Raw genomic sequence first — 141276 nt, forward strand, 5'->3', positions numbered from 1 at the left:
GGTCCCTAACATGGCGGTCCCCTTGCTCCGCCTGTCGGCGTCTCCGCCGCCTTGGGGGCTCATCATCATCGCTAGATGATGAGGAGGATGCGGATGACAACAGGAATGTGGGGTCATCCTCATCCTCACTGGGACTCTCGGATTCGGAGGCAAGCTGGGCGTATGCCTCCTCGGCCGAGAACGTCCGGCGGGCCATAGGGGAGTGTGTGTCTGCGTGTATATGTGCGTGTGTGTAACTCTTTATTTTGTGTGCGTGTGTGTGGGGGCACGGGTGTTCACGAACTCACCCTAAAACTGAAAAAAATAAAAAAATAAACTGACTAAAAAAAAGGCCAAAAAATGTGGAAAAAAAAATTCAAAACCGCTGATCAACCGTCTGAAGTTGATCAGCGGTGGGGTGTGCGATGCGCTAACAGTGGCCGGACACTAAGAGTGCCGGCCACAGTCAGCGAACACAAAAAAAATAAAAAATCCTGCACCCCAAAAAAGTGGGGGGGGGGAGGGGGGGCAGGGGGGGGCAAGTGGCAGCACCCCTGGGGGGTCTAGGGTCACACAGCTGTGCTGTGGACCCCAGACACCCTAACTAGGGTGATGCAATGAAAAGTGAAAAAAAAACGAACTTTCCCTTTTTTTCCCTGCCTAACCCAAACTTTCCCTAGCTGTCCCTATGTACCTGATGGGGGGTGCTGGTGGCAGAGATCGGGTCCTGGGGGCACAGATCGGGTGCAGGCAGCGGCAGCAGACACGTGCAGGCAGCTCCTCTCTCCTCCGGCTCCGGAACACAAAAGGAGGAGGAGAGGAGCGCCTGCCTCTTTTGAATCTGCCGCCGGACCGCCCCCTGACCAATCAGAAAGCGATCCTGAGTGGTGATGTCACCATCACCACTCAGGATCGCTGGATGGTGATTGGTGGAGTGAAATCACACCACCATCACCATCCTGTTCCGGGTTATCGGGTCTTCAGAGACCCGAATAACCCGGAAACGCAGAAAACCGCAGGTCTGAATTGACCTGTGGTTTTCTGCGATCGCCGACATGGGGGGGTCACAGGACCCCCCGGCGCATTTGCCCCAGGTGCCTGCTCAATGATTTGAGCAGGCACCGGGTTCCGATCACCGCCCGCCGAGCGGCGGTGATCGGAACCATTCATGACGTACCGGTACGTCATGTGTCCTTAAGTACCAGGACATCATGACGTACCGGTACGTCATGTGTCCTTAAGAGGTTAAAACGCTTTGACTTACCCAGGCCGTTCTGAAATTGTTTTTTCGTCACATATTGTACTTCATGACACTGCTAAAATTGGGTCAGAAAAGTTAATTATTTTCCATAAAAAATAAAAATTTTACCAAAAATTTGGAAAAATTAGCAAATTTCAAAGTTTCAGTTTCTCTACTTCTGTAATACATAGTAATACCCACAAAAATTGTGATGATTTTACATTCCCCATATGTCTACTTCATGTTTGTAGCATTTTGGGAATGATATTTTATTTTTTGGGGATGTTACAAAGCTTAGAAGTTTAGAAGCAAATTTTGAAATTTTTCAGAAATCTTCAAAATCCCACTTTTTATGGACCAGTTCAGGTTTGAAGTCATATTGTGAGGCTTAGATAATAGAATCCTCTCAAAAATGACCCCATTCTAGAAACTACACCCCTCAAGGTATTCAAAACTGTTTTTTCAAATGTTATTAGCCCTTTAGGTCTTCCACAAGAGTTAATGGCAGATTGAGAAACAATTTAGAAATTTCTATTTTTTGGATAATTTTCCAATATAATACATTTTTTACAGGAGTAAAACCAGGGTTAACTGCCAAACAAAACTCAAAATGGGTTGCCCTCATTCTGTAGTTTGCAAAAACACCCCATATGTGGTCGTAAACTACTGTTTGGCCAAACGGGAGCACATAGAAGGAGGGGAATACCATATAGGTTTTGGAAGGCAGATTTTGCAGGACTGGTTTTGTTTATACCATGTCCCATTTTAAGCCCCCTGTTGCACCCCTAGAATAGAAATTTCAAAAAAGTGACTCCATCAAAGAAAGTACACCCCTTAAGGTATTCAAAACTGGGTTTACAAACTTTGTTAATACTTCAGGTGTTCCACAAGAGTTAATGGCAGATGGAGAAACAATTTCGAAATTTCAATATTTTGGAAAATTTTCCAATATAATTACATTTTTCCAGGAGTAAAACAAGGGTTAACTGACAAACAAAACTCAATATGGGTTGCCCTGATTCTTTAGTTTGCAAAAACACCCCATATGTGGTCATAAACTACTGTTTGGCCAAACGGGAGCACATAGAAGGAGGGAAACACCATATGGGTTTTGGAAGGCAGATTTTGCAGGACTGGTTTTGTTTATACCATGTCCCATTTGAAGCCCCCTGTTGCACCCCTAGAATAGAAATTTCAAAAAAGTGACTCCATCTAAGAAAGTACACCCCTCAAGGTATTCAAAACTGGGTTTACAAACTTTGTTTACCCTTTAGGTGTTCCACAAGAGTTAATGGCAGATGGAGAAACAATTTCGAAATTTCTATTTTTTGGAAAATTTTCCAATATAATCAATTTTTTCCAGGAGTAAAACAAGGGTTAACTGCCAAACAAAACTCAAAATTGATTGCCCTGATTCTGTAGTTTACAGAAACACCCCATATGTGGTCGTAAACTACTATTTGGCTGAACGGCAGGACATAGAAGAAGGGGAACGTCATATGGTTTTTGGAAGGCAGATTTTGCTGGACTGGTTTATTTACACCATGTACCCTTTTAAGCCCCCTGATGCACCCCTAGAGTAGAAACTCCATAAAAGTGACCCCATCTAGGAAACTACAGGATAAGGTGGTTGTTGTTTTGGGACTTTAGGGGTAAATATGATTTTTGGTTGCGCTATATTACTCTTTTTTGAAGCAATGTAACAAAAAAGTAAAATTCTAAAATTGTTTCTACATTCGCTATTAAGTTTTGTGGAACACATAAAGGGTTAACATAGTTTGTAAAGTAACTTTTGAATACCTTGAGGGGTGTAGTTTCTTAGATGGGGTCATTTTTTTGGAGTTTCTAGTCTAGGCTACATCAGGGGGGGGCTTCTAATGGGACATGGTGTCAAAAAAAAAAATGTCCATCAAAATCTGCCTTCCAGAAACCGTATGGAGTTCCCTTCATTCTATGCCCTGCCGTGCGGCTATATAGCCATTTACGACCACATATGGGGTGTTTCTGCAAACTACAGAATCGGGGCAATAAATATTTAGTTTTGTTTGGCTGTTAACCCTTGCTTTATTACCGGCAAAAAGGATTCAAATGGAAATTTTGCCCAAAAATTGGTGTTTTGGCACCATTTTTATTTTTAACACCGTTCATCCAAGGCGTTTGGTTAATAGTTATTTTTATAGCAACGACTTTTACGCACGCGACGATGCCCAATATGTATGGCTCTCAGACTTTGGAGACACTAAGCAGGCATCCTAAAACTGCAGCCCTCTGTCACGGAAGGTGTACAGGAAACAAGACAATGCAAAATGAATATATGACTCACTGGATACAAAACTAAGGAACAAAAGGGAGACCCCTGCATAAGACCTGGCACTCTCCCTGACTGCTCAGCCTATGCGAAAATCCCAATGGTGGATGATCGCATATCCACGTACTTCGACTATATACCACCTGAACACCCTACAATAGTGAGGGGACACGACCACCGGCTCCCTACACTAAACACGGAGGGAGTCAGGGTCACCTGGGATCCAGCAAACAGAAAATCACAAATAAATGTACAGCACTTATCTTGTAGCAGGCTGGAAAATAGGATCAGCATGCACACACACTCCAGGAAGTTGTATAAGCCGCACACTAATGCATTATGGGGAGGAATTTAAAGGGATGCAATCAGTCCAACTACATGACAGCTGAGAGAGGCTAACGAGATGAGGAACTGAAATTCAAAACAAAGAAAACTCAAGGAGGAGGTTCTGAAAGGCTTCTGTCAGAGCTTCTCAGCTGTCTGGTTGTGACAGTACCCCTCCCTCTACGAGTGGACTCCGGACACTCAGAGCCCACCTTCTCAGGATGGGACCTATGGAAAGCCTTTATGAGACGAGTGGCCTTAATGTCCGCCACTGGGACCCACATCCTCTCCCCAGGAGAGAACCGCGAACAAGACGAGAATCCACAATCCTAGAGACCTAAAATTCAAGATTCCCATCAACCATAATCGGAGGAGGAGGCAAAGGTGAGGGTACAATGGGTTGAACATAAGGTTTCAATAAGGACTTATAAAAAACATTATGGATCTTCCAAATCTGAGGAAGATCAAGACGGTAGGCAACAGGATTGATGACAGACAGGATTTTGTAAGGCCCAATAAACCTAGGACCCAACTTCCAGGAGGGAACCTTCAATTTGATATTCTTGGTAGACAACCACACCAGATCACCAACATTCAGGTCCGGAACAGGCACACGTCTCTTATCTGCCACACGCTTATATCTCTCACTCATGCTCTTTAGATTATCCTGAATCTTTTGCCAAATAGAAGACAAAGACGAGGAGAATCTGTCCTCATCAGGTAAACCAGAAGACCCCTCTCCCGAGAAAGTCCCAAACTGCGGATGAAACCCATATGCACCAAAAAATGGTGACTTATCAGAGGACTCCTGACGACGGTTATTTAAAGAAAACTCAGCAAGGGACAAAAAAGAACACCAAACCTCCTGATTCTCCGCCACAAAACAGCGCAGATATGTCTCCAGATTCTGATTGACGCGCTCTGTCTGGCCATTCGACTGCGAATGGAAAGCAGAAGAGAATGGCAATCGAACCCTCAAGTGAGAACAGAAAGCCTTCCAGAATCTGGAAACAAACTGTGTGCCCCTATCAGAGACTATGTCTGAAGGAATACCATGCAATTTGACAATGTGATCAATAAATGCCTGCGCCAGCGTCTTAGCATTGGGCAAACCAGGAAAAGGGATGAAATGCACCATTTTGCTAAAACGGTCCTCCACCACCAGAATCACAGTCTTCCCCGAGGAACGAGGCAGGTCCGTTATGAAGTCCATGGACAGATGTGTCCAAGGACGGGAAGGAATGGGTAAGGGAAGGAGAGGACCTGATGGCTGTGAATGAGGGACTTTGGCACGAGCGCAAGTCTCGCAGGCTGCCACAAAACCCTCAACCGACTTACGAAGCGCAGGCCACCAGAATCTCCGAGCGATGAGATCCACTGTGGCTCTTGCCCCCGGGTGCCCAGCAAGGACCGTATCGTGGTGTTCCTTAAAAATCTTGTGTCTTAAAGCGAGAGGCACAAACAACCTCCCAGGAGGACAAAGATCAGGAGCCTCTGACTGGGCTGTCTGCACCTCTGCCTCCAATTCAGGAAAAAGAGCAGAGACCACCACACCTTCAGCCAAAGTGGGACCCGGGTCTTCAAAATTCCCCCCTTCCGGAAAACAACGTGACAGGGCATCTGCCTTCACATTCTTAACCCCAGGGCGGAACGTGACAACAAAATTAAACCTTGAAAAGAACAAACACCATCTGGCCTGTCTTGGATTCAGACGCTTGGCTGACTCCAAGTAGGCCTGATTTTTATGGTCAGTAAACACGGTAATAGGGTGTCTGGCTCCCTCTAGCCAATGGCGCCATTCCTCAAAAGCCAACTTGATGGCCAACAACTCCCTATCTCCCACATTGTAATTTCACTCCGCGGAGGAGAGTTTCTTCGAGAAAAAGGCACACGGTCGCCATTTGGCAGGAGAGGAACCCTGAGACAAGACCGAACCCACACCCACCTCAGAAGCATCAACCTCAACTATGAAGGGTAGAGAAATATCAGGTTGTACCAAGATGGGAGCGGAAGCAAAACTCTCCTTGATATTAGAAAAGGCCTTACGCGCCTCTACCGACCAGGAAGAAAAATCTACCCCCTTTCTGGTCATATCAGTGAGTGGTTTAACAATAGAGGAATAATTCAAAATAAACTTCCTGTGACAATTGGCAAAGTCCAAAAAACGCATCAGCGCCTTCTGATTCTCAGGAAGCTCCCACTCATATCTTCATAAGTGATATTGCAAAAGGCCTCGATGGTAAGGTTTGTCTTTTTGCTGATGACACAAAGATATGTAACAGGGTTGATGTTCCTGGAGGGAAACGCCAAATGGAAAAGGATTTAGGAAAACTAGAAGAATGGTCAGAACTCTGGCAACTGAAATTTAATGTGGATAAGTGCAAGATAATGCACCTGGGGCGTAAAAACCCAAGGGCAGAATATAGAATATTTGACACAGTCCTGACCGCAGTATCTGAGGAAAGTGATTTAGGAGTAATTATTTCAGAAGACTTAAAGGTGGGAAGACAATGTAATAGAGCAGCACGAAATGCCAGCAGAATGCTTGGATGTATAGGGAGAGGTATAAACAGTAGAAAGAGTGAAGTGCTAATGCCGCTGTACAGAACACTGGTGAGACCTCACTTGGAGTATTGTGCGCAGTACTGGAGGCCATATCTCCGGAAGGCTATAGATACTCTAGAGAGAGTTCAGAGAAGAGCTACTAAACTAGTACATGGATTGCAGGATAAAACTTACCAGGAAAGGTTAAAGGACCTTAATATGTATAGCTTGGAAGAAAGAAGAGACAGAGGGGATATGATAGAAACTTTTAAATACATAAAGGGAATCAACTCGGTAAAGGAGGAGAGCATTTTTAAAAGAAGAAAAACTACCACAAGAGGACACAGTTTTAAATTAGAGGGGCAAAGGTTTAAAAGTAATATAAGGAAGTATTACTTTACTGAGAGAGTAGTGGATGCATGGAATAGCCTTCCTGCAGAAGTGTTAGCTGCAAATACAGTGAAGGAGTTTAAGCATGCATGGGATAGGCATAAGGCTATCCTTCATATAAGATAGGACCAGGGACTATTCATAGGATTCAGATATATTGGGCAGACTAGATGGGCCAAATGGTTCTTATCTGCCGACACATTCTATGTTTCTGTTTCTAAGCACAGCGCGGACCTTCTCGGGGTCCATGAGAAAACCAGAAGCGGAGAGAAGAAACCCCAGAAATTGAATTTCTGGAACCGCAAACACACATTTTTCCAGTTTCGTGTATAATTTATTCTCCCACAGGATGAGCAAGACCTGACGTAAGTGTTCCTTATGAGTTTTGAAATCAGGAGAAAAAATCAAAATGTCATTCAAATACACTAATACAAATTTTCCCATTAAATGATAAAAAATGCTGTTCACAAAATGCAGAAAAATGGCTGGGCCATTCATCAAACCAAAAGGCATAACCAAATTCTCAAAATGGCCCTCAGGGGTATTGAAGGCCGTCTTCCATTCGTCTCCTTCTCTGACCCTGACCAGGTTGTATGCCCATCTTAGATCTAATTTGAAAAAGACTTTAGCCCCAACAATCTGGTTAAACAGGTCTGGGATCAGAGGAGGCGGATAAGGGTCACGAATAGTGATACTGTTCAGCTCCCTGAAATCCAGACAAGGTCTTAAAGAACCATCTTTTTTTCTTAACAAAGAAAAAACCAGCGGCAACAGGTGACTTTGAGGGTCGTATGTGTCCTTTTCTCAGACTCTCCGAGATATAAGCACGCATAGCGACCCTTTCAGGTTGGGAAAGATTGTATAAATGAGATTTAGGGAGCTTGGGGCCTGGGATGATTAATAGGGCAATCGTACTCCCTGTGCGGGGGCAAATCCTGAACTCCACTCTCAGAGAAGACATCCGAATATTCAGAGAGAAAAGGTGGTACAGTCTTAGTAGAAACCTCAGAAACAGATGTCGTGAGGCAATTCTCTCGGCAAAAGTCACTCCAACCATTTATTTGCCTCGTTTGCCAATCAATGGTGGGGTTATGTTTAGTGAGCCAGGGTAGCCCCAACACAAGAGGAGTAGGTAATCCACTAAGAACGAAACATGACACATCCTCAACATGAGCATCACTCACAATTAAACGAATATTGTGAACTATGCCCTTTAACGATTTCTGAGAAAGTGGAGCGGAATCAATAGCAAAAACAGGAATATCCTTTCCCAAAGTGCACATCTGGAAACCATGAGTTATCGCAAAATGATTATCAATGAGATTGACAGCTGCTCCACTATCTACAAAAATCTCACAAAAAATGTTCTTGCTCTCTAGCGCCACCCTGGCAGGCAGGACAAAACGGGAACTACAAGCAAAAGGAAACCTTCAATTTCCGACTCAACCCTGCCAATAGTAACAGATGGAACATTTTTGAAAGATTTTTTCTTTTTTGTTTCTTTATTACTCCGAGAAAACTGCCTGAATCTCCTAGAGGGACAAACATTTGCCAAATGATTTATACCTCCACAACAAAAACAAACCTTCCCATGCGGGCTGAATCTTCTATTGTCAGAGGCAATCAACCCCAGCTGCATGGGCTCCTGCTCAGAAGGGGCTGACAGCGACTGAGACCCCTGCGCATAGAATGAGACGGCTGCACTGTCCTGGGACTGAGTATGACAGGAAGGAGAGATCTCTCTTCTCTCTCTAAGACGCCTGTCAATACGAACGGCCTGAGACATAGCACAGTCCAAGGAGATAGGCCTCTCATGAAAGGCAAATGCATCTTTCAATCCCTCTGAAAGACCATGGCAAAATTGACTTCAGAGTGCAGCATCATTCCAACCAGTATCAGCTGCCCATCTCTGAAATTCTGAGCAGTATATCTCTGTGGATTGTTTACCCTGACATTACAGACGTAGTCTAGACTCAGCCAAAGCAACACGATCCGGTTCATCATATATCTGACCCAGGGCTAAAAAGAAATCATCCACTGAACGGAGGGGCCGTGCCCCCACCGGCAGCGAAAGGGCCCACGACTGAGCGTTACCCCTGAGCAGCGATATAATGATCCCCACCCTCCGTTCCTCATCACCAGAGGAATGGGGAAGAAGGCGAAAATGGAGTTTGCAAGCCTCTCTGAAACGCACAAAATTCTCACTACCCCCGGAGAACGTATCCGGGAGCGAAATCTTAGGCTCAGAACAAACTCCATGAACGCAAGCTGAACCGGTCACTAGAAACTGAGAAAGAGTCTTACGGAGATCAGCTACCTCCAATGAAAGACCCTGGAAGCGTTCGGTCAAAAGTGAAACCGGATCCATGCTTGAGACGGTTTTGGCGGCTCATAATGTCACGGAAGGTGTACAGGAAACAAGACAATGCAAAATGAATATATGACTCACTGGATCCAAAACTAAGGAACAAAAGGGAGACCCCTGCATAAGACCTGGCACTCTCCCTGACTGCTCAGCCTATGCGAAAATCCCAATGGTGGATGATCGCATATCCACGTACCTCGACTATATACCACCTGAACACCCTACAATAGTGAGGGGACACAACCACCGGCTCCTTACACTAAACACGTGGGTGACTCTATCTCCTACTCCCTGAATATCGCGCTGCAGATCTTTGATCATGCCGGAGATGTCCGCTTTCAGCGAGGATCTTAAGGGAGTCCAGCAGTGTGCGCAGTGTCTCCTCTGTAATCGGGGGAGCCCCAGCTTCAGCAGACAGGAGAAGCGATGGGCCTCCACATGCAGCAGGGGAGGGAGCAGGAGTTGCAGAGAGCCGGGGAGAGGAAGCAGGAGATCCTTCAGCTCCGGCGCTTGACGGTGGCGTTCTGGGGAAGAACTCTGTCATTTTCTTCGGCGCCTGTCTCTTTCTGATCTTGCCCATTCTGGGAACCAGGTACACAAACGCAGTATGTTCCAGGGCCCTTCAGGAGTAATATTTGAGCCGCTATGAATATGCGGGAAGAGAAGCTACAGTCTCAAGCAGCCGCCGCCATCAACGAGCAGGCCACGCCCCACCGGCTCCCTACACTAAACACGGAGGGAGTCAGGGTCACCTGGGATCCAGCAAACAGAAAATCACAAATAAATGTACAGCACTTCTCTTGTAGCAGGCTGGAAAATAGGATCAGCATGCATGCACACACACTCCAGGAAGTTGTATAAGCCGCACACTAATGTATTATGGGGCGGAATTTGAAGGGATGCAATCAGTCCAACTACATGACAGCTGAGAGAGGCTAACGAGATGAACTGAAATTCAAAACAAAGAAAACTCAAGGAGGAGGTTCTGAAAGGCTTCTGTCAGAGCTTCTCAGCTGTCTGTTTGTGACACCCTCCAGATGTTGTAAAACTACAATTCCCACCATGCCCTGCTGATGGCTGTAGGTTGTCTGGGCATGCTGGGAGTTATAGTTTTACAACATCTGGAGGGCCGCAGTTTGAGGATGCCTGCACTAAAACTAATATTTTTTGGGGGGAAAAAAAAATTGTTTCCGTGTCTCCAAAGTCTGAGAGCCATAGTTTTTTGTTCTCTAGTGGACTGTTGGGAATTATAAAAATGTAGTACTCCATGGAAGTGTGATACTCCCTGAAGCAATCGATAACGCAGAGGCCCGGATGATCGGGGCACGTGTCGCTCTGAGTGGTGGTGTCCTTCCATATCCCCCTCCTGCGACACACTCTGCACTTTTTTGGGGTTTGTCCCTTCTTTCCAGTATGGGGGACCACACCTGGAAAGTGTTGGCCAGGGACGATCCGGGCGACTACAGTTCCTGAGGTACTCCGGCCTGCTCTTTCCCGGTCCGAAAAGATTAGGGCCTTGAGGACTGCCTCATAGAACTGGAGGAATGTCCCTGTGCTGCCAGCGCTTCGGGATAGTACAAAAGAGTTGTACATGGCAACCTGCACTAAGTAGACAGCAACTTTTTTGTACCATGCCCGGGTTTTGCGCACAGCGTTATATGGCTTGAGGACTTGATCAGAGAGATCAACTCTTCCCATATACCGATTGTAGTCGACGATACAATCGGGTTGAGGACCGTTGCCGCGGTACCTCGCACAGAGACGGGGGTGGTGCTGTTACCTTAGATTGTGGACAGCATAAGGACATCCCTCTTTTCTAATACCTGACCAGCAACAGATTTCCACTGATAAGTGCACGGGTCTCACCCCTGGGGATAGGTACCTGGAGGGGGTAGGCAGGGAGGCCGCGTTGATTTTTCCGCACGGTCCCACAAGCGAACGTGGATCTGGCAGCAAGGGACCTGAACAAGGGAATGCTGGTATAAAAGTTATCCACGTACAAGTGGTAACCGTTATCCAGCAGTGAGTACATAAGGTCCCACACGAGTTTCCCGCTAACACCCAGAGTGGGGGGACATTCTGGGGGTTGAATACGGGAATCTCGCCCCTCGTACACATAAAATTTGTAAGTGTACCCTGAAGTACTCTCACAAATTTTGTATAGCTTCACGCCATACCTCGCCCGCTTTGTGGGAATATATTGGCGGAAACTGAGTCTCCCCTTTAACGCAACGATAGACTCATCAACCGCGACCTCCCTTCCAGGTATGTAGGCCTCCATGAATTTGGCCCCAAAGTGATCGCTGACCGGCCGTATCTTATACAGACGGTCATAGGCAGGATCACCTCGGGGGGGACATGCTGCATTATCGGAATAATGTAGACATTTCTGGATGGCGTCAAACCGGGGACGGATAGGACGTCCCCACTCCAGTATTGCCTGACACTGGGTTTTTGGACTAGACCCATATGCAGCACATGGCCCCAAAATGTCCTCATCGCGGCTGCACTGACCGGCGTCCAGCCACCGGGTCTAGCCAAAAATGAGCCTGGGTTTTGAGCGACGAACTGTTGGGCGTACAGATTTGTCTGCTCCACCATCAGATTCACCAGTGGATTACTGAAAAAAAAAAACTAAAATAGTCAATTTCACTGTGGGAATCTGGATTCCAGGATTGCCAGCAAAATACGGAATCTCAGGCTCAAAGTCCACTGGGGAACACCAACTAAGTTCATTGGCATGGGGCTCCAGTGGGCTTATTTGGTGGGCCGGGAAACCAGTACAACCCCAGGGTGGCTTGCACTAGGGTGGGACACAGGATCCCTAGCATGTGGGGCCCCGATGATGATGAGGAGGATGCGGATGACAAAAGGAATGGGGGATCATCCTCATCCTCACTGGGGCTCTCAGAGTCGGAGGCAATCTGGGCATATGCCTCCTTGGCCGAGAATATCCGGCGGGCCATGGGTGTGTGTGTGTGTGTGTATATGTGCGTGTGTGGAAAACTTTATTATATGTGCGTGTGTGTGTGGGGGCAACGGGTGTTTGCGTACTAAAAAAGGCAAAAAAAAATGGGCAAGTGTTAGAAAAAAAAAAAGTTCAAACTTGCTGATCAGCGGTACAACGCTGATCAGCGATGGGGAGGGCGATGCGCTAACATTGGACGGGCGCTAAAAAGTGCCGGCCAGTCAGTGCACACATGGCGGAGGGGGGTGAGGACTGGCTGCGGTCATTCCTCTGCAGCCTCGGATCCCCCTGCCGTCTGCCCCTGGCCTTGCGGTTACCGCCGGTGACACTTCTGAGGTGCCCCTTAGTCCTGCAGCTGTGTCGGGGGGTCTGCGGTCTGCCCGGCATAACCCCCTCCCCCCTCCCTCCCCCTGCGTACCTCCAGCACTGCTAGGGCAGCTGTGATCCCGGCCGGCCGGCGCTTCTCTGCTGCACCGGCCGTAGCTCCGCCCCTTCCGATTTCGGCGCCCGCGCGTCCGGTTTTGGTATATTTGCCGGCAGTGCGGCCCGAAGTTGGGCATTCAGTTACGGGGGCGTCTGTTAGTAGCCCTCCCTCTGGGGATTCGCCTCCTACCCCCCCGATTCACAACCCCCACCTCTCCCACCTCCCTCCGCAGTTATGGTGCATGGAGGGGTTGAACCCACGTTGCCATCTGCCTCGATGGGGGGCAATATAGACATGCCTGCTGATGTGGGTGCTCCTGTGAGTGTTCCTCAGGCAGCTGCTGCAGGGGCTCCTGCCCAGCAGCCTCAGCCAGCCATTCTGCTCCCCGGCGGTCACACAGGCGCAGAGCAAGGTCAGATTCGTCACTCTCCTCTGTTGAGAGCAGGAGGCGGACTCAGCATGGATCACATAGGCGTCCCGTCGCCGGTCTGGCGATTAGCGGGGGAGTAGACGCTCCAGATCTTCTAGGTGGCAGTCTCCATCCTCCTCAGAGGGATCTTCTGCCGCTTCAGGGGAGTCTGGTCGGGAGTCGCACAGGAGACGCAAGAGGCGGATGCCTAGCCATTCCTCCAGGGTCCATAGCCTGGTTCCTGTGACGTTTCCGCAACCTGAAGTTGCTGCGCAGGGTCCCGTGGCGGAGCAGGTTCCTTCTACGTCTGGTGAGTGCCAGTTCACGGGGGCGTGCGAACCGGGCAGTGGGGTTTCAGACACGGCGGCGCTGTTAAAGGCATTGTTGGAAAAATTTAGTCAGCCCCCTCTAAGCCAGCCCCCCCCCCTCCTCCGGTTAAGCCTGTGCCTGCTTTAGCTAGCGTTTACAAGGATTCTTGTTTCTGTGGAGTTAGCTCGCTAGGGGCCCATTTAGAGGAGGCTGTTAGGGAGAAGGTATGGGCTAACCAGTATGTAGACATCTGGTCCTTCATATCGGTTGACCAACACATAGTGGATAAGGAGAGACGCTTCCCGGAGAAGCCTTACGAACGAAGACCGAAGGTAACGAAAACAATGAATAATTGGTTGCAAGCTTTTGCGGTTTTGAGTTGTGTCATGGGACAGCGCCATCCCGAGCGTTGTTCTGAATTGTTTATATACCAGGATGTCATTTACAGTGCCTATAAGAGTCATGGCGGCATCGCTTGGTGGCGTTACGACAAGGAATTTAGGCGTCGCCTGGCATTACAGCCAGATTTGGGCTGGGGGGTTAAGGCCACGGATGTCTGGCTCAGGTTGATGGTGGGGAAAAAGCCTCCTCCCTTTTCGGGGGCGGCCGCTGGTCCGGGGGGGTCCTCTTCCCCGGGGCCGGTGGCCGTCCGCCGACCGGGGTCATGTTGGCTGTTCAACGAAGGTAACTGCAGGTTTGCAGGATTGTGTAGATTTAAGCACGAGTGCTCCGCATATGGTGGCCCCCATTTAGCAAATAAGTGCTCCCGTCCTCCCATTAGACCCCCCAAGCAGGGTGAGCATGACGTGCATAAGAACCCCGGTGAGCGTGGCAGAGATGGACCCCTGGCTAGACAGTTACCCCAATAGGCAGGCAGCTGCGCAGCTGAGGGCGGGGTTTTCCGTTGGGTTCTTTATCCCTTTTGTATTAAGTCGTTGTCCGGTTTTGTCAGATAATCTGAGGTCTGCCCGTGACTTTCCGGATGTCCTCAGGGAAAAGGTTGAGAAAGAGGTGGAGTTGGGGCGTATGAGGGGCCCATTTAACGAGTTACATTTCCCCAACCTGAGTGTTTCTCCGCTTGGGGTGGTCCCTAAGAAGGAGGTGGGTAAGTTTTCGGTTGATACACCATCTGTCTTATCCCAAGGGCTCGTCTGTGAACGACGCCATTACCCCGGAGCATTCGTCAGTGTCATATGTTTCATTTGACAGGGCAGTCGAGTTGGTCAGGGAGGCTGGTAGAGGGGCTCTCTTGGCGAAATCAGACATAGAATCAGCGTTTCGCCTCCTCCCGGTTCACCCCGATAGTTTTCATTTGATAGGTTGCCGTGTAGATGGTCTGTTTTACTACGACACGTGCCTCCCGATGGGATGTTCCATATCGTGTCATTATTTTGAAATGTTTGGATCTTTTTGGGAGTGGGTTGTTCATTACGACACTGGTTCTACATCTATTTTGCATTACCTAGATGACTTCCTGTTTGTTTCCCCTGGTCCGGAGGGCGGTTGTCGTTCCCTGTTGGACAATTTTTTTTATGAGAATGTCTCAGTTTGGGGTTCCCATTTCGGTTGAGAAAACGGAGGGTCCTGTGACGCGGTTTTCTTTCCTGGGGATAGAGATCGACACGATAGATATGGTCTTTAGGCTTCCTGCCGAGAAGCTTCAGAAGCTTCTCGGCTTGATTAATGGATTTTTAGCCATTAGGAAGGTTAATCTCCTCCAGCCCCAGTCCTTGTTAGGTCTTCTGCGCCTTGCGTGCAGAGTGATGCCCATGGGGCGGGTTTTTGCACAGCGTTTGTCGTTGGCCTCTTGCGGCGTTAAAGCCCCGGGTCATCGTATTAGACTTACTAGGTCCCTGAAAGACGATTTGAGTTTTTTTTTTGCTCGCCTATAATGGGCATGGTCCCTAATTCTGAGCTGTGTCTGTTCTCCGATGCCGCAGGATCATGTGGTTTCAGTACAATTTTTGGGAACGAGTGGTGTGCTGCCTCATGGCCTGTGTCATGGTCTTCCTCCAGATTGTGCCGGAATCTCACGTTACTCGAGCTGTTCCCGATTATTGTGGCTGTAGAGCTTTGGGGTAGAAGTTTATCCAATAGACATGTTTCTTTTTGGACAGATAATCTGTCGGTGGTCTATGGGATTAACAGTCTTTCTTCCTCTTCCCTCCCGGTTTTGTCCTTACTCAGGCATTTGGTGCTTAGGTGTCTTGAGTTTAACATCTATTTCAGGGCTCGACATGTTCCGGGGGTGGAGAATAAGATTGCTGATGCTCTTTCCCGTTGTCATTGGCAGGATTTTCGGTCCCTTCACCCGGAGGCAGATCTGGAAGGCAAGGAGTGCCCGCAGCACCTATGGCTCCTGGTGGACAACAGTTGATGCCGCTGATTCAGGAGCATGGTGGGGGGGCGAGATGTGGTTTCCAGAGATGATCTCTGCCTGGAGGTAACGATTGAATGGTTGTTGCACTTACGCTCTAGTGAGGTGTCAGCTTCAGTTGCGCAGCGTAGGCTGTCAGGGGTAGCCTTCCATTTTAGATTGCGCGATTGGCCGGATGTCACTAAGAGATTTGTTATACGCCAGGCGTTGCGGGGGTGGAGGAAGGAGCTTGTATACCTTGAATGTAGGCGCCCGGTGTCATTTAATCTTTTAGGCAGACTCATCGCTAAGCTTTCTGAGGTCTGTGGGTCCCCGTTTGAGGTTGCGTTGTTTTCTGTCAGCTTTAGTATTGCCTTCTTTGCAGCGCTATGGATCAGCGAGCTGGTATCTCCGGCGGGTAGCAGACCGTGTGGCCTTTCTTGTGCCGACGTGGTCCTGGGTAATGACTCATTGAGGATCAGGGTGAGTCGCTCCAAGACGGACCAGTTTGGTAGCGGCTCATGGATCCCCCTTCACCCGGTTGCCCAGTTCGACTGACGTCTAGTTATAGCTCCATGCGGGGTCCGGGCCATACTTTCTTGGCGCATGCTGATGGCTCTCCTCTGACCAAGTTTCAGTTCACTTCTGTTTTTAAGGCCTGTTTAGAGCTGTCTGGGATGAATCCCAGGGAATTTGGCACTCATTCGTTTCGTATTGGGGCAGCAACTGAAGCCGCTAGGGCGGGTTTACCAGAGTCTGAGGTCATGAGGATCGGTAGATGGAAGTCTGCTTGTTTTGCGAGGTATATTAGACCAGACCTATTATAGTAAAACGTGAAAAATAATATATATATATATATATATATATATATATATATAGATATAAATAAAATTAAGAAAAAAAGGAATCTGTCCATGGTTCCCCCCCCCCCCCCCCGGGGGTCTGTTCAATTGATCACTTGTGTTCAATTTCCGGTTATGTTTTTCGCGGTTTTAATGGTTGTTTCTTCACAGGCGCAGTAGGACCGACGGTGTGGATGGTGGGTCATTCCTAAATTTTCTGGGCAGCGCAGAGAGCCGAATGCCGACCCAGTGGGAGATCCCTGGGTTTCAGTGATGTGAGAGTGTCGTGGAGGGGGATCCGGGGCTTCAGATGGTCCCAGCTGTTGTCGCAAGTGGTGGAGATTGGCATGCAGGCGGGTGGTCCCGTAGTTTTGGTGGTCCACGCGGGGGGGAACGATATCGGGTCCGTGCCGTTGCTTGAGCTCTTAACGCTCATGCGGGCTGACTTAGAACGTTTTCCGTCTTTTTTCCGGGAGGTCGTTTTAGTATGATCCGAGATTGTACCGCGGGTGGTGTGGCAAGGTGGTAGGGATGGTGAGGCCATCGAGAAGTGCAGGCGGCCGGTGAACGCACGAATGTCCCGTTTTGTTAGATCCCGCGGTGGGGTAGTGGTTCGTCATCGACAATTGGAGGGCGACAATCGCTCGTTGATGAGGCTGGATGTTGTCCACTTGTCCGATATCGGCCTAGATATTTTTCTCTCTGGTCTCCAGGATGGGATTGAACAGGCCATGTTCTTGTTGGGTGGTGGTTGGAGCCCCGTGTGAGGGCGGGTCTCCTCCGTGGCGGCAGGTAAAGAGAAATAGGATACTGAGCAGGTGAACTGGCGTAATCTGCCCGCTGGGAGTCCAGCGGCTGGCGGATCGCACGGCTCAGTTATGTGTTATGCCGTTAAAAGAATTAGCTGTGGCCGACTACCACCCAACAAAATAGTTAAATAAAGGTTATAAACTTGACTTGGTTGTCAGTGTCATTTGTGGCGGGTTGACATGGCGGGGCCAGGGTGTAGATGGTTCCCCTTCCCCTTCTCCTTTCCTGAGGGTGACTACCAACAGTCTCTCCCCTGCACCAATCAGCACCCTGGACAGCAATGTTCAGCACTAGGCCCAGCACCGGCCTCTCCAAATCTTCGTACTGCGATTGGTGGTGTGTAATCATGCCACCGATCGCAGTCTTTTTCCGGTTCATCGGGTCACAGGACACCCGAATGGACTGGAAACGCAGAAAACCGCAGGTCTAATTGACCTGCAGTTTTCTGCGATCGCCGATACGGGGGGGGGTCAAATGACCAGGCCACTTTTTGACCAGGCCCCTTCATGACCAGGCCACTTTTTACACTTCGGCACTACACTACTTTCACCGTTTATCGCTCGGTCATGCAACTTACCACCCAAATGAATTTTACCTCCTTTTCTTCTCACTAATAGAGCTTTCATTTGGTGGTATTTTATTGCTGCTGACATTTTTACTTTTTTTGTTATTAATCAAAATGTAACGATTTTTTTGCAAAAAAATGACATTTTTCACTTTCAGCTGTGAAATTTTGCAAAAAAAAACGACATCCATATATAAATTTTTCGCTAAATTTATAGTTCTACATGTCTTTGATAAAAAAAAAATGTTTGGGCAAAAAAAAAAATGGTTTGGGTAAAAGTTATAGCATTTACAAACTATGGTACAAAAATGTGAATTTCCGCTTTTTGAAACGGCTCTGATTTTCTGAGCACCTGTCATGTTTCCTGAGGTTCTACAATGCCCAGACAGTAGAAAACCCCCACAAATGACCCCATTTCGGAAAGTAGACACCCTAAGGTATTCGCTGATGGGCATAGTGAGTTCATAGAACTTTTTATTTTTTGTCACAAGTTAGCGGAAAATGATGATGATTTTTATTTTTTTATTTTTTTCTTACAAAGTCTCATATTCCACTAACTTGCGACAAAAAATAAAAAATTCTAGGAACTCACCATGCCCCTCACAGAATACCTTGGGGTGTCTTCTTTCCAAAATGGGGTCACTTGTGGGGTAGTTATACTGCCCTGGCAATTTAGGGGCCCAAATGTGTGAGAAGAACTTTGCAATCAAAATGTGTAAGAAATGACCGGTGAAATCCGAAAGGTGCACTTTGGAATATGTGCCCCTTTGCCCACCTTGGCAGCAAAAAAGTGTCACACATGTGGTATCGCCGTACTCAGGAGAAGTTGGGGAATGTGTTTTGGGGGGTCATTTTACATATACCCATGCTGGGTGAGAGAAATATCTTGGCAAAAGATAACTTTTCCCATTTTTTTATACAAAGTTGGCATTTGACCAAGATATTTTTCTCACCCAGCATGGGTATATGTAAAATGACACCCCAAAACACATTCCCCAACTTTTCCTGAGTACGGCGATACCAGATGTGTCACACTTTTTTGCTGCCAAGGTGGGCAAAGGGGCACATATTCCAAAGTGCACCTTTCGGATTTTGCAGGGCATTTTTTACACATTTTGATTGCAAAGTTCTTCTCACACATTTGGGCCCCTAAATTGCCAGGGCAGTATAACTACGCCACAAGTGACCCCATTTTGGAAAGAAGACACCCCAAGGTATTCCGTGAGGGGCACGGCGAGTTCCTAGAATTTTTTATTTTTTGTCACAAGTTAGCGGAAAATGATGATTTTTTTTTTTTTTCTCTTTTTTCCTTACAAAGTCTCATATTCCACTAACTTGCGACAAAAAATAAAAAATTCTAGGAACTCGCCATGCCCCTCACGGAATACCTTGGGGTGTCTTCTTTCCAAAATGGGGTCACTTGTGGCGTAGTTATACTGCCCTGGCAATTTAGGGGCCCAAATGTGTGAGAAGAACTTTGCAATCAAAATCTGTAAAAAATGACCGGTGCAAATCCGAAAGGTGCACTTTGGAATATGTGCCCCTTTGCCCACCTTGGCATCAAAAAAGCGTCACACATCTGGTATCGCCGTACTCAGGAGAAGTTGGGGAATGTGTTTTGGGCTGTCATTTTACATATACCCATGCTGGGTGAGAGAAATATCTTGGCAAAAGACAACTTTTCCAATTTTTTTATACAAAGTTGGCATTTGACCAAGATATTTTTCTCACCCAGCATGGGTATATGTAAAATGACACCCCAAAACACATTGCCCAACTTCTCCTGAGTACGGCGATACCAGATGTGTCACACTTTTTTGCTGCCAAGGTGGGCAAAGGGGCACATATTCCAAAGTGCACCTTTCGGATTTTGCAGGGCCATTTTTTACACATTTTGATTGCAAAGTTCTTCTCACACATTTGGGCCCCTAAATTGCCAGGGCAGTATAACTACCCCACAAGTGACCCCATTTTGGAAAGAAGACACCCCAAGGTATTCCGTGAGGGGCATGGCGAGTTCCTAGAATTTTTTATTTTTTGTCGCAAGTTAGTGGAATATGAGACTTTGTAAGGAAAAAAGAAAAAAAAAAGAAAAATCATCATTTTCCGCTAAATTGTGACAAAAAATAAAAAATTCTAGGAACTCGCCGTGCCCCCCACGGAATACCTTGGGGTGTCTTCTTTCCAAAATGGGGTCACTTGTGGCGTAGTTATACTGCCCTGGCAATTTAGGGGCCCAAATGTGTAAGAAGTACCTTGAAATCAAAATGTGTAAAAAATGGCCTGCGAAATCCGAAAGGTGCCCCTTTGCCCACCTTGGCTGCAAAAAAGTGTCACACATCTGGTATCGCCGTACTCAGGAGAAGTTGGGCAATGTGTTTTGGGGGGTCATTTTACATATACCCATGCTGGGTGAGAGAAATATCTTGGCAAAAGACAACTTTTCCCATTTTTATATACAAAGTTGGCATTTGACCAAGATATTTTTCTCACCCAGCATGGGTATATGTAAAATGACCCCCCAAAACACATTGCCCAACTTCTCCTGAGTACGGCGATACCACATGTGTGACACTTTTTTGCAGCCTAGATGCGCAAAGGGGCCCAAATTCCTTTTAGGAGGGCATTTTTAGACATTTGGATCCCAGACTTCTTCTCACACTTTCGGGCCCCTAAAAAGCCAGGGCAGTATAAATACCCCACATGTGACCCCACTTTGGAAAGAAGACACCCCAAGGTATTCAATGAGGGGCATGGCGAGTTCCTAGAATATTTTTTTTTTTTGCATAAGTTAGCGGATATTGATTTTTTTTGTTTTTTTTCTCACAAAGTCTCACTTTCCGCTAACTTAGGACAAAAATTTCAATCTTTCATGGACTCAATATGCCCCTCACGGAATACCTTGGGGTGTCTTCTTTCCGAAATGGGGTCACATGTGGGGTATTTATACTGCCCTGGCTTTTTAGGGGCCCGAAAGCGTGAGAAGAAGTCTGGAATATAAATGTCTAAAAATGTTTACGCATTTGGATTCCGTGAGGGGTATAGTGAGTTCATGGGAGATTTTATTTTTTGACACAAGTTAGTGGAATATGAGACTTAGTAAGAAAAAACAAAAACAAACAAAAAATGTCCGCTAACTTGTGCCCAAAAAAATGGCTGAATGGAGCCTTACCAGGGGGGGGTGATCAATGACAGGGGGGGTGATCAATGACAGGGGGGTGATCACCCATATAGACTCCCTGATCACCCCCCTGTCATTGATCACCCCCCCTGTAAGGCTTCATTCAGACGTCCGCATGATTTTTACGGATCCATGGATACATGGATCGGATCCACAGAACGCATGCAGACGTCTGAATGGAGCCTTACAGGGGGGTTATCAATGACAGAGGGTAATCAGGGTGATCACCCCCCTGTCACTGATCACCCCCCCTGTAAGGCTCCATTCAGACGTCCGCATGATTTTTACGGATCCATGGATACATGGATCGGATCCACAGAACGTATGCGGACGTCTGAATGGAGCCTTACAGGGGGGTTATCAATGACAGGGGGTGATCAGGGTAATCAGGGTGATCACCCCCCTGTCACTGATCACCCCCCCTGTAAGGCTCCATTCAGACATCCGCATGATTTTTTACGGATCCATGGATACATGGATCGGATCCACAGAACGCATGCGGACGTCTGAATGGAGCCTTACAGGGGGGTTATCAATGACAGGGGGTGATCAGGGTAATCAGGATGATCACCCCCCTGTCACTGATCACCCCCCCTGTAAGGCTCCATTCAGACATCCGCATGATTTTTTTACGGATCCATGGATCCATGGATCGGATCCACAGAACGCATGCGGACGTCTGAATGGAGCCTTACAGGGGGGTTATCAATGACAGGGGGTGATCAGGGTAATCAGGGTGATCACCCCCCTGTCACTGATCACCCCCCCTGTAAGGCTCCATTCAGACATCCGCATGATTTTTTACGGATCCATGGATACATGGATCGGATCCACAGAACGCATGCGGACGTCTGAATGGAGCCTTACAGGGGGGTTATCAATGACAGGGGGTGATCAGGGTAATCAGGGTGATCACCCCCCTGTCACTGATCACCCCCCCTGTAAGGCTCCATTCAGACATCCGCATGAATTTTTACGGATCCATGGATACATGGATCGGATCCACAGAACACATGCGGACGTCTGAATGGAGCCTTACAGGGGGGTTATCAATGACAGGGGGTGATCAGGGTAATCAGGGTGATCACCCCCCTGTCACTGATCACCCCCCCTGTAAGGCTCCATTCAGACATCCGCATGATTTTTTACGGATCCATGGATACATGGATCGGATCTACAGAACACATGCAGACGTCTGAATGGAGCCTTACAGGGGGGTTATCAATGACAGGGGGTGATCAGGGTAATCAGGGTGATCACCCCCCTGTCACTGATCACCCCCCCTGTAAGGCTCCATTCAGACGTCCGCATGATTTTTACGGATCTATGGATACATGGATCGGATCCGTAAAAATCATGCGGACGTCTGAATGGAGCCTGACAGGGGGGTGATCAATGACAGGGGGGTGATCAATGACAGGGGGGTGATCAATGACAGGGGGTGATCAGGGAGTGTATATGGGTGATCACCCGCCTGTCATTGATCACCCCCCTGTAAGGCTCCATTCAGACGTCCGCATGATTTTTACGGATCCATGGATACATGGATCGGATCCGTAAAAATCATGCGGACGTCTGAATGGAGCCTGACAGGGCGGTGATCAATGACAGGGGGGTGATCAGGGAGTGTATATGGGTGATCACCCGCCTGTCATTGATCACCCCCCTGTAAGGCTCCATTCAGACGTCCGCATGATTTTTACGGATCCATGGATACATGGATCGGATCCGTAAAAATCATGCGGACGTCTGAACGGAGCCTGACAGGGGGGTGATCAATGACAGGGCGGTGATCAATGACAGGGGGGTGATCAGGGAGTTTATATGGGGTGATCAGGGGTTTATAAGGGGTTAATAAGTGACCGGGGGGGGGGTGTAGTGTAGTGTAGTGTAGTGTTTGGTGGGACTGTACTGACCTACCTGAGTCCTCTGGTGGTCGATCCTAACAAAAGGGACCACCAGAGGACCAGGTAGGAGGTATATTAGACGCTGTTATGAAAACAGCGTCTAATATACCTGTTAGGGGTTAAAAAATTCGGATCTCCAGCCTGCCAGCGAGCGATCGCCGCTGGCAGGCTGGAGATCCACTCGCTTACCTTCTGTTCCTGTGAGCGCGCGCGCCTGTGCGCGCGCGTTCACAGGAAATCTCGCGTCTCGCGAGAGGACGCGTATATGCGTCCAGGAGGAGTAAAACAACCACCTCCCGGACGCATATACGCGTACGGCGGTCGGGAGGTGGTTAAGGACTCAGGGCGTTAAGGATTTAAGGGGTTAAGGACTGGTAACGCTGTGCTATCGATAGGTGTGATACGCAGAGGGGTGTGATATACTAACATAGAAAGTATATTATAGTGCATTCGTATGCTTCCAGAAAATACTGACTGAGGTCTGCGATCTATCAGCTTCTACAAAATAGTGATTGAGTTTTTCCGTATACCTGTGTCCACAAAATTACTGCTTCAGGGTGATATACCAGCTTCAACTAACAACTGATTGAGGCCTTCATATATCAGCTTCCACAAAATAGGGATAGAGGTTTCCCACATACCTGCGTCCACAAAATTATCGCTTGAGGGTGATATACCAGCTTTAACTAACAACTGATTGAGGCCTGCCATATATCAGCTTCCACAAAATAGTGATAGATGTTTTCCATATACCTACGTCCCCAAAATTACTGCTTTAGGCCTCATGCACACGGACGTTTTTTTTCACGGTCCGCAAAACGGGGTTCCGTTGGTCCGTGATCCGTGACCGTTTTTCCGTCCGTGGGTCTTCCTTGATTTTTGGAGGATCCACGGACATGAAAAAAAAGTCATTTTGGTGTCCGCCTGGCCGTGCGGAGCCAAACGGATCCGTCCTGAATTACAATGCAAGTCAATGGGGACGGATCCGTTTGATGTTGACACAATATGGTGCCATTTCAAACGGATCCGTCCCCATTGACTTTCAATGTAAAGTCTGGAGTTCGGTAATACCATCGGATTGGAGTTTTCTCCAATCCGATGGTATATTTTAACTGGTAGCGTCCCCATCACCATGGGAACGCCTCTATGTTAGAATATACTGTCGGATATGAGCTACATCGTGAAACTCATTTCCGACAGTATATTCTAACACAGAGGCGTTCCCATGGTGATGGAGACGCTTCAGGTTAGAATATACAAAAAAAACTGTGTACATGACTGTCCCCTGCTGCCTGGCAGGTGCTGCCAGGCAGCAGGGGGCAGACCCCCCCCCCCTGTTTTTAACTCATTGGTGGCCAGTGGGCCCCCCCTCCCCTGTTGTTAACTCGTTGGTGGCCAGTGTGCGCACCCCCTCCCTCCCTCCCTCTATTGTTTTAATACATTGGGGCCATTGTGCGCGCGCCCCCCCAACCCCCCCTCCCTCCCTCTATTGTTTTAATACATTGGGGCCAGTGTGCGCGCGCCCCCCCAACCCCCCCTCCCTCCCTCTATTGTTTTAATACATTGGGGCCAGTGTGCGCACCCCCCCAACCCCCCCCTCCCTCCCCCCATTGTAATCATCATCGGTGGCAGCGGAGTAGAAGATTTTCATACTTACCTGGCTGCTGGCTGCTGCGATCTCTGTGTCCGGCCGGGAGCTCCTCCTACTGGTAAGTGACAGGTCTGTGCGGCGCATTGCTGTCACTTACCAGTAGGAGGAGCTCCCGGCCGGACGCAGACATCGCAGCAGCCAGCAGCCAGGTAAGTATGAAAATCTTCCACTCCGCTGCCACCGATGATGATTACAATAGAGGGAGGGGGGGGGGGCGCGCGCACACTGGCCCCAATGTATTAAAACAATAGAGGGAGGGAGGGAGGGGGGGTTGGGGGGGGGGCGCGCGCACACTGGCCCCAATGTATTAAAACAATAGAGGGAGGGAGGGGGGGTTGGGGGGGCGCGCGCACACTGGCCCCAATGTATTAAAACAATAGAGGGAGGGAGGGGGGGTTGGGGGGGGCGCGCGCACACTGGCCCCAATGTATTAAAACAATAGAGGGAGGGAGGGGGGGTTGGGGGGGGCGCGCGCACACTGGCCCCAATGTATTAAAACAATAGAGGGAGGGAGGGGGGGTTGGGGGGGGCGCGCGCACACTGGCCCCAATGTATTAAAACAATAGAGGGAGGGAGGGAGGGGGGGTGCGCACACTGGCCACCAACGAGTTAACAACAGGGGGGGGGGGGCGCACAATGATATTCAAACTGGGGAGGGGGGGGGGGGGGTCTGCCCCCTGCTGCCTGGCAGCCCTGATCTCTTACAGGGGGATATGATGGGGTTAATTGTACTATCATATCCCCCTGTAAGAGATCGGGTGCTGCCAGGCAGCAGGGGGCAGTCTTGTACAAAGTTTGCAGTGTATTCTAACTAGAAGCGTCCCCATCACCATGGGAACGCTTCTGTGTTAGAATATACTGTCGGAAATGAGTTTTCACGAAGTGAAAACTTAGATCAGAAAAAGCTTTTATGCAGACGGATCTTCGGATCCGTCTGTATGAAAGTAACCTACGGCCACGGATCACGGACACGGATGCCAATCTTGTGTGCATCCGTGTTCTTTCACGGACCCATTGACTTGAATGGGCCCGTGAACCGTTGGCCGTGAAAAAAATAGGACAGGTCATATTTTTTTCACGGCCAGGAAACACGGCTCACGGATGCGGCTGCCAAACGGTGCATTTTCCGATTTTTCCACGGACCCATTGAAAGTCAATGGGTCCGTGAAAAAAAACGGAAAACGGCACAACGGCCACGGATGCACACAACGGTCGTGTGCATGAGGCCTTAGGGTGATATACCAGCTTCAACTAACAACTGAATGTGGCCTGCTATATATCAGCTTCCACAAATACTGCTCTTCTCTAGGGACTTTGGCACAGGGTCATTTTAAAAATGACAAGCGGAGCAAGAGGCAGGCCGTTACAAAGGGGTGGTAGGGGCCGGGCAGGTGCACCAGGCCGGAGCCTAAGCGGGAAGTTGGATAAGGTGCGTGCGATTATGTCAAAGGATGCACCAGAGTTGGTTGAGTGGCTCACTCAGCCTTCTGCTTCTGCACCCTCCTCACTCTCTGCTGTGTGCACCCCCAAAGACACCACCACCAACACCACCATAGCCCCTCCACTTGATTCAGAGGAATTATTTTCCCATCCATTCTCAGACCTTACCGATGCGCAGCCATTCTTGGCATCGGATGAGGAAGAGGAGGTAGCAACGGCCGCCACTCTGCGGTCTGACGACAGTACCCAGATCAGCCCAAGGAGGGTGGTCCCCGCTGTTGCTGCCTACTCCGAGATCTCTAATGTCAGTGGTGGTGAAGGTGACGATGATGATGTGTCGATGGACGTCGCATGGGTGCCCACAAGAGAGGAAGAGGAGGGGAGTTCAGAGGGAGAGACTGAGCAGCATATAGGGAGGAGAAGGAGGAGAGTCAGGCAGAATTAGCAGTGTACAGGAGGCAAAACAGCAGACTGCAAATCTATCTGGAGCGAGCCCTCCACCACGCAGAGTCACATCTTGCGCTCCCAGGACGCCGGCACATGGCTCCGCAGTGTGGCTTTTTGCCTCCCATCACCGAGTCCAGTGGAAGCAATGCCATCAGAACCCACAAAGCCACACTCCCAACACTTAAAGTCCTGCCTCTTCAACTCTCTCCTCCCATTTGTCCTCCTGTCCCATCGTCGCGTTCATCTGGCACAAGGCAGGCTTCAGTGGCCCAAATGTTCGAGCATAAAAAATTATGACGCCGGATAATCCTCTTGCCCAACAGCTGATCGCTGGCTTGTCGGAACTGTTAGCCCGCCAAATACTGCCATATAAATTGGTGGACTCTGAGGCATTTAGAAAATTTGTGACCATTTGCCATCACAACGGAAGGTCCCCAGAAGGAAATGTTTCTCCAAGAAGGGCAACCCTGAACTATATGGCCACGTTCAGGGGCAAGTTAATATACCTCTGGCTCCCAGTGTCGGTGCCAAGATGCAACTGACCACAGACATGTGGTCTAGCAAACACGGGCAGGGAAGGTCTATAACTTTTACTGCCCACTGGGTGAATCTTCTGACGGCCATCAAGCATGTAACCCGTTGCACCTGTGTGGATTTGGCGTTACTGCCACGGATTGCATGCAGGCCGGCCTCTTCTTCTCCATCTTCCGTCTTCTCCTCGGCTGACTCCTCCTTTTCCACTGCTACCGCCTCTTCCGCTGCACCCCCCAAGCTCCCAGAACCTATTTGACATGCTAGGTGAGACGTTGCCATGCTATGCTGCGGCGGTTGTGCCTGGAAGCCAAGAGCCACACCGATCCTGCACTGCTTTCAGCTCTGCGGTCACAGGCAGATCAGTGGCTAACCTCGCTCAATTTGACAGTTGGTAAAGTGGTGTGCAACAACGGTGCCAATCTGCTGAGTGCGCTGAAACAGGGTAAAGTGACAAACGTACCATGCATGGCACACGTCCTGAACTCAGTTGTGCAGCGATTCATTGCCAAACACACCGGGGTCCAGGACGTCTTGCGACAGGCCAGGAAAATGTCTGGACATTTTAGAAGATCTTATTCGGCCATGGCTCATGTCACCTTGGTGACGTTCAGCGGCGACACCACTAGCCCGTCAGATTTCTGATTTGTGACTGTCCGACATGCTGGAACTCCACCTTGAATATGCTTGATAGGCTGCTCCAGCAGAAACGTGCCGTGAATGACTACCTGTACGAACTCTGCGGCAGGACAGGTTCTGGGAAGCTTGGTTTCTTTTCACCGTGCCAGTGGCTGCTCATGCACAATGCATACAGACTTCTGAGGCCATTTGATGAGATCACCAAACTGGTCAGTCGCAGCCAGGGCACCATCAGTTATATCTGGAGTGTGTCATCGTCGATGAGCAGGAGCTGGAAGATGAGGAAGTAACAATGCTGAATGAATTTCCAGGGGGGCTACTCCATCTGAGACAAGTCAGCAAGAGTCTGAAGAGGAGTCAGAGGAGAATAGTGGCTGGGGGGAGGAGGAGGAGCAAGAAGAGCAGGCTTTAAACTTTTTGGGGATCCCTGGTGATATCCGTGGCTTGGGGGAGGAGACTGAGGGTGACATTCTCCTGGGGGAGGGCAGGAGCCAGGGTGCTCCACCGCTTCCAATTTAGTGCAAATGGGGGCCTTAATGCTCCAGTGTTTGAAGAGGGACCCCCGTATAAAAAGCATAAAGGTCAAGGACCTGTACAGGGTGGCAAAGTACTTAACCCCTTAAAGGGATTCTGTCACCTCCTTTTACGATTTTAAGCTGGCACCATCGCTATGTTGACTAAAGTAGCTTATTTCCAGGACTCTTCTTTTTACTTAATTTCGTTTAGTAGTTTTGATGTAAAAGCGATTTTTATGTTATGCTAATTTGGGTCCAAGGTGCCCAGAGGGGCGTTTTTCTCACTCTCCGGTGCCCAGTGACGCCCCCCTGCAGTGCCCAGTGACGCCTCCTGATCATCAAATAACCTCCCACAGCCCGGCAAACCGTTCCGCCCCCTCCCCACGTCATAGTGTACGTTATAGAAATGCCCCGTCCTTCTTCCTGTCTGCGGCCAGAAAACTTGCGCAGGCGCAGAACCACCTGCGGCCTGCGCCTGCACGATCATCAACGTCCTGAGGGCAACAGCACTCAGGTCACATCACTGGGCTCGGTACATGCCCAGTGAGACTTTTGAGGCTGTTGCCCTCAGGAGGTTGATGATCGCGCAGGTGCAGGCCGCAGGCGGTACTGCGCCTGCGCGAGTTTTCTGTCCGCAGACAGGAAGAAGGACGGGGCATTTCTAAGGTTCACTATGACGTGGGGAGGAGGCTAAACGGTTAGGGGTTATTTGATAATCAGGAGGCGTCACTGGGCACTGCAGGGGGGCGTCACTGGGCACCGGAGAGTGAGAAAAACGCCCCTCTGGGCACCTCGGACCCTAATTAGCATAACATAAAAATCGCTTTTACATCAAAACTACTAAACAAAATTAAGTAAAAAGAAGAGTCCTGGAAATAAGCTACTTTAGTCAACATAGCGATGGTGCCAGCTTAAAATCGTAAAAGGAGACGACAGAATCCCTTTAAGGAGACGGCCATATTTCACCTTAAAGGGAACCTGCCATGTGGATATTTGATTATAATCTAACTAAATATATACAATCATTAACTACTAAAACGTGCCTTAGATGTATTCACTTACTGGTGTGACAGATGGTTACCTCATAATATACACACAAAGATTCCACATGCCGCATGCTAATGAGCTGATTTGAGTCCAGCATGATGTCAGTGAGTCCAGTGTTTATTTAATTCAGAGCTATAGCCACTCCCCTGCCCACCTGCTGCTGATTCATATGCAAAAAAAACTGTCAATCAGCAGCAGGTAGGCGGGGAGAGTAAGGAGCTCATAAATATTCATGACTCATCATTATCAGCTGGAGCTTTTCAATACAAGATGTTGGAAGATTGACTGGGTCAATTAAAGAAAGTGACCCAGCATTTTGCTAAGAGAATCAGTCACTTCTTTATGTTGCTCTTAGTTAGGACACCATAAAACTGGAGACAGGTTACCTTTAAGGACCAGGCCATTTTTTGTAAATCTGACTAGTGTCACTTTATGTGGTAATAACTTTAAAACGCTTTGACTTATCCAGGCCATTCTGAGAGAGTTTTTTCGTCACATATTGTACTTCATGACACTGGTAAAATGGAGTCAAAAAATCATTTTTATTTATAAAAAATACCAAATTTACCCAATTTTTTTTTAAATTAGCAAATTTCCAAGTTTCAATTACTCTACTTGAATAATACATAGTAATACCTACAAAAATAGCAATTACTTTACATTCCCCATATGTCTACTTCATGTTTGGATCATTTTGGGAATGATATTTTATTTTTTGGGGATTTTACAAGGCTTAGAAGTTTATAAGCAAATCTTGAAATGTTTCGAAATTTTCAAAACACTTTTTAAGGACCAGTTGAGGTCTGAAGTCACTTTGTATAGTCTTACATAATAGAAACCACCCAAAAATTACCCTATTCTAGAAATTACACCCCTCAAGGTATTCAAAACTGATTTTAGAAACGTTGTTAACCCTTTATGTGTTCCACAAGAGTTAATAGCAAATGGAGATAACATTTCAGAATTTAGATTTTTGGGGTAATTTTCCATTTTATAAATTTTTCCAGTTACAGGGAAAGCGATTTACAGCCAAACAAAACGCTATATTTATTGCCCTGATTCTGTAGTTTGCAGAAACACCCCATATGAGGCCATAAACTACTGTACGGGCACACTGTAGGGCGTAGCGGGAAAGGTGCGCCCTGTGGTTTTTGGAAGTCAGATTTTGCTGGACTGGTTTATTTACGCCATGTCCCAATTGAAGCACCCCTAGAGTAGAAACTCCATAAAAGTGACCCCATCTAAGAAACTACACCCCTCAAGGTATTCAAAACTGATTTTACAAACTTTGTTAACACTTTCGGTGTTCCACAAGAGTTATTGGCAAATGGAGATGAAATTTGAGAATTTAAATTTTTGGGCAAATTTTCCATTTTAATCCATTTTTTCCCAGTAACAAAGCAAGGGTTAACAGCCAAACAAAACACTATATTTATTGCTCTTATTCTGTAGTTTGCAGAAACACCCCATATGTGGCCGTAAACTACAGACGTTTCCCGCTAACACCCAGAGTGGGGGGGGGCATTCTGGGGATTCAATACGGGAATCTCACCCCTCGTACACACAAAACTTGTAAGTGTACCCTGAGGTACTCTCACAAAATTTGTACAGCTTCACGCCATACCTCGCACAATTAGAGGGAACATATAGGCGGAAAATGAGTCTCCCTTGAAAGCAATGAGAGATTCATCAACCGCGACCTTTCTTCCAGGTACATAGGCATCCAAAAATTTGGCCCCAAAGTGATCGATGACCGGCCTGATTTTGTACAGGCGGTCATAGGCAGGATCACCTTGGGGGGACATGCTGCATTATCTGCATGGCCGTACTGTAAAGTGGGGTCTGGTAGAGGACGTCCCCACTCCAGTAATGCCTGACACAGTTTTTTTTACTAGGCCCATGTGCAGCACGAGGCCCCAAAATGTCCTCTCTCGGCTGCACTGACCGGAGTCCAGCCACCGGCCCTAGCCAAAAAGGAGCCCGGGTGTTGAGCAATGAACTGTTGGGCGAACAGGTTCGTTTGCTCCACCATCAGATTTACAAAGTGGTCACTGAAAGGAGACTAAAATAGTCATATTCAGTGGAGCCCACTGTGCAAATCTGGATTCCTGGTTGGCAAACAAAATCAGGAATCGCAGGCTCAAAATGCCCTGGGGTACACCATGCAAGTTCACCGGTAGGGGGCTCCAGTGGACTTAACTGGTGGGCCGGAAAACTAGTACGAGCCCCAGAGCTTCTCGTACTAGTGTGGGCCACAGGGTCCCTAGCTTTGCGGTCCCCTTGCTCCGCCTGGTGGCGCCTCCGCCCCCTTGGGGGCTCATCATCATCGCTAGATGATGAGAAGGACGCCGTGGACAATAGGAAAGTGGGGTCATCTTCGTCCTCACTGGGACTCTCGGAGTCGAAGGCAACATGGGCGCATGTTTGCTTGGCCGAGAACATCCGGTGGGCCATAGGGTAGTGTGTGTGTGCGCGTGTGTGGAAATCTATTTTGTGCGTGTGTGTGGGAGCACGGGTGTTCACGTACTTACCCTAAACCTAACATTTAAATTCAAATTCATTGATCAGCCGTCCGAATCTGATCAGCGGTGGGGTGTGGATGCACTAACATTGGCCGGACGCTAAGAGTGCCGGTCACAGTCAGCGTACACAGAAAAAATAAAAATAAACTGCTTGCGCCCCAAAAAAGTTGTGGGGGGGGGGCAGGGGGCAAGCTGCAGCACCCCTGGGAGGGGGTCTAGGGTCGGACAGCTGTGCTGTGGACCCCAGACACCCGATTTAGGGTGATGCAACAAAAAACTTTTTTTTTTTTCTGCTAAACTTTCCCTGAATATCCCTGCCTAACCAAATCTGTCCCTTACCTTTCCCTAAATACCTTTTAGTGCCAGATGGCACTTTGGAGGGTCAGAAGGGGGTGCTGGGCACAGATGGGGGTGCTGGCTCTGGAGATCGATGTAGTGCTTCTCTTTCTCCGAAGCTCCCGGACACAGAAAGGAGGAAGAGAGGAGCGCTGCAATAATTTGAACCACCCGACCGCCCCTGCAGCCAATCAGAGCCGATCCTGAGCGGTGATGTAACCCCTTGATGTCACCATCACCTCTCAGGCTCGCAGGATGGTGATTGGTGGTGTATTATCACACCACCGATCACCATCCTGTTCCGGGTTATCGGGTCCACAGAGACCCGAAAAACCCAGAAACACAGCAAACCGCAGGTTCTGAATTGACCTGCAGTTTGCTGCGATCGCCTACACGGGGGGGGGGGGGGGTCACAGTGTCCTTAAGTACCAGGACTTCAGGGCGTACCTGTATGCCCTGTGTCCTTAAGAGGTTGAACCCCCAGTACAAACACAAATGGCGGACATGTTACCAGCATCACAGAGGGCTATCAGAATGCAGCATTTCCAGGCCTTGCTGTGAGAGATGCTGCATTCTGCTGTTGTGGGCACTGGCAGAGGAATTTCCACCCACAGCGAAACAGGTGCGGGTACCAATCGTACCACGCCTGCAAAAAGAGGGAGGTTTGAAGATATGTTGGTCACTTCTGATATGAGATCATTCTTGCAGCCAACCCATCGACAGCCACCCTCCGAATCCAGACTCATGGAACACCTAGACCGACAGGTGTCCGACTACATCACGTTAACGGCCGATGTGGATGCTCTGAGAACCGAGTAACCCCTTGACTACTGGGCATGCAGGCTTGACCTGTGGCAGAGCTGGCACAATTTTCCCAGAACAAAGAATGCCTAATTTCAGGTGAATGCCTAATTTATGCGGCCTGTACTGGCTGACTGTTACATATTTATCCTGTGACCGTCCTCCTGCCACAGAATCCAAAGTTCTTTGCTGTCAGGTGAATGCCTATTGGCTAATATTTGGGGCCTGTACTGGCTGACAGTTACATATTTATCATGTGACCGCCTAATGTACCTCCAGCCACAGAATCCAAAGTTCTTTGCTGTCAGGTGAATGCCTATTGCCTAATTTTTGGGGCCTGTACTGGCTGACAGTTACATTTTTTTATCTCTATCCACATAATCACACCCTGCCTCTCATTATGGTGGCATATGAACCACATTCACCATAAACACCTTCTAATGTCACAGGGTCATGTGACTGTGTCCCCCACCCTGTACTTTACCCCTCACCCCGTACTGTGCCGTCTTATACCCTGCATTGTGCCCTATTACCACACCCTGTGCAGTGCCCCTAGTCATTCCCTGTACTGTGCCCTCTTATACCCTTTTATCCGGTCACGGTATAGCGGTGTTATCCGGTCACTGTACAGAGGTGTTATACGGTTAATGTATGGCCGTGTTATCCAATAACTGGATGGCCATAACTGTATCCCTATACCTGCCCACACCATACTTTTTTAGATCTGGCATGAGTGGGAAAATATGCAGATTGCGGTGCTAAGGACCTTTACGCCACAATCTGTGTCAGAAATACGTCTAACATAGATGTATTTCTACATAATAAATGACCACCTAATTGTATTATTATTCGGAGGTAGGGATAATATCCTTATATTATATAGATTCTAGTGTATTATACTGTGCCCTGTATTTCCCAGTAGAAAATGATCCTTGGGAAAAACAATCCTCATCCCTGACCACCAGGACCAGATAGCTCTCTGTCAGTACATGGAGGCCTTCCCACTCCGCCACGCTGCTCTGTTGTGTACTAGACTAGGGCTGGGTTCACATACTATTTTTGCCATCCATTTAATGCATACCAAAAATGTATGCGTTAACAGATGCCTCAGACTGATGCTGTACAGTGGCTTCCCTTCACCATACAGTTCCATGGTAGAACATTTTTTACGTTAACTTATGCATTTTTGTTATGGACTCTGCAGGATACAAAAACGTGGAGTGCTGCACATTTGTATACATCAAACCATGGAATACATTTTTTCTAGGCTCCAGCAGGGAGTCCTTTAAGAGGCATAAAATAAATATTTTTGGTGGGAATTTTTGCCAATGATCCCCCTCTGGTATATCACTGTCTATGTTGTGGGACTATTTGTGTTTTCCAGGTTCACCTCCCAATAAAGTGAATGGGGTCCGCCGCAAATGCGCGGTTCGCAAACATTTGATCGTGAACGCGAATCGTCCCAGCCGATGTTCATCCATCACTAGTGACCGCCACTTCAGTGGAAGAGGGTAAGACAACCCTGTGTAGGGAAATGGTGGGAGATGTGGAGGAGTTGCCACCGTGTCCTGGGTTGGCAGACCTCAACGTCTCCGGGGAGAATTTCGGCACAGCCCAACGCTGAGACCCAACCCTATCCCGGGCCTGGGAGAATGCTGTAATACTTCATGGTGTACCCCAACAACCTGGGGCCGAGTTGATGTTTCCCCGTTTTGTGGTCCACCAGAATATGCTATATCGGGTAAACCAGCTGCGGGGTGAACCTGTTGAACAGTTGGTGTTGCCCGGGGCCCACCAACATGTTCTCGAGGGTTCAACGGTTTTACTGGCCCAGTGTCTTAGAGAGGTGGATGACTTTTGTAAGTCTTGCCTGACCTGCCAAACCACTAGCCCCCAGCACCTGTTCTGTAGTCCCTTAGTGCCCCTCCCGATTATTGAGGTACCATTTGAGAGAATCGCTATGGATCTCATAGGCCCAATACTGAAGTCCGCTAGGGGGCACTAACACATTTTGGTCGTCCTGGACTACGCCACTCGGTACCCGGAGGCGGTGCCACTGCGACATACATCGGCCAAACTCATAGCAAAAGAGTTAATGGAGATTTTTCCCGAGTGGGGATACCCAAAGAGGTTCTGACTGACCAGGGGACTTATTTTATGTCCAAGGTCATGCAGAAGCTCAGTAAGTTGCTGAATATCAAACATATACGGACATCACCTGCAAACTGACAGCCTAGTAGAAGGGTTTAATCAAACGTTTAAAACTATGTTAAAGCGAGTAGTAGCTAAGGATGGAAAGGACTGGGACCTCCTTCCTTGACTACATCACCCAGATGCAGGAACGTATGGAAACCGTGTTGCCGCTGGTAAACGAACATATGGAGGCAGCTCAGTGAGCTCGAAGTCAGGTGTATAATCGGCAGGCTTGGTTCCGGATCTTTAACCCGGGAGATCGGGTTTTGGTTCTGATACCGACAGTGGACAGTAAGTTACTGGCAAGGTGGCAGGGACCCTACAATGTCACTGAGCTTCAGGCCAAAATCTGGTTGACACCATACCGGTACCCAAGGCTCGGCGACAGGCTATCTCTGAGGAAGTACAACTAAACGTCATCACGGAGTCTAGAAGCTAGTGGGCCAGCCCTATAGTACTGATACCCAAACCGGACAGGACGGGAGTTTTGTAACGATTTTCGAAAATTAAACGAGGTATCTAAGTTCGACACGTATCCTATGCCCTGGGTAAACAAGCTCATTGAGAGATTAGGACAAGCCCGGCAGGTATTGGCAGGTACCCTTAATGGAGGCTGCCAAAGAGAAAATGGCCTTCATCACACTGGAGGGGCTGTACCAGTATAAGGTGTTACCCTTTAGTATGCATGGAACCCTCACCACTTTCCAAAGGCTAATGGACATTGTGCTGCGACCACATCTTTGGTACGCTTCGATTTACCTGGGTGATATTGTCATCCACAGTACTGACTGGGAAAGTCACCTGCCCAAAGTGCAGGCTGTAGGACTAACCGCTACCCCAAAAAAATGTGCGATAGGGTTAGAGGAGACAAAATACTGTGATGGTTCACTGGGATGACCGGGTGGAAGAGGCTTTTTACACTTTGAATTCGGCTCTGTGTGGGTCACCTGTTTTGGTGACACTCGACTTCAATAGAGAGTTTGTGGTACAGACAGATGCCTCCGAAGTTGGCCTCAGAGCTGTACTCTCTCAGGAAATCAATGGGGAGGAGCATTCCGCCTTTTTAAGCCGCAAGCTCACCCCAGCCAAGATCAGGTACAGTATAGTGGAGAGAGAGTGCCTGGCTAGTCTCTCCGCTACTATTTTTTGGGGAGAAAGTTCGGCCTGGTGACTGACCACTCCCCTCTCAAGTGGATGAGCCAGGCCAAAGAGAGAAATGCCTGAGTCACCAGGTGGTTCATGTCCTTACAGAACTTTAAAGGGGTATTCTCATTTGATTAATCATAGTTTATTCTATAAAATGTCCCCCAACAAACTTTTTACTAAATATATATATTTAAAAAAAAAACTACTATTCTTCTTATAATTGAAAAATCCAAATTTGTTGTTGATCAGCGCTGCCCATGAATACGGCCACTGCTCGCCGGCCGCATCCATGGCCCGCGCTTGCGCACATTATTCCCTGGTGCTCTAGTGCCGGCCTCCATTCTCCTCGAGATCGGGCACGTCGCAGATCTATTTTCCTTTAACCACTTCAACCCCGCTAGCTGAAACCCCCTTAATGACCAGGCCACTTTTTACACTTCTGCACTACACTACTTTCACCGTTTATTGCTCGGTCATGCAACTTGCCACCCAAATGAATTTTACCTCCTTTTCTTCTCACTAATAGAGCTTTCATTTGGTGGTATTTCATTGCTGCTGACATTTTTACTTTTGTTATTAATCAAAATTTTATGATTTTTTTGCCAAAAAATGACATTTTTCACTTTCAGCTGTAAAATTTTGCAAAAAAAACTACATCCATATATAAATTTTTCGCTAAATTTATAGTTCTACATGTCTTTGATAAAAAAAAAAATATTTGGGCAAAAAAAATAAAATGGTTTGGGTAAAAGTTATAGCGTTTACAAACTATGGTACAAAAATGTGAATTTCCGCTTTTTGAAGCAGCTCTGACTTTCTGAGCACCTGAGTAGAAAACCCCCACAAATGACCCCATTTCGGAAAGTAGACACCCTAAGGTATTCGCTGATGGGCATAGTGAGTTCATAGAACTTTTTATTTTTTGTCACAAGTTAGCGGAAAATGATGATGATTTTTTATTTTTATTTTTTTCTTACAAAGTCACATATTCCACTAACTTGCGACAAAAAATAAAAAATTCTAGGAACTCGCCATGCCCCTCACGGAATACCTTGGGGTGTCTTCTTTCCAAAATGGGGTCACTTGTGGGGTAGTTATACTGCCCTGGCAATTTAGGGGCCCAGATGTGTGAGAAGAAGTTTGCAATCAAAATCTGTAAAAAATGACCGGTGAAATCAGAAAGGTGCACTTTGGAATGTGGGTCCCTTTGCCCACCTAGGCTGCAAAAAAGTGTCACACATCTGGTATCGCCGTACTCAGGAGAAGTTGGGGACTGTGTTTTGGGGTGTCATTTTACATATAACCATGCTGGGTGAGAGAAATATCTTGGCAAAAGACAACTTTTCCAATTTTTTTATACAAAGTTGGCATTTGACCAAGATATTTTTCTCACCCAGCATGGGTATATGTAAAATGACACCCCAAAACACATTCCCCAACTTCTCCTGAGTACGGCGATACCACATGTGTGACACTTTTTTGCAGCCAAGGTGGGCAAAGGGGCACATATTCCAAAGTGCACCTTTTGGATTTCGCAGGCCATTTTTTACACATTTTGATTGCAAGGTACTTCTTACACATTTGGGCCCCTAAATTGCCAGGGCAGTATAACTACGCCACAAGTGACCCCATTTTGGAAAGAAGACACCCCAAGGTATTCCGTGAGGGGCACGGCGAGTTCCTAGAATTTTTTATTTTTTGTCGCAAGTTAGTGGAATATGAGACTTTGTAAGGAAAAAAGAAAAAAAAAGAAAAATCATCATTTTCCGCTAACTTGTGACAAAAAATAAAAAATTCTAGGAACTCGCCGTGCCCCTCACGGAATACCTTGGGGTGTCTTCTTTCCAAAATGGGGTCACTTGTGGCGTAGTTATACTGCCCTGGCAATTTAGGGGCCCAAATGTGTAAGAAGTACCTTGCAATCAAAATCTGTAAAAAATGGCCTGTGAAATCCGAAAGGTGCACTTTGGAATATGTGCCCCTTTGCCCACCTTGGCTGCAAAAAAATTTCACACATCTGGTATCGCCGTACTCAGAAGAAGTTGGGGAATGTGTTTTGGGGTGTCATTTTACATATAACCATGCTGGGTGAGAGAAATATCTTGGCAAAAGATAACTTTTCCAATTTTTTTATACAAAGTTGGCATTTGACCAAGATATATTTCTCACCCAGCATGGGTATATGTAAAATGACACCCCAAAACACATTGCCCAACTTCTCCTGAGTACGGCGATACCACATGTGTGACACTTATTTGCAGCCGAGATGCGCAAAGGGGCCCAAATTCCTTTTAGGAGGGCATTTTTAGACATTTGGATCCCAGACTTCTTCTCACACTTTCGGGCCCCTAAAAAGCCAGGGCAGTATAAATACCCCACATGTGACCCCACTTTGGAAAGAAGACACCCCAAGGTATTCAATGAGGGGCCTGGCGAGTTCCTAGTTTTTTTTTATTTTTTTGCATAAGTTAGCGGATATTGATTTTTTTTGTTTTTTTTCTCACAAAGTCCCACTTTCCGCTAACTTAGGACAAAAATTTCAATCTTTCATGGACTCAATATGCCCCTCACGGAATACCTTGGGGTGTCTTCTTTCCGAAATGGGGTCACATGTGGGGTATTTATACTGCCCTGGCTTTTTAGGGGCCCTAAAGCGTGAGAAGAAGTCTGGAATATAAATGTCTAAAAATGTTTACGCATTTGGATTCCGTGAGGGGTATGGTGAGTTCATGTGAGATTTTATTTTTTGACACAAGTTAGTGGAATATGAGACTTAGTAAGAAAAAACAAAAACAAACAAAAAAATTCCGCTAACTTGTGCCAAAAAAAATGTCTGAATGGAGCCTTACAGGGGGGTGATCAATGACAGGGGGGTGATCAATGACAGGGGGGTGATCACCCATATTGACTCCCTGATCACCCCCCTGTCATTGATCACCCCCCTGTAAGGCTCCATTCAGACGTCCGCATGATTTTTACGGATACATGGATCGGATCCGCAAAACACATGCGGACGTCTGAATGGAGCCTTTACAGGGGGGTTATCAATGACAGGGGGTGATCAGGGTGATCACCCCCCTGTCACTGATCACCCCCCCTGTAAGGCTCCATTCAGACGTCCGTATGATTTTTACGGATCCATGGATCGGATCCGCAAAACACATGCGGACGTCTGAATGGAGCCTTACAGGGGGGTTATCAAGGTGATCACCCCCCTGTCACTGATCACCCCCCCCCCTGTAAGGCTCCATTCAGACGTCCGCATGATTTTTACGGATCCATGGATACATGGATCGGATCCACAAAACACATGCGGACGTCTGAATGGAGCCTTACAGGGGGGTGATCAATGACAGGGGGTGATCACCCCCCTGTCACTGATCACCCCCCCTGTAAGGCTCCATTCAGACGTCCGCATGATTTTTACGGATCCATGGATACATGGATCGGATCCACAAAACACATGCGGACGTCTGAATGGAGCCTTACAGGGGGGTGATCAATGACAGGGGGTGATCAGGGTGATCACCCCCCTGTCACTGATCACCCCCCCTGTAAGGCTCCATTCAGACGTCCGCATGATTTTTACGGATCCATGGACACATGGATCGGATCCGCAAAACACATGTGGACGTCTGAATGGAGCCTTACAGGGGGGTTATCAATGACAGGGGGTGATCAGGGTGATCACCCCCCTGTCACTGATCACCCCCCCTGAAAGGCTCCATTCAGACGTCCGCATGATTTTTACGGATCCATGGATACATGGATCGGATCCACAAAACACATGCGGACGTCTGAATGGAGCCTTACAGGGGGGTGATCAATGACAGGGGGGTGATCAGGGAGTGTATATGTGTGATCACCCGCCTGTCATTGATCACCCCCTGTAAGGCTCCATTCAGACGTCCGCATGTGTTTTGCGGATCCGATCCATGTATCCATGGATCCGTAAAAATCATGCGGACGTCTGAATGGAGCCTTACAGGGGGGTGATCAATGACAGGGGGGTGATCAGGGAGTGTATATGTGTGATCACCCGCCTGTCATTGATCACCCCCTGTAAGGCTCCATTCAGACGTCCGCATGTGTTTTGCGGATCCGATCCATGTATCCGTGGATCCGTAAAAATCATACGGACGTCTGAACGGAGCCTGATCACCCAACGGAGCCTGATCACCCATATATCAATGACAGGGGGGTGATCAATGACAGGGGGGTGATCAGGGAGTTTATATGGGGTGATCATGGGTGATCAGGGGTTCATAAAGGGTTAATAAGTGACGGGGGGTGTAGTGTAGTGTAGTGTTTGGTGCGACTTTACTGACCTACCTCTGTCCTCTGGTGGTCGATCCTAACAAAAGGGACCACCAGAGGACCAGGTAGTAGGTATATTAGACGCTGTTATCAAAACAGCATCTAATATACCTGTTAGGGGTTAAAAAATTCGGATCTCCAGCCTGCCAGCGAACGATCGCCGCTGGCAGGCTGGAGATCCACTCGCTTACCTTCCGTTCCTGTGTGCGCGCGTTCACAGGAAATCCCGGCCCTCGCGAGATGACGCGTATATGCGTCGTCGTGCGCAGGGCTGCCGCCTCCGGACCGCACATCTGCGTTAGGCGGTCCGGAGGCGGTTAACTTTTGCCGGCCCGCAATGCGCATGCGCGGGCCGGCTCTGACCGACATCTCGCGTCTCGCGAGATGACGCACGGATGCGTCCAGGAGGAATTAATCAACCACCTTCCGGACACATCCGTGCATTAGGCGGTCCGGAGGTGGTTAAGCCGCGTTAAAAATAGAGCTGCGCATGCCGCCCGATCAGTTCGTGGAAGGAAGAGACGAGTGCGGACGGCGTGGGAGAGACAGCGGGTGAGTATTTGTTATATATGCGATTGGGGGCAGATGGAGGCACTTGATGGAAGCACTTGATGGGGGCACTTGATGGGGCAGATGGAGGCACTTGATGGGGGCACATGATGGGGGTACTTGATGGAGGCACTTGATGGGGCAGATGGAGGCACTTGATGGGGGCACTCTTGATGGGGGCTCTTGATGGGGGCACTTGATGGATGCACTTGATAGGGGCACTTGATCGAGGCACTTGATGGGGCAGATGGAGGCACTTGATGGGGTACTTGACGGAGGCACTTGATGGGGGCAGATGGAGGCACTTGATGGGGGCAGATGGAGGCACTTGATGGGGGCAGATTGAAGCACTTGATGGGGCAGATGGAGGCACTTGATGGGGCACTTGATAGGGGCACTTGATGGAGGCACTTGGTGGCAGATGGAGGCTCTTGGGGGCATATGGAGGCACTTTGGGGGCTGATGGATGTAGCAACTGTTGTGGAAAAATTATTGTTCGCCGTATGGTCGCCATCTATCCTATGGAGATGCGCAGATTCGGTCGCAATCGCATTTGCATCTGCGCAGAGACTTTCGCACGATGGTCCGGTCGTCCCCACATGTAGCTGATTTGTGCCCGGCCTGGTATTACTGCAGGATACCAGTGTCATGGCGCCAGCTGAGGAGGGAGGGATGGGGACCATCGAGCGGGGGTTTCTTCATCCACGAGGATAAGCGCAGCAACGGAAAGGGGCGCGAATATGTGTGTGAACGCGCAAACATAAGTTTGCGCGATCATTCACATCTTCGCCATCCAATCACTTCATACCATAACCTATCTCCTCATTGGTCATGATTGTAAGACCGCCTTCCAGCCTATCACTTCATACCATAACCTGTCTCCTCATTGGTCATGATTGTAAGACCGCCTTCCAGCCAATCACTTCATACCATAATCTGTCTCCTCATTGGTCATGATTGTAAGACCGCCTCCCATCTTCTGGTATAAATAAACCACGCCTAGCCGCTGGGAGGGAGGCACATTATTGGAACCTACTTGAGAACGTCTCTGTGATGTTATTTTAGAGGAAATGTGCACACATCGACGCACACTACACCAGGGATTTCCCGACTGTACTTCTGGCGGTCGTTTTCGGTTGTGAGAATGAGACAAAGGAGCACACAGCGACATCAGTTGGCGAGCACAGTTAGAAAGCAATTTTTTTTCCCCCGTTATCAGCAGAGCTTAAAGGAGACACAGCTTAGTTTTCAAAAAGCAAAAAACGCCGGCATAAGGTAAGAAATCCTTTTCCTCACTCTCATTTTTGAGAAAGTTTTGCTCTTTGTGAATTGAAATCTGTGTACTCCAATCTGCTGATATCAGGAAAGAAATTTTCTTAATGAACCTTTTGGTGTATGTGGATGATGTTTTTCCAATAATAGCTGCCCAGATACTTGTTGTTGCATGTTTGCATAACTGCTGTGGGGGTTTCTCAACTGTAAAGGGCGGGTCAGTGCTGGGACAAAGGATCTATGGTGGGAGATCCAACAGAGGGCTTTGTGTGTAAGGTCGGCTGTTTATAGTTTAACACCACAGCAGGCAGATATTGCCATCAGTATCTAAACAGGGGGTTTGTTGAGGTATGTGCTTTTCCGTTATGTCGTTTTTGGTGGATCTGAGTTGATTGTACAGAGATTGTATGGTGAGATTGTGATGTGTTTGCTGAGCAGTACAGAGTATTGTGTTTTTGTTGTAACTTTTTAACTTTTATCTTAATGTAAGTTTGTCAGCCATTTTATTTTCCATTGTGTGTGTGAAAGCCATGTGTGCTTGTCGGCCATTTTATTTCCCACTGTGTGTGTGTGAGAAGACTGTGGTTTTGGCAGACATCTTGATTCGTTTGGTTGTGCCCTAACTGTTGTATTGTACTGTTGTCGGAATATCTCTCTCTCTCTCTGAGATATATATATATATATATATATATATATATATATATATATATATATATCTCTTTGGGGACACTTTCAAAGTTTTCCCAATTTTTCGGACTGACTGACTTCATTTCTTAAAGTAATGATGGCCACTAGTTTTTCTTTACTTAGCTGCTTTTTTCTTGCCATAATACAAATTCTAACAGTCTATTCAGTAGGACTATCAGCTATGTATCCACCTGACTTCTCCACAACGCAACTGATCCCAACTGGTCCCAACCCCATTTATAAGGCAAGAAATCCCACTTATTAAACCTGACAGGGCACACTTGTGAAGTGAAAACCATTTCAGGTGACTACCTCTTGAAGTTCATCAAGAGAATGCCAAGAGTGTGCAAAGCAGTAATCAAAGCAAAAGGTGGCTACTTTGAAGAACCTAGACTATGACATATTTTCAGTTGTTTCACACTTTTTTTTTGTTATGTATATAATTCCACATGTGTTAATTCATAGTTTTGATGCCTTCAGTGTGAATCTACAATTTTCATAGTCATGAAAATAAAGAAAACTCTTTGAATGAGAAGGTGTGTCCAAACTTTTGGTCTGTACTGTGTGTGTGTGTGTGTGTATGTATATATATATATATATATATACAGTATATATATATATATATATATATTTTAGTTGGGAGACCTTTCTTTAGTTACTGGGGGTCTCGTGATATTGTGTGGGAACTACTGTCTGAATTCAAGGGTTGCTGCTGAGCGAGAGGTTTTTGATCAGTCACTGCAAAAAGGGCTTTGTGTGCTGTTCAGCTTGACTATATAGAATAATATAGGCAAAGGAAAGTGAGTTGATGAGCTTTTTTTTAAGGAGACAAGGTGATTTATATAATCACCCGGTCATATCACAGCTGTGTGAGTAACCCCTTTCCCCACAAGAGTACTGTGTGTTTGTTTCCTGTGCGCCCCTTTTTCCACTCCAGGTCAATTGGAAGCCCTATCCTGTGGTCAGGCCACTATTCAGAGCCAAAACCGAGGCTGGTATATCTCATTAGGAGACTCTGAGGGCCGCCGTGTGTGTTGACGAGAGCCCTTTTCCTCACACTGATTACTCCTTTTCCTGAGGTCTAACTAGGGTGAACGGAGTCCGTGTGTCGGTGCCAGAAACCCTAGGGCAACTCAGAGGCGAACGAAGGCAGAGGCGAACGAAGGAGTAGCAGCCGTCCAGGCGTGTGTCGCCGGACACTGGATGTGGACGCACCTACTTTTAGAAGGCTCGAGCATGGGTTTAGGGAAATCTAGGGAACAGAAGGGTACCACTTCTGACTATAGGACAGTCAAGCAGCACATGAAATCCATCTATGGAGGAGGAGTTGTTAAGCCCCTCAAATATTGGCACCAATGGACTGTAGGTTCAGAGTGGACCATCCCCAAAGAAGGGACCTTTGAGGTCTGGATTTGGGAAAAGTTTGTCCGTGAATTCCCCACTAGACTCCAAAGCCATGGTTCACTCCAGAAAGCAGAACTATGGCTACACAAATCCATCGAGCTCCAGCAACAGGGCATTCAAAAGTCCCAGACAGTGTGAACTAACACTGTCATGTACTCCCGTCCAACTAAAACTACGGAGTCCAATAAAACCAGGGATGAGACCGAGCTGCAGGCAGTATTAAACCTACTGGCAACACAGGCCATACCAGCAGCCTCAGCCGCTCTGTCTCCATCTCCACCACCAACTCAGGGACCAGCAACCGATGTCTCTGATAAAACAGATTACCGACACCAGAGCCTGTCACAACCAGACATCTGAGAAGCTCTGACAGATGCCTTTCAGAACCTCCTCCTTGAGCTTTCTTTGTTTTGGTTTTCAGTTCCTCATCTCGTTAGCCTCTCTCAGCTGTCTTGTAGTTGGACTGATTGCATCCCTTTAAATTCCTCCCCATAATGCATTAGTGTGTGGTTTATACAACTTCCTGGAGTGTGTGTGTGCGCATGCTGATCCTATTTCCCAGTCTTCTACAAGATAAGTGTACATTCATTTGTGATTTTATGTTAGCTGGATCCCAGGTGACCCTGACTCCCTCTGTGTCTAGTGTAGGGAGCCGGTGGTCGTGTCCCCTCACTATTGTAGGGTGTTCAGGTGTTATATAGTCGAGGTACGAGGATATGCGATCATCCACCATTGGGATTTTCGCATAGGCTGAGCAGTCAGGGAGAGTGCCAGGTCTTATGCAGGGGTCTCCCTTTTTGTGCCTTAGTTTTGGATCCAGTGAGTCATATATTCATTTTGCATTGTCTTGTTTCCTGTACACCTTCCGTGACAGAGCCAGAGGCATCTCCATAATCAATAAACCCAAACCAGAGTGCATGCAGCTTTAGAAAGGGATGATTTCCAACAGAGCCCGGAGGGGGATTATAGGCTCTATCGAGAGGAACAGTTGAAGGCCAGACTCAGAGGGGTTTATGGAGTCCCTTTTGATGGTAGTCGGAGACTACTCATTACCAAATTGTGGCAATTAAATGCAAGCCTGAACAGGCAAACACCTCCAGTTGAACCGACTCCTAGAGCCCCAGACTCTGAGCCAACAGCTAGTCCTCGAAAAATAGAGCCTTTGTATTTGTTTTTGGCCAATCTGGTGGAAATGGTGACTGTGGTAGAGCCTCTCCAACCCCCTTCCAGCAACTTACCACCTTCTAAGAGGCCTCCCGCTGAGGCTGGTCCACCTCCCGGGGGGTTTCCAGTCCGGGTACAAGAATTTGAGGGACCCCCCAGACAAAACACTACGAGCTGTATCACCTGGCACGTACCTTTTACCGCAGGGGAGTTCAGGGAGATCTTGAAGTGACCTCCCAGATCACAGGACTAATCCACGTGGGTTTGCCAAGAAAATGAATGTCAATCAGCTGAGCTATGGGATGAGTGGATCAGATTGTGCACGCATCCTCAGAGCTGCTGTAGGTGAAGATGTTGCAGATGACATCATTTCCAGGTGTGGTATAACCACACATGAGCAACTCACAACGGGGGGTAAGGAATTTTGCAAACACTTGACAGACAAAATGCCATGTACAGTGCTGTGTCCCCCTTCCAGTTCATGACAGCAATCCAAGGTCCAGATGAGGATGCCTCAGTCTACTGGCAGAGATTAAAACAAAGGGTATCAGACGCAGGGTTCAAGGAGACCTCTGGACCTGCCGATAATTCACAACCTATATCTCCAATCCACCTGATGTTGAAGGCCAAATTCCTGGCTGGATTAGTGCCTAAATTGAGGGATAGGTTAATGATGGCACGGCCGGAAGCCATGGACTTCCACTGCCTCATGGCAACAATCCAGGCCATAGAGCTGGACTTGCATGCAAGGAAGGAGACCAAGTCGGCCAAAATCATGACAGCGTTTGAGTTAATTGCCCAGAGTAACCATCCTAGGCAAAGGAGAAACAAAGGGAATAAATATCCTAGTCCTGTCTGTTTCCTTTGCCGTCAGAGAGGTCATGTAGCACGCCACTGTCCAGAGGTTGAAGATTAGGAGGACCAGGATTCTCCCAAACCTCATAAGACCACCCCTGACCGGCCCTATGCACATAAACCAAACCCAGGGAAATCGTATCACAATACGGATGGCCCTCCGGGAATCTACCATTTCATCCCCGATACCATACATACCCAGAACAGTGGAGCTGTTACACAGTCCAACAGCTCAGCCCGCTAGGGAAACGGCAAACCGGTGTCAGCTCATGTCAATCTGTTTCTTGAGGAATTGCCATACCCTCTATCCTGCCTCATTGACACTGGCGCAGCCAGAACTGTCCTAAAAACCCAAGACTTTTTGGCAAGACTACCCCCACCGTTGGACTTACAGGTCAATCAGTGACTCTCAGAGAGACTAAACCATTGCACTGTAAGTTGGGCCAACACACAGGCAATTAGATCTTTTTTTTATCTCAGATGATGTCCCTATTAACCTTTTGGGGGCAGACATGTTGTCAGAAATTCATCCAAAATCTCCTATACCTCAGAGGGTTTTGTGGTTACTAGTGCACTCACAGACTAGCTGCTGTGTGCAATGGTGGCAGTTCCATATACTGGAGAACCTGGCAACTTTGTGCCCCTGGACGTGCTGGCCGAGGTAGATCCTAAACTTTGGGCGGTTGACAAGTATGACGTCAGCCTGCTGCCAGTACCTCCAGCCACTATACAGATTGCCCCCGGTTGCGTGTTACCAAGATTATCGCAGTACCCGCTGAGCATAGCACAGATGGAACGCCTAAAAATCCAGATCAACAGGTATCTCCAAATCGGGGTCTTGACCCCAACTCAATCCCCATGTAACACTCCTCTATTTCCGGTGGCAAAGAAATCAGCCAAGGGCCAGGAAGTCACTTACCGACTGGTCCGTGATCTCAGAGCCATTAACAAAATCATTGTCAGTGATGCCCTGTTAGTGCCTAATCCTCACACATTACTTGCTTCCATCCCTCCTAAGGCTTCGTACTTTAGTGTCATCGACTTGTCCAATGCCTTTTTCTCTGTACCACTGGATCCCCAGTGTCAATATCTCTTTGCGTTTTCATTCCAGGGTAAACAACTCACATGGACCCGGTTACCACAATTAACTGATGAAAACTGGTCAACCCTCCAGGATCTGATCCAGGAACTTTCTAGAGCCACAGCACTAGGTATTCCCAACTACAACCTACCCTTTTCCCTTTTCTGTCACGAAAGTAAAGGGCATGCCACTGGGGTACTGACCCAATTACACGGATCCAGGTATAGACCCATCATGTACATTTCAATTGAACTGGATCCAGTCATCAAAAGCTCACCTAGTACAATGAAGAAATTCGTGGCACACCACAGTAGTTTTGATGCAATTTAATTATAGGTTGATGTTTTACATCATTTCATATATTCACATATATAATTGATACATCCGGATAGAGGCAAATCAAACTTGTCTATGTCTGGCCTTTGTCAAGGGATCTATAAGAAATTGTATAAATTGGAATCATTTGTAAGTTCATATGAATGAAATGAGGATCATGAAAGAAATTGTAGAAAAATCAATTAAGGGTCCAGTATATGTCAAAGCAAGAATAAAGCAACTTAAAGGGGAAACAATTCCAAGAGTATCATCATTACAGCAAGACACAGTGAGGCATTGACGGACAGCATATAAGGGGTAGCAATGGTGGCGTCATATATCAGCATGATAATTATAAGTCAGTGGAACACAGACAAGGAAGAGGCGACCGCAGAGAAGTCAGAGGAGGAGATCCAGACAATCGAATCCTGACTCGATCACAGGTAATATGAATAACTTAGTGATGAACATTTCTTCTGTCATTCTCTCACCTGCCCAAATTTCAGTATTGCAAAAGGGCCTATCATTCTGTCCCACCACACCACTAAATACTTTTCTTTTGGAACAAGAACTGCAACGGTTCTACCGAACCATCAGACTAAAAACACATTTTGGCCAGGGTGATCAACAAAATGTGGTACATGGTGGAAACATGAATGATGCATTGGCACTACAAACATTAGGTCTTAGGAACAGAAGCTCCTATATGCCTCCTAAATCATACCACCCAGTTGAGACCTACATCTCATTCACTAAACAAAATATACAACAGACCCTGGATTCTTACACCAGGGGTGAATTTAAACATTCATCTAACTTGACGGTGGAGGAGCGGAGAGCTATAAAAGAATTACAAACAAATACAAAAATCATGATCAAACCAGCAGATAAGGGAGGGGCCATAGTGGTCATGGATAAATCAATGTATATCACAGACATCTCCAACCAACTAAATGACCGAGACACATATGAACCCCTCACAACTGATCCAACTCCGAGTATTGCTAAAAAAATTAAAAACATACTCCAACACTATCAAGAACAGGCAATCATAGATGAAAAAACTGTCACTTTCCTGACAAAACAATACCCAATCACGCCAGTTTTTTATACTCTTCCATAAATCCATAAAAACCTCAATAATCCACCAGGGAGACCAATAGTTGCTTCTACAGATTCTATACTATCACCCCTGTCCGTTTATCTGGACAAGATCTTGACCCCCCTCATTAAGAAATCACGCTCTTTTTTACTAGACACCCAGGATTTCATCACCAAATTAAGTCAGAGCACACCTACAGTGAACACTATACTAATAACCATGGATGTAAATAGCTTATATACATCCATAGAACACCAGAAGGGCATTGAAGCAACAGCCAATTTACTCCAAACACAATCTATACTCACTGGCCAACAACAAGCATTTTGTCTAGCCCTTCTCTCCACAGTACTATTTGAGAATTTTTTTCTTTTTGGCGACACGTTCTACATGCAGAAACGTGGTACCGCGATGGGGGCGAATGTGGCCCCCCCCCCGTACGCAAATGCTTACTGGATCCATGCTGAATTAAGCTTCACCATGCAAATTGATAATAATCAAATTAGTTTCCTGGACACCCTAGTACTTAAAGATGAAGTTGGCAACATATCTTTTGATTAATACAATAAACCGACTGATAGAAACAGCCTCCTACTATATTCCAGCAATCACCCAAAAGCCACCAAGAAATCACTACCACGCTCCCAATTAACTCGGGTAGAACGCATTGTCAGCGATTCCTCCATAAAGGCAAAGAGACTAGACAAAATGACCAAGAAATTTGCTGAGAGAGGTTACCCCGATCATTCCTTTACACAGAAACCAAAACCCTCAGATACGACTAACTCACAGCCACAATCCTCTAGACGTATACCTAGTATACTCACATACCATCCTCTAACACCAAAAATATAACATATACTTAAACGGCACTGGCATATACTGACACAAGCCTACCCAGGGATAACAGAGTTCCAAACTCCGCCATTAACCTGTTACAAACGCACTAAAAACATAAGGGATGGATTGGTCCGAGCAGACATTGGACCTCAGACAAAACTTCCACGCCAGAGGTTTCTAGGTCCCCCACAAACGGGCACTTTTCCCTGCCTCCATTGCGCACAGTGCTCAAGTGTGATTAAAGGGAACACAGTGACACACCCACATTCGGGCAAACGCTACACAATCAATGACTTTTTTACATGCGATTCCACGAATGTGGTTTATCTTATCAAATGCCCTTGCGGACTATGTTATGTGGGTGAAACCACCCAGCATATCAGAGATAGGATATCGAAACACAAATCCACCATAAGAACCAACCAACTACTTTTACCAATCCCTGCCCATTTCAAGGAAAGGAACCACCAGATCTCATCTTTGAGATTCCAGGTATTAGAACATATTAAAACCCCACGTAGGGGTGGAAACCAGATACTATTGCTTAAACAACGGGAATCATACTGGATCCATCGCCTGGACACACTGAGCCCCAAATGACTAAATCGGGAATGCGATTTCTTCTTTAATATATAATGGACTCTATATTATTATTGTTGTTGTATCTTATTTGTCTAGTTTATTAACAATGATTATTATATGTTTCTCCTCACAGATTCGATAGAATTGGAATATAGATCTAGACCATATGGGTGAGAACCCCCCCCCCCCCTACCCCCCTCCCCTACCTCCCTTCCCCCCCCCCCTTTCCTTGTCCTTTCCCCTTTCCCTTTTTCCCTCCCTCCCTTTACCCCATTCATCCCCTTTCCTTTTTTCCCCCTCATCCACATAACCTAGTAATCATTAGATATTAATAGTATATATTATCATTACTATAGATCATCATCTGTGACTATCATAAACAATTGTTATCCATGATATAATGTTATCCATAATAAGATGTTATCCATAATATGATGTGATTTACAATCCATTAATGCGATGTCCTCATCTATGTGATCTCTTTCTGTGTGATACTTGCGGCCTTCATAACTATACATATCAATTAGATCATATAACAATAGTGAACCATAGTGCCCTTTGCATAGCCACACACTACAGTAGAGCTAACTATTCATCGCAGGTTCCATCTTATGATATCTACAGTAAGGGCAACATATACGCCCTTATGTGACTAACATTGACCATTGCGCATGCGCCAACGGCATGACGTCATCGCGGATGCACGCAGCCACCATCTAGACAGTACACTCTAGCCTCCTTTATAAAGCCCAGCGTGCCCCACACAGCGTTCACATCCGGTCGAATTCTTCACAGCTAACCACTTCAGGTAATTACTGGTCTCTTCCTCTACAGACTGTTTAACAGGCTTGTACATTACAAATAGGCATCTATGGACACCATATCAGGGGACTTATAGCCAGACTTCCTGATTTATATGATAAGACTTCACTTATGTATGTATATATTCAAGTGTTCCACTGACTTATAATTATCATGCTGATATATGACGCCACCATTGCTACCCCTTATATGCTGTCCGTCAATGCCTCACTGTGTCTTGCTGTAATGATGATACTCTTGGAATTGTTTCCCCTTTAAGTTGCTTTATTCTTGCTTTGACATATACTGGACCCTTAATTGATTTTTCTACAATTTCTTTCATGATCCTCATTTCATTCATATGAACTTACAAATGATTCCAATTTATACAATTTCTTATAGATCCCTTGACAAAGGCCAGACATATGGCCGAAACGTTGGGACATGCTATGCAAGTTTGATTTGCCTCTATCCGGATGTATCAATTATATATGTGAATATATGAATATATGAAATGATGTAAAACATCAACCTATAATTAAATTGCATCAAAACTACTGTGGTGTGCCACGAATTTCTTCATTGTACTACGTGACGATCCTTCGTCCTCCGTGGGCACCCATTACCCAATAGGGTGTGCGGATCTCATCATCCTCTATACAATATCAAAAGCACACCTGGCTGCGCCCGAGCTGTAGCAGTCTGCACTGTACTATTGCACAAAGTAGGCGATATCGTTTTAGATTCCCCTTTGACCCTTTTCACCCCACACTCTGTCCAAGAGATCCTTAACCAGGTCCAAACCAAACATCTTTCAGCCGCCCGTTTCACCAAATATGATGTGGCTCTCCTCACCCCTACTAACCTTACACTAAGACGATGTACCATCCTCAATCCTGCATCTCTTCTCCCGACCCAATCAGACTCGGAAGAAGAGAGGGAGGATGAAAGGATTGCGACCGACGCTAACACGACCATGAATGAAAACTCATAAGATCACAACTGTCTCGAGCTCATGGAGCTTGAGACAGAAGCAGTTAGCCCTGTCAAGGGAGCTCCCCTTCCGGAAGCAATACATCTTTTTGTAGATGGCTCCAGGTATTATACATCAGATGGTAAACCTCACACGGGCTACGCTGTAGCAACAGTCGACAAAATAGTAGAAAAAGGCTCACTCAGCAGCCACATGTTGGGCCAAGAGGCCGAATTACATGCATTGGCCAGAGCCTGTGAGAAACATGAAGGATTAAGGATGAATGTATACACGGATTCAAGGTACGCTTTTGGAATAGCCCATGATTTCGGTCCAATTTGGAAGGCCAGAGGATTCCTCACTAGCTCGGGGAAACTTGTGAAGCACGCCGAACTAATCAATAGATTGTTCGTAGCGTTTACACTCCCATTAGAAGTGGCTATCTTAAAGGTCAAGGCTCATACCACAGAGACCACCATGGAAGCTAGGGGCAATGCAATGGCAGATCTGGCTGCTAAAGAAGGAGCCATAGACCCCCCCCCCCTCCCCTGAGACTAATGCTGGCTAAACCCGCTGATGTGTCATTGGATGAGTTTAAGAAGTTGCAGGCTCAGACAGAGAACTCATAGAAGCGGAAATAGGCAGCGTTGGGGGCAACAGAGGGGGCTGATAAGATCTGGGGTCTCGGTGGTAAGTGGTGCTTGCCAAGAGTATTGTATCCAATGATGGCCCATTTAGCTCACTACCCCAGTCACCAGTCCAAAACGGTCATGTGTGCTCAAGTTGAAGAGTACTGGATAGCTCCAGGATTCTCCACCACAGCCACCAAATTTTCTAGTGATTGCCTGGTCTGTGCTTTACACAACCCTGGACGACCGGCTATAACCCCAAAGAAACATTCCCCAAAACCTGAGTACCCTTTCCAGAGAATCCAAATTGATTACATCAACATGCCTAAGAGTGGGCCCCATGAGTATGCTTTGGTCTGTGTAGACATGTTTTCTGGATAGCCGGAGGCTTGGTCCGTTAAAAAAAGCTAATGCCACAACAACCGCCAAAAAGATACTTTCGAAGAGCTGGACTTTCCTTATTGCTTTACTAGGTCCCCTCAACTCCCTTTCGGGTGTGCTTTCATCTGGTTCTATTTATTCCGCAACTATCAACAAGATTTTATTTGTCTTAGGACGGAATAGCATTCCTCAAAGAGGTGCTCAAAATAATCTTTGGGTTTGTCGGTGTCACAATGCATGTACATGGTGCTGGCAGGCATGGTTGATTTAAACATTTTGAAAGCAATTTTCCTAAAACAAGGAACCACATAACACCCTGTTAATGCCAATACCAAAAATACTACCACCAGTGTCATTAACAGATTAGCCAACACACTAGACCAGTTCCCAAACCACTGTTCTAGCCATGAAGTAAATGGGTTATTGATTCCAGAGTTTTCCTCTAGTTCATTTGATAAAGCAGTCAGTCCTTTCAAAGCCTTTGTGATGCTTCCGTCAGGGGCAGTGTTGTTCGGAATAAAGATGCAGCAGGGACTTCCAATCATCTTGCAGACGCCTCCTTTTTCCGCTAGGATCATGTCGAGGGCCAGTCAATTCTGTAACGCCATCACCGATGAAGAGCTCAGTTGTTCCACTATTCCTTTTACCGCATCTCGGGTATAATTTACAAATCTCTGTTGATTATACAGGGAGTGCAGAATTATTAGGCAAGTTGTATTTTTGAGGATTAATTTTAATTATTGAACAACAACCATGTTCTCAATGAACCAAAAAAACTCATTAATATCAAAGCTGAATATTTTTGGAAGTAGTTTTTAGTTTGTCTTTAGTTTTAGCTATTTTAGGGGGATCTGTGTGTGTGCAGGTGACTATTACTGTGCATAATTATTAGGCAACTTAACAAAAAACAAATATATACCCATTTCAATTATTTATTTTTACCAGTGAAACCAATATAACATCTCAACATTCACAAATATACATTTCTGGCATTCAAAAACAAAAACAAATCAGTGACCAATAGAGCCACCTTTCTTTGCAAGGACACTCAAAAGCCTGCCATCCATGGATTCTGTCAGTGTTTTGATCTGATCACCATCAACATTGCGTGCAACAGCAACCACAGCCTCCCAGACACTGTTCAGAGAGGTGTACTGTTTTCCCTCCTTGTAAATCTCACATTTGATGATGGACCACAGGTTCTCAATGGGGTTCAGATCAGGTGAACAAGGAGGCCATGTCATTAGATTTTCTTCTTTTATACCCTTTCTTGCCAGCCACGCTGTGGAGTACTTGGACGCGTGTGATGGAGCATTGTCCTGCATGAAAATCATGTTTTTCTTGAAGGACTTCTTCCTGTACCACTGCTTGAAGAAGGTGTCTTCCAGAAACTGGCAGTAGGACTGGGAGTTGAGCTTGACTCCATCCTCAACCCGAAAAGGCCCCACAAGCTCATCTTTGATGGTACCAGCCCAAACCAGTACTCCACCTCGCTGGCGTCTGAGTCCGACTGGAGCTCTCTGCCCTTTACCAATCCAGCCACGGGCCCATCCATCTGGCCCATCAAGACTCACTCTCATTTCATCAGTCCATAAAACCTTAGAAAAATCAGTCTTGAGATATTTCTTGGCCCAGTCTTGACGTTTCAGCTTGTGTGTCTTGTTCAGTGGTGGTCGTCTTTCAGCCTTTCTTACCTTGGCCATGTCTCTGAGTATTGCACACCTTGTGCTTTTGGGCACTCCAGTGATTTTGCAGCTCTGAAATATGGCCAAACTGGTGGCAAGTGGCATCTTGGCAGCTGCACGCTTGACTTTTCTCAGTTCATGGGCAGTTATTTTGCGCCTTGGTTTTTCCACACGCTTCTTGCGACCCGGTTGACTATTTTGAATGAAACGCTTGATTGTTCGATGATCACGCTTCAGAAGCTTTGCAATTTTAAGAGTGCTGTATCCCTCTGCAAGATATCTCACTATTTTTGACTTTTCTGAGCCTGTCAAGTCCTTCTTTTGACCCATTTTGCCAAAGGAAAGGAAGTTGCCTAATAATTATGCACACCTGATATAGGGTGTTGATGTCATTAGACCACACCCCTTCTCATTACAGAGATGCACATCATCTAATATGCTTAATTGGTAGTAGGCTTTCGAGCCTATACAGCTTGGAGTAAGACAACATGCATAAAGAGGATGATGTGGTCAAAATACTCATTTGCCTAATAATTCTGCACTCCCTGTAATACAAATAGTTAATCCCGCCTACATTTTTATTAACGTCAATTATGGGAAATATTGATTCGAAACCAGCTATCTGGTTTCTAGCCTTGAATTCATCAGGAACTCCTCTAGGGACTCCTATAGCTTCTATGCATACATGTGAATCAAAAGATGTACGGAGTGACCTCCTTAGCCGTGACTGGACACTGGTTTGCTTATTGACTTGATCCCACTCAAGAGTCGAAAATAGAATAAATGGTATCAGCACCTTAACCAAGGTACATTGGCCAATCCATTCCATTCGTATCCGGAGTTTCAGGTCTCCACACAACCACCAGATATCTAAATGTTGATAATCTTGGTGGACAAACCATTTGTCAGGGTAAGCGTCAGAGTCACTACTTGTCTCAGTTAGATGTTATAGGAACAATATCTTGGAGGGAAAACACCAATGTTTTTGCCTGTACCATTGCGATTGAAACAGGTATAATTTCCAGGGTATGGCGTTATACCGAAACCCATATGGTCTTTATCATGAACAATAGGATAAAGTAATTCTAATGTCCTGCAGCGGGAGGTGTCATTACTGGGAATGGTTTCAGTATACATCTTAAGGATGCACTTGAAACCCTAAGGATCAGTAACCTCATTTAAAGGGAAAGGTACCGTACCCAAATGAAGTCGAATTGCAGCACATGCTATGCAGTTGGAGCTCTTCTTGAAAAGAACCGTATAGCGGATCCACTCTAGCCATACATTTGTATCTGAAAATCCTGTCTCTAAGGCCATTTTGTCAATCATGGGTGAAGCTGTAGGAGATACAAATGCAATTACACTCTGATTCCCTTGTATTAGTATTGCTCTAAATACAGAATCTGGGACTTGATCTGACTGTGTCTGTGAAGGTTCTCATTTATCCAGGTCATGGTATATATCTGTAAAGAATAAATCAAGGCAACTGGACGTACTGTAGATTTCTTGAAAACGTTTCACTTGTTCTTCCAACGAGCTTTCTCAGTTCTGAGTGATTGTACAAAAAATTCTGGGAATAAATATGTAACTGAATCTACATCTGGTAATTAGACCCAGCATTGGGTCAAAGGTGTTGATACCATTATCCTAATTGGAGTCAGTAGGTGATAAAGACTTCCCAGAAAAAGGTGTCAAGACAGCATTATACGTGGCAGACAATAGATGTCTAACCCCCCCCCCCCCCCCCCAATAGAGGTGGAGGGGTTAGACATCTATTGTCTGCCACGTAAAATGCTGTCTTGACACCTTTTTCTGGGAAGTCTTTATCACCTACTGACTCCAATTAGGATAATGGTATCAACACCTTTGACCCAATGCTGGGTCTAATTACCAGATGTAGATTCAGTTACATATTTATTCCCAGAATTTTTTGTACAATCACTCAGAATTGAGAAAGCTCGTTGGAAGAACGAGTGAAACGTTTTCAAGAAATCTACAGTACGTCCAGTTGCCTTGATTTATTCTTTACAGATATTGAATCTGATATTTTTCTCCTGTACAATATAGAATGAACATTAAGGCATGCAAAAATATTACGGCCCTTGCAGTCATTCCAGCACTTGAGGTTCTGATACTTTTTGCAATGAGATGCGTGGACCCAATTAGGCTTTCCTTCCAACTTGACAGCAGTGGCGGTGGTTAACAGTACTTGATGTGGACCCTCAAAGCGTGGTTTTAGGACTTTTCGCACGTGTCGTTTCACCACTACCCAATCTCCTGGTTGTAGAGAATGAGTTGCCTCTATGCTGTCTGGATCTGGAAGAGAAGCAAAAACTTGGGAATACACATTAGACAGTCTGTTTGTAAGACAGATAACGTACTTTGAAAGACTACTATGCTGCATCTGGAGTTGTGGAAAATAGAGTCCTAATCTAGGGGCATTCCCAAAGAGTACTTCATATGGACTCAGGCCTGTCTTCCGGTTAGGTGTATACCGAATGGAGAAGAGTGGCAAGGGGAAACACTCTGTCCATGGCTTATTCAGTTCAACCATGGCCTTCTGTATTTTTTATTTAATTGTGCCGTTGAGTCGCTCTACTCTACCACTGCTTTGTGAGTGATACGCAGTATGGAAGGCTTGTTCAATACCCAGGGCTCCCATAATTTCACGCATGGCCTCCCCTGTAAAGTGAGAACCTCGGTCACTCTCAATTGTCTCTGGGACCCCATACAGGCAAACTCTCATTCAGAAGTTTTTTGGCTGTGTTTTGTGCAGTGGCTTTGGCCACAGGATAGGCTTCTGTCCACCCTGAAAACAAATCTACACATACCAAGACGTATTCTAAGGTCTCCACTTTGGGTATTTGGATGTAATCTATTTGCAGTCTTTGGAAGGGGAAAGAGGGCCTGGGACTGTACGTCAAAGGTGTTTTTACTGTCCTTCCTATGTTGTGATGGGAACAAATTATACAAGCCTGAGTGAATTTGGCTGCAGCGACACTGAATCCTGGGGCATACCAGTGATTATTAACAAGAGCAGTCATCGCAGTTTTGGACAGGTGAGTATTCCCATAAGTGGCCTGGGCTGTGACTGGGAACAAGGCATGGGGCAAACACAGCTTTCCTCTAAATTCCCATGTTCCTTTTGGGGTCATCACAGCTCCTTTTTTCTAGCCATACTGCCTTTTCCTCTTTGGTTGCTTGAGACTGTAAGGTTTTGAATGTTTCATAGCTAACTGGCAGGGAGATTTGCTGTTGTACTACTACAGGATCATCTCTGGGTTTCTCTGCAGCACCTTTTGCTGCCAGATCAGCTCGATGATTTCCTCGAGCTTCAAGGGTTTTTCCTAATGAATGGCCTTTAATTTTCATAATGGCCACCCTCGTTGGCAACAGCAGAGCGTCCATTAGGACTTTCACCACTTTGCCATTTTTTAATTGGCTTGCCATTTGCTGTAATGAAGTCTCTAGCCTTCCAAATTGGACCATAATTATGGGTGATCCCAAAAGCATACCTGGAATCTGTATAGATATTTGCAGTTTTTCCCTCCGCATACCTGCAGTCCTCTTCCAAAGCATTAAGTTCAGCTTCCTGTGCAGACATGTGAGAGGGCAGTGATTCCTCTTTGATTGTATCGTGCTGAGTGACAACTGCATACCTAGTATATAACTTCCCCTGGACATCATACCACGATCCATCCACAAAGAGCTCTAAATCTGGGTTTTCTAAGGGAGTATCTACCACGTGATCAAACCCTTCTGTCTCTTGGGACGTTAATTGGAGACAGTCATGTTTATCTTCCAGGTCAGGAAGATATTCAGCTAGATGACTCATACTACTACTCCCTCCTCCCTCCACAGGCAGCAGAGTAGCCGGATTCAAAGTTGTGCACCTTTTGATGGTGGCATAAGTAGTGCACATTCGAAGGTGTCTGGTGGTGGACAGGTATTTAGGCTGTACTTGTGTGAGAATGGCCGAGATGTCATAGTAACATAGTACATAACATAGTACATAAGGCCAAAAAAAGACATTTGTCCATCCAGTTCGGCCTGTCATCCTGCAAGTTGATCCAGAGGAAGGCAAAAAAAAAAAACCTGTGAGGTAGAAGCCAATTTTCCTCACTTTAGGGGAATAAAAAATTCCTTCCCGACTCCAATCAGGCAATCAGAATAACTCCCTGGATCAACAATCTCTCTCTAGTAGCTATATCCTGTAATATTATTACACTCCAGAAATACATCCAGGCCCCTCTTGAATTCCTTTATTGCACTCACCATCACCACCTCCTCAGGCAGAGAGTTCCATAGTCTCACTGCTCTTACCGTAAAGAATCCTTTTCTATGTTTGTGTACAAACCTTCTTTCCTCCAGACGCAGAGGATGTCCCCTCGTCACAGTCACCGTCCTGGGAATAAATAGATGATGGGACAGGTCTCTGTACTGACCCCTGATATATTTATACATATTAATTAGATCTCCCCTCAGTCGTCTTTTTTCTAAAGTGAATAACCCTAAATTTGATAATCTTTCAGGGTACTGTAGTTGCCCCATTCCAGTTATTACTTTAGTTGCCCTCCTCTGGACCCTCTCCAGCTCTGCTATGTCTGCTTTGTTCACTGGAGCCCAGAACTGTACACAGTGTGTGTAGTCTGACTAATGATTTGTAAAGTGGTAGGACTATGTTCTCATCACGGGCATCTATGCCTCTTTTGATGCAACCCATTATCTTATTGGCCTTGGCAGCAGCTGCCTGACACTGTTTTTTGCAGCTTAGTTTGCCGTTTATTAAAATTCCTAGATCCTTTTCCATGTCAGTGTTACCGAGTGTTTTACCATTTAATAAGTACGGGTGACTTGCATTATTCCTTCCCATGTGCATAACTTTACATTTGTCAGTGTTAAACCTCATCTGCCACTTATCTGCCCAAGCCGTCAATCTATCCAGATCGCTCTGTAGTAGTATACTGTCCTCTTCAGTGTTAATTACTTTACACAGTTTAGTGTCATCTGCGAAAATTATATTTTACTATGCAAGCCTTCTACAAGATCATTAATAAATATATAGAAGAGAATAGGGCCCAATACTGACCCCTGAGGTACTCAACTAGTGACCCAATCTGAGTATGTACAGTTAATAACCACCCTCTGTTTTCTATCATTGAGCCAGTTACTTACCCACTTACAGACGTTTTCTCCCAGTCGGAGCATTCTCATTGTATATACTAACCTTTTATGTGGTACAATGTCAAATGCTTTGGAGAAGTCCAGATACACAACATCAATTGATTCGCCGCTGTCAAGTCTAGAACTTACCTCCTCATAGAAACTGATTAAATTAGTTTGACATGACCGATCCCTCACGAAGCCATGCTGATATGGCGTTATTTGCTTATTTCCGTTAAGATGCTCTAACATAGCATCTCTCAGAAAACCTTCAGTTTACCCACAACAGATGTTAAACTTACCGGCCTATAGTTACCAGGCTCTGTTTTTGGACCCTTTTTTAATATTGGCACCACATTTACCATGCGCCAATCCTGTGGGACATTCCCTGTCAATATAGAGTCTGCAAATATCAGAAATAAGGGTCTGGCTATGACATTAGTTAATTCCCTTAGGATACGGGGGTGTATGCCATCCGGTTCTGTAACAATTTTTACCAACTAAACGAAATCTCCAAGTTTGATGCGTATCTCATGCCCTAGGTAGATGAGCTTATCGAAAGGTTAGGACAAGCCCGATATTTTTCTGTTTTGGACCTCATGAAGTGCTACTGGCAGGTTCCCTTAACGGAGGTTGCCAAAGAGAAAACTAGAAAACTGCCTTTGTCACCCCTTAAGGGCTGTATCAGTATAAAGTGTTACCCTTTGGTCTGTACGGTGCCCCCGCCACGTTCTAACGACTTATGGACATACTTACAATACACCAGAGTGAAATGTATAGTATCTAATCCTGAGACTAGAAAAGAGAGGCTTACCAATATGACCAATAAATTCTTAAATAGAGGTTATACAGGGCCCTTATTAGAGATGACTTTGTCAGAAATTGAGAAACCATCTTCCTGTAATGACAATAATACACAGAGTAACCTGCGTTACCACCTATCATACCATGCCCAAGGTTCACCAGGTACTGAGATTACACTGGTTATTACTCACACATGCCTATCAACAAATTGAGGAATAAAAAATACATTTTTTTTTATAAAAGGACCACATATTATCAAGGATAGACTAGTGAAAGCCGACACTGGTAGTCTCAAAGTTCCCCGACAACAATTCTTACGCAGCCAATGTCATGGCACTACCATTCCTACACCCTACTACTGTCTTTAATGGCTAACAAGTAATGTCATCTGTATACTTGATTCCAGGTCCTTTGATATTCTGCCTTAATACTGTAACATGGCTATGTAACTTCTGTATTGGTATTACATGTAACGTGCCTGTTTAACCAGCAGGTGGCAGTGTATCTGGCAAGGTAACTTTATATAGAATGAAACTTATACTTCCACTCTCCCCCTTTTTGGGCAGAAGTTGGCTAGTCCTGCTCCCTATCAAGGCATAGGTTGAGGGAAGCTAGAGTCAGTCTAGAGTTGATAGTGGAGCTGGAAAGACACAAGAGATGGTGCAGTGAGAGGAATGGCCCCGCTCACACAGCAGGAGTCTCCCAAGGGAAGCAGCTCATAGAGCACCATGACAGTTTATAGATGTATTTGTTCATGAAAGAGACAAAGGGCGGTACTCACTAGGACTGGCAGAAGTGGTTTCTTTATTCCATTTCAATATGAGGTAGGGAGCAGATTTGTCAAGGAACCATGAACCAGACGTACAACAAGAGATAAGTGGAAAATAAGAAGGTTTTATTGAAGAGCAAGCCGTAAGCAAAGTCCGAACGGATGGCTAAACCGAAGCAGGGTCTTGCGGAGACAGAGGTCAGGAACCAGAAGGGTAGTCAGACGAAGCCAGGAACAGGAACCAACGGGGTAGTCAGACGAAGCCGGAATCAGGAACCAACGGGGTAGTCAGACGAAGCCGGAATCAGGAACCAACGGGGTAGTCAGACGAGGCCAGGATCAGGAACCAGAAGCAGCAGCAGTCTTGGAAGCATGTGAACACAGGAGGACCAAGCAAGGAACTGAAGCCACAGACCTCCTATATATATGAGCTAGGCATCCAGCTCCTCCCAGTGGGAAGGAGGAGCCGCAGGGTGGGAGGCTACAAGAAAACCCAGAAACCAAGATGGCCGCCAGCACATGTCAAACGAAGGGAACAGCAAGGAGGTAAGACCATGACAGTACCTCCCCCTCAAGGGCCCCTCCTCCGCGGAGTAGGGAACGGTTTCTGAGGGAAGCGTGCGTGGAAGGCTCGGAGCAAGACAGGAGCATGGACATCTGCGGAGGGAACCCAGGAACGCTCCTCTGGACCATAACCACTCCAATGGACCAAAAACTGCACCCGGCCGCGGACCAGGCGTGAGTCCAGGATATTGCTCACCTCATACTCCTCACGATTGCCCACTTGGACCGGACGAGGCCGAGGAATCGAGGAAGTGAAACGATTACACACCAGTGGCTTCAACAGGGAGACATGAAACACGTTGGAGATCCGCATGCCAGGAGGAAGCGCAAGGGCATAGGCTACCGGGTTTACCCTGCGAAGCACTCGGAAGGGACCAACAAAGCGAGGCGCCAGCTTGGGAGTGGGCACTCGAAGGTTGAGGTTGCGGGTGGACAACCATACGCGGTCTCCGACCTGGTAGGAAGGAGCGGGCGCTAGTCTGCGATCAGCCTGGAGTTTCTGGCGCTGCGCAGAGACCTCAAGGGACCTCTGGATCTGTACCCAAGAAGCACGTAGGACGGAAAGGTGATCCTCCACAGCCGGAATATCCTGGGGAGAGAATACCTCCGGTAACACGGCAGGTTGGAACCCATAATTGGCCATGAAGGGAGACGTCCCAGAGGAAGAGTTCACCGCCGTGTTCCTGGCAAACTCAGCCCAAGGCAGGAGGTCAACCCAATTGTCTTGGTGATCGGAGACATAGCAACGAAGGAATTGCTCCAAGGCCTGATTGGATCGTTCTGCGGCCCCATTGGACTGAGGGTGGTAGGCCGAGGAGAAAGAGAGATGAATCCCCAACTGGGAGCAAAAGGCGCGCCAGAACCTGGACACAAACTGACTCCCCCGATCCGACACAATCTCCTTGGGCAAACCGTGCAACCGGAAGACCTCCCTGGCAAAAATCGAGGCCAACTCTTGTGCAGAGGGTAACTTCTTGAGAGGAACACAGTGGCACATTTTGGAAAACCGATCCACAATCATGAGAATGACCGTATGGCCTCGGGATGCAGGGAGGTCCACAATGAAATCCATCCCCAGGTGTGACCATGGACGCTCCCCGGTGGCTATGGGTTGCAAAAGGCCCAACGGAAGGTGCCGAGGGGACTTACTCTGGGCACAAACGGAGCATGCCGCTACATATGCGGCGATGTCGGAACGTAGAGAAGGCCACCAGAACAGACGTGAAACCGCCCAGGACAGCTGATTCTTTCCAGGGTGCCCCGCGGCCTTGGAGTTATGGTAGGTTCGCAACAACCGAGTGCGCAACTCCTCAGGCACAAAACATCTGCCGTTGGGTCTCCCAGAGGGAGCACCAGATTGAGCCGCCAAAATCTGCTCACCCAGAGGAGAAGTCAGGCTGGTGCGAATAGCGGCCAGGATCTGATTCGGGGGTATGACCGTAGTCGGAATCGACTCCTCCCCGGACAGCTCGGAGTACTGCCGTGATAAGGCATCCGCTCTGATGTTCTTGGAGCCGGGTAGGTAGGAGACCACGTAATTAAAACGTGACAAGAACAGAGCCCATCTGGCCTGACGTGGTGTCAATCTCTTGGCCTCAGAGAGGTAGGTCAGATTCTTGTGGTCCGTCAGGATGAGAACCGGAACCACCGAGCCCTCGAGCAAGTGCCTCCATTCTTTAAGGGCCTGCACGATGGCCAATAACTCCCTGTCACCAATCTGATAGTTGCACTCCGCGGAAGACAGTTTCCGGGAGTAAAACCCACAAGGAAGCAGAGGACCCTCTGGTGTTCTACGCTGAGACAGGAGGGCGCCTACTCCCGTCTCAGACGCGTCCACCTCGAGGACAAAAGGCAACCCAGGGTTGGGATGCGACAGAATCGGAGCCGACACAAAGGCGGACTTTAGAGCCTCAAAAGCTCGGATGGCCTCGAGCGGCCAGACCTGAGGATTACTGCCCTTCCTGGTCAGATCCGTGAGAGGCTTGGCTAGCATGGAAAAGTCCCTGATGAACTTCCGATAATAATTGGCGAAGCCCAAAAAGCGCTGCAGGGCACGAAGCCCACTGGGCTGGGGCCACTGTAAGACAGCCGAAACCTTCTCAGGATCCATGGAGAACCCCTCAGCGGAAATGATGTAACCTAAGAAGGTTACCTGGGATCGGTGAAATTCGCATTTCTCAAGCTTACCGAACAGCTTGTTCTCTCGTAAGCGTTGCAACACTCGTCTGACATCCAGAATGTGGGCCTCCATGGATGCAGAATATACCAAGATGTCATCCAAATAGACCACCACACACTGCTGCAACAGGTCACGGAAAACATCGTTGATGAATTCCTGGAAGACTGCGGGCGCATTGCACAACCCAAAGGGCATAACCAAGGATTCATAATGACCGGTCCTGGTGTTAAACGCGGTCTTCCACTCATCGCCCGCCTTGATCCTTACCAGGTTATATGCCGCCCTCAGGTCGAGTTTGGTAAAGACCGTGGCCCCTTTGAGGCGATCGAACAGCTCGGAAATCAAGGGTATCGGGTAAGCGTTCTTGATCGTGATGCGATTGAGACCCCTGTAATCGATGCAAGGCCTCAACTCGCCGCCCTTCTTTTTCACAAAGAAAAATCCAGCCCCTGCCGGGGACGAGGATTTGCGAATGTGTCCGCGTGAAAGCGCCTCCCTCACGTACTCCTCCATGGCCTCATTCTCCGCTACCGACAGTGGATAGACTTTGCCACGAGGAGGAACGGCACCGGATTGTAACTCTATGGCACAATCGTATGGGCGGTGCGGAGGTAGGGCAACCGCGCGCACCTTATCGAATACATCCCGGTACTCTTCGTATTCAGGAGGCAACAGAGAGTCCGAGGAAGTACACAGCAACTTGACAGGCCCATGGATGCAACTAGCCCCACACTGCGGTGACCACGAGAGGATCTCGACCGATCTCCAATCGAAAGTCGGATTATGCTTCTGGAGCCAGGGGTACCCCAAGACCACCGAGTAGTGTGGAGACGAAATAACCTGGAGACAGACCGACTCTCTGTGAACGGCACCAATGGCTATCCCCACTGGAAGGGTCTCATGAGTCACGTGTGGCGGCAGAAGGGGTCTGCCGTCTATCGCCTCAAGAGCCAGTGGGGAACCTCGAGGCTGCAGAGGAATGGAATTGGCGGCAACGAACACTCTATCAATGAACAAACCACCAGCACCAGAGTCCACCAACGCCTGGGTCGTCACCGAGCCCCCGACCCAGGAGAGGACAACCGTGATCAGTGGTTTGTCAACACGGGAAACCGGGGACGAGGAGACTCCACCCAAGATCTGCCCCCGACAGGACCTCAGGTGCGAGCGTTCTCCCGGACGGTTCGGACATGCCAACCGAAAATGCCCACCGAGACCACAGTACATGCATCGGCCCTCGCGTCTCCGGAGTACCCTCTCCCCCTCAGACAGGCGAGCAAACCCCCGCTGCATGGGTTCACCCCCAGACAAGTCATCCCCAGGAGGCGTGGGAGGAGAGGGAGGCACGGGTGGGACAGCAAACGTAGGCGCCAATCTGTTAGGAGACCTCCGCAGGCTCTCCTTAAAGGAAGGTCTCTCCCTGAGTCTGGTGTCAATCAAAATCAGGAAAGAAATAAGAGACTCGAGCTCCACTGGTAGGTCCTTAGCTGCAACCTCATCCTTCAAGGCATCCGAGAGACCATGAGAGAAAGCAGCGACCAGAGCCTCATTATTCCAGCCCACCTCTGCTGCCAGGGTACGAAACTCAATGGCGTATTCAGCTACGGATCGTGAACCCTGTCTGATGGACATAAGGAGCTTCGCAGCAGAGGCAGCACGAGCCGGCACATCGAATACCTTCCGAAGAGAAGCAACAAAACCGGAAAACTCGGCAACCACCGGATTGTTGTTCTCCCATAAAGGGCTGGCCCAGGCTAAGGCCTTGTCCGAGAGCAGCGAGATCAAGAAGCCCACCCTTGATCTCTCAGTAGGAAAGGCATGTGGCAGCAACTCGAAGTAAATGCCCACCTGGTTAAGGAAACCTCGGCACTGAGTTGGCTCTCCCCCAAAGCGCTGTGGAAGGGGGGCAGAACCGGTCATACCCTGAAACACCACAGGCGCAGCAACAGGTGTCAGGGTAGACTCTGGCGCAACAACCGGAGCGGCAGTAGGAGCGGGCCCAGGAGCGACAACCGACCCATCGGCAACGGAAGCTAAATGAGCCGTGCGTTCAAGCAGGGTTTGCAACGCCACAGCGAACCGACCCAACAGGTGATCCTGCTGATCAAGTCTGGCAACCAGCGTAGGTAGCGAGGGTGGCCCTGTACCGTCAGAATTCATGGCTTGGTCCTAATGTCAAGGAACCATGAACCAGACGTACAACAAGAGATAAGTGGAAAATAAGAAGGTTTTATTGAAGAGCAAGCCGTAAGCAAAGTCCGAACGGATGGCTAAACCGAAGCAGGGTCTTGCGGAGACAGAGGTCAGGAACCAGAAGGGTAGTCAGACGAAGCCAGGAACAGGAACCAACGGGGTAGTCAGACGAAGCCGGAATCAGGAACCAACGGGGTAGTCAGACGAAGCCGGAATCAGGAACCAACGGGGTAGTCAGACGAGGCCAGGATCAGGAACCAGAAGCAGCAGCAGTCTTGGAAGCATGTGAACACAGGAGGACCAAGCAAGGAACTGAAGCCACAGACCTCCTATATATATGAGCTAGGCATCCAGCTCCTCCCAGTGGGAAGGAGGAGCCGCAGGGTGGGAGGCTACAAGAAAACCCAGAAACCAAGATGGCCGCCAGCACATGTCAAACGAAGGGAACAGCAAGGAGGTAAGACCATGACAAGATTACATACATGTGTGCATCAGCAGGACTAGGCGACAGCCGTTTCACACCTCAGTGCTTCATCTGGCCCATAATCAGGTGATAGATTTCACCTGCTTTTAAAAAACCCAGCTATGACGCGCTTCTCTCTGCGCCGCCTGGGCGCCGCGCTCACCTGGAACTCACCTGTGCGTCACAGAGAGGATCGTGTCGCTGTGTGAAAGATACATTGCATTCAAAATAACATGCAAACAATGTAAAATGAGCAAAGGCACTTACAAAAAGATCCCCATGTCGATCTTATCATTAAGACCTAGCGGGCCCATTGCGCCTGCGCGCAAGATCCACTTGCCCTCATTACTAAGTAATTCCTTATGCCTATCTCCCCCATGTTCCTGTCTCATGTGTTCAATCAGGCGTAAACAACCTTTACCAGTGGCGAGTGAATTTATATGTTCTCTGATCCTTTCTTGGAGACATCTGATTGTTTTTCCTATGTAGAACCTGCCGCATTTACATTTTAGCAGATACACAGCATATTTACTTTTACAAATGATTAGAGTATTGACCCTGTACTGGATCCCTCCAAAGGGAGAAGACAAAGGGATTGAGATTTTGTTTATCCTTTTCTTCTTCTTTTTCTTCCTGACCAATCAGGGTCACTTTGTGATTTTTTTGGAGGTTTTATAAGTGCAGCCTTTCTCATGGCTTCATTAAGTAGTTTTAGAGGATACCCTCTTGCTAGGAGCCTGTTTTTTATGTCCAAATCTAGTCTGTCATAATCTTCCTTATGCTTATTAATGCGTTTGAGTCTAACAAACTGGCCATAAAAGGTACGGCTCTTTTGACACTGGGGGCATGATAGCTTGAGTAGTGCAGAAGTGAGTTGGTGGCCGTGGTTTTTCGGTATCCCTCAGTCACCAACTCACCTTGCCTCACAGAAATGTCAACATCTAAGTATTCGAGGTGTAAGCCTCCGAACTTGTGTGTGTGAATAGCATATTCATGTCATTTGATGTATTCAGATATTGTACAAAGTGAATTATATCAACTTCTGTGCCTGTCCACACAGTGTGGACAGGTTTATACCTTGAATTCTTAGATGTTGACATTTCTGTGAGGCAAGGCGAGTTGGTGACTGAGGGATGCCGAAAACCCACGGCCACCAACTCACTTCTGCACTACTCAAGCCATCATGCCCCCAGTGTCAAAAGAGCTGTACCTTATGGCCAGTTTGTTAGACTCAAACGCATTAATAAGCATGAGGAAGATTATGACAGACAAGCTTTGGACCTAAAAAACTGACTCCTAGCAAGGGGTATCCTCTAAAACTACTTGATGAAGCCATGAGAAAGGCTGCACTTATAAAACCTCCAAAAAAATCAAAGTGACCCTGATTGGTTAGGAAGAAGAAAAAGAAAAAAAGGATAAACAAAATCTTAATCCCTTTGTCTTATCTTTCAAGTTTGGACCAATGACCCCATACATAAAAAAGGTCATCAAAAATAATTGGAGCATACTTGAAAGAGATGAATCCCTGACAGGGACCAAAAACATTGCACCAATTATAGCATTCAGGAAATGCCATACCTTTAAGGACAAATTTGTCAGAAGTAGATTCCAGGAAAAATAAACTAACATGGCTTGAAAACTGGGGCCCCAAAAGGTAACCGCATATGCGGTCATTGTTCATGTTGCAAACTCAACCCGCAATGGGATACCCTGGTCTTCGGAGGGATCCAGTACAGGGTCAATACTCTAATCGCTTGTAAAAGTAAATATGTTGTGTATCTGGTGAAATGTAAATGAGCAGATTCTACATAGGAAAAACAAACAGATGTCTCCAAGAAAGAATCAGAGAACATATAAATCAGTGATGGCTAACCTTGGCACTCCAGCTGTGGTGAAACTACGACTCCCAGCATGCACCATTTATTTCTACAGAGTTCTGAGAGCAGCCAAGCAAGGGGGGCATCTTGTGAGTTGTAGTTTTACCACAGCTGGAGCGCCAAGGTTAGCCATCACTAATATAAATTCACTCACCACTGGTAAAGGCTGTTTACGCCTGATTGAACACATGAGACAGGAACACGAAGGAAACTATCAGACACTAAGTTTTGCAGGAATAGAGGTCATACGCAGTCTGCTCAAAGGGGGACATAGGCATAAGGAATTACTTAGGAGAGAAGGCAAGTGGATCTTGGCGCAGGCGCAATGGGCCCGTTAGGTCTTAATTAGAGTTGAGCGGACACCTGGATGTTCGGGTTCGAGAAGTTCGGCCGAACTTCCCGGAAATGTTCGGGTTCGGGATCCGAACCCGATCCGCACTTCGTCCCGAACCCGAACCCCATTGAAGTCAATGGGGACCCGAACTTTTCGGCACTAAAAAGGCTGTAAAACAGCTAGAGGGCTGCAAAAGGCAGCAACATGTAGGTAAATCCCCTGCAAACAAATGTGGATAGGGAAATGAATTAAAATAAAAAAAAAAAAAAAAAATTAACCAATATCAATTGGAGAGAGGTCCCATAGCAGAGAATCAGGCTTCACGTCAGCCACCAGTGCAACAGTCCATTGTCATATATTTAGGCCCAGCACCCAGGCAGAGGAGAGAGGTCCCGTAACAGAGAATCTGGCTTCATGTCAGCAGAGAATTAGTCTGCATGTCATAGCAGAGAATCAGGATTCACGTCAGCCACCAGTGCAACAGTCCATTGACATATATTTAGGCCCAGCACCCAGGCAGAGGAGAGAGGTCCCTTAACAGAGAATCTGGCTTCATGTCAGCAGAGAATCGGTCTGCATGTCATAGCAGAGAATCAGGCTTCACGTCAGCCACCACTGCAACAGTCCATTGTCATATATTTAGGCCCAGCACCCAGGCAGAGGAGAGAGGTCCCGTAACAGAGAATCTGGCTTCATGTCAGCAGAGAATTAGTCTGCATGTCATAGCAGAGAATCAGGATTCACGTCAGCCACCAGTGCAACAGTCCATTGACATATATTTAGGCCCAGCACCCAGGCAGAGGAGAGAGGTCCCGTAACAGAGAATCTGGCTTCATGTCAGCAGAGAATCGGTCTGCATGTCATAGCAGAGAATCAGGCTTCACGTCAGCCACCACTGCAACAGTCCATTGTCAGATATTTAGGCCCAGCACCCAGGCAGAGGAGAGAGGTCCCATAACAGAGAATCTGGCTTCATGTCAGCAGAGAATCAGTCTGCATGTCATAGCAGAGAATCAGGCTTCACATCAGCCACCACTGCAACAGTCCATTGGCATATATTTAGGCCCAGCACCCAGGCAGAGGAGAGAGGTCCCGTAACAGAGAATCTGGCTTCATGTCAGCAGAGAATCAGTCTGCATGTCATAGCAGAGAATCAGGCTTCACATCAGCCACCACTGCAACAGTCCATTGGCATATATTTAGGCCCCGGCACCCAGACAGAGGAGAGGTTCGTTCAACTTTGGGTAGCCTCGCAATATAATGGTAAAATGAAAATAAAAATAGGATTGAATGAGGAAGTGCCCTGGAGTACAATAATATATGGTTAAGGGGAGGTAGTTAATGTCTAATCTGGACAAGGGACGGACAGGTCCTGTGGGATCCATGCCTGGTTCATTTTCGTCAGCTTGTCCACATTGGCTGTAGACAGGCGGCTGCGTTTGTCTGTAATGACGCCCCCTGCCGTGCTGAATACACGTTCAGACAAAATGCTGGCCGCCGGGCAGGCCAGCACCTCCAAGGCATAAAAGGCTAGCTCTGGCCACGTGGACAATTTAGAGACCCAGAAGTTGAATGGGGCCGAACCATCAGTCAGTACGTGGAGGGGTGTGCACACGTACTGTTCCACCATGTTAGTGAAATGTTGCCTCCTGCTAACACGTTGCGTATCAGGTGGTGGTGCAGTTAGCTGTGGCATGTTGACAAAACTTCGTCATCGTCCTGCCTTTCCCCCCAGCCACGCACCAGTGATGGCCCCGAGCTGCGTTGGGTGCCACCCCGCTGTGACCATGCTTCATCCTCATCCTCCTCCACCTCCTCCTCCTCGTCCTCCAGTAGTGGGCCCTGGCTGGCCACATTTGTACCTGGCCTCTGCTGTTGCAAAAAACCTCCCTCTGAGTCACTTCGAAGAGACTGGCCTGAAAGTGCTAAAAATGACCCCTCTTCCTCCTCCTCCTCCTCCTGGGCCACCTCCTCTTCCATCATCGCCCTAAGTGTTTTCTCAAGGAGACATAGAAGTGGTATTGTAACGCTGATAACGACGTCATCGCCACTGGCCATGTTGCGCAGTGCACACTTGATTTTATCGGATACTTGGTTGTGCAGGGAAGGCACGACTCTCTTGGAGAAGTAGTGGCGGCTGGGAACAACATACTGTGGGACAGCAAGCGACATGAGCTGTTTGAAGCTGTCTGTGTCCACCAGCCTAAATGACAGCATTTCATAGGCCAGTAGTTTAGAAATGCTGGCATTCAGGGCCAGGGATCGAGGGTGGCTAGGTGGGAATTTACGCTTTCTCTCAAATGTTTGTGAGATGGAGAGCTGAATGCTGCCGTGTGACATGGTTGAGATGCTTGGTGACTGTTGTGGTGGTGGTGTTGGTGGTACATCCCCTGTTTGCTGGGTGGCAGGTGCCAACGTTCCTCCAGAGGCGGAGGAAGAGGCCGAGGCGGCAGCAGCAGAAGAGGCCGAGGCGGCAGCAGGGGGAGCCTGAGTGACTTCCTTGTTTTTAAGGTGTTTACTCCACTGCAGTTCATGCTTTGCATGCAGGTGCCTGGTCATGCAGGTTGTGCTAAGGTTCAGAACGTTAATGCCTCGCTTCAGGCTCTGATGGCACAGCGTGCAAACCACTCGGGTCTTGTCGTCAGCACATTGTTTGAAGAAGTGCCATGCCAGGGAACTCCTTGAAGCTGCCTTTGGGGTGCTCGGTCCCAGATGGCGGCGGTCAGTAGCAGGCGGAGTCTCTTGGCGGCGGGTGTTCTGCTTTTGCCCACTGCTCCCTCTTTTGCTACGCTGTTGGCTCGGTCTCACCACTGCCTCTTCCTCCGAACTGTGAAAGTCAGTGGCACGACCTTCATTCCATGTGGGGTCTAGGACCTCATCGTCCCCTGCATCATCTTCCACCCAGTCTTGATCCCTGACCTCCTGTTCAGTCTGCACAGTGCAGAAAGACGCAGCAGTTGGCACCTGTGTTTCGTCATCATCAGAGACTTGCTGAGGTGGTATTCCCATGTCCTCATCATCAGGAAACATAAGTGGTTGTGCGTCAGTGCATTCTATGTCTTTCACTGCTGGGGAAGGGCTAGGTGGATGCCCTTGGGAAACCCTGCCAGCAGAGTCTTCAAACAGCATAAGAGACTGCTGCATAACTTGAGGCTCAGACAGTTTCCCTGATATGCATGGGGGTGATGTGACAGACTGATGGGGTTGGTTTTCAGGCGCCATCTGTGCGCTTTCTGCAGAAGACTGGGTGGGAGATAATGTGAACGTGCTGGATCCACTGTCGGCCACCCAATTGACTAATGCCTGTACCTGCTCAGGCCTTACCATCCTTAGAACGGCATTGGGCCCCACCATATATCGCTGTAAATTCTGGCGGCTACTGGGACCTGAGGTAGTTGGTACACTAGGACGTGTGGATGTGGCAGAACGGCCACGTCCTCTCCCAGCACCAGAGTGTCCACTAACACCACCACGACCATGTCCACGTCCGCGTCCCTTACTAGATGTTTTCCTCATTGTTATCGTTCACCACAACAACAAAAATATTATTTGGCCCAATGTATTGTATTCAAATTCAGCTGAATATAAATTGGAGGCCTAGTATTTAGGCGCTGGGTGACAGGTATAGGTTTACTGACAGAATTAGACTTGGAAATGCACAGTAGCGTGTGTGTGAAGTTATTCAGAATGACCCTATCAGCACCTTGATTCTGATATATCCTTTTAGGGATGTATTTAAAGTAGGCCTGATACAGCAGAAACCACTAAATTATGAAATTGCTAAATTGGGAATTGTATTTCAAGCCAGAACAAAAACTGTACTTTGACGGACACTAAATAACTTGCCCAGCCACAACAGTACAGCAGTAACGACAGATTTAGCAGGATATAAATTTGAGGCCTAGTATTTAGGCGCTGGGTGACAGGTATACGTTTACTGACGGAATTGGACTTGGAAATGCACTGTAGCGTGTGTGTGACGTTATTCAGAATGACCCTGTGTGCACCTTGAATATGATATACCCTTTTAGGGATAGATTTCAAATAGCTCTGAAACAGCAGAAACCACTAAATTAGGAAATTGCTAAATTGGGAATTGTATTTAAACCCAGAATGATAACTGTGCTTTGACGGACACTAAATAACTTGACCAGCCACACCAGTAACAACAGATTTAGCTGGATATAAACTTGAGGCCTAGTATTTAGGCGCTGGGTGACAGGTATACGTTTACTGACAGAATTAGACTGGGATATGGCCAAAAAATAACCACACTATTGAGGGTTAAATGCACTTGGTGTGACAGCTTGACCAACCACACTACTGAGGGTTAAATGCACTTGGTGACAGGCGCAGCTTGCCCCTGATGTAGTATATGGCCAAAAAATAAACAGACTATTGCTGGTTAAATGCACTTGGTGTGATAGCTTGACCAATCACACTACTGAGGGTTAAATGCACTTGGTGACAGGCGCAGCTTGCCCCTGATGTAGTATATGGCCAAAAAATAAACAGACTATTGCTGGTTAAATACACTTGGTGTGACAGCTTGACCAACCACACTACTGAGGGTTAAATGCACTTGGTGACAGGCGCAGCTTGCCCTTGATGTAGTATATGGCCAAAAAATAAACAGACTATTGCTGGTTAAATGCACTTGGTGACAGGCTCAGCTTGCTCCTGATGTAGTATATGGCCAAAAAATAACCAGACTATTGTTGGTTAAATGCACTTGGTGTGACAGCTTCACACTGATGTAGGAATTAGCCAAAAAACAACCACACCATTAAGGGTTAAATGCACTTGGTCGCAGCTTGTGCTGGCGCACCACAAGACACGAAATGGCCGCCGATCACCCCAGAAAAAAGTGACTGACAAACGGTCTGGGCAGCCTAAAAACAGTGAGCAATTGAGTATCAGCAGCTCAATGATCCACAGCTGCAGATCGATCAATTAATCAAGTCCTTTGGAGGAGTTAATCTGCCTAATCTCGCCCTACTGTCGCAGCCACAACCTCTCCCTATGCTGATCAGAGCAGAGTGACGGGCGGCGCTATGTGACTCCAGCTTAAATAGAGGCTGGGTCACATGGTGCTCTGGCCAATCACAGCCATGCCAATAGTAGGCATGGCTGTGATGGCCTCTTGGGGCAAGTAGTATGACGCTTGTTGATTGGCTGCTTTGCAGCCTTTCAAAAAGCGACAAGAAAGCGACGAACACCGAACCCGAACTTTTACGAAAATGTCCGGGTTTGGGTCCGTCGGGTCCGTGTCACGGACACCCCAAAATTCGGTACGAACCCGAACTATACAGTTCGGGTTCGCTCATCCCTAGTCTTAATGATAAGATAGACATGGGGATCTTTTTGTAAGTGCCTTTGCTCATTTTACAATGTTTGCATGATTGTCTTGTGTTATTTTTAATGCAATGTATCTTTCACACAGCGACGCGATCCTCTCTCTGTGATGCACAGGTGAGCGCAGCGCCAAGGCGGCGCAGAGAGAAGAGTGTCATAGCCACGTTTTTTAAAAGCAGGTGAAATCTATGACCTGATTATGGGCCAGATGAAACACTGAGGTGCGAAACGGCCGTCGCCTAGTCCCGCTGATGCACACATGTATGTAGTCTGCTCCCTACCTCATATTGAAATGGAATAAAGAAACCACTTCTGCAAGTCCTGGTGAGTGACGCCCTTTGTCTCTTTCATGTACATGTTTATTGCAACAGTAACAATCTAGTTACACGTTGGGCTGAGCACCACTGTTAGCAGCTAAATGCCGCATATATCTCCGGCAAGTACTCTGGTGACGCTACCTCTAATACAAAAAGGGATTTATATTGTCGGTGCAGTGCCACTCCATCTACTCTAACTCCCACAGTTTATAGATGTATTACTAGGGAGCCAAGTGAGAAAGGCACCCCCACTCAAAAGGTACCAGAACTTCCAGCAAAGTCCAGCTACTAGACCAAAGCCAGAATTAAGCACAGCAGAGAAAGGGAAAGCAAGGTATCCACGTTTGCCTGCCCGGTTACCCCAAAACCTGCTTTATGAAGTCTGGACTCCAACTACAACTCACTCCTATCTTGGGAGACTTCAATATCCCCATAAACAGCCCGATCTTCCCATCTGCCTCCCAACTTCTCTCTCTAACCTCCACTCTTGGCCTCTCACAACTAAGACACAAAGACAGTAACACACTTGACTTGGTCTTCTTCCGGCTTTGCTGAATCTCTAACTTTCATAACTTTCTCTCCCGCTATCTGACCACAACATCCTCTCTTTAAGGCCCCATGCACACGGCCGTGGAACCGCGGCCTGGATCCCTCCTGAGAGCAGGAGCGCACGGCGTCACTGGTTGCTATGACGCCATGCGCTCCCTGCTGCCGCCGCAATACAGTAATACACTGGTATGATCTATACCAGTGTATTACTGTACTGTGCCGGCAGCAGGGAGCACACGGCGTCATAGCAACCAGTGACGCCGTGCGCTCCTGCTCTCAGGAGGGATCCAGGCCGCGGTTCCACGGCCCGCACACGGCCGTGAACAACGGCCGTGTGCATGGGGCCTAACTCTCAAGTCCACACCCATCCCAGCACACTCTTACTTACCGTATTTTTCGTCCTATAAGACTCACTTTCCCCCCCAAAAAAGTGGGGGGGGGAAATAGCAGTGCGTCTTATGGGGCGAATGCTGCATTTTGCCGAACTGTCAATGATACCATGCCGCACAGCGGGTGTATCAGCTGAGAGGGAGGAGGGGCTGGGGGCCGGCATCTGGTTTTATAATGACAGCGGGGCCCGTGCAGTGACTGTATTCTACTACACGGGCCCCGCTCACTGTATATACCGTAATCTTATCTATAATTGTGGCATTGTTAATAGTAATCAGCGCCTGTATTACTTACAACAAGCGCTCGGTAGCAGAGAGGAGGGAGGAGGCAGGCCGGGAGGACGGGCGCTGGCAGCGTGAGTCACTATGTCACGCGCCTGCGCCGCCCACTTTATGAATGAAGCAGGCGGCGCAGGCATGTGACATAGTGACTCACGGGCCACGCTCTCTTTATAAAACCAGATGCGACCCCCCACCCCATGTATTGGGGGTCATTCACACTACAGGGACACTGTTATGGAGGGGATCTGTGGATGACACATGTGTCATCCACAGATCCCCCCCATAACAGTGTCATCCACAGATCCCCATAACAGTGTCATCCACAGACCACCATTCGTTCAAAACCCACCAAAAGCACACCTTTTTGTTCAAAATATATTTTTTTCTTATTTTCCTCCTCAAAAACCTAGGTGCGTCTTATGGGCAGGTGCTTCTTATAGGGTGAAAAATACGGTATTACACATACCGAAATCTACAGGCCATTGACCCCCATACACTTACTGACACTCTACACCCTTTGCTGCCCTGATTGGCTGTAAATTACTATGATGACACCCTCAGAAGCACCCTGGAATTCATCCTACTCTCAAAACCTCCAAACACTGACCAAAGGCTCCTTGGATTACACTGCACACTCGAGTCCTCCAGCGGTGCTCGAGTAGTGCTGAACACCTATGGAGAAACTCCTACACCAGAGACGTTCCTCCATTACAAATTCATACTAAGAACCTATAACTCTGCCCTCCACCTGGCCAAACAGACACACTTCACCACCCTAATCTCCTCACTGTCCAACAACCCCAAAAAAACTCTGACACTTTTCACTCCCTCCTCAGTCCTAAAGTTCAGGGACCCATTAGAGACATCTCTGCTGAAGACCTGAGCAAGTTGATTGATCGGCACTCCTGTTTTCGTGGGTGGTGTTCAGTGGTATAAAGGGCATAGACATCAAATGAGTTAAGCCACGGCACTCAAGATAATGAGCTTAGGTATATTCTTTATTCCATCCAAAAGAATTTTTTATTTAACACTGAGCCATTGGCCATTGACACCATCCCCACCTGCGTATACAGGTCCTTCTCAAAAAATTAGCATATTGTGATAAAGTTCATTATTTTCTGTAATGTACTGATAAACATTAGACTTTCATATATTTTAGATTCATTACACACCAACTGAAGTAGTTCAAGCCTTTTATTGTTTTAATATTGATGATTTTGGCATACAGCTCATGAAAACCCCAAATTCCTATCTCAAAAAATTAGCATATCATGAAAAGGTTCTCTAAACGAGCTATTAACCTAATCTTCTGAATCAACTAATTAACTCTAAACACCTGCAAAAGATTACTGAGGCTTTTAAAAACTCCCAGCCTGGTTCATTACTCAAAACCGCAATCATGGGTAAGACTGCTGACCTGACTGCTGTCCAGAAGGCCATCATTGACATCCTCAAGCAAGAGGGTAAGACACAGAAAGAAATGTCTGACCGAATAGGCTGTTCCCAGAGTGCTGTATCAAGGCACCTCAGTGGGAAGTCTGTGGGAAGGAAAAAGTGTGGCAGAAAACCCTGCACAACGAGAAGAGGTGACCGGACCCTGAGGAAGATTGTGGAGAAGGACCGATTACAGACCTTGGGGGACCTGCGGAAGCAGTGGACTGAGTCTGGAGTAGAAACATCCAGAGCCACCGTGTACAGGCGTGTGCAGGAAATGGGCTACAGGTGCCGCATTTCCCAGGTCAAGCCACTTTTGAACCAGAAACAGTGGCAGAAGCGCCTGACCTGGGCTACAGAGAAGCAGCACTGGACTGTTGCATGTCATTCGGAAATCAAGGTGCCAGAGTCTGGAGGAAGACTGGGGAGAGGGAAATGCCAAAATGCCTGAAGTCCAGTGTCAAGTACCCACAGTCAGTGATGGTCTGGGGTGCCATGTCAGCTGCTGGTGTTGGTCCACTGTGTTTTATCAAGGGCAGGGTCAATGCAGCTAGCTATCAGGAGATTTTGGAGCACTTCATGCTTCCATCTGCTGAAAAGCTTTATGGAGATGAAGATTTCATTTTTCAGCACGACCTGGCACCTGCTCACAGTGCCAAAACCACTGGTAAATGGTTTACTGACCATGGTATTACTGTGCTCAATTGGCCTGCCAACTCTCCTGACCTGAACCCCATAGAGAATCTGTGGGATATTGGGAAGAGAAAGTTGAGAGACGCAAGACCCAACACTCTGGATGAGCTTAAGGCCGCTATCGAAGCATCCTGGGCCTCCATAACACCTCAGCAGTGCCACAGGCTGATTGCCTCCATGCCACGCCGCATTGAAGCAGTGATTTCTGCAAAAGGATTCCCGATCAAGTATTGAGTGCATAACTGAATATAATTATTTGAAGGCTGACTTTTTTTGTATTAAAAACACTTTTCTTTTATTGGTCGGATGAAATATGCTAATTTTTGAGATAGGAAATTTGGGTTTTCATGAGCTGTATGCCAAAATCATCAATATTAAAACAATAAAAGGCTTGAACTACTTCAGTTGGTGTGTAATGAATCTAAAATATATGAAAGTCTAATGTTTATCAGTACATTACAGAAAATAATGAACTTTATCACAGTATGCTAATTTTTTTAGAAGGACCTGTATATGGCAGCTGTATATTTGGCCGTGATCAAGGTGTAGGTTAGACCGAAACATTAGCCAATGGCTCTGTGTTAAATCAAAAATATTTTGGGATGTAATAAAGAATATACCTAAATTCATTATCTTGAGTGCCGTGGTTTAACTCATTTGATGTCTGCTGAAGACCTGGATGCCTACTTCACAGAAAAAATAGAAAACATTTGGCATGAAATCAGCTCCCAGCCCCTAAGCATTATTGATCCCCATCACACTCCCCCCACATCTCCTCAGGCTCACTGTCCACGTTTGACCCAGTAACAGAAGAAGCCTCCAGGCTCCTTTTTTTTTCATCCTACCACATGCACTTCTGACCCATTCCCTAACACCTACTCCAGTCTCTCTCTCTCCGGTTGTCACAAAAATCTTTAACCTCTCTCTCTCTTCTGGTATCATCCCCTCCTCTTTCAAAACACTTTATCATTACTCCATTATTAAAAAAATATCTCTTGACCCATCCTGCACAACTAACTACAGATCAGTCTACAATCTTCCCTTCATCTCTAAGCTCCTAAAGTGTTTGGTCTACTCTCGCCTCATCCGCTATCTCTCTGCTCACTCTGTCCTTGATCTATTATAATCTGGTTTCCTCACCCTACATTCGACAGAAACAGTCCTCAACAAAGTGACAAATGACCTCCTGACAGCAAAATGCAAGGGTGACTACTATCTGGTCATTCTCCTTGACCTCTCTGCAACTTTTAACACTGTAAATCACCATCTCCTACTCACCATGCTTCAGTCTATTGGCTGAAAGGACACTGACCTCTCCAGGTTTTCTTCATATCTCTCTGACTGCTCTTTCAGTGCATCATTTAATGGCTCCATTTCTCCTCTCCTTCTCGCTGTTGGGGTTCCTCAGGGTTCAGTCCTAGGCCCTCTTCTCTTTTCTCTCTACACAGCCCCAATTGGACAAACCATCAGCAGATTTGGTTTCCAGTTCCATCTCTATGCTGATGACCAGTGATTGCCAGTTCGCCGCGTTCGCCCGCGAACACATGCGAGCTGCCATCTTAACTGACAAGTCCGGCGATGCACAGGTAAGTCCTTACCTTTGCCTGTGCGCGAGGCGGTCTGAAATGAAATGCAGTCTCCGGGTGCAGGCAGTTCCTCAAACAGCCCAATGAAGGCCCCCGGCGGCTGTTCTCGGAACTGCCTGCTCCCGGTGACCGCATTTCATTTCAGACCAGCTCGCACATAGGCACCGATAGGGACTTACCTGTGCATCGCCGGACGTGTCAGTTAATATGGCAGCTCGCATGTGTCTGCGGGCGAGCACGGCGAACTGGCCATCACTGCTGATGATACACAACTATACACTTCATCCCCTAACATCACCCCTGCTATATTACAGAACACCAATGACTGTCAGCAGTCTCTAATATCATGTCCTCTCTCTATCTGAAACTTTTGAAAACTGAACTTCTTGTATTCTCTCCTACTAACCTACCAAAACCTGATATCTCCCTCTCAGTGTGCGACACCATCATCACTCCTAGGCAGCACGCCCGCTGTCTCTGTGTGAATTTGACACTGATCTCTCCTACACCCCCTATGTTCAGCCTCTCACCCGCTCATATCGCCTGCACATCCAAAAGAACTCTAGAATCCTCCCCTTTATCACTATGGAAATAATCCATTCCCGCCTCTTTTATTGTAACTCACTATTAATTGGCCTTCCCCTTACCAGACTCTGCCCTCTCCAATCTATTCTCAATGCAGCAGCAGGAGTCACCTATCTTTCTAACCGCTATTCCGATGCCTCCATCCTATGCCACTCATTGCACTGGTTGCAAAGTGCTTATCCTCACCCACAAAGCTCTCAACAGTGCTGCACCCCCTTACATCTCTTCAGGGCCGGACTGAGGGTAAAAAACAGCCCTGGAAAAAGTTGCATACCAGCCCCACAGCATTGCGTCATTATTTACTTGTTTATAAAAGGGAAAGCGTTCATTTTAAAACATGTCTAAACACGAATATGAACTTTGCCCCATGATAGCTCTTTTGTAGAACCCCTATTGGTCATATTATCACCGTAGACCAGCTTTTCCCAACCAGGATGCCTCCAGCTGTTGCAAAACTACAACTCTCAGCATGCCCACACAGCGTTTGGCTGTCAGGGCATGCTGGGAGATGTCGTTTTGCAACAGCTGGAGGCATCCTGGTAGGGAAACACTACAGTAGACCATTATCCATGGGTCAGACTCAGAACTAAGAATAATCAAAGAACTTTAACCACCTCAGCCCCGCTAGGTGAAACCCCCTTCATGACCAGAGCACTTTTTACACTTCGGCACTACACTCCTTTCACAGTTTATCGCTCGGTCATGCAACTTACCACCCAAATGAATTTTACCTCCTTTTCTTCTCACTAATGGAGCTTTCATTTTGTGGTATTTTATTGCTGCTGACATTTTTACTTTTTTTGTTATTAATCGAAATGTAACGTTTTTTTTGCAAAAAAATGACATTTTTCACTTTCAGCTGTAAAATTTTGCAAAAAAAGACATCCATATATAAATTTTTCGCCAAATTTATTGTTCTACATGTCTTTGATAAAAAAAAATGTTTGGGCAAAAAAAAATGGTTTGGGTAAAAGTTATAGCATTTACAAACTATGGTACAAAAATGTGAATTTCCACTTTTTGAAACAGCTCTGACTTTCTGAGCACCTGTCATGATTCCTGAGGTTCTACAATGCCCAAACAGTAGAAAACCCCCACAAATGACCCCATTTCGGAAAGTAGACACCCTAAGGTATTCGCTGATGGGCATAGTGAGTTCATAGAACTTTTTATTTTTTGTCACAAGTTAGCGGAAAATGATGATGATTTATCTTGGTCAAATGCCAACTTTGTATAAAAAATGGGAAAAGTTGTCTTTTGCCAAGATATTTCTCTCATCCAGCATGGGTATATGTAAAATGACACCCCAAAACACATTCCCCAACTTCTCCTGAGTACAGCGATACCAGATGTGTCACACTTTTTTGCTGCCAAGGTGGGCAAAGGGGCACATATTCCAAAGTGCACCTTTTGGATTTCACCGGTCATTTTTTACACATTTTGATTGCAAAGTTCTTCTCACACATTTGGGCCCCTAAATTGCCAGAGCAGTATAACTACGCCACAGGTGACCCCATTTTGGAAAGAAGACACCCCAAGGTATTCCGTGAGGGGCATGGCGAGTTCCTAGAATCTTTTATTTTTTGTCGCAAGTTAGTGGAATATGAGACTTTGTAAGGAAAAAAGAAAAAAAAAGAAAAATCATCATTTTCCGCTAACTTGTGACAAAAAAATAAAAAATTCTAGGAACTCGCCGTGCCCCTCACGGAATACCTTGGGGTGTCTTCTTTCCAAAATGGGGTCACTTGTGGCGTAGTTATACTGCCCTGGCAATTTAGGGGCCCAAATGTGTAAGAAGTACCTTGCAATCAAAATCTGTAAAAAATGGCCTGTGAAATCCGAAAGGTGCATTTTGAAATATATGTGCCCCTTTGCCCACCTTGGCAGCAAAAAAGTGTGACACATCTGGTATCGTTGTACTCAGGAGAAGTTGGGGAATGTGTTTTGGGGTGTCATTTTACATATACCCATGCTGGATGAGAGAAATATCTTGGCAAAAGACAACTTTTCCCATTTTTTTATACAAAGTTGGCATTTGACCAAGATATTTTTCTCACCCAGCATGGGTATATGTAAAATGACACCCCAAAACACATTCCCCAACTTCTCCTGAGTACGGCGATACCAGATGTGTGACACTTTTTTGCAGCCTAGATGCGCAAAGGGGCCCAAATTCCTTTTAGGAGGGCATTTTTAGACATTTGGATCCCAGACTTCTTCTCACACTTTCAGGCCCCTAAAAAGCCAGGGCAGTATAAATACCCCACATGTGACCCCACTTTGGAAAGAAGACACCCCAAGGTATTCAATGAGGGGCCTGGCGAGTTCCTAGAAATTTTTTATTTTTTGCATAAGTTAGCGGAAATTGATTTTTTTGGTTTTTTTCTCACAAAGTCTCACTTTCCGCTAACTTAGGACAAAAATTTCAATCTTTCATGGACTCAATATGCCCCTCAGCGAATACCTTGGGGTGTCTTCTTTCCGAAATGGGGTCACATGTGGGGTATTTATACTTCCCTGGCTTTTTAGGGGCCCTAAAGCGTGAGAAGAAGTCTGGAATATAAATGTCTAAAAATGTTTACGCATTTGGATTCTGTGAGGGGTATGGTGAGTTCATGTGAGATTTTATTTTTTGACACAAGTTAGTAGAATATGAGACTTAGTAAGAAAAAACAAAAACAAAAACAAACAAAAAATTTCCGCTAACTTGTGCCAAAAAAAATGTCTGAATGGAGCCTTACAGGGGGGGGGGGTGATCAATGACAGGGGGGTGATCAATGACAGGGGGGTGATCAATGACAGGGGGGTAATCACCCATATAGACTCCCGGATCACCCCCCTGTCATTGATCACCCCCCTGGTAAGGCTCCATTCAGACTTCCGCATGTGTTTTGTGGATCCGATCCATGTATCCATGGATCCGTAAAAAATCATGCGGATGTCTGAATGGAGCCTTACAGGGGGGTTATCAATGACAGGGGGTGATCAGGGTGATCACCCCCCTGTCAGGCTCCATTCAGACATCCGCATGATTTTTTACGGATCCATGGATACATGGATCGGATCCACAAAACACATGCGGACGTCTGAATGGAGCCTTACAGGGGGGTTATCAATGACAGGGGGTGATCAGGGTGATCACCCCCCTGTCACTGATCACCCCCCCTGTAAGGCTCCATTCAGACATCCGCATGATTTTTTACGGATCCATGGATCGGATCCACAAAACACATGCGGACGTCTGAATGGAGCCTTACAGGGGGGTTATCAATGACAGGGGGTGATCAGGGTGATCACCCCCCTGTCACTGATCACCCCCCCTGTAAGGCTCCATTCAGACATCCGCATGATTTTTTACGGATCCATGGATACATGGATCGGATCCACAAAACACATGCGGACGTCTGAATGGAGCCTTACAGGGGGGTTATCAATGACAGAGGGTGATCAGGGTGATCACCCCCCTGTCACTGATCACCCCCCCTGTAAGGCTCCATTCAGACATCCACATGATTTTTACGGATACATGGATCGGATCCACAAAACGCATGCGGACGTCTGAATGGAGCCTTACAGGGGGGTGATCAATGACAGGGGGTGATCAGGGTGATCACCCCCCTGTCACTGATCACCCCCCCCCTGTAAGGCTCCATTCAGACATCCGCATGATTTTTACGGATCCATGGATACATGGATCGGATCCACAAAACACATGCGGACGTCTGAATGGAACCTTACAGGGGGGTTATCAATGACAGGGGGTGATCAGGGTGATCACCCCCCTGTCACTGATCACCCCCCTGTAAGGCTCCATTCAGACATCCGCATGATTTTTACGGATCCATGGATACATGGATCGGATCCACAAAACACATGCGGACGTCTGAATGGAGCCTTACAGGGGGGTTATCAATGACAGGGGGTGATCAGGGTGATCACCCCCCTGTCACTGATCACCCCCCCCTGTAAGGCTCCATTCAGACATCCGCATGATTTTTTACGGATCCATGGATCGGATCCACAAAACACATGCGGACGTCTGAATGGAGCCTTACAGGGGGGTTATCAATGACAGGGGGTGATCAGGGTGATCAGGGTGATCACCCCCCTGTCACTGATAACCCCCTCTGTAAGGCTCCATTCAGACATCCGCATGATTTTTACGGATCCATGGATACATGGATCGGATCCACAAAACGCATGCGGACGTCTGAATGGAGCCTTACAGGGGGGTTATCAATGACAGGGGGTGATCAGGGTGATCACCCCCCCTGTAAGGCTCCATTCAGACATCCGCATGATTTTTACGGATCCATGGATACATGGATCGGATCCACAAAACACATGCGGACGTCTGAATGGAACCTTACAGGGGGGTTATCAATGACAGGGGGTGATCAGGGTGATCACCCCCCTGTCACTGATCACCCCCCCTGTAAGGCTCCATTCAGACATCCGCATGATTTTTACGGATCCATGGATACATGGATCAGATCCACAAAACACATGCGGACGTCTGAATGGAGCCTTACAGGGGGGTTATCAATGACAGGGGGTGATCAGGGTGATCACCCCCCTGTCACTGATCACCCCCCCTGTAAGGCTCCATTCAGACATCCGCATGATTTTTTACGGATCCATGGATCGGATCCACAAAACACATGCGGACGTCTGAATGGAGCCTTACAGGGGGGTGATCAGGGAGTGTATATGGGTGATCACCCGCCTGTCATTGATCACCCCCTGTAAGGCTCCATTCAGACGTCCGCATGTGTTTTGCGGATCCGATCCATGTATCCATGGATCCGTAAAAATCATGCGGACGTCTGAATGGAGCCTTACAGGGGGGTGATCAATGACAGGGGGGTGATCAATGACAGGGGGGTGATCAGGGAGTGTATATGGGTGATCACCCGCCTGTCATTGATCACCCCCCTGTAAGGCTCCATTTAGACATCCGTATGCGTTTTGCGGATCCGATCCATGTATCCGTAAAAATCATACGGACGTCTGAACAGAGCCTGACAGGGGGGTGATCAATGACAGGGGGGTGATCAATGACAGGGCGGTGATCAATGACAGGGGGGTGATCAGGGAGTTTATATGGGGTGATCATGGGTGATCAGGGGTTTATAAGGGGTTAATAAGTGACGGGGGGGGGTGTAGTGTAGTGTGGTGTTTGGTGCGACTGTACTGACCTACCTGAGTCCTCTGGTGGTCGATCCTAACAAAAGGGACCACCAGAGGACCAGGTAGGAGGTATATTAGACGCTGTTATGAAAACAGCGTCTAATATACCTGTTAGGGGTTAAAAAATTCGGATCTCCAGCCTGCCAGCGAGCGATCGCCGCTGGCAGGCTGGAGATCCACTCGCTTACCTTCCGTGCCTGTGTGCGCGCGTTCACAGGAAATCCCGGCCCTCGCGAGATGACGCATATATGCGTGACTCTGCGCAGGGCCGCCACCTCCGGACCGCACATCTGCGTTAGGCGGTCCGGAGGTGGTTAAAGAATGTAAGACACCGTTTCAAACTCTTACTTTATTTTAGTTACTCAACACACACAAAACCAGTAGATGATGAATAGTGCAAAAAAAAAACTTAAGAGGGAAAAAAAGTGCAAATAAACCTTTTGAGGTAAAAAGTGCAAAATGTTAAACTAAACAATAATCATATAGTTTAACAGTTCAAATAACATTTTTGACCCAAAAAAGTGCAATTATGTTTCTGTTAATTCTTTAAAAGTACAAAATGTGCAAAAAACTTTCTATAGAAGTCATAATAACATCCCCATTTCAGAAAAGAACAAAACCAGTACCATGGTAAGCAACCCAACACTTTTCAGAAAGAAACATAGAAACATTACTCAAAAAACCAATCACGCTCCTATTGATTTTGTAAAAACCCTCTACATGCTGGAATCACTTAGATTTCCGCATGTACTGGCTGCCTGGGCATGATATAAAGTGTTAGTGCTTTAAGCAATCACTCCTATCATGCCCAGGCTGGCAGACAGCAGTACATGCGGAAATCTAAGTTATTCCAGCATGTAGAGGGTTTTTACAAAATCTCTCAGTAAATAGGCATTTAGTATAAGCCCTGTATGCGCTGGAATCACTCAAATTCCAGCATTTAGAGATCAGTATTTCCAAGTATCTGGAAACTCTGTCATTAAAAACTGGCATTGGTACATCCCTTTTAACTAGTCCATTGACATGCTTGTTGTGTTATGTAAGCAACATCCCTTGAAGCAAGCTACTTTTTGAAGCCAAAACATCAATGATGGTGTCATTGTTTAGTCCAACCAAGGCATCTTTTTCCACGGACATCAGCATAAAGGCCTCTAAATGTGGTTGGGAGAGGGAATTTCGAAGCCTGTTTAAGATAAACTTAAGTTTCGAAAAAGACCTTTCACATGCTACTTGGGAAGAGGAAAGTGTCAGGGTTAATTTGTAAGCATTGAAAAGTGAACAATATGCTAGACTGTATAAGTTGAAATGCAGTAAAACATTGTAGCAGCAGGCTATACAGCTCTTACAAGTCTTGCACTTTCCACTTTTCTCGCTAACATTTGACTTTAGTTGTCCCTCGGTTTCAGAGATAAGATGAGAATTGATGGCGTCTTCATCTTGACCTTCATTGTTGGCATCTGTGTACTCTTCATCAAGAGACATTTTTAATCGGTGCCACTTAGATGCAAAATCAAGAAGTTCACTTTGCAGTTTCTCTTTAGTTGTAATTAGTCAAATCTAATTACAAGGCTGCTCAGTCGTTCAAGTGCATTGTTGGGAAGGTGTGCTAAAATGTCTTCAAAATGCTTGGGATCCAAACATGCCAAATCTGCAAACAGCTGACCATGTGTAGTAAATCTGCTCTGCAAACTATTAATAATCTTGTCTATGGTCACATTGTACACCTCCACCCTGAACTGATCATCCGCCAACAAGATTGGTTCATCTACTGCTAGCTCACCAGCCATTCTTTTCTTCCGTTGTATCCTTCGCAGTGGTGGAACGTCTTCCTCAATCTCAACTTTGCAGTCAGTTGTATCCAACCTGTTGTTAGCCCAGACTGCAAACTTCTTTGCAGCATCTTTAATCATTTTAAAATCACGATCATGTTTTTTTAACATATCGACGGTTTCTGTCACCATCTGGTATGCCTGCAGTACATCCATACCCTGTGTTTGAAGGTACAGGGATAGTGGAGTGGTATTTTGGAAAATGAATAAGTACAGCTATGCTGTTACAACTATGTTGAATTTCTTAAGGGAGTCCAAGTAAGTTCCAGCCTTGTATCTAATGTCAGCATTAAACCGATCAGAATGTGATATCTCTGTCATGGTCTGGATCAAATCAACATACAAGGCTTGACTTGGATCATTAAAGGAACCAAACACTTTTTTAAGTACTGCATCTCTGGACCACCATCTTGTTTCTCCTATCACAGAAAGCGATCGACATCGTTCTTCATGACACTTTTCCCGCCATACATTCATCCTGAGATAGGATTCGCGGAGAAAGACAGCACATGAATTTAACAAACCAAACAATGATATTGCCTGAACAGATATCTTTGTGACATCCATCATCACCAGATTTAGTACATGTGCATAGCACCACACATGGATCTAGCCAGGTGCTTTCTTACTCAGCCATTTGCTGAACCCATTGTACTGACCCTGCATATTAGAAGCTCCATCTGTTGAGTTCCCAACACAGTTGGTAATATCAATATCCAAGGATTCCAATACATTGCTGACCATTTCACACAAAGCCTTCCCTGTAGTGGATGTGCAAGTCACCACAGCGACCAGACGTTCATGGACCACATCTGTGACATACCGAATTATTATTGAACACTGGTCTGAGACATTTATGTCCTGTTTGTATCCAGCTGTATTGAGAACATGCCGGCGTCTCTGATCTCTTGGGCAATACCTTTTTTCAAAAGTGCTGAAATTACACTGATGATATTGTTCACTGTAGTTTTTGAAATGAGTAACAAATCCGCCACGGCCTTTGCTACTCGTTGCACTTTCATGCTGCTTTTTACTTTTTTTGATGACTACATCAAGATGATTTTTTAGCAAGGGATCAAACTTGCTTAGGAGTAGCAAAATCTCTAAGAAATTTCCATGGTCCAACTTTTCATCATCTAAAGTATATGCTGCTTCAGTTGTTGCACGATAGCTTAGGCCTCTTTTCCCAATCAGCTTGATGGTTTCAATCACTCTTTCAAGGATGGCACGTTTTCGCTTTACTTCCTCTTTTCTGGCTGTTTGTTTCTCAAAGAAACGACTGGATATGTCCATATTCTTTGATCTCATTAATAAAGATTGAGCACTATTATTGTGGAGGTTGCTTCTTTCGTGCTCTTCAATTCTCTGATACATGTGCTTTTCATCAATCCACATTTTCTGATTTTGGTCTGATAAACCACATTTTGTCATCAACTGTGTCAGGCGCACTCTCCTTTACTGGGAACTACTTCTGGAATTTCTTCCCCTCCTAATGATTTTCTAGCAATTACTTCTTCAAGTTCTTCATCAGTTTCTAGTGCAATAGCAGCTCCAATACAGTGGTGAATATATTCTCCTTCATCAGTATTAATATCTTCACTTACACTGCTTTGCATAGTACTATGCATTGCTGTGCTGCAGCTAGCATCACTGTCTTCATGTGGAGATGCAGGTAGATCCTGTTTTTTTGCCACTATCTTGAACAAGCTACAAACTTTTTGACATTGGCTTGCATCTTGTTCTAAAAGTCATTTTTTTTTTCACGTTCTTTTTCTGCACCTCCTTTCTGTTTCCTTTTTCCTTCGCCTGTCTTATCCATAGCAATATGAGATTCACTAAAAAAAGAGATAGTTGCTTAAACAAAAGTGTGTATGAACTCATCATGCTAGGGGATAGAGAAGCCTGACATTTCATTTACCGGGCTTCCATACTGTTACAAACTTGATGTTGTGGGTGTCCTTTGACTCAAAGGGCACAGCAACAAGTCTGCAACATGACGGAAGTTCGGCAAATCAAATGTCAGGTGTGGCGAAACCAACCTCGCCACTGGGTTTTGGAGAGGACTGTTTAAAAGCCTCTTGCCTCAGGATTATGGCCCATAGTAACTGTAAAGGAGAAGACAGACCGGCCGCACAGCTTAAATCTGTCTGTAGAATTGTATTTTATGTTATTATGCGTTGGGTTAAATTGTATGTTATGTGAGGGCACCCAGATAGCTAATATTATTGTATTTGTGTATTCTGAGTGCCATTCACCTAATGATATGCACTCAGACTTGAGCTATCTGGGGATATGTTAAATGTCTGTGTTTGCTGTGGGGGTGTGCCATTGTGTGTTTGGGTGGTGATTCCTGTCCTGTTGTCTCCACATGTGTATTGGTGATCTCCCCTTTGTCCTGAGAGATAATTGGATTGTCTTCGGTCGTCTCCGGGACAGAGGGGAGGAAACCATGATGCATTGTGGGGATATGTTGTATCTGCAACAAACTGTAATAAAAACCAGGCTGGGTGTGCCAGCACTTCAGATCACTGCTTGACCCTCAACACGGAGCCTTGTCTCGTTATTGGGGGATTCCCTGTATGCTGTTGGAGACTGATTGCCAGGAGTGTAAGCTGACGGATACGCTTTTCCTGTTCGTCTGACTGACAGCTACTTGTGAGGTTCCAGTTTGGAGTGCTATTTTGTATCCAGTTCGGGAGGTTGGTGTTCTGCAGTAGCTGTGCCTGTCTCTCGGAAAGGGGCATATCGCCTAAACGGATTTTAACCCCTTGTCTGCTGAAACGGTGCCGTTACATCAGGCTTCCCTGGTAGGCTGTAGTGATAGGAGCTTACAGACGTGGACAAAATTGTTGGTACCCTTTGGTCAATGAAAGAAAAAGTCACAATGGTCACAGAAATAACTTTAATCTGACAAAAGTAATAATAAATTAAAATTCTATAAATGTTAACCAATGAAAGTCAGACATTGTTTTTCAACCATGCTTCAACAGAATTATGTAAAAAAATAAACTCATGAAACAGGCATGGACAAAAATGATGGTACCCCTAACTTAATATTTTGTTGCGCAACCTTTTGAGGCAATCACTGCAATCAAACGCTTCCTGTAACTGTCAATGAGACATCTGCACCTCTCAGCAGGTATTTTGGCCCACTCCTCATGAGCAAACTGCTCCAGTTGTGTCCGGTTTGAAGGGTGCCTTTTCCAGACTGCATGTTTCAGCTCCTTCCAAAGATGCTCAATAGGATTGAGGTCAGGGCTCATAGAAGGCCACTTTAGAATAGTCCAATTTTTTCCTCTTAGCCATTCTTGGGTGTTTTTAGCGGTGTGTTTTGGGTCATTGTCCTGTTGCAAGACCCATGACCTGCGACTGAGACCAAGCTTTCTGACACTGGCTAGTACATTTCTCTCTAGAATTCCTTGATAGTCTTGAGATTTCATTGTACCCTGCACAGATTCAAGACACCCTGTGCCAGACGCAGCAAAGCAGCCCCAGAACATAACAGAGCCTCCTCCATGTTTCACAGTAGGGACAGTGTTCTTTTCTTGATATGCTTCATTTTTTCGTCTGTGAACATACAGCTGATGTGCCTTGGCAAAAACTTCGATTTTTGTCTCATCTGTCCACAGGACATTCTCCCAGAAGCTTTGTGGCTTGTCAACATGTAGTTTGGCATATTCCAGTCTTGCTTTTTTATGATTCGTTTTCAACAATGGTGTCCTCCTTGGTCGTCTCCCATGTAGTCCACTTTGGCTCAAACAACGACGGATGGTGCGATCTGACACTGATGTTCCTTGAGCATGAAGTTCACCTTGAATCTCTTTAGAAGTCTTTCTAGGCTCTTTTGTTACCATTCGGATTATCCGTCTCTTAGATTTGTCATCAATTTTCCTCCTGCGGCCACGTCCAGGGAGGTTGGCTACAGTCCCATGGATCTTAAACTTATGAATAATATGTGCAACTGTACTCACAGGAACATCTAGTTGCTTGGAGATGGTCTTATAGCCTTTACCTTTAACATGCTTGTCTATAATTTTCTTTCTGATCTCTTGAGACAGCTCTTTCCTTTGCTTCCTCTGGTCCATGTCGAGTGTGGTACACACCATATCACCAAACAACACAGTGATTACCTGGAGCCATATATATAGGCCCAATGGCTGATTACAAGGTTGTAGACACCTGTGATGCTAATTAGTGGACACACCTTGAATTAACATGTCCCTTTGGTCACATTATGTTCTGTGTTTTCTAGGGGTACCATCATTTTTGTCCATGCCTGTTTCATGAGTTTATTTTTTTACATAATTCTGTTGAAGCATGGTTGAAAAACAATGTCTGACTTTCATTGGTTAACATTTATAGAATTTTAATTTATTATTACTTTTGTCAGATTAAAGTTATTTCTGTGACCATTGTGACTTTTTCTTTCATTGACCAAAGGGTACCAACAATTTTGTCCACGTCTGTATATAGTAGAAGCCTGGTATTTGATTTACCAGGCTTCTGTAATGTATGGTACAGCTGTGCCCTTTGACCTCAGGGCACAACCTGTGCATAATTATTTTACAGAAGACTGGCAAATCAAATGCCAGGTTTCTACTCATACTGACTGACTGCAGGTAAGGCCTGGCTGACCCACAAGAATATTATAGGCTTGCAGACCGGCCCAGGAGTTTTTGGCTTTGAGTGGCCAAACACGGCTGATCCTAGGGTCATGCAAAATTATTTCTTGGGGTCCCCCTAGGTCGTGGCTATCTTTATTAACTTCACCCCTTTACAAATGTCTTTTCCATATATGACAATAAATTACAAAACTACAACTCCTATCATGCCCTAAAAGAGAGTTGTAGTTTTGCAAAAGCCAGAGAGCCACAAGTTGGGGAATACTGATGTAGAGTGTGACGACATGGTGATGAGTTTATAAGTTAAATGTGTATTGGTATTGAGTTGTGTTTGAGTGCGTTATGCTGTATAACATGGATATGAAAAGACTATCAGCACCATCCCTCATTATCTCCCATTGTTCTCGGAGGGAGCTTAGAACAATGACATTCTGGCCAGCTCGTTACGAGGGGAAGCCCTGTGGTGTTGAGCAGACCGATCTGTAGATGTGATGGGATTATAATCTGATCTCATCACTTGCTGTATAAAAGTTTGTGCAGTTTCTCAATAAACCAGAGTTTTGTTTACCCTACACTGAGTCCCAACCAGTGACTGGGAAAACTGGGAGCTACAGATCAGTGGGTTCCAATATCTCCTCAGCAAGGAAGAAGACAGCGGCGGACATACTGATCCTGAGTACGGGGGTCCGTCATATAGAGTATTACCAAGACTACAAAAAGTCACGAGTCACTAGTAGACATGCTTCAGTGTCTGATTAACCCCCCAACAGCACTAAAAGTGTTAACGTATGTTAAGACAAATTTCTACACATACATATCACCATTATACTGTTACTGACCAAATCCTGTATACTGAAACCAATGTTACCACTAATACCAGTATACAAGAAGAAATATTATCATCATACTGTTACTGACCAAATCCTGTACACTGACCATTATTTTCAATAATACCAGTGTACAAGGTATACCGATGCACTAGGACCACTACAATTACCCCCGCATAGTGACTGGATACTAACACCACACTGTAACTAAATAAAATCCACTAAACAAAGACCAATATGACCGTATACTGGAAAATACTAGAACTACACAGATTCTGCAAACCATAAGTGATTAAAAGTTCATATTTCAAATTATTGACTCACAGAGCGACTTCTCAGGGTGAATCAAAGGTGACGTCTTCTTTGATTGGAATCGGTCTCTTTTTCTGGCCTCCGCAGAATCTGCAAGACAAATATTTTAGGCTTCTCATTCCAGCACCATCCCCACCTCTTTACAAACTCCCAATGTGTATTGCCCGACACAGTAATAGAGCCCACTAATTGTCCATACATGGTGACACAGAGAAGGGGAGTCTGTACTATATGACAGCACAGATGGGGGACCTTGTACTGTATGGTGACAGAGGGGTATGGTGACATAGAGGTGGGAGCTTGTACTATATGGCGGCAGAGGCGTGGGGCCTGTACTATATGGAGGGACAGAGTGGGGGTGCCTGTACTATATAGCGGCATAGAGGGGGGGGGGGTTACTATTTGGTGGCATAGAGGGGGGCCTGTACTATATGGGGGCACAAAGGGGGAGTCTGTACTATCTGGGGGCACAGAGGGGGGTCTGTACTGTATTTTTGGGCACAGGGGACTGTACTATATGGAGGCACATGGGGGGGCTGTATGTACTACCGTATTGTTCGCCCTATAAGAAGCACCGGCCCATAAGACGCACCTAGGTTTTTGAGGAGGAAAATAAGAAAAAAAATATTTTGAACCAAAAGGTGTGCTTTTGGTGGGTTTTGAACTAATTGTGGTCTGTGGATGGCACTGTTATGGGGGATCTGTGGGTGACGCACTGTTATGGGGGATCTGTGGGTGACGCACTGTTATGGGGGATCTGTGGGTGACGCACTGTTATGGGGGCTCTGTGGGTGGCACTTATGGGGGATCTGTGGGTGACGCTTATGGGGGATCTGTGGGTGGCTCTTATTGGGCTCTCTGGATGGCACTGTTATGAGGATCTGTGGATGACACATATACAGCATCTTAAGCTATGTGTCATCCACATATCCCCTCCATAAGTGTCCCTGTAGTGAATGACCCTCAATACACGGGCTGGGGGTCGCATCTGGTTTTATAATGACAGCGGGGCCCATGCAGTGACTATTCTACTATACGGGCCCCGCTCACTGTATAATCATATCTCTAATAGTAAATTGTTAACGCTGCCAGCGCCTGTCCTCCCGGCCTGCCTTCTCCCTCCTCTCTGCTACCTACCGAACGGCGATCGCTTGTAGTTGTAAGTAATACACAGCGCTCATTATGCGATTATATGCATAACAATTTACTATTAGAGATGCGATTATACAGTGAGCGGGGCCCGTGTAGTAGAATACAGTCACTGCACGGGCCCCGCTGTCATTATAAAACCAGATGCCGGCCCCCAGCCCCTCCTCCCTCACAGCTGATACACCCGCCACGATGCCGTGCGGCGGGTGTAATCATTGAAAACTCTGCAAAATCAGCAGCATTCGCCGTATAAGACACACTGCTATTTTCCCCCCACTTTTGGGGGGGGGCATCTTATACAGCGAAAAATACGGTATATGGGGGCACAGAGGAGGAAATTTTTAATAAATGGCGTATGACAGACTTGTATGACTTTAAAGGGGTTATCCAGTAATTAAAAATGTATCCCCTATCCACAGGATGGGAGGGACTCCCCCGGGCCCCAGCAATCTCCAGAATGGGGCCCGTATTTGTCTTGGCAGACAGTGTGTACCACTCAGCACTGTTCGCTATAGCCGGCGATTCGCTTAGCGACCGTCACTGCCAAGACAAATACAACTTGGAAGATGGGGGAAGGGTGAGCTCGGCCTCATTCTGCATGTACTTATTATCCCCTATCCTGTGGAAAGGTAATACGTATGTTTTTCATAACTTGATAACCACTTTCTTTTTATTAAAACGCCCCCTACGGTACTATCAATATCATTCATTCACCCACGGGCCCGCCACGGCCATTTACCTTATGACTTTTTATTTTTTGCTCCGATTCCTCCTCCAGGCTCCAGTCCAGAGGCTCCAGTCGACCTCCACACTACTTTACTGGCACAGTGGCACTGGCAGGTGGCAGAGAGGCAGGGGCTTAGCCTTCCCAGCGGCCAGCCTGAGCCTGCCTCTGCTGCTGGAATTCTTGGGGTGCTGCTGCAGGATTGGTGGTAATGGATTTGTGGCAGTGCCAGTGGCACTTTACTTGGCAGTGGCACTTGGAAGAGTGGACAACTGGGCACTGCACTGCCACTAACAGCAGGTCAGTCTCACTCCCTCTCTCTGACTGCTGCCCAGGGTGCCAGGCTGAACTTTACTTGACATCACAGTAGAGTAGACAGACAGACTCCTCCTAGCACCTCCCCCAGATGAGGCGCCAATTTCCCAATTATGATTAATGAGATGAGTCATGACACTCACAGTGCCACCACAGTTGATGCAGCAGGGAGCGCTGATGACGTCACGTGACGTCTCACACACTGTGCGGCGCACTGCAGTCCTGTCCTGTGCTGCCCCGACCGGCTCCTCCGGCTCCTCCTCAAGTGGTGAGTGGCGTCTGTGTTTGTTTCTGTCTGCGGCTGCCTGGTGAATGTGATCAGGCCGGCCGCCCGCCCGTGCGGGCCTGCGGGCTGCGGTGCGGCAGAGGAGAAAGAGCCTGCCTCCCTCGCTCACTGACTCAACTCGCCGGCACCACGGCCGGCCGCAGCGGCAGTCAGGGAACTTGTCGCCGGCACCACGGCCGGCCGCAGCGGCAGTCAGGGCTACCGGCCTACCGGGATTTTTCCCGGTAGGCCAGTCCGGCCCTGCATCTCTTCCCTCATCTGTCTACCACCCTACCTGTGCTCTCCGTTCAGCCAATGACTTACAACTTGCTTCCACCATAATCCGAACCTCTCACTCCTGGCTAAAATACTTCTCCCGAGCTGCACTAGTTCTCTGGAATGGCCTACCCTAAGAAATTAGTTTAAACCACAATATACACAGTTTAGGGGCTCCCTCAAAACAATCTTTTTAGGGTGGCCTATCACATCCCCTGATCTAACTCCTCTCCATATATAGACCATTTATCATTTCCTGAACCTGATCCTCCACTGCACTTATGCACCCAGAAGCACATCATATATCATAGCTAGTGACTGGCTCATGCACCTTTATAAACTACTCCCCTATTTTCCTAACATAGCCGTACCATTATGCAAAACAAGCACTTCTACCTTTTGTGTCACCCGTATCTCCTCATAGATTGTAAGCTCTTGCAACCAGGGCCCTCATTCCTCTTATTGTAATTATTGGCATGTCTATTGCTATGTTATTTATGACTGTTTGTACATAAACCCCTGAATTGTAAAGCGCTGCTGAATATGTTGGCACTATATAAAAGGTTATTATGTGTTCTTGCATAGCAAGACCACATAATGTTATCTCACATATATATTATTCTTATTATTCTTATTATAGCCAAATTTGCCACCCTAACTCCTCCCACAGTTTTTACACTACATAGACAAAAATTTACCAAAACGTGCAGATTGTTCCCGATCGGATTGCTATTACTTTGTGGAGCGATCCCACCCCCGGGGCCCCCGTGGCGGGCCCCGGAAGCCCCCTTTTTTCCCATAGACTTTGACACGGTAAATTTTCAAATCGCTCCCACTTGCCAGGCTTTGACGCTAAAGTCACCAAACTTGGGTCACTTAGTCATGGAGTCAACCCGAAAATTTTGGGCACATTTCGGGGACCCCAAAAAGTGGGCGGGGCCACACAGAACCAATCAAAATCTCCCCATTGACTTTAATGAGACCTTCAAATTGCTACTTCTCCCACATTTTTAGGAGTACAAATTCCAAACTTTGCAGACTTGGTCGGCACCCACCCGAGTACCTTGCTTGTGCTTTGTTACCCGATCCCACCCTCCGGGCCCCTGGGACAGGGCCCCCAAAATCCACGTTTTTCCCATTGACTTTGACAGGGACAATTTTCAAATCTCTCCCAGTCGCACAGATTTTAAACTAAAGTCACCAAACTTGGGTCACTTAGTCATGGGGTCAACCTGAAAATTTCTGTCACATTTTGGGGGACATTAAAAAGTGGGCGGAGCTACAAACCACCAATCAGATTTTCCCTATTGACTTCAATGAGAAACTTTTAAATTGCTGTCATTCTCACAGTATTTAAGCCAGAATACCCAAACTAGGCACCGTAGGTCATTGGGTGACTGGGGTCAAAAAAAAATAAAAAGTGGGCGGGGTCTACAACGGCCAATCAAATTTCAGCCATTTGTTTAAATGGGAAAAATTCAATCTGCCGCTGCTCTTAGACTGTTAATGGCAGGGTTCCGAAACTTGGCACAGTTGGTCACTGGAGGACTGTGCCAATGTATATCTCATTTTGGGGATGCTAAAAAGTGGGCGGAGCCACAAACAACCAATCAGATTTTCCCTATTGACTTCAATAAGAAACCTTTAAACAGCTGTCATTCTCACAGCACCCAAACTCGGCAGGGTGGGTCAGTGTGAGACAAAGGTCAAAATTTATAAAAGTGGGCGGAGTCTACACTCCACCCAGTTACTCCGCCCACTCCAGTTGTAAGCTACTGGTGGAGGCAAGAACACATCACACAATTTCCCCAGAAATTGTACCTTTTCTAGTTCTTATTATTATGTGTTCTTGCATAGCAAGACCACATACTATTATCTCACATATATATTATTATTATTATTATTATTATTATTATTATTATAGCCAAATTTGCCACCCTAACTCCTCCCACAGTTTTTACACTACATAGACAAAAATTTACCAAAACGTGCAGATTGTACCCGATCGGATTGCTATTACTTTGTGGAGCGATCCCACCCCCGGGGCCCCCGTGGCGGGCCCCGGAAGCCCCCTTTTTTCCCATAGACTTTGACAGGGTAAATTTTCAAATCGCTCCCACTCGCCAGGCTTTGACGCTAAAGTCACCAAACTTGGGTCACTTAGTCATGGAGTCAACCCGAAAATTTTGGGCACATTTCGGGGACCCCAAAAAGTGGGCGGGGCCATACAGAACCAATCAAAATCTCCCCATTGACTTTAATGAGAACTTCAAATTGCTACTCCTCCCACATTTTTAGGAGTACAAATTCCAGACTTTGCAGACTTGGTCGGCACCCACCCGAGTACCTTGCTTTTGCTTTGTTACCCGATCCCACCCTCCGGGCCCCTGGGACAGGGCCCCCAAAATCCATGTTTTTCCCATTGACTTTGACAGGGACAATTTTCAAATCGCTCCCAGTCGCACAGATTTTAAACTAAAGTCACCAAACTTGGGTCACTTAGTCATGGGGTCAACGCGCAATTTGTTAGCACATTTCGGAGACCCGAAAATGTGGGCGGGGCCACACAGAACCAATCAAATTCTCCCCATTGACTACAATGAGACGTTCAAATTGCTACTTCTCCCACATTTTTAGGAGTACAAATTCCAAACTTTGCAGACTTGGTCGGCACCCACCCAAGTACCTTGCTTTTGCTTTGTTACCCGATCCCACCCTCCGGGCCCCTGGGACAGGGCCCCCAAAATCCACGTTTTTCCCATTGACTTTGACAGGGACAATTTTCAAATCTCTCCCAGTCGCACAGATTTTAAACTAAAGTCACCAAACTTGGGTCACTTAGTCATGGGGTCAACCTGAAAATTTCTGTCACATTTGGGGGACATTAAAAAGTGGGCGGAGCTACAAACCACCAATCAGATTTTCCCTATTGACTTCAATGAGAAACTTTTAAATTGCTGTCATTCTCACAGTATTTAAGCCAGAATACCCAAACTAGGCACCGTAGGTCATTGGGTGACTGGGGTCAAAAAAAATTAAAAAGTGGGCGGGGTCTACAACGGCCAATCAAATTTCAGCCATTTGTTTAAATGGGAAAAATTCAAACTGCCGCTGCTCTTAGACTGTTAATGGCAGGGTTCCCGAAACTTGGCACAGTTGGTCACTGGAGGACTGTGCCAATGTATATCTCATTTTGGGGATGCTAAAAAGTGGGCGGAGCCACAAACAACCAATCAGATTTTCCCTATTGACTTCTATAAGAAACCTTTAAACAGCTGTCATTCTCACAGCACCCAAACTCGGCAGGGTGGGTCAGTGTGAGACAAAGGTCAAAATTTATAAAAGTGGGCGGAGTCTACACTCCACCCAGTTACTCCGCCCACTCCAGTTGTAAGCTACTGGTGGAGGCAAGAACACATCACACAATTTCCCCAGAAATTGTACCTTTTCTAGTTCTTCTTATTCTTATTATAGCCAAATTTGCCACCCTAACTCCTCCCACAGTTTTTACACTACATAGACAAAAATTTACCAAAACGTGCAGATTGTACCCGATCGGATTGCTATTACTTTGTGGAGCGATCCCACCCCCGGGGCCCCCGTGGCGGGCCCCGGAAGCCCCCTTTTTTCCCATAGACTTTGACATGGTAAATTTTCAAATCGCTCCCAGTCGCACAGATTTTAAACTAAAGTCACCAAACTTGGGTCACTTAGTCATGGAGTCAACCCGAAAACTTTGGGCACATTTCGGGGACCCCAAAAAGTGGGCGGGGCCACACAGAACCAATCAAAATCTCCCCATTGACTTTAATGAGACCTTCAAATTGCTACTTCTGCCACATTTTTAGGAGTACAAATTCCAAACTTTGCAGACTTGGTCGGCACCCACCCAAGTACCTTGCTTTTGCTTTGTTACCCGATCCCACCCTCCGGGCCCCTGGGACAGGGCCCCCAAAATCCACGTTTTTCCCATTGACTTTGACAGGGACAATTTTCAAATCTCTCCCAGTCGCACAGATTTTAAACTAAAGTCACCAAACTTGGGTCACTTAGTCATGGGGTCAACCTGAAAATTTCTGTCACATTTTGGGGGACATTAAAAAGTGGGCGGAGCTACAAACCACCAATCAGATTTTCCCTATTGACTTCAATGAGAAACTTTTAAATTGCTGTCATTCTCACAGTATTTAAGCCAGAATACCCAAACTAGGCACCGTAGGTCATTGGGTGACTGGGGTCAAAAAAAATTAAAAAGTGGGCGGGGTCTACAACGGCCAATCAAATTTCAGCCATTTGTTTAAATGGGAAAAATTCAAACTGCCGCTGCTCTTAGACTTTTAATGGCAGGGTTCCCGAAACTTGGCACAGTTGGTCACTGGAGGACTGTGCCAATGTATATCTCATTTTGGGGATGCTAAAAAGTGGGCGGAGCCACAAACAACCAATCAGATTTTCCCTATTGACTTCAATAAGAAACCTTTAAACAGCTGTCATTCTCACAGCACCCAAACTCGGCAGGGTGGGTCAGTGTGAGACAAAGGTCAAAATTTATAAAAGTGGGCGGAGTCTACACTCCACCCAGTTACTCCGCCCACTCCAGTTGTAAGCTACTGGTGGAGGCAAGAACACATCACACAATTTCCCCAGAAATTGTACCTTTTCTAGTTATTATTATTTATTGCTACAGAGCCTAACCCTGGGGAGCGACAGTATCCATGTAGGAGCATTGTGACACACACAACTATTAAGGCCGCATCACCACTCCCAGGAGGCGGCACTTTGCAGCTGTGCACACAATGCTCAAGTGTAATTAAAGATGACCATATCACCCACATAGAGGACAACATTTTACGATTACGATTTTGTCACATTCAACAATAAGATTAAGTCTTTGTGTTTCACTTTTATTTGTCCTGTTGATGGTGTTTGTTACATACATTTACACCTCCTTTTAACTACTGTACTGAAAATCTGCAGTTGCACAGCCTTCCAAAAGCCATAACTCTTATTTCTTACAGACCAAGTTGCATTTTTTTTATCGCAACATTTAATATAATATAGTATGTATTGGAAAACTTGAATAAATTCTTTCTAAAGAACATTTTGCCATGGTTTTTGGGATTTTGTTTAGGGATCTACCGATTATGCATTTTACCGATATTATCAGCCGATATTCAGGATTTTCAAAGTTATCAGTATTGGCATCTAACCTTGCCGATAATGTATCGCAAACATGGATTGCGCTGCTGTCAGCGCGATCCATGTTGCCTCAGCAACACAGGGGAGAAGGAAGCAGTGTCTCCCTTCCCCACGTGCTGCTGATACCAATTACAGGTGAGAGGAGAAGAGGAGGGGAGGGGCTGTGGCCACTGCGCCAACAATCATGTTAACTCACTCATTGTCACATCTGTGACAGGTCCCAGAAGGTCTGAAACATTATCTATGCATTAGTGATCCGACAGCCTCTTTTGGTTTTACTTTGTGTGTTGCTGGTATGTCCACACCTCCTGTTCAGGTGTGGATCATGGGACCTTTACCGCCCCCTATTTAGGCTGTCTTTTCCCATCACTCCTTGCTTGGGATAGCTTCATTTGGTGTTGGAAGAGCTGGAGTGTGGTTCGTGTTGAAGTCCTGTCCATCCTTCATCCTCTGAAGTTAAGTGTTCCGCTTGTCGTGTTTTGTATCCTTCCCCCCAGTTATTTACTAGGCCTCAGTGAGACGCTAGTTCCTTCACCAAGGAAGAAACAGGTGGTCTCTGCCCTGTCATTATCTTTAGGGCATCTGAGGGTCACCAGGGTTTTCTAGGTTCCCGTGTATAGGCATCTCTACCATCGAGAGGTGCCCATACGGATAGGAGTTAGGGCCAGGAGCAGTTTTTTTTTTTTTAGGTGGTGACCCTTTTCCTTCCCTAGTCGTGAGGCCTACTGCCTTTCCCCTTCCTTCTTGATTGTCTTTTGGTGTTCATCCGTGACATTATCCCAAGCCCATACCGCCATTTTTGTTCTGATGTGTGCAGCTATGGATACTATGTCTGCACTGGTCGAACAGATGCAGAATCTGACTTTGGAGGTAGCAGACCTCCGCCCAACTGTCTTGCAGATTCAGAGTCCACAGGCTGCTGGTTCCAGTGGTGGGTACCAGGCCTGTCCTGAACCGAAGGTGGCTTTCCCGGACAGGTTTTCCAGATATAGTGACAATTTCATCCGGTTCAGGGAGTCATGTAAATTATACTTTAAGCTGCGTTCATACTCTTCTGGGGATGAGTGCCAAGGTGTGGGTATGATTATTTCATTGCTAAAAGAGGACGCCCAATCTTGGGCTTTTTCTCTGCTGACCGGATCACTGTCCCTCCGGTCGGTAGATGAATTCTTCAGAGCCTTGGGTCTCATGTACGATGACCCGGATCGTATCTCTCAGGCCGAGACCAGGTTACAGAGTTTGCGGCAGGGAGATCGTTCCGTGGAGCCCCATTGCTCTGAATTAAGGAGCTGGGCTACCGATACTGAGTGGAACGATCCTGCTCTTCGCAGCGATTTCTGTCAGGGTCTCTCTGAGAGACTGCAGAACGCGTTGGTCTTTCATGAAAATCCTGTGTCATTGGAGGCAGCTATGTCCCTTGCTGTACATCTAGATAGATGCCTGAGGGAGAGATCTAGGTGTCCTCACCTTCAGGATGTACTGTCCAATAAGGGTACTGCTTCCTTTGACACTTATGGTGGAGAGACACTGGTAGTTGCACCTTGTGATGAGCCTATGCAGTTAGGAGGAGCTATTGTGGCAAGAAGGGACAGTTTGTGAACATTTGTCCATACTTGCAGCATCAAGGTGTAAACAAAAAGAAAAAAACTTTTAATCCTCAAATTACTATTGGTGGTGTGGATGGGGAGCAAGAAAACCTACATTTGTCTTTTACTGGTAGTACTCGTTTTCTCCTGTCTGCTGAGTTGGCGCTAGAGTCCAAAACTGAAAATCAAAGCATTTATTGACAGTGGGGCAGGAATTAACTTGATTGATGGAGAGTTTCTACGCATTCATGGGTTGACTACTAATGCATTAGAGAAAAGTATTTCTGTCTTTGCAATCGACTCAGCACCTCTCACCCAAAAATGCCTGTCGCAGGTAGTGAAGGACATTAATTTAAGAGTGGGTGATTTGCATCAGGAATCTATCTCCTGTTATGTATTGGAGGGTCTGCCTGCTCCGTTACTGTTGGGCTTACCATGGTTAAGCAAATATAACCCTAACATCGACTGGCAAGCGAGACAGATTCTCGATTGGAGTGATTTTTGCATGGACAACTGTCTTAATGCATCATTCTCTATGGTGACCACTAAAACTGTACCCTCATTCATTTCAGAATTTTTTGATGTTTTCTCTAAGAGTGGTAATCAGGAGTTGCCTCCGCACCGGGAGTATGACTGTCCCGTCAATCTTATTCCCAGAGCTAAATTGCCCAAATCTCGGTTGTATAATCTTTCGGAACCCGAGAGAAAGGCCATGCAAGAGTATATTACCGAGAGTTTGGCAAAAGGACATATTAGACCATGGCTGCTGGGCTTTTCTTTGTAAAGAAAAAAGATGGTACCCTGAAACCATGCCTGGACTTCCGTGAGCTCAAGCGTGTTACCGTCCGTGATCCTTACCCCCTTCCTTTGATTCCAGATTTGTTTAGTCAGATTGTCGGTGCCGAGGTGTTCTCTGAGTTGGATCTGAGGGGGGCATATAATCTGGTAAGGTTCAAGTTGGGGGATGAGTGGAAGACAGCATTTAATACCCCTGAGGGTCATTTTGAAAACCTGGTCATGCCCTTTGGGTTAACCAATGCTCCTGCGGTTTTTCAACACTTTGTCAATGACATCTTTTATCATCTGGTGGGGAGGTTTGTTGTTGTATACCTTGATGACATACTAATTTATTCGCCTGATATGGAGACTCATCAGGATCATGTGAGACAGGTGTTGCAGATCCTTAAAGAGAATAAGGTGTATGCTAAGATGGAAAAGTGTGTATTTGCTGTACAGGAAGTGAAATTTCTGGGTTACCTGCTCTCATCCTCAGGTTTTTGTACGGATCCCGAGAAGGTCCGTGCCATGTTGGACTGGGATCGAGCCGAAAATTTGAAAGCGCTTATGCGGTTTTTGGGGTTTACAAACTACTACCGCAAATGTATTTGGAACTATTCATCGGTGGTTTAACCTTTAACAGACATGACTAGGAAGGGTGCGGATATTTCTGTCTGGTCTGATGCGGCATTACAGGCCTTTTCTGCTGTGAAAGAATGTTTTGCTTCGGCCCCTATTCTGATGCAACCAGACATGACAGCCATTTATTGTTGAGGTTGACGCGTCCGAGGTAGGCCTCATGCACACGGACGTTTTTTTTTCACGGTCCGCAAAACGGGGTTCCGTTGGTCCGTGATCCGTGACCGTTTTTCCGTCCGTGGGTCTTCCTTGATTTTTGGAGGATCCACGGACATGAAAAAAAAGTCATTTTGGTGTCCGCCTGGCCGTGCGGAGCCAAACGGATCCGTCCTGAATTACAATGCAAGTCAATGGGGACGGATCCGTTTGATGTTGACACAATATGGTGCCATTTCAAACGGATCCGTCCCCATTGACTTTCAATGTAAAGTCTGGAGTTCTGTTATACCATCGGATTGGAGTTTTCGCCAATCCGATGGTATATTTTAACTTGTAGCGTCCCCATCACCATGGGAACGCCTCTATGTTAGAATATACTGTCGGATATGAGCTACATCGTGAAACTCATTTCCGACAGTATATTCTAACAGAGGCGTTCCCATGGTGATGGGGACGCTTCAGGTTAGAATATACAAAAAAAACTGTGTACATGACTGTCCCCTGCTGCCTGGCAGGTGCTGCCAGGCAGCAGGGGGCAGACCCCCCCCCTGTTTTTAACTCATTGGTGGCCAGTGGGCCCCCCCTCCCCTGTTGTTAACTCGTTGGTGGCCAGTGTGCGCACCCCCCTCCCTCCCTCCCTCTATTGTAATAATAGCATTGGGGCCAGTGTGCGCGCCCCCCCAACCCCCCCCCCTCCCTCCCTCTATTGTAATAATAGCATTGGGGCCAGTGTGCGCGCCCCCCCAACCCCCCCCCCTCCCTCCCTCTATTGTAATAATAGCATTGGGGCCAGTGTGCGCGCCCCCCCAACCCCCCCCTCCCTCCCTCTATTGTAATAATAGCATTGGGGCCAGTGTGCCCCCCCCCCCCCCCCCGATCATCGGTGGCAGCGGAGTAGAAGATTCATACTTACCTGGCTGCTGGCTGCTGCGATCTCTGTGTCCGGCCGGGAGCTCCTCCTACTGGTAAGTGACAGGTCTGTGCGGCGCATTGCTGTCACTTACCAGTAGGAGGAGCTCCCGGCCGGACGCAGACATCGCAGCAGCCAGCAGCCAGGTAAGTATGAAAATCTTCTACTCCGCTGCCACCGATGATCGGGGGGGGGGGGGGTGCGCACACTGGCCCCAATGCTATTATTACAATAGAGGGAGGGAGGGGGGGGGTTGGGGGGTTGCGCACACTGGCCCCAATGTATTAAAACAATAGAGGGAGGGGGGGTTGGGGGGGCGCGCGCACACTGGCCCCAATGTATTAAAACAATAGAGGGAGGGAGGGGGGTGCGCACACTGGCCGCCAACGAGTTAACAACAGGGGGGGGGGGGGGCCGCACAATGATATTCAAACTGGGGAGGGGGGGGTCTGCCCCCTGCTGCCTGGCAGCCCTGATCTCTTACAGGGGGATATGATAGTACAATTAACCCCTTCAGGTGCCGCACTATCATATCCCCCTGTAAGAGATCGGGTGCTGCCAGGCAGCAGGGGGCAGTCTTGTACAAAGTTTGCAGTGTATTCTAACTAGAAGCGTCCCCATCACCATGGGAACGCTTCTGTGTTAGAATATACTGTCGGAAATGAGTTTTCACGAAGTGAAAACTTAGATCAGAAAAAGCTTTTATGCAGACGGATCTTTGGATCCGTCTGTATGAAACTAAAACCTACGGCCACGGATCACGGACACGGATGCCAATCTTGTGTGCATCCGTGTTCTTTCACGGACCCATTGACTTGAATGGGCCCGTGAACCGTTGGCCGTGAAAAAAATAGGACAGGTCATATTTTTTTCACGGCCAGGAAACACGGCTCACGGATGCGGCTGTCAAACGGTGCATTTTCCGATTTTTCCACGGACCCATTGAAAGTCAATGGGTCCGTGAAAAAAAACGGAAAACGGCACAACGGCCACGGATGCACACAACGGTCGTGTGCATGAGGCCGTAGGGGTAGGAGCAATCTTGTCGCAAGGTCCTTCACCTAGTAAATGGTGCCCATGTGCATTTTTCTCTAAAAAACTCTCTACTGCTGAAAGGAATTATGATGTGGGAAATAGGGAATTGCTGGCCATTAAGTTGGCGTTCGAGGAATGGCGGCATTAGTTGGAAGGAGCAATTCACCCTATTACGGTAATTACAGATCACAAGAATATGGCCTACCTGGAGTCGGTTAAGCGACTGAACCCAAGGCAGGCTAGATGGTAATTTATTTATTTTTTACCAGATTTAACTTCATCGTCACTTACTGCCCTGGGGTTAAGAACGTCAAGCCGGATGCTTTGTCGCGTAGCTTTCCTGGGGGGAGGGGGCAAGTCTAATGACCCTAGTCCCATTTTATCTGAAGGGGTAGTCATATCCGCTCTTTATCCTGATCTTGAGGCCAGTGTGTTGGAGGAACAGGAGGATGCTCCGGACTCTTCTCCTCCGGGAAAGTTGTTTGTTCCCTCTGAATTACGTCACAAGGTGTTCGAGGAACATCACTGTATGGTGCTTGCTGGGTACCCTGGGAGCAGATCGACTGTCGGTCTCATCTCTTGCAGATTTTGGTGGCCAGGATTGCGCAAGTGTATTGAGGACTATGTGTTAGCCTGTGGTACCTGTGCACGTGCTAAGGTGACACATACGCTGCCTTCCGGATCTCTGCTTCCATTGCCCATCGCGTCCAGACCTTGGACCCATTTGTCCATGGATTTTATTACGGATTTGCCGAATTCTTCAGGAACAACTGAGATTCTGGTGGTTGTAGATCGTTTTAGCAAAATGGCACACTTTATTGCATTACCTAGTCTACTCAATGCAAAAACTTGCACAGGTGTTTGTCGACAACATCGTGGAACTACATGGCATTCCCTCTGATGTGGTGTCCGATAGAGGGACTCAGTTTGTTTCCAGAGTTTGGAAAGTGTTCTGTACTCATCTGGGTGTACAATTGTCCTTCTCTTCGGCTTTTCATCCTCAGTCCAACGGACAGACAAAGCACACTAATCAGAATCTGGAGACCTACTTGAGATGTTTTGTTTCAGAGAATCAGGAAGAGTGGTCTTCATTTTTGTCCTTAGCTGAGTTTGCTATAAATCCAAAATAACCTAAAAAAATAAAATAAATGGGCAACAAGTATAAGCGCGTGGCTGACAGGAGACAAATGAGTGTTCCGGACCTGAGAGTGGGTGATTCTGTGTGGTTGTCTACACAAAACATTAAACTTAAGGTATTGTAACAAGTGAGCTGGGGGGCGGCACCACTACTCCGGCTGAGCGCACATGAATCAGATGCTGTGCGTGGCTGGAGAGGACACACACAATCAGCTGTACAGGTGCTCAGCTGTACAGGTAAGATCCGATATAAAAGTAATGTAGAGTAGAACAAAAAACAGCGGCACTCACCCGTGTGTATTCAAAAAATCGTGCAGCTTTATTAATCCGAAATTACATCAGGCAGGGGGCGGACAATTCAGAGGCACGCATAGAACAGCGGCGGCCGTTTTGCGCTACATGCGCTTCTTCTGGCTTAAACTTAAGGTACCTTCTTGGAAGTTGGGCCCAAGATTTATTGGTCCATATAAGATCACTGCCATTGTTAACCCTGTAGCCTTCCGTCTTGAACTTTCTCAGGCATTGAAAATCCATAACATTTCATAAATTGTTGCTAAAGAAATGTGTCGAACCTGTTGAGCCGTCCTCCTTGCCTCCCGCTCCTGTCATGGTGGACAGCAATTTAGAATTTCAGATCAACAGGATTGTGGACTCCTGAGTTCTCCGGAGAGCCCTCCAGTATCTCGTTCATTGGAGAGGGTACGGACCAGAGGAGAGGATGTGGGTTCCAGCGACCAATGTTAATGCTAGTCGTCTGTTGAGAGCATTCCACAGAACTGATAAGGTCGGTCATGGGTGCCCGGAGGTCACCCATAGAGGAGGGGGGGGGGGGGGGGGGGGGTTACTGTCATATCTGTGACAGGTCCCAGAAGGTCTGAAAGATTATCTACGCATTAGTGATCTGACAGCCTCTTTTGGTTTCACTTTGTCTGTGTGTTACTGGTATGTCCACACCTCCTGTTCAGGTGTGGATAATGTGACCTTTACCTCGCCCTATTTATTCTGTCTTTTCCCATTACTCCTTGCATGGGATAGCTTCATTTGGTCTTGGAAGAGCTGGAGTGTGGTTTATGTTGAAGTCCTTTTCATCCTTCTTCCTCTGAAGTTAAGTGTTCCGCTTGCCATGTTTTGCATTCCCCCCCCCCCCCCCCCCCCAGTTGTTTACTAGGCCTCAGTGAGACGCTAGTTCCTTCACCAGGAAAGGAACAGGTGGTCTCTGCCCTGTCATTATCTTTAAGGTATCTGAGGGTCACTAGGATATTCTAGGTTCCCGTGTATGGGCATCTCTACCATCAAGAGGTGCCCATACAGATAGGAGTTAGGGCCAGGAGCAGGGTTTTATAGGTAGTGACCCTTTTCCTTCCCTAGCGGTGAGGCCTAGTGTCTTTCCCCTTCCTTCTTGATTGTCTTTTGGTGTTCTCCCCTACTACATCCGTGACACTCATTCATTCAAATTCAACAAGAGGCTGGCTGCAGAATCATATAGCCGCACTCAACCTCTATGACAACTAGCTGTGATCCACGGCAGTTAACCCCTGCTGAACCTGAGGGGTTAACTGCCGCAGATCGCAGCTACCGCTCATAGAGGTCGGGTTTAGCTGTATGATTCCAGCACCCGCCTCCTGTATTTGAATTAATGGGAGAGTTATCTTTATTGGTGGCGCAGTGCTCCCCCGCCAACCCCAGTGTTAAAAACATTGGTGGCGCAGTGTGCCCCGCCACCCAAGCCCCCCAGTATTAGTCATTGGTGGCAGTGGCCACAGGGTCCCCTCTCCCCTCCTCATTTGTGGTGCAGTGACAGCTTCTGATCAGAGCCCCAGCAGTGTAAGCCTGGGGTTCTGATCAGTTACCATGGCAGCCAGAACGCTACTGAAGCCCTAGCTGCCATAGTCCGCTCCCTGCTACTGTGTGCACAAAGCACAGAGCAGCAGGGAGAGTGTAAAGTCCTATTGATCCTAATAGAGCTCTATTAGGGTGAATAGGACAAGGGTTCCAACCCCTAAGGGGGCTAAGTTTAGAAAAAAAAAAATAGTATAAATGAGAAAGAATGATTTACAAAAAAAAGATAAACGTTAACAATGAACATGTTCATTTTCAGCAGATTTGTGTAGGAATTTATAGATGTATATTTTTTTTAATGCACAGAATAATCGGTATAAATTATCGGCTATCAGCCTGAAAGTTCAAAGATTATCAGTATTGCCTCAAAAAAATAAAAATTAAAAATCAATGTCAGTCGATCCCTAGTTTTGCTTTAACGGCGTTGAATGTGTGCTAAAAATTGCATAACTTTATTCTGTGGATCAGCACAATTAAGGGAATATTCCATTTATATAGATTTTCTTTTATATCACAGCATTTAACACACACAATTTTTATAGTTCTGACATTTCCAGATGTGGAGACACAATTCTGTTTATTTTTTTATTGTTTAATTATATGTAAAATTGGAAAAGGGTGTTTTTTTATAGTAATTTTTATTCCCCTTAGGGTACTTAATTATGCAATCTTTTAATAATCTATTCCATATATTAAAATAGTAGTATGCTACTGCAGTCTAAGTTTTTGACAGGCTTCCTGATAAGCCAAGCTGCAGTAACAGCTTAACCCCCAGAAACCGAAATATTTTTTTTCAATCTTTCACATGTTGTTCTAAGGAGGCTTGTGATGCCTAAGTTAGAAATACTTGTTCCCTCAGGCGCTGCAAATCCAAAAGACAATGTGGGAAAAAGTCAGCTAAAATGAATAAAATATATAAAAAGGATTGCGCTGCAGGAGAAAAATCTTCTCTGGGTATTAAAGTTCTCTTTATGCAATCTTCAACTAATAGGACCACATGAAAACTTCACAGTCCAACACTGGTAGGAAACCTGTAATGTGATGAGAAAGCGCACTATGGTGTAGTAAGCCCCAAACACCTAACGCACCATGTGAATAGGCTATACTCACAAGACTCCGCTAGTGAAAACGTGTAGAAATCTAAATAGTGTCTCTCTTCGAAAATCTGTTACAAAGAAGAACACTATAGTGTAGTATGTAGCAACACTTTACACGCCTGCAAACAGATTGTACTCACAGAACTTCACTGGTAAGGTGCGTAGATGATGATATTCAGGAGCAACTTCAGCTTGGTGGATGGAGCGGGCGTGGATCGAAGCACGTCGGTATAATAAGCCAGTCCAGCAGACTGAATACCGTGACACCTGAATGACACCAGACCCCAGCTTCCAAGGATCTCGTAGGGAGGAAGTCGCAGGTATGGTGAAGTACGCACCAGTGGGTCAGATAAAAATTATTTAATATACTCACAAAAATACAGCTTAAAACGTGTTTAAAGTATCTCTATACTGCCCATAGTATAGAGATACTTTAAACACGTCTTAAGCTGTAAGCTGCTGCTGATTCAATAGGGAAAGTGTTCTCATCTGCTGTAAGGACAGCATCGTGACAGCACCCCAAAAAGCCCTTTTCAGGGCTGGTACATCAGTGTGCTTTATATATATATATATATATATATATATATATATATATATATATATATATATATATATATAGCAGTTGCCTGGCTGCCCGCGTGTGAGAGGTTGCAGGCTCAGTCACAGACAGCATGTGCACACCATTCATACAAAAAAATATATATATTTCATATTTTTCTGTGATATAATCACATTTGCAAACCTGTGTGTGTCAGGCCAACACAGACTGTATTGTGGCTAGGCCTCCATTCATACCGTTACAGGGTGTCGATCATTCAAATACCTTGCAGATAAAAAAAAAATTCTATAAAAAAATGTTCTGTGATATTATCACTTTTGCAAATTGCAAGCCCGTGTGTGCCCACTGCCCACAACTTATATAGGGTGGCACAGTACCTTGCTTGCATAAACCACTTATCTAAAAAAAAATATATATATATATATATATATCAGGCAGAGGCAGGCCACCCCCCCAGGGGCCGTCGTGGTGCTGTGATTTCCACTGGCCCTGGAATAATGCCCAGTGTTCAGAGGCCAAAAAATTCTGAGAAAATAGTTGACTGGCTTACACAGGACACCCAATCTTCAACAGCTTCCGCTAAGAACCTTGACGCACCATCCTCCTCCAGCTTAGCTTTGGTCACCACTCTCCCACCCGCCGCCGCCACCACCACCACCACCGCTTCACTTGATCCCTCAGGGGAGTTATTTACACATCAGTTGGATGAAATTAGTGATGCGCAATCATTATTGCCAAGGGATGTACAGTACATAACAGGGATATGTCTCAGTCAGGCAGCATTACACACATGGACGTACAGTGTGATGATGATGTTGTACCCACTGCTGCTTCCTTTGCTGAGGTGTCAGATACAAGTGAAGTGGTTGATGATGACGATGTGTCCGTGGATGCCAAGTGGGTGCCTGCTCAAAGAGAAGAAGAAAAGTTCAGAAGGGGAGACAGAGAGAAGGAGGAGACAAGTTGGAAGCAGGGGGAGGTTGTCGCAAGGAGCTAGTGGCACAGTCAGACAGCACGCCAATCAACGCATGGTGTTGTCATTGCAAAGCTCAGCAGTGTGGCATTTTATTTTGTGTGTCTGCCTCTGACAACAGCGATGCCATTTGCAACCTGTGGCAAAAGAAACTGAGTCGTGGGAAATCCAACACCCACCTAGGTACAACTGCTTTGCGAAGGCACATGATCGCACATCACAAACGCCTATGGGATCAACACATGATGACGAGTAGAAGCAGCACACAAGCTCAAAGCCACCATCCTCATCCTGGTCCAGCATCTTCAGCCACGTCAACCACTGCTGTCCTCCTTGCCCCCTCTCAACCACCCGCCACTCACCTTCAGCAGTTCCATCTCATCTGCCCACAGCCCCCTGCAGTAATAGTACTTCCAAAAGTCCCACCAATAGTAATAATTATCTATCAGAGTGCACTTAGTGTTAAAGCATAACTGTCACATTTAGACCCCAATTTCAATTTTCATATATGTAGTTACTAATAACATGATATTCCCGAATCAATAACTATTAGACTTACCCCATATTTAATCATATTCAGCCCTTAGTAACCAGTCTGCAATTTCACTATTCTGTTAAGATGGCTGCCACAGCCCTCACCCTGAGGCTAATCCTGCCTGCCCTCACTACCCACAATACATTGAGCTCCTCTCATGCACTAGCTTCTGCACTCAACCAATCATTGCTCTCCCCACTTAAACATGCCCTCCTCCTCCTATCACATACACTTTAGGAAGTGGCTAGATTGTAGAGCCTCAATTTAGCTTGGACACAGAAAGCATGGACACATTAGAATGTATGAGAATAGCAATATAATGATTGCATGTTATAGTTCCTTATTAGGGATGAGCGAACTCGAACTGTATAGTTCGGGTTCGTACCGAATTTTGGGGTGTCCGTGACACGGACCCGAACCCGGACATTTTCGTAAAAGTCCGGGTTCGGTGTTAGTCGCTTTCTTGGCGCTTTTGTGACGCTTTCTTGGCGCTTTTTGAAAGGCTGCAAAGCAGCCAATCAACGAGCGTCATACTACTTGCCCCAAGAGGCCATCACAGCCATGCCTACTATTGGCATGGCTGTGATTGGCCAGAGCACCATGTGACCCAGCCTCTATTTAAGCTGGAGTCACATAGCGCCGCCCGTCACTCTGCTCTGATTAGCGTAGGGAGAGGTTGCGGCTGCGACAGTAGGGCGAGATTAGGCAGATTAACTCCTCCAAAGGACTTGATTAACTGATCGATCTGCAGCTGTGGATCATTGAGCTGCTGATCCTCAATTGCTCACTGTTTTTAGGCTGCCCAGACCGTTTGTAAGTCACATTTTTCTGGGGTGATCGGCGGCCATTTTGTGTCTTGTGGTGCGCCAGCACAAGCTGCGACCAAGTGCATTTAACCCTCAATGGTGTGGTTGTTTTTTGGCTAAAGCCTACATCAGGGTGAAGCTGTCACACCAAGTGCGTTTAACCAGCAATAGTCTGTTTATTTTTTGGCCATATACTACATCAGGGGCAAGCTGCGCCTGTCACCAAGTGCATTTAACCCTCAATGGTGCGTTTGTTTTTAGGCTAAAGCCTACATCAGGGTGAAGCTGTCACACCAAGTGCATTTAACCCTCAGTAGTGTGGTTGGTCAAGCTATCACACCAAGTGCATTTAACCAGCAATAGTCTGTTCATTTTTTGGCCATATACTACATCAGGGGCAAGCTGCGCCCGTCACCAAGTGCATTTAACCCTCAGTAGTGTGGTTGGTCAAGCTATCACACCAAGTGCATTTAACCAGCAATAGTCTGTTCATTTTTTGGCCATATACTACATCAGGGGCAAGCTGCGCCCGTCACCAAGTGCATTTAACCCTCAGTAGTGTGGTTGGTCAAGCTGTGACACCAAGTGCATTTAACCAGCAATAGTCTGTTCATTTTTTGGCCATATACTACATCAGGGGCAAGCTGCGCCCGTCACCAAGTGCATTTAACCAGCAATAGTGTGGTTATTTTTTGGCCATATCCCAGTCTAATTCTGTCACTAAATCCATACCGGTCACCCAGCGCCTAAATACTAGGCCTCAAATGTATATCCCGCTAAATCTCTCGTTACCGCTGTCCTGTTGTGGCTGGGAAAGTTATTTAGTGTCCGTCAAAGCACATTTTTTGTTCTGGGTTGAAATACAATTCCCAATTTAGCAATTAAAAAATTTAGTGGTTTCTGCTGTATCAGAGCTATTTGAAATCTATCCCTAAAAGGGTAGATCATATTGAAGGTGCACATAGGGTCATTCAGAATAACTTCACACACCCGCTACTGTGCATTTCCAAGTCTAATTCTGTCACTAAACCCATACCTGTCACCCAGCGCCTAAATACTAGGCCTCAAATTTATATCCTGCTAAATCTCTCGTTACCGCTGTCCTGTTGTGGCTGGGAAAGTTATTTAGTGTCCGTCAAAGCACATTTTTTGTTCTGGGTTGAAATACAATTCCCAATTTAGCAATTTCATAATTTAGTGGTTTCTGCTGTATCAGAGCTATTTGAAATCTATCCCTAAAAGGGTAGATCATATTGAAGGTGCACATGGGGTCATTCAGAATAACTTCACACACCCGCTACTGTGCATTTCCAAGTCTAATTCTGTCACTAAACCCATACCTGTCACCCAGCGCCTAAATACTAGGCCTCAAATTTATATCCCGCTAAATCTCTCGTTACCGCTGTCCTGTTGTGGCTGGGAAAGTTATTTAGTGTCCGTCAAAGCACATTTTTTGTTCTGGGTTGAAATACAATTCCCAATTTAGCAATTTCATAATTTAGTGGTTTCTGCTATATCAGAGCTATTTGAAATCTATCCCTAAAAGGGTATATAATATTCAAGGTGCACATAGGGTCATTCAGAATAACTTCACACACACGCTACTGTGCATTTCCAAGTCCAATTCTGTTAGTAAATCCATACCGGTCACCCAGCGCCTAAATAGTAGGCCTCAAATTTATATCCCGCTGAATTTGAATACAATACATTGGGCCAAATAATATTTTTGTTGTTGTGGTGAACCATAACAATGAGGAAAACATCTAGTAAGGGACGTGGACGTGGACATGGTCGTGGTGGTGTTAGTGGACCCTCTGGTGCTGGGAGAGGACGTGGCCCTTCTGCCACATCCACACGTCCTAGTGTACCAACTACCTCAGGTCCCAGTAGCCGCCAGAATTTACAGCGATATATGGTGGGGCCCAATGCCGTTCTAAGGATGGTAAGGCCTGAGCAGGTACAGGCATTAGTCAATTGGGTGGCCGACAGTGGATCCAGCACGTTCACATTATCTCCCACCCAGTCTTCTGCAGAAAGCCCACAGATGGCGCCTGAAAACCAACCCCATCAGTCTGTCACATCACCCCCATGCATACCAGGGAAACTGTCTCAGCCTCAAGTTATGCAGCAGTCTCTTATGCTGTTTGAAGACTCCGCTGGCAGGGTTTCCCAAGGGCATCCACCTAGCCCTTCCCCAGTGGTGAAAGACATAGAATGCACTGACGCACAACCACTTATGTTTCCTGATGATGAGGACATGGGAATACCACCTCAGCATGTCTCTGATGATGACGAAACACAGGTGCCAACTGCTGCATCTTTCTGCAGTGTGCAGACTGAACAGGAGGTCAGGGATCAAGACTGGGTGGAAGACGATGCAGGGGACGATGAGGTCCTAGACCCCACATGGAATGAAGGTCGTGCCACTGACTTTCACAGTTCGGAGGAAGAGGCAGTGGTGAGACCGAGCCAACAGCGTAGCAAAAGAGGGAGCAGTGGGCAAAAGCAGAACACCCGCCGCCAAGAGACTCCGCCTGCTACTGACCGCCGCCATCTGGGACCGAGCACCCCAAAGGCAGCTTCAAGGAGTTCCCTGGCATGGCACTTCTTCAAACAATGTGCTGACGACAAGACCCGAGTGGTTTGCACGCTGTGCCATCAGAGCCTGAAGCGAGGCATTAACGTTCTGAACCTGAGCACAACCTGCATGACCAGGCACCTGCATGCAAAGCATGTACTGCAGTGGAGTAAACACCTTAAAACCAAGGAAGTCACTCAGGCTCCCCCTGCTACCTCTTCTGCTGCTGCCGCCTCGGCCTCTTCTGCTGCTGCCGCCTCGGCCTCTTCCTCCGCCTCTGGAGGAACGTTGGCACCTGCCGCCCAGCAAACAGGGGATGTACCACCAACACCACCACCACCACCTCCATCACCAAGCGTCTCAACCATGTCACACGGCAGCGTTCAGCTCTCCATCTCACAAACATTTGAGAGAAAGCGTAAATTCCCACCTAGCCACCCTCGATCCCTGGCCCTGAATGCCAGCATTTCTAAACTACTGGCCTATGAAATGCTGTCATTTAGGCTGGTGGACACAGACAGCTTCAAACAGCTCATGTCGCTTGCTGTCCCACAGTATGTTGTTCCCAGCCGCCACTACTTCTCCAAGAGAGCCGTGCCTTCCCTGCACAACCAAGTATCCGATAAAATCAAGTGTGCACTGCGCAACGCCATCTGTAGCAAGGTCCACCTAACCACAGATACGTGGACCAGTAAGCACGGCCAGGGACGCTATATCTCCCTAACTGCACACTGGGTAAATGTAGTGGCAGCTGGGCCCCAGGCGGAGAGCTGTTTGGCGCACGTCCTTCCGCCGCCAAGGATCGCAGGGCAACATTCTTTGCCTCCTGTTGCCACCTCCTCCTTCTCGGCTTCCTCCTCCTCTTCTTCCACCTGCTCATCCAGTCAGCCACACACCTTCACCACCAACTTCAGCACAGCCCGGGGTAAACGTCAGCAGGCCATTCTGAAACTCATATGTTTGGGGGACAGGCCCCACACCGCACAGGAGTTGTGGCGGGGTATAGAACAACAGACCGACGAGTGGTTGCTGCCGGTGAGCCTCAAGCCCGGCCTGGTGGTGTGTGATAATGGGCGAAATCTCGTTGCAGCTCTGGGACTAGCCAATTTGACGCACATCCCTTGCTTGGCGCATGTGCCGAATTTGGTGGTGCAGAAGTTCATACACAACTACCCCGACATGTCAGAGCTGCTGCATAAAGTGCGGGCCGTCTGTTCGCGGTTCCGGCGTTCACATCCTGCTGCTGCTCGCCTGTCTGCGCTACAGCGTAACTTCGGCCTTCCCGCTCACCGCCTCATATGCGACGTGCCCACCAGGTGGAACTCCACCTTGCACATGCTGGACAGACTGTGCGAGCAGCAGCAGGCCATAGTGGAGTTTCAGCTGCAGCACGCACGGGTCAGTCGCACTACAGAACAGCACCACTTCACCACCAATGACTGGGCCTCCATGCGAGACCTGTGTGCCCTGTTGCGCTGTTTCGAGTACTCCACCAACATGGCCAGTGACGATGACGCCGTTATCAGCGTTACAATACCACTTCTATGTCTCCTTGAGAAAACACTTAGGGCGATGATGCAAGAGGAGGTGGCCCAGGAGGAGGAGGAGGAGGAGGAAGAGGGGTCATTTTTAGCACTTTCAGGCCAGTCTCTTGGAAGTGACTCAGAGGGAGGTTTTTGGCAACAGCAGAGGCCAGGTACAACTGTGGCCAGACAGGGCCCACTACTGGAGGACGAGGAGGACGAGGATGAGGAGGTGGAGGAGGATGAGGATGAAGCATGGTCACAGCGGGGTGGCACCCAACGCAGCTCGGGTCCATCACTGGTGCGTGGCTGGGGGGAAAGGCAGGACGATGACGATACGCCTCCCACAGAGGACAGCTTGTCCTTACCCCTGGGCAGCCTGGCACACATGAGCGACTACATGCTGCAGTGCCTGCGCAACGACAGCAGAGTTGCCCACATTTTAACCTGTGCGGACTACTGGGTTGCCACCCTGCTGGATCCACGCTACAAAGACAATGTGCCCACCTTACTTCCTGCACTGGAGCGTGATAGGAAGATGTGCGAGTACAAGCGCACGTTGGTAGACGCGCTACTGAGAGCATTCCCAAATGTCACAGGGGAACAAGTGGAAGCCCAAGGCCAAGGCAGAGGAGGAGCAAGAGGTCGCCAAGGCAGCTGTGTCAATGCCAGCTCCTTTGAGGCAGGGTTAGCATGGCAGAGATGTGGAAAACTTTTGTCAAAACGCCACAGCTAACTGCACCACCACCTGATACGCAACGTGTTAGCAGGAGGCAACATTTCACTAACATGGTGGAACAGTACATGTGCACACCCCTCCACGTACTGACTGATGGTTCGGCCCCATTCAACTTCTGGGTCTCTAAATTGTCCACATGGCCAGAGCTAGCCTTTTATGCCTTGGAGGTGCTGGCCTGCCCGGCGGCCAGCGTTTTGTCTGAACGTGTATTCAGCACGGCAGGGGGCGTCATTACAGACAAACGCAGCCGCCTGTCTACAGCCAATGTGGACAAGCTGACGTTCATAAAAATGAACCAGGCATGGATCCCACAGGATCTGTCCGTCCCTTGTCCAGATTAGACATTAACTACCTCCCCTTAACCATATATTATTGGACTCCAGGGCACTTCCTCATTCAATCCTATTTTTATTTTCATTTTACCATTATATTGCGAGGCTACCCAAAGTTGAATGAACCTCTCCTCTGTCTGGGTGCCGGGGCCTAAATATATGCCAATGGACTGTTCCAATGTTGGGTGACGTGAAGCCTGATTCTCTGCTATGACATGCAGACTGATTCTCTGCTGACATGAAGCCAGATTGTCTGTTACGGGACCTCTCTCCTCTGCCTGTGTGCTGGGCCTAAATATATGCCAATGGACTGTTGCAGTGGTGGCTGACGTGAAGCCTCATTCTCTGCTATGACATGCAGACTAATTCTCTGCTGACATGAAGCCAGATTGTCTGTTACGGGACCTCTCTCCTCTGCCTGGGTTCCGGGGCCTAAATATCTGAGAATGGACTGTTCCAGTGGTGGGTGACGGGAAGCCAGATTCTCTGCTATGGGACCTCTTTCCAATTGATTTTGGTTAATTTTTATTTATTTAATTTTTATTTTAATTCATTTCCCTATCCACATTTGTTTGCAGGGGATTTACCTACATGTTGCTGCCTTTTGCAGCCCTCTAGCCCTTTCCTGGGCTGTTTTACAGCCTTTTTAGTGCCGAAAAGTTCGGGTCCCCATTGACTTCAATGGGGTTCGGGTTCGGGACGAAGTTCGGATCCCGAACCCGAACATTTCCGGGAAGTTCGGCTGAACTTCTCGAACCCGAACATCCAGGTGTTCGCTCAACTCTATTCCTTATGGGAACTATACAAAAGTGTAAAAAAAAAATTGTTAAAAAAAAATAAAAAAAATAAAAAACATAAAAAGTTCAAATCAACCCCCTTTGTTTAAAAATAAATAAATAAATACACATCATGGGTGTCGCAATGTGCGAAATCGCCCATACTATAAACATATTTTAAAAATTACCCATACGGTAAACAGAAAACCGGAAAAAAAAAAAGTGTCCAAATGGCCGAGTCGCCATTTTTGGATGCTTCATTTCCTCAAAAAAAGTTAAATAAAAGGTGATCCAAAAAGTCATACACACCCCAGAATGGTATCAATGAAAAGATCAGATTGTGCTGCAAAAAATGAGCCCACACAGCTCCGTATACATAATTACAAAAAATGTATAGGGGTCAAAATATGGCAACTAAAAAGTAAGACAGATTTTTTTTTGTGCCAGTAAAATGTGCCCCCATAGATGCCCCCAATCGTGTGCCTGTAACAAGAGCTCCCCTCAAATGTGCCAGTAACAATAGCCCCCCAAAAGTGGCAGTAACCAGAGCCCTCCCAAATGTTTGCATTGAACTGTGTATACAGATGGTACAGTATATATGGAACTTACTGACTGTGCTGCAGGGTTTAATACTATAGGAAGAGCAGAGCCATGTGTAGGGCTAAGGGGTTAATACAATGTATATAAAGAGCAGAGCCGTGTGTGGTACTAAAGGATAAATCTGGGGTAATGGGGGGCTGCACTTAGTTAACCCATGCAGAGGTTAATACAAGTTTATGGGGGGGGGGGGGGGGGCTGTACTTACTGGCCCCATGCAGGAGTTACTTGTAGGATGCAGAGAAGTTGGTGAAGCCATGCAGTGGTTAATCCATAGGACACCTGCAGTGAAGTTAGTGAAGACAGGGGGTCTTGCAGTGAAGTTCCCGGGTCTGGCTGATGCCTGTAGTCCTCCAAGCTCTCCTCTTACCACATGTTGCTGAGCGGCTCCTTTTCCAGCCCCCATTTTCCAGCACTGCTGAGGGAGCGTCTGCCAAGTGCAGGGATGTGGAAAAGTGTACACAGCCCAGGCACTGTTATCAGCTGCCAGGGAGGACCTGGCTTTTTATCCATTCCCTTACAACTTTTAGGCCTCGTTCACACTTCAGTGTTTGGTCAGTGATTTCCATCAGTGATTTGTGAGCCAAAACCAGAAGTGGAGCCTCCACAGACATGAGGTAGAAGGGAAAGATCTGCTCCTGTTCTGTGTTTAGAGTTGCACCTGGTTTTGGCTCACAAATCACTGATGGAAATCACTGACTAAACACTGAAGTGTGAACGAGGCCTTACTCTGTCAATTCTGGCCAGTAATGTGAGCGCACACCCAGGCAGGACAGCCCGCTTGTGCATCCCCCATCTTCCTCTGAGCAAACTGGTAGACGTGGATGCCTAGCAACCTGATTTTAATCCCAGGTAACAATAGTCAATACTGGGGACAAAAATGTGGCTTTTAGGGGTTATTTATTAAACAATCAAAAATTAAAACGGGGCCAACAAGGTGAGATTAATCACCAAAATCCAATTGCAAACAAAAAAAAAAGCAACAGTTATCCTTTTAGGGCTGGATTCACACAGGGGCGTGACAGATTTGTTCATGATGCGTCTCGGGTGTATTGTGGCAAACCCGCGCAAGTAGGTACGCAATTGCAGTCAGTTTTGATTGCGATTGCGTTCCGTTTAGTTTTTATTGCGTTTTGCACGCGCATGATAAAAAAAAAAAACTGACTGTGGTACCCAGACCTGAAGTTCGGGTTTGGGTTCGGTGTCGTGTAGATGTAATTATTTTCCCTTATAACATGGTTATAAGGGAAAATAATAGCATTCTTTAATACATTCTGTAGAAGGTCTTCTGTAAAGGCTTAGTAGAAGGTCAATTGAGGGTTAAGAAGTAAAAAAAAAAAAAATTTACTCACCTACTCCAATTATTCGCGTAGCTGCCGGTCTCCTATTCTTTCTTCAGGACCTGTCAAAGGACCTGTGGTTAAGTCACTGAGCTCATAACATGGTCCAATCACATGGTCCATCACCACGGTGATGGACCATGTGATGTGACGTCACCACAGGTTTTTTAGGCTGCAGCTCATGATTAAAGAAGTAAGAAGAGATCGGCAACTACGCGATCAAGAGAAGGAGGTGAGTTACATTTTTTTTGTATTTTTTAACCCTCAATTGACCTTCTACTAAGCATTCTGTATTAAAGAATGCTATTATTTTCCCTTATAACCATGTTAATAAGGGAAAATAATACAGTGAATAGACTGTCATCTTAGCAACAATGCGTGAAAATCGCACCACATCCACACTTGCTTGCGAATGCTTGCGATTTTCACGCAGCCCCATTCACTTCTACGGGGCCTGCGTTGCGTGATAAACGCACAATATAGAACATGCTGCAATTTTCACGCAGCGCACAAGTGATGCGTGAAAAATCACCGCTCATGTGCACAGCCCCATAGAAATGAATGGATCCAATTCAGCGCGGGTGCAATGCGTTCACCTCAAGCATTGCACGCGAGCAGAAATCTCACCCATATGAACTCAGCCTAAAAGTGCCCCTAATAGTAATAATGCCCAAACCAATAATCATGTTAACCATAGTTTTCCAGTAGTAATAATTCTCCTTGTAATGTGTGCCACTACAAAAAAAAATACCGCCTTATAATGCATGCCTGTACAAATAGTGCCCCCTTTTAATGTGTACCAATAATAATAGTTATTTATATTGCACCAACATATTCCACAGCGCTTTACAATTCAGGGGTTCATGTACAAACAGACATAAATAACATAGCAACAGACAGGTCAATAATTAGAACAAGAGGAATTAGGGTCCTGCTCGCAAGAGCATACAAATCTAGGAGGGTAAAGGGGCGACATAAAATGGCTGCTGCATTAAGGAGAGATTGCAGAGGAGAAAGTCTGGTGAGGGGGAACCCAATTAATAGTGAGTTACAGTAATTAAGGCAGGAATGGATAAGGGCAAGAATGATAGTTTTTGTTTCCATAGTGAGAAAGGGGCGGATTCTAAAGATGTTTTTGAGGTACAGGTGACATAAGCTGGTGAGAGATTGAATATAGGGGGGAGAAGGAAAGATGAGTGTCAAACATAACACTGAGACATGTGTGCTGCCTAGGCGTGATGGTAGTGTCACACAATAAGAGGGAGATATCTGGTTACGGTAGGTTAGTAGATGGAAAAAAGTTTTTGAAAGGACATGATGTTAGAAATGGCGAAAAGACAGTCACTGGTGTTCTGTAATACAGCAGGGGTAAAGTCGGGGGATGAAGTGTGCAGTTGTGTGTCATCAGCATAGAGATGGTAGTGGAAACCAAATCTAATGGCGGTCTGTCCAATTGGAGCTGTGCAAAGAGAGAAGAGGAGAGGGCCTAGGACTGAACCCTGAGGAACCCCAAGAGCAAGAGTGAGAGGAGAAGAAGTGGAGCCAGTGAATTATACACTGAAAGAGCAGTCAGAGAAATATGAAGAAAACCAGGAGAGGGCAGTGTGGAGAAGGTGGTCTACAGTGTCAAAAGTTGCAGAAGGTCAAGGAGAATGAGCAGAGAATAGTCACCATAGCATTTTGCTGTCAGGAGGCCATTTGTAACTTTGGTAAAGGGGCGGTTTCTGTAGAATATAGAGTGTGCAACACACCACCCCCCCAGGGCCGATCGTATCCCAGGTTTTTAGGAATGCCAAATGGTGATGCGGCCCTATTAGTTTTATGTGTGACTGTGCTCCTACCTGGATACTTTCGCTCCCCAGAGTTAGGCTCTGCAGCAATAGGGGAGACTGATAGTTGGTGGAGTAAGAGTTCAGACTTGGTAAAAGTTCTACAGCTTTACTTAAATAAAATTGCATCCAGACAATAAGTGGTTTTTAACCACTTCAACCCCGCTAGCTGAAACCCCCTTCATGACCAGAGCACTTTTTACACTTCGGCACTACACTCCTTTCACCGTTTATCGCTCGGTCATGCAACTTACCACCCAAATGAATTTTACCTCCTTTTCTTCTCACTAAAAGAGCTTTCATTTGGTGGTATTTTATTGCTGCTGACATTTTTACTTTTTTTTGTTATTAATTTTTGCAAAAAAATGACATTTTTCACTCTCAGCTGTAAAATTTTGCAAAAATAAATGACATCCATATATACATTTTTCACCAAATTTATTGTTCTACGTGTCTTTGATAAAAAAAAATGTTTGGGCAAAAAAAAAAATGGTTTGGGTAAAAGTTATAGCGTTTACACACTATGGTACAAAAATTTGAATTTCCGCTTTTTGAAACAGCTCTGACTTTCTGAGCACCTGTCATGATTCCTGAGGTTCTACAATGCCCAGACAGTAGAAAAACCCCACAAATGACCCCATTTCGGAAAGTAGACACCCTAAGGTATTCGCTGATGGGCATAGTGAGTTCATAGAACTTTTTATTTTTTGTCACAAGTTAGCGGAAAATGATTATTATATTATTTTTTTTCTTGCAAAGTCTCATATACCACTAACTTGCGACAAAAAATAACAAATTCTAGGACCTCACCATGCCCCTCACAGAATACCTTGGGGTGTCTTCTTTCCAAAATGGGGTCACTTGTGGCGTAGTTATACTGCACTGGCAATTTAGGGGCCCATATGTGTGAGAAGTACTTTGCAATCAAAATCTGTAAAAAATGACCGGTGAAATCCGAAAGGTGCACTTTGGAATGTGGGTCCCTTTGCCCACCTAGGCTGCAAAAAAGTGTGACAAAAAAGTGTATCTCCGTACTCAGGAGAAGTTGGGGAATGTGTTTTGGGGTGTCATTTTACATATACCCATGCTGGGTGAGAGAAATATCTTGGCAAAAGACAACTCCCATTTTTTTATACAAAGTTGGCATTTGACCAAGATATTTTTCTCACCCAGCATGGGTATATGTAAAATGACACCCCAAAACACATTGCCCAACTTCTCCTGAGTACGGCGATACCAGATGTGTGACACTTTTTTGCAGCCAAGGTGGGCAAAGGGGCACATATTCCAAAGAGCACCTTTCGGATTTTGCAGGCCATTTTTTTTACACATTTTGATTGCAAAGTTCTTCTCACACATTTGGGCCCCTAAATTGCCAGGGCAGTATAACTACCCCCAAGTGACCCCATTTTGGAAAGAAGACACCCCAAGGTATTCCGTGAAGGGCATGGCGAGTTCCTAGAATTTTTTATTTTTTGTCACAAGTTAGCGGAAAATGATGATTTTTTTATTATTTTTTTTTCCTTACAATGTCTCATATTCCACTAACTTGCAACAAAAAATAAAAAATTCTAGGAACTCGGCATGCCCCTCACGGAATTCCTTGGGGTGTCTTCTTTCCAAAATGGGGTCACTTGTGGGGTAGTTATACTGCCCTGGCATTTGAGGGTCTCCGCAGTCATTACATGTATGGCCAGCATTAGGAGTTTCTGCTATTCTCCTTATATTGAGCATACAGGTAATGAGATTTTTTTTTCCGTTCAGCCTCTGGGCTGAAAGAAAAAAATGAACAGCACAGATTTCTTCATTCGCATCCATCAATGTGGATGAAAAAATCTCTGCCTAAAAAAAAGGAGGGGAAAGGCGTCTGCCAGGACATAGGAGCTCCGCCCAACATCTATACCCACTTAGCTCGTATGCCCTAGCAAACCAGATTTCTCCATTCACATCAATCGATGTGGATGAATAAATCATTGCCGGGATTTTATTATTATTTTTTTTTATATACAAAGTGTTTGCCAAAGCATAGGAACGCCGCCTCCTCCTCAGCTCGTATGCATCGGCAAACGTATCTGTTACTGCAGAGTAGAAATCTCGTCTTGCAGCGCCGCATACACCGACTTGCGGGTAATCTGACAGCAGCGCAATGCTTCTGTCAGAATGCACATCAGTGCTGCAGCTAGTAGATCGGTTGGTCCACCTGGAAGGTAAAAAAAAAAAAAAAAAAAAAAAACAGGCCACAACGCAATAATTTTATTAACTTTGGAACAAAATACATAAACTTTAACTTTTTGAACTAAACATTAACCTGTTTGCTTACTGGTTTTTTTTGTTGTTTTTTTTTTTTACCTTTATAGAACAAACCTCTCCTTCCCCATGGGTCAATGTGCAAAGCGCAAATCGCTCAAAGATGTGGCGAAGTGCGTTATGCACTTTGTCCCATGTGAAAGGAGACGTTTGCAGCAGCTGTGAGTGAATGGGCCCTAATAGCCCTGTGTGCCTGTCCTGGTGAGATGATCCCTATGCTAATAGTGTACCTGTGAGTGGTACTTCCGGAAACAAACACTCTCCAAAGAATAGGGCAGGGTGGTCAGGACAGTCAGGACAGAAATAGCGGGTGTCACGTCTTATTCCACTCCTGCTACAGACACAACATTTTTTTCGGGGTGGCAGTCGGTTTGAGGTACCAGGAACGACACTGGGGAGATGTCGCTCGTGTAGACGGCTAATTACACTGGTGGATGGGGTCACGGAACCTCCTGGGTACAGGAGGTTCGCGATGATCTCTTCCTGAAATTTGAAGAAGGATCCAGTTCTCCCAGCCTTACTGTAGAGAACAAAACTATTGTACAGAGCCAATTTAATTAAATATACAGACACCTTCTTATACCAGCGTCTGGTTCTGCGGGACACTAAATACGGAGCCAACATCTGGTCATTGAAGTCCACCCCTCCCATGTGAAGGTTATAGTCGTGGCTGCGTAAATGGAGGAGAGCATGTAAACGTCACGCTTGTCTCTCCATTTCACCGCGAGCAGTTCTTCGTTACACAGTGCGGCCCTCTGCCCCCTTGCAAGACGGGTGCTAACGAGCCGTTGGGGGAAGCCCGCGCGACTAGTTTGCGCGGTACCACAGGCGCCAATCCGTTCTAGAAACAAATGCCTAAAGAGGGCCACACTTGTGTAAAAATTGTCCACATAAAGATGGTACTCCTTGCCGAATAAGGGTGACACCAAGTCCCAAACTGTCTTCCCACTGCTCCCCAGGTAGTCAGGGCAACCGAGCGGCTCCAGGGTCTGATCTTTTCCCTCATAGATCTGAAATTTGTAGGTATAGCCTGTGGCCCTTTCACAGAGCTTATACAATTTGACCCCATACCGGGCGCGCTTGCTTGGGATGTATTGTTTGAAGCCAAGGCGCCCGGTAAAATGTATCAGGGACTCGTCTACGCAGATGTTTTGCTCTGGGGTATACAAATCTGCAAATTTCAGGTTGAAATGGTCTATGAGGGGCCGAATTTTGTGGAGCCGGTCAAAAGCAGGGTGGCCTCTCGGACGGGAGGGGCTGTTATCACTAAAGTGCAGGAAACACAGGATGGTCTCAAATAGTGTCCTGGACATAGCAGCAGAGGACATGGGCATGTGATGAATTGGGTTCGTGGACCAATATGACCGCAATTCATGCTTTTTAATTAGACCCATGTTGAGGAGGCCCAGAAAAGTTTTAATTTCGGAAACTTGGACTGGTTTCCACCGGAAAGACTGGGCATAAGAGCTTCCCGGGTTGGCGGATATAAATTGTGTGGCATACCGATTTGTTTCGGCCACAACTAAGTCCAAGAGCTCCGCAGTCAAGAACAGCTCAAAAAATCCCAGGGCCGAACCGATCTGAGCTGTCTCAACCCGAACTCCAGACTGGGCAGTGAAAGGGAAAACTACAGGTGCGGCTGAAGTTGGGGACTGCCAATCAGGGTTTGCCAGCACCTCAGGGATTCTAGGGGCTCTACGGGCACGTCTTTGCGGTGGCTGCGACGGGGTCACTACTGCTCGTTCCACCGTACCAGCTTCAACTGCCCTTCTGGTGCTCGCCACTTTACCAGGTTGTACGGCAGTGCTGGTACTAGGTCCAGGAAGGGTTGGGCTGCTGGTGTATGCCTCACCACGTAATCCGACAGCACCAGCCCCACTCTGCTGCTCTTGAAGCGGATCCTGCGCAACCTGCGGTCTAGCGACACGGGGTATTCCCTGAGACTACCCAAGAAAAAAAAAAGCAAGCCTGTCTTACAAAGGGGAGGCTAACGAAGTACCGGAGGCCGCTGCGGTTGATAAAAAATATCAAAACTGATTTTTTTTTATCGCCGCAGTGCGTGTAAAGTGAATGTGCAGTGATCAAAAAATAATAATTTTTTTTGTCACTGCGGTGGGGCGGGCGTGGGCGAACGCACGTGTGGGCGACCGATCAGGCCTGATCGGGCAAACACTGCGTTTTGGGTGGAGGGCGAACTAAAGTGACACTAATACAATTATAGATCTGACCGTGATCAGTTTTGATCACTTTCAGATACTATAAAAGTACAAATGCTGATTAGCGATACGCTAATCAGCGAATAACGGACTGCGGTGCGGTGGGCTGGGCGCTAACTGATTGCTAAACTACCTAACCAAGGGGCCTAAACTATACCTAAAACCTAACGGTCAATACCAGTGGAAAAAAAAAAAAAGTGACAGTTTGCACTTTTTTCCTTTTCACTAGTGATTGACAGCAGCAGCGGGGTGTGGCCATGGGGTCTAACGTGGCCCCCACCTACGCTAACATCTTTATGGCTGAGGTGGAGGACAAATTTGTGTATCACTCCCCTTTTTCTGGGAGAGTCCTATGTTGGTGGCGCTACATCGACGACATCTTTATGATCTGGACAGGCACTATGGATGAACTTGATACATTTCATCTACATTTGAATGCGGGTGTCCCGGGTCTGCAATTCACTGTAACTGTTTCTTCCAGTGAGCTGCAGTTCCTTGATGTGCGTGTCTACGTGATGGAGGGTCTTTTGGCTACGGACCTCTATCGGAAGCCTACTGACCGCAACACTTTACTCATGCATGATAGCTATCACCCATATAGAATGCTTGACTCCCTCCCATGGAGTCAGCTCTTAAGGGTAAAGAGAATAGTCTCCGATGAAGAAATATGTGCACAGAGGATTGACACTATGTGCACACGTTTCTTGGAACGAGGTTACCCGAAACCCCTACTTGTTCGAACCAAACAGAGGGTGAGGCTGGTTGACAGGTGTACTGCACTACGGAAATCAACAAAAGCAAGCTCTGAGGCTAGGGTTCCGTTTGTGTCCATCTTCGGCCGGGATAGCGGCAATATTGCCCATATCCTTAGAAAGGAATGGCATATACTCCAAAGGGGTTTGCCAGATATAGAAGAATTCAAGTCCCCACCGATGATGGCGTACAGGCGGAACCCTAGCCTCCGTGATAGACTGGTCAAATCCGACATAGGCGGCCAGTCATCCACACAAAAACTCCTTGCACCGCGCAAAAACGGGACTTATCCATGTTTATCTTGTTGTAATTGTGGTAACGTTCTCAAAGGTGAATATTTCTCCCACCCTTATAGTGGGAAAAAATATAAAATCAAGGGCTATTACACCTGCAGGTCACGGGATGTGATTTATGCCATCCAGTGCCCTTTCAGCCTTATTTATGTGGGAGAGACCACCATGGAAGTTAGAGAACGTATTAACAAACATAAGAGTACCATACGCAAGATGAACATGGATAAGCCCGTTGCGAAACATTTAGTGGAGGCGGGGCATTCTGTTAATCAGCTTCGCTTTAGAGTTATTGACAGTGTGGGCCCGTTACGGAGAGGGGGTGACAAGGACGCAATATTAAGGAAGAAGGAGCTCAAATGGATCTACACATTGAAATCTTTACAGCCATTTGGTTTAAATCTAGAGTTTAATGTGGCTGGCATCAGCTAATTCTGGATTTGATCAAATTTTTAACATGGCTGTTGGTGTGGGGTGGAGAAGAGACACTGGCCTGTTTTCATATATTTCTCTTCTGTTACAGTAATTTTGCTATGTTTTTTAATTATTTTCCTCAATCACACCACTTTATAGCACCATGATGAATATGTGGTTTTTTTCCACAAACACCTTGATATGGTATATGATTTATCAATGAGAATTTGTGCCTAATGAGAGTGTTATCTGTTGTTAACACAGTGATTTTTGGTTTCTTTATTATGCCTGCTGCGCCTGTGTGGTGTCCATATTCTTTTATGTTCTCTTGTCCTTTCCTTGCGCTAATAGTCTGTGCAATGCACTTCTAATGTCTAATTATGATTTCATTAGTGAGCGCTCTGCACACTGTTCAAGTTTGACGGTGGTGCGATCGCCCTCTATTGACAGTCCCATTGAATCCTCATGCATACGTCAGCCTGGAGCGCCAGGTGGGAGTGGCCTTGTGACGTCCGCCGGCCGCCGCCTGATGACGCAAGTAGTCCGGCGCAGACTATGCATCGGGATCCAGTTGGGCACGTCATACGCATGTCGCCGTGTGGTGACGTATGCGATGACGTATGCGGACATGCGCATTGCCGACTATGGGACGCTGGATGGACGGAGGAGGTCTGTGCATGATGACCCCACACAGGTACGGATTGCGATTCATTGCAGCTGGCTCATTTGTCTCATCATGTCAGTGCTCATTGATTATTCATACAGGTGTGTTACACATATACTGAGACTCCATTGGTTGCTTAGCGGTGTGGGTGGGTTTGTCATGTGCTTTTTATAGGCTGTGATTTTAATTGCTAACATGCTTGACAAAGGCTGTCTCTAGCCGAAACGTTGCCGCAAAACATTTTGTATGCCTTGTTGTGAGGTGTGATCCTGAATAAAGAAGATTATTGGCGATACGCTGCTGTGGCCCTCCATTTTTTCTAGGGGCAAGAAGGGGTGATCAAAGGGTTAATTGGGTGCTGGGAGGTGATCTGGGGGCTAAGTGTGGTGTAGTGGGTACTCAGTGATGTGTGCTCCTCTGCTGGAACCAACCGACCAAAAGAAGGAGCAGAGGAGCACAGCAGCCATATAACCCCATCATATTTACTAATATGATGGGTTATGTGGCTTCTGATTGTTTTTTTTGAAAATCATCAACCTGCCAGCCAATGATCGTGGCCGGCAGGTTGATGACGAACTTCTTCTTTGAATTTTGCCGGCCCGCGATGCGCATGCGCGGGCCGGCTTCCCCGAAAATCTCGCGTCTCGCGAAAGGACGCACCGGCGCGTCCACCCAGAGCAGCACGACCGCCGAGAAGACGCAATCCTGCGTACGGCGGTCGTGAGCCGGTTAAACTGGCAGGCAAACTTGGATACCTTGATTTCTCTTTCTCTGCTGTGCTAGACTGTCTCTGGTCTGGTAGCTGGACTTTGACAGTTCTGGTACCTGTGAACAGGATGCCTTTGGTTGTTGGCCCCCTTGTAATACTCTGTCTGTAAGGCTACTTTCACACTAGCGTTCGTCGGTCCGCTCGTGAGCTCCGTTTGAAGGGGCTCACGAGCGGACCCGAACGCAGCCGTCCAGCCCTGATGCAGTCTGAATGGAGCGGATCCGCTCAGACTGCATCAGTCTGGCGGCGTTCAGCCTCCGCTCCGCTCGCCTCCGCACGGACAGGCGGACAGCTGAACGCTGCTTGCAGCGTTCGGGTGTCCGCCTGGCCGTGCGGAGGCGTGCGGATCCGTCCAGACTTACAATGTAAGTCAATGGGGACGGATCCGTTTGAAGATGCCACAATGTGGCTCAATCTTCAAGCGGATCCGTCCCCCCTTGACTTTACATTGAAAGTCTGGACGGATCCGTCCGAGGCTATTTTCACACTTAGCTTTTTTTTTGCCATTTTAATGCAGACGGATCCGTTCAGAACGGATCCGCCCGAACGCTAGTGTGAAAGTAGCCTAAACTGTACGGAGTCAGGGTGCTTCTCATCTTCTTCCAACTCCCAATTTAACTGACTAACTATAGCTTCCTGCAACCGTTCCCTTGGTAGGAAAAAGGACTAGCTCACTTCTTCATAAAAAGAGGGAGAATGGAATAGTAGGTTCCATTCTATCTAAAAAGGTACTCTGCCAGATACACTGCCATCTACTGGTGAACCAGGCAAAGAGCATGAAATTCAATACATAACAGTTATATAATATTGATAAAAGGCACAATATCAAAGGGCCTAGAATTAAATATAGATTACATTCTTAGTTAGCAATTAGAGACAGTAGCAGGGTGTAGGAATTGTAGTGCCCACTCTGGGGTACTATAAGTGTGGAAACCAGATTGTAAGGGATCAAGGAGAGAGTGAGCAAATGAGGTGAGAGTAGACGCTCCAGGAGTTTAGAAACAAACAGAAGATTGGAGACTGCTCTGTAGTTAGTTGTCCAGGACAGGTCAAGAGAAGTTTGTTTAATAATGGTTAACGATAGAGAGTTTCAAAAAGAAGGGAAAGATACCAGAGGAGAGAGAAAGGTTGAGGAGATTGTGTTAGGTGAGTGGTGACAGCCAGGGAGTGTGGAGTAGGTGTGAGGGAATGGGGTCAGAAGTGCATGTCGTAGAACGAGAAGAAGAGAGGAGCCTGGAGACTTCTTGTTCCATGACTGGGTCAAACGTGGACAGTGAGCCAAAGGAGGTGGAGGGGGGGGGGGGAGGGGGAGAATCAATTACACTTAGTGGATGGGAGCTGATTTCATGCCGGATGTTTTCTATTTTTTTAATTAAATAGGCGGACAGATCTTAGGACTGAAGAGGGAGTGAAAAGTGCAAAAACAATTTTGGGGGGGGTTGTTGGACAGTGAGGAGATTAGGGTAGTGAAGCAGATCTGTTTGGCAAGGTGAGGGACAGAGTTATAGGTTCTTAGCATGAATTTGTAATAGTGGACATTTTCTAATGTGTGGTTTGGCTCTCCTGGAGCAACGCTGGAGAAAGCGAGTTTTCCGGGTAAGGCTACTTTCACACTTGCTTTCAGAGCGGATCCGTCTGAGACGGATCCGCTCATATAATGCAGACGGTGGATCCGTTCAGAACGGATCCGTCTGCATTATATTGTAAAAAAAATTCTAAGTGTCAAAGTAGCCTCAGACGGATCCGTCCAGACTTTACATTGAAAGTCAATGGGGGACGGATCAGTTTGAAAATTGAGCCATAGTGTGTCATATTCAAACGGATCCGTACCCATTGACTTACATTGTAAGTCTGGACGGATAAGTTTGCCTCCGCACGGCCAGGCGGATACCCGAACTCTGCAAGCAGCGTTCAGGTGTCCGCCTGCTGAGCGGAGGCCAAACGCTGCCAGACTGATGCATTCTGAGCGGATCCGCATCCACTCAGAATGCATTAGGGCTGGACGGAAGCGTTCGGGGCCGCTTGTGAGAGCCTTTGAACGGAACTCACAAGCGGAGCCCCGAACGCTAGTGTGAAAGTAGCCTAAGCCAGGCCTGCTTTCGTCTGTGTTTGGAGGTTCTGAAGGTAGGGGGCGCTACTTCATCCAGGGTGCTTCTGAAGGTCTTATAGTGATTTAGAACCAGAACAGGGATGGTGAGGGAAGAGATTAGGGACAATGATGAGTGGAAAGTTTCTGTAAGTGTATGAGGGTCAATGGCCTGTAGATTTCTGTATTTATCTAATAAGTAGGAGTGTGCTGGGATGGATTTGAGAGAGTGAAGATGTTGTGGTCAGAGAGAGTTGAGTTATTAAAGTAGAAGATGGAACAAAGCCGGAAAAAAAAAAAAGGCAAGTGTGTTACCGTCTTTATGCGTTTGAGAACAAGAAAGTTGTGACAGGCCAAAAGAGGAGGTTAGAGATAGAAGCTGGGAGACAGACAGGGAGATGGGTCTGTTTATGTGCATATTGAAGTCTCCCAAGAAATGGGCTGGTAATTCTGAGGACAGGAAGTGTGGCAGCCAGGCTGGGGATAAGCTGTGGGGGGGGGGGGGGCAGTATGGAAGAAAAAGCCTGAGAGGGGATGGAAGAAAAATCCTGAGGGTCTGGACCTCAAAAGAAGGTAATTAAAGTAATGGAACTGGGGGGAGACCTGAAAAGTGCATTGTGTGAACAGGACTATGCCGACTCCACCACCATGTCTAGGGGTAAGGGAGAATTGTAGTTCACCGTAAGAAAGAGCAGCAGGGGAAACCATGTCAGATTCCTGAATCCAGGTTTCAGTGAGGGTCAGAAGGTTAAGAGGGTTAGTAAAAATAATAATAATAATTATGAATGTAGGGAAGCTTGTTACTGACAAACGTTGAATTCCAGAACGCGCAATTAAAAGAGGGAAGAGAAGGCAGACGACGAATGTTAATGAGGTTAGCAGGGTTTCTATATGAGATGGGGAAGGGTTTGACATTGTAAGAGGGTGGGTCGGGGTTAGGAAATATTTACTCTTAAGTAAGAAGTAAAGAGAGAAAGAGCAAATGGTTGTAGTACTTGTGAGAGTGCTTATTCTGCTGCATTCTGGGTCATGATGGAATGAGCTGATTCAGGAAGGTAAATAAAGCATGGGAGCTGGACATGAGGGGGTGGAGGAGAGAGGGGCTGATGTGGATAGAAGATAATGGAGGAGGAATAGGACGGTGACTGCGATGTAAAAAGCACTTAAGAAAATGGACATGGAGACAAGGCACATAGTTAAAGAAGACATTTCATGCGATTTTATTAAGGGAGATATATACCTGTACTTGCTGATGCTGCCACCCTGCTTGATTAAATATGCCTCCTATGCCCCGCTGGATTTCTCCCGACCAGTATGCTAATACTGAGCATCGGAGCAATGAGGAGGAGACTGAGTCTTTCTCCGTGGGTGTTTCCTTCCCTCTTGGCTGTAGCGCTGTCCAATTGCAGCACAGAGCGTCACAGCCTGTGACCCTAGACCCCCCCCACAACTTATTTTTGGGGCGCAAGCTTTTTTTTTTCTGCGTACGCTGACTGTAGCCATCACTCTTAGCGTCCGGCCACTGTTAGCGCATCACACACCGCACCGCTGATCAGCTTTAGACGGCTGATCAGCGACTGATTTTTTTATTTTTTTATTTCACTTTTTTATTTATTTTTATTTATTTATTTTTGGTCTGTTAGGTTTAGGGCAAGTTCGTGAACACCCGTGCCACCACACACACGAACACCAAATAAAGTTTAACACACACACACACACACACACACACTCCCCTATGGCCCGCCAGATGTTCTCGGCCGAGGAGGCATACTCCCAGCTTTCCTCCGAGTCCGAGAGCCCCAGTGAGGACGAGGATGACCCCACTATCCTTTTGTAATCCGCGTCCTCCTCATCATCTAGCGATGATGATGAGCCCCCAAGGTGGCGGAGAAAGGGGACCACCATGCTAGGGACCCTGTGGCTCACACAAGTATGAGCAGCTCTGGGGCTCGTACTAGTTTTCCGGCCAACCAGATCAGTCCACCTGAGCCCCCTGCTGGTGAACTTGTCTGGTATACCCCAGAGCATTTTGATCCCGCAATTCCCGATTTTGTAGGCCAACCAGGAATCCAGATTTCCACAACGGCTGTACTGAATACGGCTATTTTAGTCTTTTTTCCAGTGGCCACTTTGGAAACCTGATGGTGGAGCAGACGAACTTGTACGCCCAACAGTTCGTTGCTCAACACCCGGGCTCCTTTTTGGCTAGGGCCGGTGGCTGGACTCCGGTCAGTGCAGCCGAGATGAGGTCATTTTGGGGTCTCGTGCTGCACATGGACCTAGTCGAAAAACCTAGTGTCAGGCATTACTGGAGTAGGGACGTCCTCTACCAGACCACACTTTACAGTTACGGCCATGACACGTTCCCGGTTTGAGGCCATCCGGAAATACCTGCATTATGCCTGTACAAAATCAGGCCGGTCATCGATCACTTTGGGGCTAAATTTGTGCAGGCTTATGTACCTGGAAGGGAGGTCGCGGTTGATGAGTCTCTCATTGCTTTCAAGGGGAGACTCATTTTCCGCCAGTATGTTCGCTCTAAGCAAGCGAGGTATGGCGTGAAGCTGTACAATTTTTTTTTTCCACAAATATTATTTAGTAAAAATAAAACAAAGTAGACCTATTAGGTATCGCCACGTCCATAAGAATCTGCTCTATAAAAATACCCCATGACCTAACTCCTCAGGGTACACTTACAAGTTTTGTGTGTACGAGAGGTGAGATTCCTGTATTCAACCCCCAGAATGTCCCCCCTCTCTGGGTGTTAGCAGGAAACTTTTGTGGGACCTTATGCACCTACTGCTAGATAAGGGTTACCACCTGTACGTGGATAACGTTTATACTAGTATCCCCCTTGTTCCAGTCCCTCGCCGCCAGATCCACGTCCGCTTGTGGGACCATGTGGAAAATTCAACGCGCCCTCCCTACCCACCCCCTCCAGGTACCTATCCCCAGGTGTGCAAGAGGGATGTCCTTGTACTGTCCACAATTCATGGTAACGGCATCACCCCTGTCCCAGTGCGAGGTACCACGGCAACAGTCCTCAAGCCAGATTGTATCGCCGACTAAAATAAGTATATGGGAGGAGTTGATCTCCCTGATCAAGTCTTCAAGCCATGCGCAAAACCCGGGCATGGTACAAAAAAGTTGCGGTCTACTTGGTACAAGTTGCCTTGTACAACTCTTTTGTGCTGTCCCGGAGCGCTGGCAATACAGAGACATTCCTTCAGTTCTATGAGGCAGTCCTCAAGGCCCTGGTCTTTTCTGACCGGTAAAGAGAAGGCCGGAGTACCTCGGGAACTGGAGGCTCCTGCATCGTCCCTGGCCAACACTTTCCAGGTGTGGTCCCCCATACTGGAAAGAAGGGACGGACCCCAAAAAAGTGCAGAGTGCGTCACAGGAGGGGGATATGGAAGGACACCACTACTCAGTGTGACACGTGCCCCGATCATCCGGGCCTCTGCATTGACTGTTGCTTCAGGGAGTACCACACTTCCATGGAGTACTAAATTTATATTCCCTTTCCCTAATTTAGCCACTGACAGATTAAAAAAAAACTATGGTTCTCAGACTTTAGACACTAAAAAAAGAAAATTTCACTAATATTTTTATTACTTTTACTAAATAGACATATTAGGTATCGCCACGTCCGTAAGAATCTGCTCTATAAATATATCCCATGACCTGACCCCTCAGATGAACACGGTCAAAAAATAAAAACCGTGCAAACAAAGGTATTTTTTGTGACCTTACATCACAAAAATTGTAATATCAAGCGATCAAAAAGTTATATGCCCCCCAAAACAGTGCCAATAAAACCATCCTCTCATCCCGCCAAAAATGAGCCCCTACCTAAGATAATCGGCTAAAAACAAAAAAAAAATGACTCTTAGACTATGGAGATACTAAAATGTTTTTTTTGTTTCTAAAAAGATAACATCAATACATTTTTTTAAAAGTAGACAGATTAGTTTGCGTCCGTAAGAATCTGCTCTATAAAAATACCCCATGACATAACCCCTCAGATGAACACGGTCAATTTATTTTTTAAATAAACAGCGCCAAAACAGCAATTCTTTGACAAATTTTCAATTTTAATCAGTTTTTTTCCAGTAACAAAGCAAGGGTTAACAGGCAAGCAAAACTTTATATTTATTACCCCGATTCTGAAGTTTACAGAACCACCACATATGTAGTCATAAACTTCTGTATGACCAAACGGCAGGGCGCAGAAGGAAAGGAATGCCGTATGGTTTCTGGAAGGCAGATTTTGATGGCCTTTTTTTTTGGGCACCATGTCCCATTTGAAGCCCCCCGATGCACCCCTAGAGTAGAAACTCCATAAAAGCGACCCCATCTAAGCTACACCCCTCAAAGTATTCAAAACTGATTTTACAAACTTTATTAACCCTTTAGGTGTTCAACAGTTTATGGCAAATAGAGATAAAATTTCTGAATTAATATTTTTGGTAGCCTTGCCTCACAAAAATGTAATATAGAGCAAAAAAAAAAAAAAAAAAAAAAATCATATGTACCCTAAAAAATATTCCCAACAAAACTGCCACCTTATCCCGTAGTTTCCAAAATGTGGTCACTTTTATAGAGTTTCTACTCTAGGGGTGCATCAGGGGGGCTTCAAATGGGACATGGTGTAAATAAACCAGTCCAGCAAAATCTGCCTTCCAAAAACCACATGGCGCACCTTTCCCTCTACGACCTACTGTATGCCTGTACAGTAGTTTTTCGGCCACATATGGGGTGTTTCAGCAAACTACAGGGTCGGGGTAATAAATATAGCATTTTGTTTGGCTGTTAACCCTTGCTTTGTAACTGGAAAAAATTGATTAAAATTGAAAATGTGCCCCAAAAAAATCTAAATTCTGAAATGTTATCTCCATTTGCCATTAACTCTTGTGGAACACCATAAGGGTTAACGGCGTTTGTAAAATTAGTTTTGAATACCTTGAGGGGTGTAGTTTCTAGAATGGGGCCATTTTGGGGTGGTTTCTGTCATGGTTTGAATCTCTGTGACAATGGCCACACCCATCTGCCTCCCAGCCAAGCTCTTGAACTAATCCCTGCTTACCTCAGTTGCATAGCCAATCAGATGGGGTTTTACAATTTACCAATTGAAAGAGGTGTTCCAACTGTCAATATAAATATATGTAATGCATTCAATAAAGAATTTTGTAAGTTTGAACTCACATACAGCCTGACTGGTGTTAGTTCTGTGAGAATTAAAACGACACGAGCGGCCGTTTGAGGCCAGATCATCAACGGCGGAACCAGCAGATATTGTGGTCACATCAGGGAGTGCCATGAGAACAGAATAGAGCGAGCTGGGGCTCGTTACAGTTTCTATTATGCAAGCCTCACAAAGTGACTTCAGACCTTAACTGGTCCCTAAAAATTGGGTTTTTGAAAAATTTCAAGATTTCCTTTAAACTTCTAAGCCTTGTAACATCCCAAAAAACTAAAATGGCATTCCCAAAATGATCCAAACATGAAGTAGACATATGGGGAATGTAAAGTAATAACTTTTTTTGTAGGTATTACTATGTAATATAGAAGTAGAGAGATTGAAACTTGGAAATTTGCCAATTTTTCCAAATTTTTTGTAAATTTGGTATTTTTGTTATTAATAAAAATGAATTTTTTTTTACTCCATTTTACCTGTGTCATGAAGTAAAATATGTGACGAAACAACAATCTCAGAATGGCCTGGATAAGTCAAAGCGTTTTAACGTTATCACCACATAAAGTGACACTGGTCAGATTTGCAAAAAATGGCCTGGTCCTTAAGGTGAAAATGAGCCCAGTCTCTAAGGGGTAAAAAAAAAAAAAAAAAAAAAAAAAAAAAAAAAAAAAAAATCAAGCAGGGTGGCAGCATCAGCGGGGGGCGGGGGGGGGGCTGGTGTGTGTGTAAGTACAGGTATACAGGTCCTTCTCAAAAAATTAGCATATTGTGATAAAGTTCATTATTTTCTGTAATGTACTGATAAACATTAGACTTTCATATATTTTAGATTCATTACACACCAACTGAAGTAGTTCAAGCCTTTTATTGTTTTAATATTGATGATTTTGGCATACAGCTCATGAAAACCCAAATTTCCTATCTAAAAAAATTAGCATATTTCATCCGACCAATAAAAGAAAAGTGTTTTTAATACAAAAAAAGTCAACCTTCAAATAATTATGTTCAGTTATGCACTCAATACTTGGTCGGGAATCCTTTTGCAGAAATCAATGCTTCAATGCGGCGTGGCATGGAGGCAATCAGCCTGTGGCACTGCTGAGGTGTTATGGAGGCCCAAGATGCTTCGATAGCGGCCTTAAGCTCATCCAGAGTGTTGGGTCTTGCGTCTCTCAACTTTCTCTTCCCAATATCCCACAGATTCTCTATGGGGTTCAGGTCAGGAGAGTTGGCAGGCCAATTGAGCACAGTAATACCATGGTTAGTAAACCATTTACCAGTGGTTTTGGCACTGTGAGCAGGTGCCAGGTCGTGCTGAAAAAATGAAATCTTCATCTCCATAAAGCTTTTCAGCATATGGGAGCATGAAGTGCTCCAAAATCTCCTGAAAGCTAGCTGCATTGACCCTGCCCTTGATAAAACACAGTGGACCAACACCAGCAGCTGACATGGCACCCCAGACCATCAGTGACTGTGGGTACTTGACACTGGACTTCAGGCATTTTGGCATTTCCCTCTCCCCAGTCTTCCTCCAGACTCTGGCACCTTGATTTCCGAATGACATGCAACAGTCCAGTGCTGCTTCTCTGTAGCCCAGGTCAGGCGCTTCTGCCACTGTTTCTGGTTCAAAAGTGGCTTGACCTGGGGAATGCGGCACCTGTAGCCCATTTCCTGCACACGGCTGTACACGGTGGCTCTGGATGTTTCTACTCCAGAGACTCAGTCCACTGCTTCCGCAGGTCCCCCAAGGTCTGGAATCGGTCCTTCTCCACAATCTTCCTCAGGGTCCGGTCACCTCTTCTCGTTGTGCAGCGTTTTCTGCCACACTTTTTCCTTCCCACAGACTTCCCACTGAGGTGCCTTGATACAGCACTCTGGGAACAGCCTATTCGTTCAGAAATTTCTTTCTGTGTCTTACCCTCTTGCTTGAGGGTGTCAATGATGGCCTTCTGGACAGCAGTCAGGTCGGCAGTCTTACCCATGATTGCGGTTTTGAGTAATGAACCAGGCTGGGAGTTTTTTAAAGCCTCAGGAATCTTTTACAGGTGTTTAGAGTTAATTAGTTGATTCAGATGATTAGGTTAATAGCTTGTTTAGAGAGCCTTTTCATGATATGCTAATTTTTTTAGATAGGAATTTGGGGTTTTCATGAGCTGTATGCCAAAATCATCAATAAAACAGTAAAAGGCTTGAACTACTTCAGTTGGTGTGTAATGAATCTAAAATATATGAAAGTCTAATGTTTATCAGTACATTACAGAAAATAATGAACGTTATCACAATATGCTAATTTTTTTTAGAAGGACCTGTATAACTCCCTTAAAGGGAACCTGTCACCAGGATTTTGTGTATAGAGCTGAGGACATGGGTTGATAGATGGCTGCTAGCACATCTGCAATACCCAATTCCCATAGCTCTGTGTGCTTTTATTGTGTAAAAAAACAAACCATTTAATACATATGCAAATTAACCTGAGACCGACTCCTCTCAGGAACAGGACTCATCTCATGTTAATTTGCATATGTATCAAATCGTTTTTTTAACACAATAAAAGCACACAGAGCTATGGGGACTGGGTATTGCAGATGTTTTAGCGGCAATAAACCCATGTCCTCAGCTCTATACACAATCCCTGTCACAGGTTCCCTTTAATAAAATCACATGAAAGGTTTTCTTTAAAGTGAACCCGTCATCAACTTTATGCTGACCTCACTGAGGGCAGCATAAAATAGTGACAGAAATGCTGATTTCAGCAGTAAGTGGTCGCTGAGAACCAGCCTCATAATCATTTCAGCACAGGCCTTGAAAAGAGTCAAATCTACTTGAGAAGAGTCATAATCTTCTGCTCTCTCACCCATCTGCTGATAACTGGCAGTTGTCTCCTAGAGAGAAAGGGAGAAAACTAGGTAGAAGACAGTTAGTCATCAGCAGGTGGGCAGGGAGAACAGGAATTTATGAATAACCATGGACTCTTCTCAGGTGGCCATGAATCTTTTCCAGGCCCAGTCTGCAATGATTGTGATGTTGGTTCTTGGCAACCTATGCAGCCCAGAGTTCTCGGTTCAAAACATCAGTGTTTATTCACACGTGAAAGCAAAACAAAAACACAAGTTGCTTGGTGATCGTTCACACACATGAAAAGTACATATACAAAACAGTCACCTTTTCTCCTGAGTGTTACTTCACACCCTGTTGGAAGTTTTGCCTTGTCAAGTCCACAGGAAGGCATTAGGCAGCCTGTTCGCCCACACAGGGGTCTGAGCCCTCCAGCCTGGCTCAAGCCGCAGATCCCAACACAGCCCTCAGATCACAGCACACAGACCTCCTGAGCTCCACTGTCAGATGGAGGTAATCCTCCTCACCTGGCAGTGCTGGCTGTATTTTATGCCTGGTAAAACCCGGCCTGGAACATGGGGAGAAGTCACCCACCCAGCACTTTGACTACTCCCAGTAAGAGCCATCCCGGATTAGCTATTACAGCCATACTAAGTATCAAGGTTTCAAACAAACTGCTGACAACACATAAAAACGGTCTCTTACGCCACTGAGGCCTTCTTACACCTCTTACTTTTAAGCTTATAAATGACAGACCGCTGAAATCAACTCACCTGTCTCTATTTTATGCTGCCGTTAGTATGGGCAGCATAAAGTTGATGACCGGTTCGATTTAAGGAAGAGTGTGAAAATGTGTAAAATCTCATAACCTACCATGACACTTAGCGACGAAGACACAGCATATCCTTG

The 141276-nt window shown here is 46.6% G+C and overlaps 1 long non-coding RNA gene across 1 annotated transcript; it reads right to left on the bottom strand.

The window, feature by feature from the left end:
- Window positions 1-56940: 56940 nt before the first annotated feature.
- LOC122943954 lies at window positions 56941-120015 on the bottom strand. The gene is made up of 3 exons (XR_006390914.1): window positions 119876-120015; window positions 93155-93232; window positions 56941-57142 (listed from the first exon to the last, which is right to left on the bottom strand). It is a non-coding gene; the product is annotated as an uncharacterized LOC122943954 (long non-coding RNA).
- Between the last annotated feature and the right edge of the window lie 21261 nt (window positions 120016-141276).

The sequence above is a fragment of the Bufo gargarizans genome, chromosome 7 (assembly GCF_014858855.1).
Source record: "Bufo gargarizans isolate SCDJY-AF-19 chromosome 7, ASM1485885v1, whole genome shotgun sequence".
NCBI classification, from domain to species: domain Eukaryota; kingdom Metazoa; phylum Chordata; class Amphibia; order Anura; family Bufonidae; genus Bufo; species Bufo gargarizans.